We start from the raw sequence: 144,179 nt of genomic DNA on the forward strand, positions 1-144,179 counted from the left end.
CCGGGTAAACAGGACTATTAACTCTTTTGCTATGTTTTTAGCAGAGATGCTACGTAGGGAAATTACCTCCGGATATCGGGTGGCATAATCTAATATTACCAATATATGCTGATGTCCCCTAGCAGACTTTATTAGGTGTCCTACTAGATCCATAGCAATCCGGTTAAATGGTACATCTATTATGGGAAGGGGTACCAATGGACTACGATACGCTTTGAACGGGGCGGTGATCTGACATTCTGGGCATGAGGAGCAATAATTTGTCATTTCTGCCAGAACCCCAGGCCAATAGAAGCTTTGGAGAACCTTTTCTTTTGTCTTTTCCACCCCTAGGTGTCCCCCCCAATGGGTGACTATGTGCGAGGTGTAATATTACATTATGGAATGTCCATGGTACCAACAATTGTTTCGTTATAATTGATTTCCTTTTATCAACCCGATATACTAGGTCATTCTCTACCTCGAAGTAGGGGTAGGCAAGTGACCTATCTGGTTGGCCCGGAGTACTGTTCTGGTTCCGTATATTCCCCCTTGCTTCCGCTAATGTGGGGTCTTCCCACTGGGCCTTCTTAAAACCCCCAGGACTGACCTCTAGGTCAGCGAAGGTCTTATCCTGTTCTGGGGTGGTAAGCGCTTGTTCAACATCTTGATTTGGGGTATTCCCTACCAAGGTGGCCATGGGAAAGGGGATTTTACAGCACTCTTCCTCTTTCCCCTTTTTATTTGGGCCCTCGTCAACCTCTATTTCTGAAAAAGGGAAAGGATTTGTTTCTTCTGTTAGTTCTTTATGGTCCGCTATTGAATTCTGGGCGCTATTCTGAGAGGAGGACCACATTTTTAGAAAATGGGGAAAGTCGGTCCTTATTAACACATCATGCACCAATTTGGGTACTATACCCACTTTGAAATCTAAAGAACCAAACTCTGTTTCAATAAGAACATCAACAGTGGAATATTCGTGATTATCCCCATGTATGCAATAAATTGTCACTCTTTGTGAACTGTTTACCTGTTTTTCCCAATGGGCAACAGGTATTCGGACACTAGTGTAACCATACTCCCAGAGTCAAGTAGTGCCCAAACCCTCTTACCATTTACCTTTACAAACGCCCAGAGATGGTTATTCAATTGTCCTCTGGGCTAGGGCCCATACATTGAGACCACAACGAATAAGGTTCAATGCTGTTGCATTGCATTGGTTCAGTATTTAGTGGGCAAACTTACGCGGTGTGGCCCTTCTCATTACAATTTACACATTTAGGTACACAGGGGCTTATGCAGAGAGGATAGAGAAGGGAAATAGTGCCATCTTTTGGCGAAAATACGCCCTAGAGAAGCTTGTCCTGCAGAGAACATGGCGAGATTCACAAAATCCGCCACAGCCGGTTTGTTTACTTTAAAATTAGCCAAACACGTGGCGAGAACGGTAAATTTGCCATATTCAGATAGGGTGGTATGCCAGTAGCATCGAAGCGCTGGAACACGCCATTCTGCCCTATAATATGGCGTGTTCCAGGTCGCCAGAAATACTTGGCTATTTTGCTACCATCTGCAAAAATAAGGTAAAGCCGTTTTCTGCATACGCCCATAAGTAACGCCAATTCTGTGGCTATTTTCCTGACGTTTTCACATTAAATAACGTTCCTCTCTGCATAAGCCTCACAGTCTGTGTCCCACTTAGACAAAAAATAGTGAGATGAGGCGGTCACTGCTGCCGCAAGGGTATTGAAGCCACACGCAATAAAAATAAAGGTTTGGTTTATTAGTGCATATATACACAAGAAAATCTGCCACAGAGGGAACACCGCGGTACTACTGCTTTCATTCCTCCTTACCATCATTTACCCCTCCCGTTGTTTGTCACGTGGCACGATCGAAGTGGGGAGTGGGGAGTGGGGAGTCTAAATTTCACGCTTATTCTAATATTGGGATACTGGACTATAGAGTGTTCTACTTTATATGCAAATTGTTGCAATTATTGCTCTGGATTATGGATAGTATATGTTTGTGGACAATTTGTAGCACCGTTTTTTTCCTGTGAGAGATTCCAGGATACTTGCTGTGTGTCCCACTTAGAGCCCTTTTTCGGCTCCCCACGTTGGCTGTTGCCCTTAGTATGCGAGCCATTGTTGCTGGTGCTGTGTGAAGGCGGTCGTCGCTCTTCAGCCCCCCTTAACCATGGTACCCTTTTACCGTCTCTGGAAGAGTCCTGGAACCTTGGGTAGTGGGGATGCTCCATGACTGTGGGTTGCAGGTGCTCTCTTGCTGCATTGTATGTTTCTACGAGGGCCACCAGCTCGTCTGCATTGTGGGGGTCACTCTGACTGACCCAACGGCATAGGCAGAGGGAAGTTTCCTCAAGAACTGGTCCATGACCAACCGTTCCATGATGTGGCTTGCTGAGTTAATCTCGGGTTGTTGCCACTTCCGAGCGAGGTGGATAAGGTCATACATCTGGGATCGGGTGGCTTTATCCAACGTAAAGGACCATGCGTGGAACCTTTGGGCGCGAACGGCCGTGGTTACACCGAGGCGGGCGAGGATCTCGAATTTCAATTTTGCATAGATGTTAGCTTCGGCTGGCTCTAGATCAAAGTAAGCCTTCTGGAGTTCGCCGCTTAAGAAGGGTGCGATTAGACTGGCCCACTCAGCTTCTGGCCAACCCTCTCTCTGTGCCGTGCGTTCAAAAGTGAGAAGATAGGTTTCAACATCATCCGAGGGCCCCATCTTCTGAAGGTAGTGGCTTGCCCTGATCATTTTTGGGCCTGGGGCTGTGTCTGCCAGTGGAGTCTTAATGATAGTCCCTCTCAGGATCTCGAGTTCCTGCTGTAAGCCCTGGGCGAACCATTGTTGCTCCTCTCTCAGCAAGCGGTTTGTCTCTTGCTGGGTTGCATTCGCGTTTTGCAGGGATGCATTCGTCTGTTGCTGGTTTGCATTAATCTCTTGCTGGGCTATTAGCAGCTGTTGCTGGGTTGCATTCGCCACTTGCAGGGCTGCATTCGTCTGTTGCTGGTTTGCATTTGTCTGTTGCTGGTTTGCATTCGCGCTTAGCAGGGCTGCATTCGCCTGTTGCTGGGTTTCATTCGTCTCTTTCTGGGCAGCTACATAGCGCACCAACGCACTCACAACGTCATCCATCTTGTTCGGGGGTAAGAAAAAGAGAAAAAAAACCTTTTTTTTTTTTAAAGTTCTTTTACCCGCAGACTTTTTAATGTTCTGCCCGCATTCTTCACCATATGTGACAAACGGCTTACTCCGGGGCTCCACCGTCTGTCCAGGACTTTTAGAACACGGTCTTTTAGGGTAGGTTAAATGCTGCATACACAAGAAACACAAGCAAAACAAAAGTCTGCTCACCTGAGCAATAACTTAACTGAGGTTTTTCCCTGACTAGGATTGGGGGCGGCTTATCCGCTTCCAATAAAACAAAAATAAGGAACTTTGCAATTTGATAAAGGTACAAAATGATTTAACCTGTTTGGGGAGAGGCTTTTCCCCTCTCTGCTTCCAGCAGCCTTCCTGCCTCCAGTCTCTTGGAGAGAGGGAAGAGGAACCAGGAAATCAGCCTTAAATACCTGATTTCTAACTAGCAGGACAGGTGACAGAAATCAGGCAGCAGACAAACTCTGGTCTGGATCCCTCATGCCTCAGTTCCAGCACTTGCCAAACTGTGGCATGGAGTGCATGCATTCTGAGACTGCACTTTCAGCCTAAACAGGATAGAAACTGTACAGTATCATGGGAGACCAATAAATGGAATTTATTACCATACCCTGGTTTCTGTCACAATATATATTTATATATATTTAATTTTAAGAGTGGCAAAACGGAAAAAAAATTCAAAACAGATCAATTTTTTTTAATGGAGTAACATTCAATGATGGTTGGATCTGGTATCATAACTGAAAGAAGCATTAATATGCTACAAGTGTATTATATTTGTGCATCAGCTATCAAACAATTATTTTTGTTTACAGCATGATGCTGTTCACCATTCAAAGTGATTAAAAGACAAAACTCCTATTGCAACAATAAATGCAATCAAAAAAGTAGGCAGTGTAATTTCATCCTTTCAAAATGAAACAATGATTGATTCATTTTTTTCTAATTACAAGAATTATATGCCTGTGTAATTACTGTAGTCACATAATACAGTACATTTTTAATATGGGACATTCCACTGTGATTTTACTTATGAAAAAAGTAAATAATTTGCTTGGTGGTTTCGTTCTGTTTTTTTTCTGTATGCCAATTTATTATTATACCATACACGAAACTGAGTTATATGACTCCATGGGACATCTTCTGACTTTAGACATATTTACTAAAGGTCTGTAAAAAATCTCCGGGAAATTGTAAGAGGTGGTGTGACTCCACAACATGAGATCTGGTAGACTTTTTTGACTTAAGGATGTATTGTTTTTTTTTTAACGTATTAATAGTTAAACAGTTGTAACCATACTACCTGAACCATAACACATCTTGTTTATACAATAGCTGAAGTCCCAATGACTACCAAATGAAATAATCATACTGCCATGTTTAAAGGCCTAAATATGGGTGGTTAATTAAATATGTAGGCTATTAAAAAAAACTACATAAGGCTTCAAAAATAACTTAGTTGGAAAAAGATATATTATATGTTCAAATTACTAGAGCACACTCTTTAGAGAACCTCTTAAAAATTAACTCATATAGATAGTATAAACAAATAAAATAAGCAATAATAGTCCTCAGCAGAAGAGAACTTGCAACATTACTTTACATCTTATTATTTAATTCTATGCTATGCATGCTAATCTTTATAATAACATGCATTTCATGTGATCTTCCATTGCATCATCCTTCTTTTTCTATAAAATTACATTTGCCATTATATACTGTAATTATCAAAATGATTATTATGTTGCAAGCAGTTTAATGAATGCTTTTAATACTTGATTGGGTTACTAGTTCAAAGAGCAAGTGTGTATTGTACTATTTCCTAACTGTCACTTTTATAATAACATAGATTGCCGCAATACCTGTTTTAAACATATAATAATACATTACTTGATAATGGTTCAGAGTGCACTTTAGCTTCATGCGCAGAATACAGCATAACCTACAGTATTAATGCCCATCTTTTGCATACCATCAATGAATAACATGACAATAACAATGAATGCATCATTTGAAGTTCTGAGGCAGTCTCAACAAGTATCCCAGTTTATTAGAAGAGCAGACACCTGCCGCCAAGCACTGAAAATGGTGGATCGGCAAATGTCCATGACTACTCGAAGCATAGCGCTGAGGAGGAAGACTCATCTCCTGTAATCAGAGGCAATTTCAACAAGTTATTACAAGCTATTAAACATACCCTCATGTGTGAATTAGGCAAGTTTATCTCAGAAGTTAGACAAGCTTTTGGAACTAGGCAGGAAGAAGGGACTTATTGTTAGCAGAGTATCACCAGCATACACCAGAGCCAAAAGTTTTTCTATTGTCCATGCTGTCCAGGGACTTTTGATTCTGGTGTATGCTGGTGATATTTTGCTAAGAATAAGTCCCTTTTTCCTGCCTATTTCAACGGTGGATGGCCGCCGCAGGTGGAATACCTGAGAGGGAGGGAGTGCCTCGGTGGTCCCATTCCCTGAGTCCTATATTTGTCTGTGAGTTTAAACGTTTATATTTTTATTGTGTTATAAAGCAATTTTGCACTTGCTTGCCCTTAGCTATATTAAAAATACTATTTATTGATGAAATCATTAAAATATGTTTATTGCAGCAACTATACAGTGAACCAAAAATTATTAAAACAAATTAAAAATGGAGGAGTTTTCTGTGTGCTATTGTTCAAAACGACAGTGTAAATTGTGAATAGCTATTAATAATTGATTGTCCCACTGTTATATAGTTATACTAAAAGTGGTGATAGCTATTGCAATATAATTGTAGGTCGTATGAAGACTACTCCTAAATAGATGAGAGTGATGGAGAGGGTTGCTACCTCTGTGTGTGCATAGCTATAATAGTAGGTGGGGTGTTGTAATACAGCCTCTATATACAAATACACATACACAGTATTGCCAGACCATCAGGTTCAGAAACAACTGAGCCTGTAGGTCTGTCCTGGTGAACAGCTTAGCAAGTGGTGGCCCAATGCTCAAATAGTAGAAATATGGCCCTCTAAAGATCACAAGGTATGTGTCTTTCACTCAAATTACATGCTATGAAGGAAGTAGTCAGAGTGTTGTACTTCCCAGGACGAAGGCTCCGAAACACTCTGACTGAAAATAAGCACCAGACCTCTCCGACTAGGTTGCGCATCTGGTAGTAGCGCCAAGCCTGCCCAACATATGTTTCAGCGTTGTGGCTTCATCGGGGGCCCCCTTGATAAAGGGCTATTTATAGTCCGAAACGTGTTGGTGTGTTTGTTGTTTTTTGATCCATTAAAATAGCTATAATCTTTATTGTGGGAACGCGTCCTTGTACTTTTTTCTGGCTTTGCCAGCACTGGACGTAGTGCTCCGTTTTTTTCCCTTCTTCGTTCATCATATCCTCTAGAAGGGTGCTGATCATAAAGTGTACACGATCAAGTCCAAAATAGGAATATAGTAACAGGGGCTCAGGGGCGCACTCACATCCAGGAGTATATAAAAAGGATTAGAAATTGTGGTGCCTCACTCAAACCCCTAAGTAAGTGAATGAGGTCGCGTGCTGCCAGGAATAGATACGTAAGCTAACGGGATGTGAGTGTGAAGAGCACACAACAAGATCCCCAATAAGGCGCACCGCAGACCTTAGTGGTATTAGATCATGGTCCTTGAGTGCGCAGACATACAACATATACCAAAGTTTATTAGGACAAAATAGGCTAAATCACTACATAAATAACATTAAAACCATGAAGCTCCTAGTGCCTCTCTAGTGCTAGACTTAGCTAGCTCGAATGATGGGTATGTGTGTCAAATGAGAGAGATATATACGCAAGTGATATAACTATAATTCATTCAGCTTGGCCCTTCCCCAGGGAAAAATCCTCTTGAATGAATCGTGGGGTAAAGGTATTAATATACCTGTGATTGAACCCAGCGTAGGTAAGAGGAGATATTTCTGGGGTGTAGGGTTACCTGCTGGACACCTCCATGTGCTGTAGTATCCATGTAAGTATGCAGGATTTATGTCAAAGGGATCTCCTAGCTGATACAGTGATTGCATCCTAGTATATAGTAATACCTAGTTATATCTAATAAGATGATGATGGACGGCTGGCCTATACAGATGTAATGCTGATAGGTGTTAGAGTCAAAAGTGTAGATCTCAAGCCTAATGATTGCTTGATAGGATATATTGCAATGACATGTGTTGCTGCATATCTATCCAAATAATGACCATAAATGGGTAGAGAGACCCTGTATGAGTGTAATGATGGTAGACATATCAATGCTTTTGAATAGATGTGGATTAATAGTCCTCTATAGTTGGGCATATATATAATGGTAAACAGTAATATAGGGTTCATGTGCTGGCTCCGTATGTACGGAATCATGTGGTGACCCTATCAACTGCTGCACAATGTATTCCACAGAGCAAAGATATGATGTGGCTCTATCAGCTGAATCCCACAGGTGCGGCTGACTGTGCTGCCAGATGGAGTGTCTAGTGTTGTTGGTTGTCGTGATTTGATACTGCCAGCGAGTATCCGGTGTGGGTGTATAATGGTGATGGTACATATCTTGTAACCCTGGAGCCGCTTCAAATCTCGCGGACAGAGTTGTATAAGTATCAGATAGTATTAACCCTCAATACACCCCACACCGTGTGTCAGTATAGTTGCAAACGATCCGCAAAGTGAATCTTAGGCAGAATACTGCACAATGCTGTGCATCGTGTATAGCCAGGGCTATAGTAAAGTGCTCAAAAACAGCCGTGCCCACAGATGGCAAGGCAGTACACCGTCAGTTTAGCCTCGCGACTCGGTGAAGTCACGTGGATGTTGCCGCTTGGGGGATTCTGTCGTAAAGGTAGGGAATAGCGTGATTTGACGTATACATGCCTCAAGTAGAAGTATTGGAGGTATTAGGAAAGCTTCATATTAAAACTTTAATGTGCACCATTGCAATATAAAACCCGACGTACGTTTCGTCGCCTAAAGCGACTTCTCACCCCAGAGTCCCGAAGTGCATGCGTCACTCACAATGTTAAACATATGCAAAAAAAACTTTAAACAAACTTTATTAACAAAGACAATGTTAACCATGACGCGATTGATGTACTAAAACAATGAGGCACGTTCGTGGGATATTTAGACTCTACCCGAATCCACTTGATATCAGTCCCTGATGAAGAAACTTTATGTTTCGAAACGCGTAGGACATGTTTGTACTAGTGCTCTAGCTTTTTATTAGCACCCTACTGCGCAATTTGATCGTGGTCGAACGGCGCCGAATTCCTGTGGTGACGTCACGAACCAGGAAGCACTCCACACGGAGGAGAGTGCAAACGCCCAGCAGATGACCAGATTCGCTTTGCTGAAGCACTGCAGGAATCAGCAGCTCCCGGCCCAATCGTGCACAGGGGAGCAAGGACCAGCAGAGGTTGTGCACCTACTCCAATAGGACCCTGCACCATCGAGGATAGCAGTTTAACCCCTGCGAGGACACCTAATCCGGTTTCCGGAGGCGTTGGGTAACATATCCCGAAACTGCTTGATTTTTTTTTTTTTTTTTTCAACTTTGTTTTTATTGGTTTTTAGTGCATACAACCATTTGGTTACATTACGTTGATAATTATTCCATGTATACACTTAACTTGCAAGGACAAACTTCAAATGACGGACGCACTTTGGGGAGGACAAGACATTGACAGACATACAACATCTACGGAGAGATAGGGGGGGGAAGGAGGGGGGTAGGGAGGGAGAGGCGTAGCCGAGACTCACACCACCTGATGATCCGATGACCTGAGCCGCCACTGCTATCACCCTGCTTTTGACCACCTCGCAGAGAGCCCTGAGCCAACTCCGCATCCGCTTTTCGACTTCGTTCCCGTTGGGATAATACTACAACCCTGGGGGATCCCTGCCGTCCGAACGTCCCGTGCAACTCCCCGCCCAGCATCCAAGGAGAACCCACTTCCATCTATCAAAGCCATATTGTGGCCTCATTCATCCCCTGAATATCGGTCTGGGCCAACCACAGTGACCAGACTTTTTCGAATTTATCGGCCGAATCGTTGACTAAACTCGTCAACTTCTCCATTCGGCAAATGAACCAAATTCTGTTCCTGATTTTGTCTATAGAAGGAATCGCATTCTGATTCCACACTGCTGCGGTCTCACACCTCATAGCGGTAGCAAAGTGTGCTATCAGCTTGTTACCCGACCGCGATACCTCATTCGTAGGTTTACCTAATAAAAATAGCCACGGGTCCAGCTGAATTTGGAGCCCTAAGAAGATCCTCTGCAGCCAATCTCGGATCTGGGTCCAGATCGGCACTATTTTCGGGCAAGACCACAGCATGTGAACCAGATCCCCTTGTTCCCCGCACTGCCTGGGGCAGAGCGGGGAAGATCCCCGATTGAATTTAGCTAATCTAACTGGGGTGAGATACCAACGTAGTAATACTTTATACGAGTTCTCCTTCAATGTTGTGCAGATGGAGCTAGTGGCCGCGGCCTTAAATACCGCGGCCCAGTCCTCGTCCTCTAGTTGGCCCTGGAGATCCTCTTCCCATTGAACCATAAAACGGGGTTTGACTGTCCTGTCTGTGTCAGTACTGACCACCTCTCTGTACAAGGCAGAGATCAGTCCCCTTGTGCCTGTCCCGCGCACACAGAGCTTCTCAAAATTCGTCAGCGGTGGTCTCACCGGGTGTGCTTTATAATATGCCCTGACCTGGAGGTATTTCATAAAATCCGTGTTAGGAATACCTGTTTCCGACTGTAATGATTCGAAGGATTTGATCTTTCCTTTAACCTCCAGGTCCTTCAACCGTCTAACCCCCGATTTACGCCAGAGCGGGAAGCTCTTATCTGTCAGGCCAGGAGCAAAGTCCGGGTTGCCATATAAAGGTGCCATCAGAGTATGTTTGGAGGTTAATGAGCTGTTATCTTTGGAAGCCTCCCAGACCGAGAGTGAGTTGAGTACAGAGGTCAGTGGAATGAGAATATCCCTCACCCGTTTCCTCGGGTACCAGATCAGGTCCATGAGCTCCAGCGGGGCGCACACCTCCCTCTCCAGCGCCACCCACCGTCTCAGCCCAGGATCTCCGTGCCACTGCGTAATTTGGCACAATTGTGCCGCTTTGTAGTAGGAAATAACACTCGGAACCGCTAGGCCACCAGCTTCCTTAGCTTTCTGCATCGTTTTTACTTTAATACGTGGTTTTCTACCATTCCAAATAAATTGAGATATTGATTTTTGAAGCCCTGTAATGTCTGCTCTTACCACGGGAATCGGGAGAGTTTGAAACAGATATAGAATCCGGGGAAGGACGTTCATCTTGACGCTATAGATCCTCTCTAACCAGGAAATACCATATGCCTTCCAATCCTGCAGCTCTTTTTTTAGAGTCCTCAGCAGTTTGGGATAGTTAGCCGAATATAAGGAGCTTATCCGTTTTGTAATCTGCACTCCTAGGTACTTCATGGAGGAAGGACGCCATCTAAACCCGAAATTGAGTTCTATCAGCTTCTCCATCTCTCTTGGCATGTTGAGGCTTAAGGCCTCTGATTTGGATTGATTTATTTTAAAGCCTGAGATCTGGGCAAACCGCTCTAGAAGCTCGAACAGATTGGGTAGCGAGACGAGCGGCTTAGTAAGGGTTAGAATGATGTCATCTGCGTACAAAGCCACTTTGTGCTCCTGTGAGTGGATTTGCACCCCAGAGATATCAGCGTTGTTCCGAATTTGTGCTGCAAGTGGCTCGATGCATAGGGCGAAGAGCAGGGGCGAAAGTGGACACCCCTGTCTCGTGCCGCTTTTAATTGAAAAAGGATCTGATGGGTATCCTTGGTGGACCACCCTAGCTGTTGGTGCCGTGTACAAAGCCTTGACTGCCTGTTGGAATATACCCCCAAACCCAAATGCTCCAAGCGTGGACTCCAGGTATGGCCAATCAATCCTGTCAAAGGCCTTTTCCGCATCTAGGCTTAGGGCCACACTTCGGATCTCCTTGGCTTCTATAAAGTCTATGATATCAACAATCCTTCTAGTGTTGTCGGCCGCTTGTCTATTTCTTATAAAGCCAACTTGATCCGGGTGGATAAGCCTCGGCAGGATTATATTTAATCTATTGGCCAGTAATTTAGAATAGATTTTAACATCTGTATTTATTAATGATATTGGCCTGTAACTCTGGCAGCTAGTGGGATCTTTGTCCTCTTTATGAATTACTGAAATTGACGCCTGGAGCATCTGTCCCGGAAAGGGCTCTCCTGCTAGCACTCCATTGAATAACTGGAGCATGTGAGGAGCCAGAACTCCAATAAATTTTTTATAGTACAGATTGGAGAACCCATCCGGGCCCGGGGCTTTTGACGCTTTTAGGTTTTTTACTACCGCCTCCAATTCCTCCCTCGTAAAGTCGCTCTGTAGTGCCTCTCGCTCCAATCTGGTCAATTGTGGCAAAGCCGCGTCTGCCAGGAATTTCCGTAGCTTACTACTTGTCCTTGCATTGTGGACCACCTTCTCCCCATTGTATAGCTGTGCGTAAAATTTCGCAAACTCCCCCACTATGACTTTAGGGTTTGAGGAACACTGGCCCCCACTTGTTTTGATAGACTGAATATTAAAATTTGGTTTCCGGTTTCGGAGTCTGGTAGCCAGCATAGTATCCGGTTTGTTAGCTTTCTCATAAAACTTCCTCTGAGTCCAACTCATGTCTTTCTCAGCCCTGGAGGTAAGGAGGAGGTTCAGTTCAATCCTAACATCCTTCAACTCCTTCAGGGTATCCTCTCTACCTGTCCGGTTATGTAGTGTAGAGAGCTCATGTAACCTTTTATAGAGCTGCGTTAATTTGGCTTCCTTTTTCTTTTTTCTACTTGCAGCTATGCTGATTAAGACCCCACGGATCGTGGCTTTATGAGCCTCCCATAACAGAGAATGGGAATCCACACTGCCACTATTTATCCTGAAGTAGGCTGATATCTCGGTTTTGACTTTTTTTTGTATTTCCGGGATTTTAATTATTGATTTGTTTAGCTTCCAATTTGCTCCCGGCCTGACAAATCCAATTTGAGTGCATCTAAGCTCAATCGATGCATGGTCCGACCATGTAATATCGTGTATGTTTGTGTCGGAGATTTGTGGGACCATTCTGCCCGATACAAAGAAGTGGTCAATCCTACTGTAACTGTCATGGGGATGGGAATAAAAGGAGTAGCTGCGTTCACCCTGGTGCTGCTCTCTCCAAATATCTACTAGGCCAGTTTGTCTTAGTCCCCTCAGAAGTGCAGGGTTACCTACTTGCCTTCTAGACTGTTGGGGTGTCGTGCGATCGACCTTAGGGTTGAGTACCGTGTTAAAGTCCCCTCCCAAAACAATATGACCCTCGGCCCACTGTTGCAGCTTTTGAAAGAAAGCGTTAAAGAAATCTGTTTGTCCTTCACTAGGCACGTATATACATGCCAATGTAATTCTGGTCTGTTTGAGGAGCCCAATCAGCACGATATACCTGCCCCCGGGGTCCCTTTTGATCTTCTCGACCTGGAATTGGGTGTTATTGTTTATTAATATAGCTACCCCTCTCTTTTTTTCCTCCCCTGAAGCCAAGAAAAACTGACGGAAGTGTGAGTCTATAAATTTAGGGCTGTGTCTAGAACTGAAGTGTGTCTCCTGAAGAAAGACCACCTCAGCCCCTCTCCTCCTGAACTCCGCGAAGGCGACTCTCCGCTTGTGTGGACTATTAAGCCCTTTGGCGTTTTGTGATATAAAGGTTACCGCCATATTGAGATAAGTTGTGTGTGCAGATAGGGTGTATAGGCGTAATTACTCTTACCCCTGTCCTGGGGCTCCTGATGGGCTTGTGAGCCGTGGTGCTTGCCCTTCCCGAGCGGGTTCCGTCTGACGCCTGTTGGGGCTGGGATGGGGAGGGGAGAAAACATGAGGGAAAATAACATATATACATCACATATAGAAATAACAAGAACCGTATTGGTCCTAAGAGACCTCGGGTTCAATGCCCGGCTGTGATCTTTTCTTCCTGGACCTCTCCCCCCCTTGGTCCACCTCCGTGGCTCCTGAGACCAGCCACGGACAACCGGGTCTTTGCCAGGAAGGTGGGTTTTATCCCATCTCCTGGATTGGATGCACATGCCTGCAGGCAGAGTGGTGGGTACTCCCCCCCCCCCTCGCCGGCAGTTATGCTAAACTAAAACCTAACCTCTAACTCTGAACTACTGTCGTGTTTGGGCAATTTTTTTGTGTTTTTTTTTTTTTTTTTTTTTCCCCTTTCCACCCCCACCCAAACCTAGTGTAAACCCTAATTATCCTCTATAATCTACTCTCTCCCCCTCGACATTCTCTATACTACTTCCCAAAACTCTGAACTACTTTAACCCTTCAATTCTGTCCTTCCTCCGTTTCTGCTATCCCCACCTGCAGACTCTTGTGCCCTACCTACCCCTCGCTTCCCTCCCGGGGATAATTTTTCCCTTGACCGCCTGTTAACGCTGGGACTTAATCCTTTTTAGTGGACTCTGTGGCCCTTAGCGTCCCTCTGTGGCTCCATGCTATCGGGTGGGAATCTGCCTTCTTTCCTACCGCCCGCCTCTCACTTTCCTTCCCCCCCTCCCCATCGGGACCCCCCCGACCGTCCTCGAGACCTCCGCTCTCCTGCCCCCCACCATCGCCCATGTCCCCTTTGTCCCTCCTGTGTCGGAGCTTCTCCCCGGCGGCGGATCTCGCGTGCCTCCGCCGAGGAGCCCCGCAGCACATCCGGGTCGTCGCCGTCCTCTTGACGTCACCGCGACTCCCTCCCGGCGCTCCATTGCCTTCCCTTCCAGCGTTCTCGCGAGATCCAACGCTTTGACGTCACCGAGCTGGGCGGGCCATTCTCATTCACAGGCGGGCCTCCGAGGAGAGAGGGCCGGTCCGGGGGCAGCTCCCTGGGCGGGTCCCGTTGCCGGAGCATTCCATCCTGCCAAAAGCTGCGCCGCCATGGAAGTCTTCGCGCTTCATCCCCACCTTCCCGCTCAGATAGGTAAGGAAACGCCATCTTGGTTCCTCCAGATCTGTGTTAGTTGAGATTAACGGCCGCCATTTGAGGCCTTCTGTCCTTGGTCTCCCTCTCCGGCCTTAGTAGTCCTTGGGGTAACATTTTGGCAGTCTTGAAGGGTAGTAACTGGTTGGAAAGAAAAAACGCAACACGCGTAACAGAACTATGCTGACTTTATTCCCTTCCTTGTTTTAAGGGCTTTTCCCGCTCCCATCTTTTCTGTTTAGGCTCTTATCTTTCGGGGGAGAGGGACCCTGACGTCTTGGCGGGGAGTCCGCATTGGGACCTTGTTGGGCCCCCTCTGTGGAGTTAGCCACATTTCCCTGCACTCCAAGCTTTTTCAGGAAGGATGCCCCCTCCGAAGGATGTTTGAGGACGTGGGGTCTTCCATTTTTCGTGGCCACCAGGGCAAAGGGGAAAGCCCAGCGGTATCTTATTTCACTGTCTCTGAGTGCCCGTGTAACATGGCCTACAGCTCTTCGCCGAGCCAGAGTGAGGGGCGACAGGTCCTGATATACTGTGAGGGTGACCCCCTCAAAGGTGATATGGGGGGTGGCCCGGGCTATCCTTCCCACCTCCTCCTTTACGGAGAAGTAGTGGAGGCGGAGGATCACATCCCTAGGGGGATTTGAGGCCAGTGGCTTAGAGCGCAGGGCTCTATGGCACCTGTCCATCCTGAAGTCAGATTCCGGCTTATCCGGCAGGATGGAGGCCATCCAGCGTGTCAGCAGCGCCTCCGGGTCCAAGATCTCCTCCGGTATCCCCCTGACTCTCAAGTTGTTCCTCCTATCCCTGTTTTCTCCGTCTTCCTGGCGGGCCTCCACTTCCATCACCCTCTGTTCTAGGGCCTGTATACGGGTGTTTGTTTCCTGCTGTGAGTTAGCGCTAGCTTCCATGCGCTCCTCCAAGTCGTTGGTTCTGGTCCCGATCTGCATAAGATCATGCCGGAGCCCCTCCACCTCCCCCCTGAAAAAGGATTTCAGATCCACCAAGAGCCTGGAGATTTCCTTTTTAATAATTTTGGATTGTTCCGCCGCTGCTCTTGATCCCTCAGCATCCTGGGCGGAATCGGAGTCCGACACCGCTGACATCTCCGCGGCCCCTGCCTTACTTTGTCCCGTGAAGTAGGCCCTGACATCCGACTTGCGTCGGGCTTTCTGCCTCGTTGCCGCCATCAGGGTCTAGGGCTTATTTGCCGGATCGGGGTGTATTTACGTTCACGTATTGCCTTTTTGCTTTTATCCGAAGTCGGTTTTAGTCTGATTTATTATCTTTATTATGCCGGCGGTTGGTGGAGCTGAGTGACTAAGCGTCCATCACCAGCCAGCCGCGCATGCGCATCCGAAACTGCTTGATTTTATTGCAATTGATGTACGCACATTACTCACCCTTCTATTGTTTATGTGAATAATATTTGTAATGCACTATGAGCGTTGTGCGCTGTGTCTTTTTTGTATCCATTTGCTAGCTCCAGGGGGATTCTGAGCCCCCCCCATCATCACAGCTGCAGACGCTCAATTCTAGGTTAAGTTATTTAATTCACTTATTTTCACTTATCACGTCACGTTACAACTTAGTTGCGCACTGTTATTTCTTCTTTTTTCACTTTATAGTTGTTGTGTTCTATGTTGATTTGTGTGTTTATATTTTAACCATTTGAATTAAAAAAATATATCATTTTAACCTTTGATAGCATTTCATACTCCAGGTAGGATTTAGCTTGCAATCATAGCAGTGATCTTTTCTTCTCTGTATTTTGACTCCCGGGGCAACCTCTTTCTATGTGGATCAGTGCTGCCAATGCAGGAGTACTGAGTAAACTGGAATATCACTTTGACTATTTTATTAACTGGCAACAAAGTGGCACCTAGCTCCCTTTTATACTGTATCACCGAATCCTTATTGCTGGTTGGCTTTACCAGCCGACAACTATCAAAGTCCCCAACAGGCCCAGACAAGTCAGTTCTTTGAAATCTCCCCACAGTCTCTCCAATCTTAAAGCTGCAGTGTCTACACAGAAGGTTAATCTCCAAGCATTAGGATCCTTCCAAACAGGACTTTTGTTTCACAGCCTTGAGTCTGGGACCTGCACATGCACAAAGAACTATTTCCATGATCGCTCCAAAGAGCGGTTACATGATCAGGAAGTGCCAGAGGGTCTGTTGCCACAGAGGTGGCATGACCCTCTTGCCCTTAAAGGGTTAAAGTTGCCATCAAATAGTGTAAAAGAGATACCACCCATATTGTACATATTATACAAGATAAACAGTACAATGGGAAGAGGATTTAAGTTGGGTTTCGGTTATATCAATGTGCTATCCACTTGTATTGTACATGCCAAAGGTTTGCAAGTCATTCAGTCATTTTTAGATCCCCATTGCAACCTCCCCAACAACAAAGAACTCTATTACACAGAGAATTCTACCTTAACCCCAAACTATTTTTTCTTTCATTGTGATTTTGATCATTTCTGGATGCTAACCTTTTCTTGTTTGTCTCCAAGGTGTTCAAAAATGGTTTGTACTGTAGTACAGGTGTGCCGACGAGTATTCTAAAACTTGCCTTAAACTTGCCTTGGAAAATCTGGGGCTATCACCAACAAGATCCAGGTACATGCTGGGTACATGCTGGGTACATGCTGCAAACGTTTCAGTGACATTTCTGCAGAGACTATTGGCCCATCGGATTAACACAGCAGGGGTCCCTGGCAGTCCCATTAAGTTTGAATGGGACTGCCAGGGACCCCCGCTGTTAATCCGATGAGCCAATAGTCTGTCTGCAGAAATGTCAGGGAAATGTTGCAGCATGTACCCAGCATGTACCCAGCATGTACCTGGGTCTTTTGGGGATTGCCCCAGATTTGTTTTAGAATACTCGTCTGCACTACAGTAGTATTTCCACAAGAGAGCTACAGTATTATGCATTTATATTACTTAAAATTGGCTAATGTAACCATCCGCACATTTGAAGAAAAAAAAGGAAACAAACGTTCTGTTTGTGTACAATAATACAAAATATAATATTACTGGGCATGTTACACTTCCAGATTTTTTAGATCTCTGTTAGGTAAATACTTATCTGTGAACCTAGATAAAGTGTGGGGTGTAGAGTTGTGCAGTCAATGGGTGAGAAATGCTGAAAAGCTAGAGTGATAGAGCAAGACCATGATGACCGTGAAGTGGCAAGAGAGAGTTGGTATATACAAAGAAAAGATAAATGAGTAGATGTAGAAGAACAAAAAGCTGTGCATCTTGTCTGATTTCCACATTTTAGTCCCTTGTACATCTTTCTTGTTTATGTTTATATGTTAAGTATAATTTTTAGTAAGGATTCATGGAGTTAAAATATATAGAAAAAAAGGGTGTGTGTGCCGAGCACGCAAATTTGAAGTGAAAATTCTTTGTCTTTTGTCACTGTTTTGTCAAAGAAATTGTATTTGTGATGGTGATATTTTTAATGAAAAATCAAAACATAAGTTCAGTGACAAAATGCGAAGAAGTTTGACTTAGAACCTGCGTGCTCGGCACCCTCTCCCCTCTAACGCCCCACCCCGGTTTAGCTATTTGCACTTCTAGATTTATACTAACTGTGAATTATGTTTGTGTGTGTCTATGTGTGAGTCTGTGTGTGTGCCTCTGCGCATGCACGCCGAGCACCGGAGGCCTCTGCACTACGCAGCGAGCTGCCAACACTGATGTCACCGCCGGCCTCTTCTGCCAGCAGTGACGTCACTTCTGTGAGTGTACTTCCGTCACCATGAAGGCAATTTACTGCAAGGGAAATTTTTGTAAGGTAGCTGCCAGCAAATTAGTTTCCCTTCAAAAATATATTTAATGTAACCTTATGTTATGTAGCACTGTAATGTTGAAAGAATTTAAAAGTGCATAAATATAACTTAAAATACAAGTTTAGATCTGCTAGCATCATTAATTATGAGATCCTTTTTATCAAATGTTGTTCTTGAAGAACTTTTAATTTGGGTCTTGCCCCGGGCAGTGAGATGAAAGTGTTCAAATGCCTCACTACTGTACATGAATACTTTTATTTCATAATTTATATCTTCCCTCTCATGCTCCGGTAAAGTTTGAAAATGCAGCACTTACTGTGGGTGTCATCATCTGTGAAAAAAAATGTGTCATGGTGTGCAAATCTGAAATATGGGAGGAGTGCCAACTAATCATGAAATATCAAAGCTTCCTCGACAATATTTGATAGAAGTCCACATTTTTTAAGACAATACCCTCTACATTTACATGATGTCAGTGCACACTATTTGAAGGTAAAGATGAATGAAAGATGCATTATGCTACCCAGAAAGTTAGAATTAGGGGTAGATCCTCAGAACTCCGTAAAATTTGGTCTAGTATCGTGACATTACCTAACTATGTAGCGGACATTCGTTTTCCTCCATGTAATGGGTATCCACAAAGCTAATGTAATGCATAATGAAAGTCACTTGGTCCGCTTATTTGCATAGGGCTTACATGCCGTTATCTGGCTAATGCAGCTAACCCAAAAAGCAGGACAAATACTCCCAGCCCGATGACAAAATTTGACCTGCTTTTTGGGGTTTTATTTTTTATTGGCCATCGGGCTAGGATTGTATCTTTTTTTGTTTATTGTTGGGCATGGGCCCTTTATTGAATCTCTCTATCAGTTCCCTTGAGGATGAGGAAGACAGACTTCATCCTGGCAAGGGTAAGAAATAAATGTATTTATTTAGGGTGTTCATTATTTAGGGTGGCCTTTAGAGGGCCTGGAAGCCACTGTGGCAATCAATGAATTAAAATGTCAGTTTTTATATGGTGTGTTTCTTTTTATTATTATTAATACATTTGTTATATATTTTATGTTATGTATATAATGTCATTTATTTGATGTATTATATGGCCTATTGGCCATTACTGTAGGGGGGGAGGGGTTTGTTGTGGAAGTGGAGGTAGGGGGTGAGTTATGGAGGTAGGTGCCCTGGGAAGAGAGGTTAGGGCAGCCAAGTGAGTAGTTCCAGAAGGGGTTACCCCCTTGTATGCCATAGCGACATTAAGGATAACATATTACGATCATCTCTCAAATTTAATTTTGATGTTTCATTATACAGTATTGCTATAATATAACATCATATCTAGGAATATGATATGTGATTGTACAGTATATACACATATTACTGTTTTCCCTAAATTGATAAATGCAATTTGGCTTATAATTAAATTACGTTTTATAAGCAAGCACAAAAAAATATATTTGTTACTTATACAGGGATAGACAACACATACAGTAGTATACCATTATCATATTTTGCTAAGGCATTAAAAGGGGTTAATGGGTCCCACTAATTTACCTTCTCTGATAAAAAGGGCTTTTTTTAAAAACCTACCTCAATAAGCTCATTGATCCTCATTACTATTTCACTTAATTCATGGCTCTTGTATCATATATACAGTATTCTCTACAGTCTCATTTACTGAGCTTCCCTTAGAGAAGGGTCTCTATCTTATTGTACCTATTGCGGCAGATAGGTAAGTGTGGATCTCTGTAGGAAGAATGTTAAATAGTGACACAGCGTGGTGTAATATTAAACGATTATTAGGTCTCACATTTTTAGCTTCCTTACCTCAGATTTGCCCTTTTGGTAAGAAAAGACAATGAAATGCTTACAAAGGTAAAATGAAAGGAGTGCCATAATGGTAAACAACTGAGAGAGCATACAGTGTAATCAAACACCCAATGTGACCGTTCTCTCGCGTGTGACGTCATAAACCGCCAACACATTTCATGTGGCTTTACATTTTTTCAAGGCCAGCCAAGGTTGATGATGTCACACGTGAGAGCGCAGTCAGACTGGGTTTGATTTCACCACGCGCTCTCTCACAGTTGTTTGCCATTTTGGCACTCATTTAGTTTTCCGTTTATCAAGCATTTTATTTTGATCACTGACCTGTATAGTATCCTCACTGAGGAAGGCGATATGGTGGCATTAGGGACATAGTCCATGGCAGTGTCTACAAATGACTAGTATTGGAATCTGTCTGTATGCGGCAACACTATTTCCTATTCAACTGCACTACATGTGATATGCCGCGCAGTAGTATGAGCCTGCAGTCATACACTGTCAACATCGCCAGGCAGTTCCCTCCGGGGAAGAATTAGCTCTGTTGTTTTATCTCACATAGACTAGTAAGAACCGCAGCTTGATAGGCAAGGGATACAAAGTTGCTTTATACATAATGAGTAGCACCATCTACCCCGCACTGACCTGGCTAGAGTGTAGCTATATCTATATTATATATTCGCTACACTGTCTCTATGTGCTCATTCCTTGACTGATTAAAATGAGCACAAAATAAGATTCATTATATCTATTTGCCACATCATATTACCTAAGGCCTTGGATATAGTAGGTGCGCGCACACGCGTGACGGAGCGCATGGCGTCGCGGGTGCCTGTAGCTTGAGCGACCTGTGGCCTGTAGGATTTTTATGACATGCGCGATGGGCAGGCGTGGTGGAGGAGGTGCAGTGACGTCACATGAGCAGTTCGCCCTCATTGGCTGAACCACGCACGTGACCTGGCCATCGCACGACTTAATCCAAACTTTTGACGGCTGAAAAATCTGTTGCGGTCGTTATTTTTATGTGCGTGCTCGGATGCACAATGACTATCCCCATAGACCCCCGGCATTTTGTTTGGGTTGCACGGAGTGTGGACGAGGCCTCAAGCTGCTGAGAGCTTGAGCAAGATAACAGTATCCTACTACAGTACTGTTATCTCATGATATTAACACAGCATCCCTGTAACTAACTGCAATGGAGTTCTTTAAACAAACAGATACAGATATGTTCCATTGAATTATAGAACTCAATTCAGTGATCATCATGGCAGTTTGCCATTTTATTTTTGTATTGTGTTGCATTGTCATCTCAAGCGCACCTTGTTTACAGACTGTCCTACTTTAATCTAATTTCTATTAAAAATTAAGTGTTAAATTCTACTAATTTACCCACCTGGCCCCTGGGAATTTAAATTCAGAATTTAGCGATTTATCTTATTCCTTGTTATCGGTGCTATAGAAGAGCAGCCACAGCCAGAAGCACGGGGACCTGTGGGGACCCCCGGAGATCTGCTGGTCTTCGTGGGTCTCAGGGTGTCACCTCAGATCTGTGCAGGTCCAAGGGAGTCTCTAGGGGTCCCCGCGGGCCTCCGGTATCAATCTTATGCAGTAAAAATAAAATTACAGCCAGTTTAATTACCTTAGAGGCTAACTGCTAAGGTAATGAAAGGGTTAAATAGCAGGCACTTATTTGTTCTTGGTACAGGGGGTGGTGAAGCTTGTAGTTGCCTCAGAGTAAGTATTTAGGCCTTGTGGGAGCGTGTCAGTAGAAGTTAACTCCTTCATTACCTTAGCGGTTACAACCACTAAAGTTATGAAGGGGTTAACGCCCACCTTCCCGCAAGGCCCAAACACCATTCTGGGGTAACTACCATCTTAACCCACCCCCTGTATGCCAGTTGTTTGTTTTTTATTCTAATGTTGATGCCCACAGAGGATGAGGAGGAAGACGAGGACAGCCTTCATCCTGGCAGGGTAAGTGCAACTTTCATTTACTTTATGCTGGCTGGCTAATGTTTTATTTTTAATGGGCAAATGCGCTATTATCCAGACCTGGATAATATGAATTGTGCCCATTATTGTAATCTATGTGTTATAGCGGGGGGGTAGTAGGGTTGTTGTATTTAAATGCTTATTGGGGGAGAGGGGGGCGGTTAATGGGGATACTTGTCCCAGGGTGGGTTTAAAGACCTACCAGGTGGGTAAAGGGAGGGGTTAATCCCTTCATTACCATAGCATTTACCACCTTTATGGTACTTGGTTTTATTTAATTGTTTTGGCTTTGTGGTTATTGGTTTTATTTCATTGTTTTGTATTTTTTTTTTGGTTGCCCATTGTCTGTCATATAGGCAAAGCATGCCCATATTACAGTATATGGGCATGGTGTACCACTATGCCAATCAATTGTTTTGTAGGCATTTGTAATGTTTATTTAATGTTTTTTATTTACTGTTTTTTTAGCTTGCCCATTTATTGCTATAGTGGCAAACCATGGGGGGAGGGAGGTTAACCCTTTAATTACTATTGTGGCACTAACCGCTAAAGGAGATGAAGGAGTTAGTAGCCATTAGTTTGTTTTCTATTATAATGTTCCTGCCAACAAAGGACAAGGATGCGGAGGATGGCGATGAGGATGGCCTTCATCGTGGCACGGGTAAGTGTAACTTTTACTTACTTTATGCTGGCTGTTTTTATTTTTAATGGGCAAATGCACTATTATCCATATCTGGATAATAGTAATTTTGCCTATTACTGTACTGTATGTATTGATGTTCGGAGGGTGGTTGTATTTATATAATGCACAGTAAAAAAAATTGAATGGGGGAAAAGCGCTATTAGCCATCTTTGGTTAATAGGACTTTAACTATTCCTGTTGTTGGTACAGGGTGTGGGTGAAGGTGGTAGTTATGCCAAAGTGGTGTTTAGGCCTTGCGGGAGGGTAGTGAGAGGGGTTAACCCTATCATTACCTTAGTGGTTTTTACCACTAAGGTAATGAAGGGGTTAACTTCTACTGCCACCATCCCGCAAGGCCTAAACATACACCCTGGGGTTACTACCACCTTAACCCACCCCCTACACAGTCATGTGGATACTTTTAAACTTAACACATTACTATTGCGTATGTGCTCTAATCTAAAACTACATTAACGGCACACGCTAGAACGGCTATTTTTTTTAGCTCTTCTTACAAAAAGAAATGTTGTGTTCAGCATAACATCACACAAAATACAAAAGGTCTCTTCTGTTTTAGGTGGCAACATAAATACATCAGAATTTTTAGCAAAAACGGAAGCACACCCCATTGGAGGAAAATCACTCAGAACACCATACAAATGTGAGTTTATTACTCGTTTCTTTATACACCATATATTATATATCCACATTGATGCATTTATGTCTGGACACTAGCATGTGGGAATTCTTACTGCAGTGATCGTGGAACTGCATCCAGCTGTTCGACCAATAGTGGATTATTGGTGGTATTACGACTTGAAACATTGGTCTATATATATGTGGTACTCCAGGGAAAACAGCAGTTTCATTTCTACATCTTCAAGAACTTTTGCTTATACATGCTATTGATTCTATAGTTAGAGCACCATACAGCTTTTTTCTCTGTGTATATTGCAACATAGTTGTTACAAATAATACCCTTTACATAAGCCACTAGTCAGTTGCCATGGCAACTTTGCAATACTCATAGTTTGAGATTGGTTTAGCCCTCTCCCCCTCCACTTCTCTGGTATTATTATGCCCCTTGGCTTGTTCCTGTCTGGAAGGAAAGTGTGATTTCCCTTTTCAACAGCAGCCAAAGTGAGTAGACACATCTTCCACTGCTCCCTTAGAAAGGCATTCCTTTTCACCTTCCCCTCAGAGAAGCACTTTCCCCCATAGCAGAGCACCTTCATCTCACAAGTTTAATTCTCCTGACAAGAGACATTTGCTATCACAATCAACATGCAAGAACTTTTATATTTCTGTTAACTCCACTCAATAAAGTTGAAGAAAATAGAAGGACTTTGTGTGCTTTAAAAAGGGGACGAGTTAAGCTACGTGGATCTTCTCACATGCTACAGGGAGCCTGGATCCAGAATAGTGAAAAGGACACCTTGTGCTTAGGGATTCAGCACAGAAAAGCTCAATTTTCTACAGCCATACTGCTGGGAAGCAAGCTACAATACTACAGCCTTTCTGGAAGATCAGATACTGCACTATAGCTTTAAGTGCTACAGGTGATCCTGGATCCAGAATAGGCACAGAGGAAGGAGCTGTGGACTGGAAGTGACGCACTATGGTGAAACTGCATTTCTGGGTGTAAAGGGTCATGGTAAAAAAACGAAAAAGGTACAGTAGCTGTGGGTATAGACAACTAGCAGCTATTGGTGTGTTTTTGCGATCTGAAATAAACTAGGATAGTACCACACATTGGTGATCTCACTAAGGTAATCTGGGCCAGGCTATAGTCATATAATATTGAAAACTGGAATATATATACACATGTTCAGTATTCAGGAAAATTTTGCCAACTTTTTTTTAAAAATCCAGTCAATGGTGTGACTAGTTCTTTTACACGGTGCATAAAAGGTACTGAGGGCTGGTAGTAAGGGTTTTCCTGGGACAGTGTTCCGTCGCTTAGCTTATGTTCTAGTCACAAACATATTTACAGAAAAGGTGTTTGCCTTCAACAGCATTCACTACAGAAAAGAAACTCAATTTGTGGCATTTATTCTATTAAAAAATGCTAAAAGAAGAAAAAAAGGATATTTACAAAGTTTTTCTTATCTAACACGAAATATATTTTTATGCATGAACCTTGTTTGTAAAATGATGGAAAGAATCTTTCAAAATAGAAGTTTACATTTTAAAAGCAATTGGTTGCAGTAACAAAAGACAACCTGAAGCAGAGACAACTGCAGCTTTTATTATTGACAAATCTTTCAAGATAAATTGACTTTTTGCATATGATCATGAGAGTTACTGCCAGGGATGGCTGGTAAAAATATTCGCTTTCTCTATTTCCGTTGCTTGCATTTAAAAATCAGGTGCTAAAAGTAACGTAAATCAAATATGTGCTACTTTTGTGATGAGAAAGTAAATTTAACAAACTAGTTTAGGTTTACTATGAAACAAGACTCTTACAGGACATAGCAATTGATGAGCAACCTTATCAAGTAATGGCACAAATCAAGTAAATACAGTACTGTATATAAATAAAGAAAAGGTGCAGAATAATTCAAGCCAAAAATGAATGGTTATATAGTTAAAGATACCACCCACTTGTGCATTTAAATGTGGTCAGTTTTGGTTAGTGAAGTAAGTTTGAAAGATTTTGCAATTAACAGTTACTACAATTTGATGGCACACGGTTATTTTATTTTTGTGCTCATCGGTAAAAGGCATATCCAAAAGCATTGATCTTTCTATATGAATCAACTCTGTCATTCCTATCTGACTGTGCATTAGTGGTCATTCTCAGCAGGTATTTTGTTTCTATGCCATGCTTCGCAAATATTAGACCTCACAATTTTAATTGGCAAGTGTGATGAAAGATGAAATGGGATTCTTACATGAAGACAAATTAATGCCACCATAATGCTTGGACCTTATTTCATACATCTTTATAAATTTATAGGTCTCCTACTGCTTATCTCTTTTGATATTAATCCATTTTTGGTACTTAAATGAGTGCATATTATAATATCAAAAAGAAACAGGACATGGGAGATCTATAAATATATGATAAGGCAGTCTAGATAGGTTTTTTTAAATTAAAATAATAAAAAGTTATATATATTATACATACCCAGATTAAATTAAGTCTGGTTATGTTTTTGTGAAATAGGTTTTTAACATTCAGCATCACATTTACCAGTTTAATCTTTGAAAATATTCTAACTTTTAGCATTAAATAGCATCCTGTTTAAAGTAGGAAAAAAACAGCCAAAGTTTTGAAGGTACTTAGACAGGAAGCAGATTTTTAGAGACTCTGGTAAATTGTTCCAGAAGTGGAGTGATCGGTACGAGAAGGAAGAGTGACCAGATTGTTTATTAAACCTGGAACCATGAGCAGGTTTCTGGAGCCGGATCCAAGGATTATTATTATCATTTATTTGTGAAGATTTCTGACTAATGGGTTTAGGCAGAATGTATTTATATAAAGTATACCCAGTTTGGAATAGATTTGGATGTGAGGTTGTCAATGTGTAAACTAAATATTAGGTGAGAGTCTAGACACACACCCAAATATTTAAAGCTATTAACTGAGGCAAGATTAGTGCTAAAAAAAAGGCAAGATTAGTGTTGGAGATGGTTCTAATCAATAGCTCTGTCTTGGGAAGTTTTCGAAATTTAGCCTTAGGGCTGGGACCCACTGCGCCCAATGGCGCGGGCGGCGGCGTGAGCGCAACTCACCATTGCGGTTTAAACTCACGATCCGGTCCCAGTCCCTCCTCACTGCCAACTGACGACGTACTGTGACGCGTCAGCCAGCACGGGATACAAGAGATTGGTGTTCCCGTGCGGCAACGTGTCACATGGTACACGAAGGGGCCAATCATAGACTGGCTCCTATCAACCAATGGCAAGCAAGCTGTGAGCCCTGCTTTGTTTTGGTCATGGCCCCGCCCCCGTCATGGCCGCGCCCCCCCACATCTTGGCCGCTCCCCCCCCGATCCCTGTGGCTACGCCCCCCCCCCCCCGCTCCGGAAAAAGTTTTCTGCAGATCGCGGTGCAGCGAGTTGCACGCGCCGCCGGCAAGCAAGACAGCCGTGCGGACGCGTGCAACGGGGCCTTAGCCTTAGTCCCAAATACCATAGTTACTGTTTTGTCAGTGCTTAAAAAAAAAAGGTTTGTTTTGAGTGATCCACTTTTTCACCTTTGAAAAATCAGATAGTAGTATATTTTCATGGTCAGAGAGACTAGGACTGCATGCATATAGGATAGTATCATCAGCGTACATGTGCAGAAAAGTTGTCTTATAAACTATGGTACAGTAGGACATTTATAAAGACAGAAAAAGTAATGACCCCAGAACAGAGCATCAGGGAACCACACTGGTAATATCCAAGTGGTTAGCATTGGAGCCAATGATGGACACATATTGGGACCTTTCTGATAGTTACTGTAAGAGTTAAACCAGTGTAGCCCTGGTAAGAAATGGGGCTATAGTTCTATCCTCCTCCTGGTATAATCCCTGGTAAAGGCAGGTTGCCAGGAGTTATCATGGGTTTCCCCCACTTCAAGCACTGCCCTGAGTGGTGGAGGTAGGTCACCTGACCCTGTGTCAAAACAAGAGACACAGGGGCGGTGCCTGCTGAAATCATAAAAGAGCAGTGCATTTCCAATTTAGTATCTGTTGTGGCTGTTCTGTCAGTCTGACAGTAGTATTAGTGAGTTAGGAGGAGAGGAGTGATCAGCTCGTGAGTAGAGCTGATCTAGTTACAGTTAGTGAGGTGGAACCAAATACCTCTCACCCTACGAAGGCATCCATCCCAGTAACATGTTCCTGTTATCCCGCATGTCATCGTGGGAGACTCAGGCCCTCCTGTTGCCAGCAGGTATACACCACACAGAGACACCTAGCCAGACCCAGAAAACCTTAGGGGACCCTATCTGCGATTGGGAGGGTGAAGATGGGCTAGACCAGTTTAAAGCATTTGGTCTAATACCAGAGTACTGAAGCTTGTTTATCATTGTTTTGTATTGTATGTCTTTATTTATATAGCGCCATTAATGTACCTAACGCATCACAGTAGTAATACACGTGGTAATCAAATAAATAATAGATAGTATAAATAACAGGTCATGGGAATAAGTGCATCAGACATAAAAGTAACATTAAGGAAAAGGAGTCCCTGCTCCGAGGAGCTTACAGTCTAATTAAAAACATTATTATTATCATAAAAACACAGTCAACTGTATTACAAGCCTTTGCAAAATCTAGGAATATTGCACAAATCAACTGTCCATGTTCCATTTTTAAGAGGGTCGCTACTAGACATGGGAAGAACTGTCAAATCCATTACCCAGAATTTCCCAGGCTTTCCATTCAAAATCCATTCTGCAGTTTAAAATCCATTGACAGATTGTTCCAGTTTCAATCCGTAAGGATTAATACAAAACCGCCATTGAATACAATACGTATACATTTTTAAGAATCCAATCCACGGATTCCACAATTTGTTGCTGGATTGTAAGAAATCCCCACACGGCTGCCACGATCTTTTGTCAGATTGTTAAAAATTTGACCACGGATTATTACCCTGTGGGTTGTCAGTGATAGAAAAAAAAGGTGGACTTCCCTTTTTGAGACTGATCAACGGAAATCCATGGACCAAAGGTGCCGGGCCATGTGAGGCGGATCCAAATCGCCAAAAAAAAAACAAACCCTGCCTCTAGTTATTACTGTGGCGTGATTTGACCAGAAGCCAGATTGGAATTTACTAAGAAAATATGATTTCTTCTAAAGTTGCTGTCCTTGAAGACTATGGGGCCTATTCTAGTAGCTGTGATAAAATCACTGCCATCTTGAACAGTTTGGCATGTTCTCATCGAATGGTTTGTCATTTGTGTTTTCACGGTATTCAGAAAGAATCAGAAAGCATTACCGCAAGTCACAAACCGTGGGTAGTAAAATGCCAAAAACGCTCGGCCTAGCAGTGACTTTGTCCCTGACTTTTTCTAAGTTCTCCCCGTGCTATCTTCTCACAGTCTGTAAGGCTTTGGTCCCGCTGCGTCCGGCTGCGCGTGTGGCCACGTGCGCGCTCCTCACCAGCACGGGTATCCTTTCCTAGCCGGTCCCAGTCCCCCCTCTCTGCACGGCTCACAATCCACTGTGACGCGTCAGCCACCAGGGGATGCAAGAAAATTGCGATCCCGAACGGTAACGCTTCACGTGGTGCGCTGATGAGCCTATCAGCGGTGGGGGCGGGAGCTGTCAGAGAGCTTCCTCCACAAGGTAGAGGGGGGGTGTGTGTGTCTGTCTGGGTGTCTGTGTCTAGGTGTCTGTGGACCGGGGGGGGGGATCAGCACGGAGAGGAGGGCATTTGTGGGAGAGGGAGCTGCTTACCTTCCAGCATACAGCCAGCAACAGCTCCCTCCTGCAGCCCGGGAGACCGATCCTCGCTGCAGCCATCCGCTGGAGGGGAAAGGGGTGGTATCGGACGGGAGCAGCAGAGGGCATGTGGAGGGGGGAAGTAGCACGGAGAGCAGCAGAGGGCATGTGGGGGGTCCCTCCTGCAGCCTGGGAGACACCCGCTGCAGCCCTCCGCTGAAACCACGCCCCCCAGCCAGCGCTCCCGCTCACTACAGACCACATATAGTGGTCAAGTGCCTCTCCATGCGCCACCTGTCTGCAGTGCGGGCATGTGGTCTGATGCAGCGGGGCCTTTGCCTAAGAGCTGCATAGAGAGCTGCACAGAGAGAGCTGCCTCTCCCTGCACAGCTCTTACAGGCGATCACACTGTTTTTATTTACATTTTCATAACAGAGTATTGTGGCAGGGGGTCTCCGGAGCAGAACTGCATTAATTTCAGATCAGGGGACCCCCTGCTACACCAAGATACAGGCCCTGGTATAGGGTTCCTGTATGTACTATGCATTTAAATGTCCCAGTCACGTGACGTGGGATATTTAAACGTTGTGGGGATACCAGCACCCCATACTTGGGAAGCAGGGGATCCCCAGACCTGAAATTAATGTGGTTCTGCTCTGGAGACCCCGTGCCACAATACAGCTCACCCAGGGGCAACAACCCCCTTTACTCAATCCCTCTACCCCCATAAAGCATTAAAGTTGAACAACCCTAATGCCCACCTCCTCTACCTCCAACAGCACACCCCCCCCCCAAACACAAACAGTACAATACTTGGCAAAATTATTATTATCCAGGTATGGATAATAGCTAATTTGCCCATTAAAATTACAACATTAGCCAGCCAGGATAGGGTAAATACAAGTTCTACTTACCCCTGCCAGGATGAAGGCCATCCTCATCATCATACTCCGCGTCCTTGTCCTCCATGGGCAGCAACATTACAATCAAAAAGCAAACTAATGGCCACAAACTCCTTAATCACCTTAGCAGTTAGTAACTGCTATAGAAATTAAGGGGTACCCACCTGGGACCCCTAACCACCCTCTCCGGGGCAACCACCCTCCCCTGGGCAACTTCCCCCACCCCTGCTACCCATAGATTGGTAAAGTGGTACACCATGCCTATGCAATATGGGCATGGTTTGCCACTGTGGCAATGAATGAGCAAGCTAAAAAAACAGGCATAAAATAAAACAAGAGAGTAGTAGATACCAGAGCACAGCTAAACGACAGTCAGTCTTAGACTAAAAACTGAAGATTCCAGGGCAGCTCACGATCAGCATAAATTTATTGCAAGTTCAAAAAGATGGACCGGATTAACGCACCTACGCGTTTCATGCAACAGCACTTTATCAAGGTGTAAAGTAAAGACAAGCAACATGCATTTTTATACATACCAACCTGGCCACTGAATGCTGAGAATGACGTCATCGGCGTGCGACAATGAGGGGAGTCGCGCCAGCGCCACATTCACTCTCATTGGTCCAATAGGTCAGGTGATATGTAATGTCAATAAAACAAACTTTAATCATAAAATGAACAAAAGAACAAGTGCATTAAAACAATAACATTAGTATTATGCATTGAATGTTGAAGATAATAACAAAATGATATATTGATATATTAATCTAAAATAACTAAATTGAAAAAAATGTATAATTAATTTAAATTCAAAGTAAAAGAAACTCCATTAGAGTCTATAATACTCAGAATACAAATAAACAATAATTATCTAATAGTATAATACTATCTTCAACAGAAGGCAATGAGTTGTATTTACCTTGGTTTCATCATTATCACAGACCAATACAAAAGGGCAAAAATGTCTTATATAAATATAAGTATTACTGAAAAAAATTATATATATATAATAATAAAAATATAGGAAAAATCATATAAATGGAAATGGTAATGAATTTGCCAAAAAATGCATTGCTTGTCACTGTGCTTATCTAAAGCTTGAAAGAGGCATAGATAAACACATTGGCAGTCAATGGGAAACCTAAAAAAAATACACAATGAAATAACATACAATCAAAGTTTTTCTTACCTTTGCTATTTTCACCCCCCGGCTTGGCAAAAAGTTTAGCAGGGAATTTCATGGGAGGAAATAAAACTCTGTGAAATTTGCGAATGCGTTTTGGACATCTTCACACATCTCTTATAGTAACAGTTGAAATAATTTACAGATACAGCAAAATCGATGGACCGGGCTCGTGCTGTCTTTGAAAATACGCCTTGATAAATCTGAGCCCCTTGCAGCTCTCAGCCTGGATATACTCCCTACGTGAGATCTTCCGAAGGAGGTCTCATCAACAAACGACAAGCGCACATAGGATCAGATAATCATTTAAAAAAACACAATGATGACATAAAAACAATGACAATAAGCTAGATGCTTAAATAAGATAACCCAAAAAAACACACCAAATAAAATATGTACAGCATATCTATTTATGAAAAAAACAATGCATGAAGTCTATAGCACAAGAATTAGGCTCTGGCGGGGGGGGGGGGCGCGTGCACAGCGCTAACCGCGATCTGCGGTCTCCAGGAGAAGAGGGAGCTTGCAACGGGAGGGGGCATGGTCAGGGATTTGCGGGAGCGTCGCAAGTTTTAAACTCAATTTCATTGAGTTTAAAAAATCTTGCAGTACGGCGTGGCTGCACCTTCAGCGTGAAGGTGCGTACTGGGCCCTTCCCCATTGAGAGGCGGTGCTTACACGCACAGCGCATGCCGAGCCGTGCGCTGTGGAAGTGACTGGGACCGCAGCCTCAAGATGCAAGTGCAAAAAACAACAACCACAGGGGGGGGGGCGTGTGTGTGTGCTAACCGGGAGTTTGGAGCGATGCAACAGCCCGTGATTATTCGTATATATAGGGAATACTAACACCACCCTGAAAGTGCTGTATCTCAAGGACACAACAGCGGTATAGTTTATAGTTTATTGTAACTGGATTCACAATTCACAATCACATATGATCCCTCATTAGTGGGAGATATAATATGTAGCCATGTTTAAAAATGGTATACAGTTCTCTCTCATGCTGGCAGTAAACCTGGTAAGTATACAGGATTGGTGATGTACAAAAAAGCCCGGGCGCTACCTTAAATAGATGAGTTGTGGGGTGATATAATTCTTACAATAGAACAAAACAACCTTAAAGAGTACTTAAAGGTCCCCTCTACTTCCGAATCTCTTCCCGCTGCTCGAAACCCCAAAAAGGACCTATCCAGGATCCTTGGTAATACAGAAAAACAGACAAAAAATGGGGGAGCACAGGTTGAGGGACTAAACAGACGTATCAAACACTACAATAGTATAGAACTGTGATGTGAAATGAAGTGTACAATAACGTACACACTTACACGGCCTTGTGTAAATGCTTGCACATCAAGGTATCTTTACTTTAGGTGTTTTCTCTTCTGTGTTCTTTCCGCTTGTACTTTTCTTCTCCTCTAGTGTGAAGTAAAGCGTCTCTGGTCTTCTTCACAGGTATACAGGATTGCCAGCATCAATCATGGAGGTTTGCCCTCACACCCTGGTGAGGTGTCATATGTACTCAAGGGGAGTGGTAACATACTCTGAGTCCACTGTTAGTGACATAAGAGGTGTGGCTTTTTCCTAAGATATATAAGACACAGCACTGACAAAAGTTAGTGTTCAAGATGTGTGTCAACTAGGAGTTCAAGGTTAATCTGACCGCTGCGATGGGCAGTCTGCCTGAACATGCAATTAAGGATGCCCTTATTCATCAAAACCCTCATGTGTGGGTGTGGAGTTACTCAGCAGAGGAAGGCACCAAGAAGAGATCCTGATGAGGTGGAGGCGCTGCACTGGATATAGGTAGGACTCAAAGCACACTACCTCAGCACCTGTCTTGCTGATATCCCCACTAACATCATGCGGGAGACTCAGGAGTCCTGTAGCCAACAGGTGCACCACCAGACACATCCATGTAATGGGGACTGGTTAGACCACAGGGGCCAATGTGAGATTGGGTGGGTCAAGGAGGGTCCAGAAAACCATTACATTTGGAGGCGAGCTGCATCAACAGGACAGGCTTTTGCTAGGCACACTAGGAAACAGGGAGAGTGTATACTGCCAGTCAGTGCCGTGTTTGGGACGGAGCCTAGGGGTAGTCAGGGGCCTGATGGATTTGTCAGCTCGCAGAGGACAACCTAGTATCCTTAGTGAGGTTAAGTGGGTCTGGAGGCAGGGCTATAGCTGTTCTAGTCACCATGAGGCAGCTAGTTGGTAGGATGCCTAAAGGAATAGCCTGTTAACGTGGTCAGGAATTCTGGAGAGGGTCTGCGCTAGGCTGGCCAACAGTAGGTAGATGCCCTAGTACTGCATGGGAGAAGCCAGAGTACTCTAGCCAGGAGCCAGGACACTTACCGCAGAGCACAGACTGGAGGGAGGTAGACACAGCATACACAGAGAGAGTGAGACTAGTCTGAGGTAGTGCAACATGAATCAGACTTACATTAGGTACACTCAGGTGGTGCATCGGGCATTCTTTATTGCATCGGTATGGCAGCTGCCCCGCCGTGAGGCGCTCCATGTGCGAGAACAGTAACTATTACAGTGAAAAGATGGCGACCGCAAGAAGGGAAGCTCCACGTGGCGTGAAAAGTCCAAGATGGCGGACGGAGGCAGATGGAGGGAGCGCACGTGGTGTGCGTTCCACGGAAGAGCAAGCTTCAGAAGGAACTTTTGCTAGCATGCTGTGGAATGGTGCCAAGGCTGTGGCCGCGCTGTTTTGGTCCTGCCTAGGACCGAGGGGTGTTACACTGGAGGACAGTGTTGAGGACATTGTGGTTATGGGTGGTGGAAATGGAGAATCTGATTGCCAGACGGCGATTCCTATGAAAAGATCTACCTCAGTTGCAATTGTGAATGGCCGTGCAAACCAAGATGGTGGCTCCCGCTTCACCTGGGAGACCGAGTGGGCCGAATGTAGGAAATTCTGCAAATGTAAAGTTGCAGAACGTTGGCCGGGATTGGCGCCAAGAAGAGAACCCCACCCTTTTGGTGGGTATGGCGCGAAAGCTGTGGCCGCGTCCTCATGGACAGTGACAGGCTCAGAGCCAGTGCTGGGTCACCCTGTGAACTTGTGGGACCCTCCCCTAATCTCTACCAGGGGGAGTGGTTTTCAGCTGTGCCAAATGAGAATGGAGATAGAGGAGGGAGGAGTTACTAAACCGACCCCTGCCCTTCAGTTGCGAGGAGCTGGAGAACAGGATAGACCACTGCAAAAAGTGTCTCCTGTCATCAGCATGGCCAACAAAGCGGACGAAGAGGTGGATATCTCCGCTCACCCCTACTCAGCCCCAGGAGGCTTTCTGGTGCTCAGAGCGGGTGGCAAAGAAATCATCAAGTGCCTATGTATGCTGTGCCGGCTGCTGGGTGGTGTGGTCAGCACAGCGGTCAGGTTCCCCCAATGTGGCATCCACTACTTATGGGCCGTACAGTCGTTCATACCTGGACAGACCGTGGAGGCGGGAGCGGACACAGCCATGCTGACAGCTGATGCCCCGCGTGCGGCCTGGAAAGAACCGGTGGATCCCGGAGCATGGGGGTCTCTCCTAATGATTTAAACGGAGCCTGCAGAGAAAGGGGCCGACAAGCAAGGTGAGAGCCGAGAACCTCACCATCGGTCCCCGACGGGAGTGCCACTCCCGGAGTCGGAGTTTGGCTCCTCGGACGAGGAACATGTCAACGGTCGTGATGCGCCTACCGGCGGACCACTACAGCGGTGCTGTGGAGGAAGCAGCACTTACCTGTGTCACGGCGGAGCGGAGTCTCGAGTCATCTGTGCAGAGACAACCGGAGAGACCGAGTCCCACGGCCGTGGTGACTGGCGGAGCAGCCGAATGAGAGAAACCCATCCCGAGCCGACGGAGCGGTGAGCTACATTCCTACCCTTCACTTGCGCCGTGGTGGCAAAGGTGGAGAAAGGCCTAGCTCAGGCCCGAGCGGAGCGGAGAGCAGGACCATCACTTCCGGTGGCGGATGTCATTCTGGAGGAAGAGGTTCCGGTGGGGAGCCCAACCCAAGATGGCGGTGGTGAGTCTCACGAGATTGACGACGTCACATCCGGTGGACACAGCGGAGCCGGGTGGAAGATGGCCGCGTCCTTGCGACCAACGAGCTGTTCCAGGTCGCCTGGGTCCGGGAAGAGCTGGCAAGCCCTGCGGAAGCCTGGGAACAAAGAAACGGGTGAACCGGAAGGCCAGTCCGATGGCACCGGGCAAGGTAGCATGAAGTTGTGGGTCGTAGTCCCACGTATGCCGGCAGTGTTCACCTATGCCCAACCCCCGGCCATAGTTAAAGCCCCTGTCCCTGTCACCTCCTCATCTGGGTCCCAATCCAGCCAAGGGTTGTCTGGGGTGTCCCGAGCCACTTTGGAAGAACGGACTGGGGAAAAGTTGGACTGGGGTGAGTGCTTTACGTCTGATGATGGGTCGGGAGGGGGAGTGTACATGCTACAAGTGTCTTGTTCCAGCGAGTGTACCAGTACAGCAAGTGTCACTAGTAGGCCCAAAAGGTTAGGGTCAAATTCCAGATCCACTGGTACCTCTGGGATATCCTCCGGGGGAGAACTAAATGACAGTGAGGGTACCGTGGCGGTACCGGAAAGTGCTGGAGAGACCAGGTGGTGGGCACCACTGTTTGAGGGGTACTGGCTGGATCGCACTCGATTTATTTTAAGGAGAGAAGGGGTCGTAGACTACTGGTGGGGAGTAGGGGAATTCACAGAGGATGAACAGTTAGAGGAGTTTAGATTAAGGTGGCACGATATTCATACGGGAGTAGTGGATCCCAAGGAGACAGCAAGATTCAAGGATCCCGTGGAGCCCGATGAGCCATTGTCATGGGTGCTGCCAGGCAGGGCAGGTATCACCAGATTGATCAGGTCTAGCAAGGCTGAGAGGGCCATAGTCACTAGGTACAAAAAGTCCCACGGGTTGGAGTATCCCTATGTACCAGAGCCCTTCATGCAGGAGATCGAGGATGGGAGGGACGCCTGGTTGAGGGAAACTATTGAGGAGTACATCATGACCAAAGATGGCGGGTATGCTGGGTACAAGACGGAGGAAAGGGTCATTCAGCTTATGAGGGTGTGGATCATTGGGTGTAACGTCTACATGCATCGGATAGAGTACAGGCCAGAGATTTGGCTACCCAGGGAATATAGTGTTACTGTCAAGGACATGACTGGTAGGGAGGTACGGAAGCCAGATCCCAGGCACTATTACACTACCGACACACTTAATCCGAGCAGGGCTAGTTCCGCAAGCAGGGGGATGCCCCGGCTTGCTAGCGCCACTCCCTCGGCGTGCCGCGCGTCACCGATGCACGGTCACGCGTCATCGGGTGCCTGCGCCCCCTGCACGCGCGTCCAGGGCTCCCCGAGGGAGCTCTGATGTCCCGCGATGTGGGGGACGGCGGCAGGGGGTTCCGGGGGACCCAGCGGACCCGGCAGCGGGAGGGAGAGCGCCCCGATCGGAGGGTGCTCTTCCGCTGCTTCGGCGCGCGCCCGGCACCCTCCGGCGCGCGCCAGGTTACTGCTGCGGCCGAGAACGGGCAAATGCTCGAATAAACTCGGCCGCAGCAGTATTAGGATGATAGACTGGGGGTTCTCCTTAGGAGCAGTGTGGTCTGCTGGTCATCATGAAAGAACTGTATAATGTATTTTTAATATATTATTGTATTGTTGTGTTTTGCAGTGCTGCCTGGAGGAAAGTCTGACAAATTTAGGTCCCAGCTGGGAAGTTCGGGTTCACCAGGGGGAGAATGTAGCCATGTTTAAAGATGGTATACAGTTATCTCTCATGCTGGCAGAAAACCTGTTAAAGTATACAGGATTGCCAGCATCAATCATGGAGGTTTGCCCTCACATCCTGGTGAGGTGTCATATGTACTCAAGGGGAGTGGTAACATACTCTGAGTCCACTGTTCGTGACATAAGAGGTGTGGCTTTTTCCTAAGATATATAAGACACAGCACTGACAAAAGTTAGTGTTCAAGATGTGTGTCAACTAGGAGTTCAAGGTTAATCAAGAGTGTGTTTATCAAGTGGTTCTAAGAGTTCAAGTCATGCGATAGAGAGGATCTACACTGTGTTCAGGGACCTGACACAGGTGGGAATCTCCCTGAGGGGAGAGGTGACCCAACACCATTAGGAGGAAAGAATTCTAAAGGGATGTGCGGTGCAAGAATGAGCGGCTAAGCTGACCGCTGCGAGGGGCAGTCTGCCTGAACATGCAAATAAAGATGCCCTTATTCATCAAAACCCTCATGTGTGATTGTGGAGTCACTCAGCAGAGGAAGGCACCAAGAAGGAGTTCCTCATCAGATCCATCTCCCTGCGAACGCAGAGATCCTGATGAGGTGGAGGCGCTGCACTGGATATAGGTAGGACTCAAAGCACACTACCTCAGCACCTGTCTTGCTGATATCCCCACTAACATCATGCGGGAGACTCAGGAGTCCTGTAGCCAACAGGTGCACCTCCAGACACATCCATGTAATGGGGACCGTTTAGACCACAGGGGCCAATGTAAGATTGGGTGGGTCAAGGAGGGTCCAGAAAAACCGTTACAAATATATACACTGATTGTTAACAATTTTTATTTCTCAACTAAATAAGTATAATTGATAGTATTTACATTATATATATAATTGAAGTAAATAGACACTTAGTATAATCTATAGTGTAATTTTTTTTAGTTATGTATTATTATTATTTATATACATCACTATTCATGATATTATTGTTGATAAAGCATTTTCAGGATAGTTTTAGTATTCTCTACTTATGTATAATCACACATTTAGGATGAGTTGTGGATTCCGCTGGCAATACAAAGGTTTTCTAAGCTTACTATTAGATTTTAAGTAACTACCAATAGATACTGTAGTGTAATCACTTTTTAATTTGTAAATTGCTATTCGACAAATACTGTAGTCACTTGGACTCTGAAGCAGCCTTTCCATTTACTGAAAGGGGCTATTTAGTGGGTGCTGACAGCCTCCAACATGAATCCCTGATGAAGCACGCTGTTTTGAAATGCATAGAGGTCACGTGAGGCTGTCTGGTGTGCGCTTCCATTGGCTAGTGTTGAGGAACCAGGAAGTACTGGCTGGCATTGTAACGCGGTGCTCACTACAAACGAAGCGCGACCGCGGGGCTGAGGTAGGTAGTCTTGCAGGCGGGATCAGGGTAATAGAAGACAACGTAAATGAGGTACTTGTCGGGTCTTGGAGTATAGAGTAGTGGATTGTTGGGGTACGTAGCCGGAGTCAGGATTGGAGAGCATAGAGTAGTCGTAGAGCCAAAGCCAGGGTCAGTGCAGGAGAGAGCAGCATCATCATCGTCCAATGCCAGGGTCAGTGCAGGAGAGAGTAGAGTAGTCGTATCCAAATCCAAGGTCAGCGCAGGAGAGTATCACATGGTAAGTTCCAGGCAGGGTCAGGCAGCAAGGTTCAGACAGACAGGCACAAGGTAGAGAGTACAGCGTCACACAAGCTGGAGTTATGCTCGGCAATTGTAACAGAGTGATGGTGTAGAAACAGGCGCTAAACACTACTAGTGATCACTGATAATATAGTGAAATATATAAACAATATAATATTGGTGACTTTAGTGACTCAATTGGTGCAAAAATAAAGTAATTATTAAAAGTTGCAACTCCCTGCTCAAACCCTTTGGAAGGGATTGTCTTCACTGGTCCCAGAAGGTCGATATGTATACTCACAACCCAGGGGGGAGCATATAGAAGAAAAGCAACAACAAGAAAAAACAATCTAATTGCAGACGGTATAATCAGGTGTATGATAATTCACTGGATGTCTTGGCTCGTATATGCAGCCTACTTACAAGATAGCAGTAGTGTATGGGCAACAACAGGTTACTGGAAATGTGTTCGATCTTCTACACACCGGCACAAATTCACTCCAACCCGGATGTCATTAGGATAGTGAAATGTAAGGACAGAGAAAAATACTACAGCACCGGTAATTGTATCATTCAAATCATTTTTTCTAGGTGTGCAGCATTCACTTTATATGTCTGGAATACTACAGTTAATACATTAAAAACAGAATAGGATTAAATCAAGGTGATATACGGTTCCCAAGTTTAAACAGTTCTATTTTTGTTTCCTCTCATTCTATTATATTTTAAACAGGGGATACTTCATTCACATATTTTATGATATACACTGTGCTGGAACACCAGAGTAACATTTTCTGTTGCTTTATAATATAAACACAGCACTCTAAATCAGGGGCTCTTAAATACAAAAACGGAACCGGAAAAATTAAAAATATTAAAACTCTGATGATATTTAAATTCTACATGCCACTATTAGCAACCACAATGGATCTAGGGGTCCATGGCACAAACAGGTTAAAAACCACTGTTCTATATGTACAGATGTAGCAAACCTTATGGTTCGCGGCACTGGGGTCTATCACAATCATGCGACCGCAGTGGGCTGGGCACCAAAGGATTAATGCTGCAGGGGGCCTGATCCGGAAGCTTGGACTCTCACCATGTAACTGCGGCAGACACTCTCCTTTTGCTTTTTTGATCACGGCGCCAGAGACAGTAAATCTTGCCACATGTATGGTGAATTCCATCGAGAAATGTAAAGCTTTTGCTGAATGAAAGCATCTCTGTCTAATTTTCTCATTCAGGCTGACATCACTACGGAACAAACAAACAATGGGGGAGCATGGGATTAGAAAGACATATACAATAATAATGGTGATGAATATTGACAGTAGTTCCAAAGGTGGGGGGCGGGTTGTAAATATAATAATACTTACACGGCCATGTGTAAGCAACCACAATTAGTGATCACCTCCTTGAGGGTGAGCTGTGCCTCTCCCAGGTAGATATAGCTGTATGTTGATAGGGTTAGGGGAAATGATATATAATCTATAAGGCTATACTCACACGGCCCTGTGTGAGCTGGTGTAGAAATTGGTTACTTTGGGGTTAAAATTAACCCATCCACATCTATTCGTCACGTAATGGGGGTTTTCTCCAGTATCCTGGGCAGCACGAAAATCAGTGCTAACTCCCAGGCGTCAGCCAGGCTCTCCCCCCAGGTGTTATGATGCGTGGGGGGGGGGGAGGGGTTGGGTGATGAGAAAAACGAGTGAGGCACTGTTCCAGTTAAATATTCACAAGAAATCGCATTTATTAATTAAAACAGCAAAGGGACTCACATACATATAGAATGGACCCCTGGCCTCCTCACGCAGTCCAGGATCGAGTTTGAGCAGCTTTGTGCCTCACTCGTTTTTCTCATCACCCAACCCCTCCCCCCCCCCCCCACGCATCATAACACCTGGGGGGAGAGCCTGGCTGACGCCTGGGAGTTAGCACTGATTTTCGTGCTGCCCAGGATACTGGAGAAAACCCCCATTACGTGACGAATAGATGTGGATGGGTTAATTTTAACCCCAAAGTAACCAATTTCTACACCAGCTCACACAGGGCCGTGTGAATATAGCCTTATAGATTATATATCATTTCCCCTAGCCCTATCAACATACAGCTATATCTACCTGGGAGAGGCACAGCTCACCCTCAAGGAGGTGATCACTAATTGTGGTTGCTTACACATGGCCGTGTAAGTATTATTATATTTACAACCCGCCCCCCACCTTTGGAACTACTGTCAATATTCATCACCATTATTATTGTATATGTCTTTCTAATCCCATGCTCCCCCATTGTTTGTTTGTTCCCATGTTTCTATATGGGCTCTGGATTAACCCTTTTCTGGGGTTGAAGCTGAAGGGATCCTACTGTTTGCTCCAAGTATTTGTAAGAGAGCTATTGTCGAATTGACCGCTTTACTGTAAGCATACTTTTGTTTCTAATCTGAGGTAAGCGCCTGTTTTTTTGCACACTGACATCACTACGGAGCTTTAAAGTACACATTTTCTGATATTCTGAGAATGATTATGCATTTGCGATACAAACCTAAAGTAAAACATCCGAGTTTCCAAATAAATAAATATTCATGCAAGATACAAATACAGCTACAGTACATGACCATGCCATGCATATCAACATGTGCAGATTGAGAGGAAATGATAGGCTTTCTATAACATCTATATAATAGATCACAGAATACAAAGAGTTGACATTGGATTAAATCCAATGGCTCAGGAGTTTCATAGGTTACCAATAACAAGGATGGAGAGCAGAGGGTTTTCCAAGTTTCCTGTTAATTGGTGGTCTGTCCTGAGTCATAGTAAGCAACAAGGCATTAGTTAATTACAATGACTAATCTTTACTCTGAGGACTTGTTTACAATAGCAATGTTGAAAACACATAATAAGAAAGCAACCAAAGCTGTATTCAAATGATTTATATTGCATGGTATGTACAAGAAAGCAAGGATGCTGAACAGTATAAATGTCAGCCATCCAACAAGCAAACTCGACTGATGCTGATAATAAAGAATTGTAAATAACTTTCAGCAAAAGTAATTATATCACGGTACTTACGGGAGACCCTCAGTTATAGTATATTATTGTTATGTTATTTTTATGTTATTGGGCTTCTTTGAAATTGAAGAAGCCAAATTAGACTATGAGGAAAAATCTGAGTAAGAAAATATTACAGACTAAATTGAGCTGAATTTATGATTTTTTTAAAAAAATATTTGTCTGACCATTTGTTGGACCTCTACAATTTTAGTTTCACAATAAACAGATTCAGTGATATCATCTGATTATACATTATAGTGAGTATACTGTAATTGTGAACTATGTTCTTTTGTCACTTAAATGTATACATGTTTTCAAGTTGATGGTTTTTTACTGTATTCATTTTTTGCTGTCAAATTTTTAATGCAAATTGTCTGTGAAGAATGAATGCATTTGGCAACTGAAAGTTGATTTTAATGCTTTTTTAGATTGTGTCACTAAAAGTATTATGCATTAAGCAAAGTCCTCCAGGTTTTTAAGTGCCCCTAAATTATCCATCTTTCTCTTTATGTAGTCAATTTTAGCATTGTGGCACTCTCTAGAGAAAGCAGCTGTACTTTTTGAGCCACTTAAAATAATATATATTGGGTAGTTACATTAGTTCTTGGAGAGGTTTAACATATAAAGTGAACATTTAGATTTCTCCCTGAGTACATTTTCAGGAAGATATGCTATACAAGTATTGAGCTATATTTTATACTACTATTATGACGACAACTGTGGTATTCATCATGCAGCAACGCAAACATATTTTCTTCTCATAATTAATAGTACACTGGAGATATGTCTGAATAATTTAGCACACAGAAATGAAAGTCTACGGCAATCTCTCGAAGTTAATTTAGCCATCATTTACATATATATATATATATATATATATATATATATATATATATATATATATAAAGGTGTAGTGACACACACAAACCCCTGCATTTTTTAGACAAAAGTCCACAACAGGAGATAATGACTCAGGAGAAAGAAAGGGGAAAATCTTATCCATTATGGATGCCCAACAAACCAGTCCTACTAGGAAAAAGAGGGTCAGGGGAGTTAGAGGCGGGAGAGTCATCCAAAGAAAAAAGGAGAACGCAAGAAAATTAACCCTTCCAGAGAGCAGTGGGATTTTTAATCTTTCAACTTTTCAATTATCCTTATATCAATCACTGCTTCTGGAAAAGGGACTCTCCTTTGCATCAACCACGGGCCCAAATGCCTTCCACTTATTTGTGGATCTGAACAGCTTTATCCGTAAACTTACGCTTAAACGCCATTTTAACCTACAGGATAAAAACAAAAAGATAGCTAGATCCACTTTTGGTATGAGTACTCAGGAGGAGGTCTGTCAGGATGCTCTCACTGACCTGTTGATTGAGTCAGATCGAACTCAGGGTTCCTTCAGCAATGCTTTAGACAAATTTGACAATACTGTACACTCTATGCAACCAATAGATATTGAATTGGATGATGGGGCAACTATCATGCATTCCCCATTCAGGCCAAAATCACTGTTCTTTCCCTATCAATCTAAGGGAGGGTACATAGATGCTTTTTACCACTTGGTACTCAAAGATTTTGAGACACTGTGCAGTAAACCATTTAGATTCAATAAAAACCTATCTAGGGGTGAACTAGAGGCACTTTGTGATTTGAAGGAAAATAGGGACATTGTTATCAGACAGGCTGACAAGGGTGGGGGCATAGTCATCCAGGATAGATTGGCCTATATATTGGAGGCCAGACGACTTCTGGGTGACTCTGCCTCCTATATTCCCTTGCCAGATGATCCCACATCACGGTATCAGGTGTTGCTGAAACATCATTTGCTTTCAGCCTTGGAGGAGGGTATTCTTACAAAACTTGAATTTAAATTTCTATATTCTGATCACCCTCGCACCCCTATATTTTATCATTTGCCCAAGGTCCACAAGTCTCTGGTGGACCCCCTGGGAGACCTATCATCTCGGGGATCGAGACGATGACGTCCGGCCTATCCCAGTATGTTAATTATTATCTCCAACCCTTTGTAGCCAAGCTCAGGTCACATATTAGGGATACGCTGCATGTCATCGACTCGATCTCTGAGATTAAATGGAAGCCCAATTATTTATGGGCTACATGTGACGTGTCATCATTATACACGTCAATAGATCATTCCAGGGGGGTCAGGGACATTGACTTCTGGCTGAGCACGGATCCCTCTATTCCCACTATACACAAAGATTTTCTATTAGATAGTATAATGTTTATTCACAACTATTTTTCTTTTGAGGATCTTTTCTACCTGCAAATCTGTGGAACGGCCATGGGTACGAGGTTTGCCCCCAGCAATGCCAATCTTTTCATGGGATATTGGGAGGAAACATTTATCTGACCCAATCCAGAGCTGGGGGCGGGCCTCGTATACTATGGTCGCTTCATCGATGATATTATTATTATTTGGGAGGGTGACATCACTGTTCTTTCCAGTGTCCTTTCTTCCTTCAATCACAATGCTATGGGCTTCAAATTTACCTTTGATATTAGTTCCACTTCGGTGGTATTTCTAGATCTGGTTTTGACTGCAGATCAAGAAGGAAATATCATCACCACCACACATTTCAAGCCTGTTGCAGTGAACAATTATTTTCATGCCTCTAGCAACCATCATGCACAGTGGTTGAAGAGCATCCCCCTGGGTCAGTTTCATCGTCTCAAAAGGAACTTTTCCAGGGAGAGTGATTTTGCCTGTCAATCCAAAGTGTTGAGTGACAAGTCTTTGCTGAAAGGTTATAACCCTGACCTGATATCTGACTCTCTCAACAGGGTGAAGCTAAGAGGTCATCACTGCTTAAGAATTGTACTATTATCAGATATGATACTCCAAGAATGTAAAACAAATATGATACTCCAAGAGTTGGATCATCAACAGTAGATGGGGTTTCAAGGTTTATTACCACCTTTAACCAATCCCACAGATCCATCCAGGGTATACTAAATACCCATTGGAGTATCTTAAAATGTGATCCCCACTTGGGGAATATTATTCCCGAGAAAATTCCAATTGTATATAGGAAATCCCAAAATATTAAAAACATTATTGCTCCAAGCAAATTAAAATCTACCGTTGCAGCTGCCAATGCCACTTCGGTGAACCTTATTGGTAATCACAGATGTGGCAGAAGTCGTTGCATCACGTGCAAACATTTAAATAATACAGTGGATTTTGCCTCCCTTCACAAGGATGAACGATATAGTGTAAGGGGCAATATTAATTGCCTTAGAGCATTTGTCGTTTATCTTATCTAATGTGGATGCGGCCTCCAATATGTAGGTCGCACCACTCGGCCCCTCAGTACCAGGTTTCTGGAGCACAGGAGGAATGTGATTAATGGTGTCACTACCCATAGTTTACCGAGACATTTTATTAGCAAACACAATAAGGATCCGGAATCCTTAAGAATTATGGGTATTGAGCACATTCCTCACAGTGAATTAGGAGCTGACCGTTATAAAACACTTTGTAGAAGGGAGACCTTTTGGATACACCGGTTGGGGACACTTACCCCCGGTGGTCTGAATGAATGTATAGACACCAGCACTTTGGTATAGCTAGGTTCATAATACGGGCATGGTTTTCTCTGTTATACTCTCTGCTGTTCCTCTTGGCCCTACCCCGTCTTTCATATTTCCCCGTCCACTGCTGCATGTTCCCCCCCCTTCCTTCCCCTCCTCCCCCTATCCCGTTACCCTTCCTTCCCCCCCCCTCCCTCCCTCCCCACCATCCAATCCTTTCCCCACACTACAGTTCATCAATATTTTTTCCCATTCCTTCCTCCTTCTGAACCTAACAATATAATTGATTTATGTGGACATTTTAAATAAATTATATATTTTATATATATATATATATATATATTTTTTTTTTTGTCTTTGCTAGATATTATAAAAGTCACCTGTGCCTTTATGAATGTACTATTGTTTTTATAATATAATTAATTATATTTTGGATTGTATATCATGTAAGTGCTAATATATAGGAATTTTTTCAATTTTAAAGCAATTTTAAACCAATAGGTAAATTTATATACTAAACTATGCAAAACTAAGTATAACATTTAAGGCATTTATAGATTGTTATGCAATTGCTTTTAGTAATCTTTATCACACAGTGTATTATTAATTCATTTATAGCAATATATTTTATGAATCTATGTTATTACAATATATGGCAGTATATATTTACTGGAGAGTCCGTTTTTATAATTATTTATATATATTGCATTTGAATCAAATAATAGCCCAATTGAATTGGTTTAAGTTTAATTTCAATTCAGATAAGCTATGGCTCGTTTTTAGGGGAGGTCACTAAATACAACTACCAGATTGAGACCCTCCAGTACTTATACATTGCCATTCTTGTTCAGGGACATTCCCTTTGATAAAGTTGCATTTGTTGCGACGAAACGCGTCAGGGACGTACCTTACGACACTACGTCATCACGTTGTGTGTATCCTTTACGGCCGAGGAGCACATTGGATTATATGAAGGCAAACTCTGATACCAGAATCTTCCCCCAAACAGGACAGGTGAACGGCAGCACAGCAATGGATGGAGAGAGGCTGAGGGTGAATTAAAAGCAGACTTTATTCAAACATCGTGCTGTCAGGTCCTCTGACGCGTTTCGGTCCATGGTACCTTTGTCAAAGAGTGACCTGGCAGCTGAAAAAGACATCCTATCATTTTATTTAACCCCTTCAGGGCTTTTACACATTTTTCACTAGTCCACGGGACAATTATTGCATATATATATATATATAGTGTAGGTACCTGCATTAACGGGTTGCCTTGACGTGGCATGCAGGCTTACAAACGCTTTGGCCAAAGGGTTTAACAAAATACCCTTTTTCATGAGAATATTATTTTATTTTAGCCTAATTGGTAGGAGCGCAGGAATCGTTCTTTTTGTTTCACACAATTGGGAGCCTGAGATTGGGGCCTTCCCATGTGCTCTTCCTTCCGGGGGAGAGTGAGTGTGGACCATACCTCAGCCTCTGCTAGGGAGGTGGGGGAAGAGCTAGGATGGCTGAGGGTGCCCTTGGCCTGTAGTGACGTTCCAGGGACCATCTTCAGTGATAACTGACCTGACAGACTGTATCCGGCAGAAGACCGCTGTGTAACTGTTACTGTTGAGTGCAGTAACAAACCCATTCCTGTATGCAATATACCTCCTGCCAGGTGCGTGACCTTACTGGAGGGGAGAGGTAATACGTTCTACAGTGGAAGATAACCTTCAGTTCCTGGAGTCCACGGCAGATGGGGTAAGAAGCCTGTTCCTGTGTCCCCACTACCATTGGTGGATGACTCAGCCCTCCTGTTGCCAGCAGGTAAATGCACCACACATCCTGTAATGACCCCTATCTGTGATCAGGTGGGGGAGATACCGTTACACACTGTTTTAAGAATATTTCTATATACATTAGTTTAAATAATTTAATTTATAAAATGTTTTACCAGGAAGTAATACATTGAGAGTTACCTCTCATTTTCAAGTATGTCCTGGGCATAGAGTTAAGATGACAAATAATACATGGTTACAAATACAGTTACATAAGTGAACAGGGTATACATTATATACAAGACATAACACGCACAGTTAGAGATAATATATATTATAGACATATGTAGCATTTACAGACCAAGTGAGACAGCTTTAGTTTTGAAAGAACTTAGACTGGTGGAGTCTGTGAGAGTCTCTGGTAGGTTGTTCCAGTTTTGGGGTGCACGGTAAGAAAAGAAGGAGCAGCGGGATACTTTGCTGAACCTTGGGAACATGAACAGTCTTTTGGAGTCAGATATCACGTGATAAGTGTTGTATGTGGTGGGGGTGAGGAGCTTGTTCAGATAGATGGGTAGCTTGCCCAGAAAGAATTTGAAGACAAGACAGGAAAGATGGGATTTGTGTCTAGACTCAAGTAATGACCAATCTAGTTCTTTAAGCATTTCACAGTAATGTGTGTTGTAGTTGCATTGGAGAACAAAACGGCATATTGAATTGTAGAGGGTATCAAGGTTTCCAAGGTGGATTTTGGGTGCTGAGCCATATATTATCCCCATAGTCGATAATAGGCATTAGCATCTGCTGTACGATACGCTTTCTGACTAGCAGACTTAGGGAGGATTTGTTCCTGTAAAGTACACCTAGTTTTGCATAGGTTTTGTATGTCAGGGTATCAATGTGCATCCCGAAATTTAAATGGAAGTCAAACCATATGCCCAAGTATTTGAAACTAGTAACAGGAGTTAAGGTGGTTTTAGCGTTGGTTCTGATCTCGAGCTCAGTCAATGGAAGCTTTAAAAATGTAACCTTGGTCCCAAATATCATTGTTACAGTCTTGTCAGTGTTTAAAAACAGTTTATTTGGGGAAATCCAATTTTCAAGTCTCAAAAAGTCAGATTGAAGTATGTGAACAAGGTCGGAGAGGCTAGGGCTGTGTGCATGTAAGATTCTGTCATCTGCATACATGTGTATTGAAGCTCCCTTGCAAGCTATAGAAAGATCATTGATGAAGACTGAGAAGAGTAGGGGCCCCAGAGCAGAGCCGTGCGGGACACCACAGGTGATATCCAAGGGGTTGTACTTAGAGCCTGAGATGGACACATGTTGGGATTTACCTGATAGGTAGGAATGAAACCAGTTTAAAGCATGCTTCCCTATTCCAGAGCACTGGAATTTGTTAAGCAAGATAACATGATCACAGTATCAAAAGCCTTTGCAAAATCTAGAATATTGCACCAGTGAGTTGTCCCCGTTCCATTCAACTCTGGATTTCAATGCAAACTTTTAGCAGGGTAATTATGGTGGAGTGTTTGGGGCGGAATCCAGATTGTAATTGGCTAGGGAAATTTGTCTTAGTATAGTAATCGCTTAATTGGGAGTGAACACATTTTTCCATGACTTTGGATAGAATTAGGAGAAAAGAGATTGGCCTGTAGTTTGAGACAGTGTTTTTTTCCCCACTTTTGAAGTTTGGGACAACTCTGGCAGTTTTCCAGGTCTTAGGGATATGGCCTGCAGACAGAATTGGGCTGACTATAAATAATATTTGTTTAGTTTAAGCATAGTGAATATCGAGGGACAGATGGCAGGACTACTGTAGCTAAATGCCCAAATGACTGTACCTTTTTTAATTGAGACTCCTCATACAGTATAACGAGTTGCTTGGTGACTATTATCGTTGACTTGCACCACCAAAGGGTCTGATTAATATCAAAATGAGAATAGCTCCAGATGTTATCTGTAAGTTCACTCATTTAATAAAATTGTTATATATTATAAATAATAATAATTAGAATGAAGGGAATAAGGAGATCAAGGTCAAAGTACAATGTATTAATTTCGTCACAAATAAAACTGAAAGTTAAGCACTTCAATGCATTAAGATGTTAAAATAACAGCATAGTGTATCAAAGATAAAATGTGATGCTATTGAACTCAACTGCATTTTACATGACAGCCTACCTTATAAAGGATTATTCAAAGTAAATCATGTAATTCAAATAAAGTACATCTTTTATTATGTAAATGTTATAGTAAATGCTGGAACAGACATGCATTTTATTACATAAAACAGATGTGGGTTTAGTAAATGCAGTTAAGAAATATTCAAAATAACTTTTTTTACTGGATCTAATCTGCATGAAAATGAAGCTTTTTATAGAGGATGGATATGCATTTGCATGTGTAACAAAGATATATAGAATTTACCACAGAGTTGTTTAGATAAGCGCATGTGGCAAGAATTTACATTTCAATTCTCTTTTGATATATTGTACACGTGTTGCTTTTCTAAAGCCTGTTTGTCAATGTTGAAATTGTGTCATTGGAATGATTTCTAAACCAAGCAATCTTGTGCAAATTCCCAAAATATCCAACAATGTATTGTGGGATTTCACAGACAGCCATAAAGCAAAATTGAAGTAAATTGCTTTTGTGTTCAGCCACTGAATTATGAAACACATGGGAGAGGTTGACTTTAATTAAAAATGAACCTTATACTATATCCTGTTTAATATTCAGGAAAGAAACACATTTATTTGTCTTGTAAATATGTTAATGAAACCGAGTGTCTCAGTAAAAGCACTCGTGTTAGGCATCATTTACAGAAGAAAAAAAACACCCAGAATCCAAATGTGAAGAGAGACTCCTTAATATGCCTTCACAGTGTGGAAGGGGTTAAGAGCATGAGGTCAAGAGCCACTTGAATGACCCCCTGGAGTTCATTAGCCCCTCCCTACTGCATGTCTGATTGAGGTAGTGAGTTGCCATGCTGCTTTTTTCATTTCCACAAACAATCTCTGGGATTTAACACCAAAGGGTGTCACCATTTGCTGCCATTCACTGTATGTATGTATGTATGTATGTCTTTATTTATATAGCGCCATAAATGTACATAGCGCTTCACAGTAGTAATACATATCATATAAATAACAAATAATATAAATAACAGGTCATGGGAATAAGTGCTTCAGACATACTGTAAAAGTAACATTAAGGAAGGAGTCCCTGCTCCGAGGAGCTTACAATCTAATTGGTAGATAGGGAGAACGTACAGAGACAGTAGGAGGGAATACTAGTAAGTGCGTCTGCAGGGGGCCACGCTTTATGTGTCATGTGTCCATGATTATCCAGTGCTACTCAAATGCTTCTTTAAGCAGATGTGTCTTAAGGTGGGTCTTAAAGGTGGATAGCGAGGGGGCTAGTCGGGTATTGAGGGGAAGGGCATTCCAGAGGTGTGGGGCAGAAAGTGAGAAAGGTTTAAGGCGGGAGAGAGCTTTAGATACAAAGGGGGTAGAAAGAAGACATCCTTGAGAAGAATGCAAGAGTCGTGATGGTGCATAGCGAGAAATTAGGGCTGAGATGTAAGGAGGGGCAGAATAATGTAAAGCTTTAAAAGTGAGCAGGAGAATCGAGTGTGAGATACGTGATTTAATCGGAAGCCAGGAGAGGGATTTCAGGAGGGGAGATGCGGAGACAGATTTAAGAAAGAGTAGAGTGATTCTGGCAGCAGCGTTTAGGATAGATTGTAGGGGAGACAGGTGAGAGGTAGGAAGGCCGGACAGCAGGAGGTTGCAGTAATCGAGACGTGAGAGAATGAGGGCCTGAGTCAGAGTTTTAGCAGTTGAGTAACAGAGGAAAGGGCGTATCTTTGTGATATTGTGGAGGAAAAAGCGACAAGTTTTAGAAACGTTTTGAATATGAGAGGAGAATGAGAGTGAGGAATCAAGTGTAACCCCAAGGCAGCGTGCGTGGCTACTGGGTGAATGATCGTATTTCCAATAGCAATGTGGAAGGAGGTAGTAGGGCCAGGTTTGGGAGGAAGTATAAGGAGCTCTGTTTTTGCCATGTTAAGTTTCAGTCGGCGGATGGCCATCCAGATATTCCAGAGAGGCATTCAGAAACTTTGGTCTGTATAGCACTGATTTGTAATGTTGCAGCTGGTCAATTGCTTCTGATACTCACCAACCCTCTCATCCCCTGTACCCAAATGGCAAATTATTGTGCCTATATATTGTAAACTCATTGAGGCAGGGCCTCTTCTAACACATCAAAGGTTTATCCAACCTCTCCTAACACCATTTTAGTCCTATCTGTCAATGTTACAAACCAGTTATTGTTTTGTGCATTGTTTTATGGTAATAAATCTATTTATGTTGGAACACACATTGCTCCATAATCATATATCTGACTGTCATTGAAATATTTGCAAACTGAATACTGTACATGCATACCCCGCATTAACGTACGCAATGGGACTGGAGCAGGTACATAAAGTGAAAATGTACTTAAAGTGAAGCACTACATTTTTTCCACTTATCGATGCATGTACTGTACTGCAACCGTCATATACGTGCATAACTGATGTAAATAACACACGTGTAACAGGCTCTATAGCCTCCCCGCTTGGGCACAGCTTCGGTACAGGTAGGGAGCCGGTATTGCTATTCAGGACGTGCTGACAGGCGCATGCGCGAGCTGCCGTTTGTCTATTGGGCAATATGTCCTTACTCGCGAGTGTACTTAAAGTGAGTGTCCTTAGAGTGGCGTATGCCTGTATGTGTAACCTTTGTTCAGTTAATGTGACCATGTATTACTATAACTGTTTTCTTTCCTGTCTGTCTCTTGTGTAACAAAATAATTGTATTTAATTGAAGCTTTGCTAAAACATACTAGTGGAGGCCTGTATTTGTATGTATGTATGTCTTTATTTATATAGCAACATTAATGTACAAAGCGCTTCACAGTAGTAATACACATGACAATCATATAAATAACAAATAATACAAATAACAGGTCATGGGAATAATTGCTTCAGACATAAAAGTAACATTTCGGAAGAGGAGTCCCTGCTCCGAGGAGCTTACAATCTAATTGGTAGGTAGGAAGAATGTCCAGAGACAGTAGGAGGGCATTCTGGTAAGTGTGTCTGTAGGGAGCCAAATATCGTGTCTAGTATTATCCACGGTGCTGTAATGACCCCATCGCTCCCGGTACTCCGCAACATGCAAGTTGCTGCCAGGACTACTCACCACATGGCCATCTTGCTGTTGCCATCTCGCCACTGGGACAGAACGCCACCATCGTCTTTAAATATTCTCAGGTCCTGCATCAGATCATATTGGCATACAAATCAAAGGTATACAACTATTTGTGGGACTCTAAAGAGTCTGAAGACACCAGTGCCTATTTTTTTAATGGCACATTAGGATACATGATTCCTGTCCAATCAGCTCGACATATCCATCAGCTCCATCTCCGTTGCCATCCAGGTAAATGCTGCACCTTAATAATCAATCCATCCACTTAATAGTGGAGAAACGAAGGCCTACAAGTCCCCACTTATTCTCTGCATTTACATGTTCACCTGAGAACTGTATAACTAATAACTGCGGCAGTGTGTTTGCACCTTCCTGGTTCTTTTGTACAGTATGTGTACTTTTTATTTATTTCAGTAAAATCTATGCATTTCAAATTTGGATTCTGGGCGCTTTTTTGATTACTTTTTTTCACTCAAGGTTCTTCACCTACAGACTCTTCTGTCTGTTTAAACAGCTGCATATGACTCCAGGAAACTAGTTGAACTCTGCATTTGCGTTTTTCTTAAGATTTTTTTCACCAGGACTTCATTCACTATTAGCACTTTAGGGCCTATGCAGTAAGTGTTCATAAGCCACTGATCGAGCACTTATCGCCCAAAATGCCTACTGCTATTCAGTAAGCCTCGATACGTGGTCAATAAAGACAGAAAAACAAGGCGCACAACGCACATAGTGAAGTAAAATTAAAAATACAATTTACTCATAAAATAAGATAAGTTCTGCGTACATCAATATGGTTATAAATGAGCAGTTGGTAATTGGGTATACCACACCAGTAGACAGCTACAAACAGCACTCCTCACTCGATCGCAGGGTGCAGGGGATTGGTTGTCATCTGATGGCAAGCTGGTGTTTGTAGATGCCGTCTCCCTCTCACTCAAGACAGGGCAGGTCTCAGTCTTTACTCCCAGATGATCCTGGAGCACCGATCCGCATCGGCGTGTAGCAGCCTCCACTGTTATCCGCATGTAAGCACGTTGGTCACGTGCCGTTTCTCCTCTACGGAGCGCCCGATAATGACGTCACAGTCTGGTCGCACTCTCCTACGAACCGTCTGCAGGGGCTCAATGCGTGCAGTGTAGTGAAGGATACACGCCGCCTCTTGGAAAGGAGATTTCTGCACCGTGTCTTGCGGGAAACGGGGGGAACACTTGTATAGAGTGTTAGCACCAAACAAGAGGGTACTAGGAAGTGAGCAAGGGTGTCATTGGGTGGAGCTGTTCCCCCCGTTTCCCGCAAGACACGGTGCAGAAATCTCCTTTCCAAGAGGCGGCGTGTATCCTTCACTACACTGCACGCATTGAGCCCCTGCAGACGGTTCGTAGGAGAGTGCGACCAGACTGTGACGTCATTATCGGGCGCTCCGTAGAGGAGAAACGGCACGTGACCAACGTGCTTACATGCGGATAACAGTGGAGGCTGCTACACGCCGATGCGGATCGGTGCTCCAGGATCATCTGGGAGTAAAGACTGAGACCTGCCCTGTCTTGAGTGAGAGGGAGACGGCATCTACAAACACCAGCTTGCCATCAGATGACAACCAATCCCCTGCACCCTGCGATCGAGTGAGGAGTGCTGTTTGTAGCTGTCTACTGGTGTGGTATACCCAATTACCAACTGCTCATTTATAACCATATTGATGTACGCAGAACTTATCTTATTTTATGAGTAAATTGTATTTTTAATTTTACTTCACTATGTGCGTTGTGCGCCTTGTTTTTCTGTCTTTTGCATAGTTTCAGGGGTGTTGGGACACCCCCAAGAAGGGCTGCAGACGCAATATATGTGACCTTCCCACAATTAAGGTTGAATTTTTTTTGATTATACTATCACTGTGCACTGCACATTGCTTACTGTGTTTCACTAATTATTAGCTGCGCACTGAATCACCTATTCTTTTATCGTGGTCAATAAAGGCCTGAATTGGCAAAAAAAAGTTTTGTTCAAAACCAAATCGCCGAGTGAGGGGCGATAAGCCACTTATAGACACTTTTCGGAATGTACATAAACTCGTGCAATTCTACAGTTGTAGCCGCGAGTAGGTTATCGACGCCTATCGCGGCTCTAGAATGGCGATTTTCTCCCCAAATCCAAACACCAGAAAAAGTTGGCGGGAGGATGGGAAAAGCATCGATAAGGCGGCGAGACGGAACTTAGAAAAAAATCAGGTCTCCAGAGCTGATACCCATTAATACCAGCACGGAGACCCCCGGCAATGACCTGATGCAGGAAAAATGCATTTACAGCCCACTTCATTACCTTAGCGGCTAACCGCAAAGGCAATGAAGAGGTTAAACACCCATGCCAGGCTTATTGTGGGTAGCGGAGGTGGTTGAAGGGGGTATTTGGTCCTTGGTGGGAGTTTAGGCCTTGCGGGGGGGTTGTGAATGGAGTTAATCCCTTCATTACTATAGTGGTTAATCCCGCTAAAGTAATGAAGGGGGTAACCCCTCCCGCTACCCACCAGGTAGGCCTAAACACCCATCCTTGGGGATAATACCCCTTTCACCCACCCCACTGCTCACAACCTACAAAAAAACAATACACACAACAGCTCCACTGCCCACCTCCTGGGGCCCCAATAAACATTACAATATCTAATACACAACCCACCCCCTGTGGCCCACCATAAAACCATTTTTTATTTTTTATACCCCAGGCTAGCGGGGGTTCCTGGGTTGTCCCGAAGGGTGTCCGCAGGCCCCACAGTGCACCCTGGGGGATACCATGTGGTCCCCACTAGGCTCCGTGGCCTCCAGGTGGTCCCCGTGGGCCCCAATGGGGTCCACGGGTGTTCCCTTGGGTGTCTGGGGGCCCTTGGGTCATTGCCAGTGTCTCAGGGTCCCCGGGTGGGCCCTGTGGGTCCGTGGTTCTTCCCCGCAGGTGTCCCCCGTGGGTGGTACCCGTGGACATCCGGGGGTCCTCGGGTGGTCCCCGTTGCCTGCGGTACCAATCCTATGTGTTAAAAAATAAAACATGGCCTACATTTAAATCAATACAACCCCCTAGCCCCCAACCAAACCCCCACCAAACACATGCAGTACAGTAATGGGCAAAATAACTATTATCCAGATAAGGATAATAGATTATTTGCCCATTATTAAACACATTAGCCAGCATAAATAAAGTAAATAAAACCATTCTACTTACCCGTGCCAATGTGAAGAGCGTCCTTGTCAGAATACAGCAGGTACCTGTCCTCCGTTTCCAGAAAAATACATAGCAAAATACATTCTAATGGCTCCTAACCCCTTAAACACCTTAGCGGTTAATAACACACCCTGCCCCGCTACCCACCCGGGAGGACTAACCACACACCCTGGATCCACTATACCCACCCTGTACCCATTAAGTAGTATAATGGTACATCATACAGTACCCATATAATAATATGGGCCTGATAAGCCACTATAGCAGTCAATGAGCACCCTAATCAAAATACGTTAATGCACAAAACACACAATAATAAAACATTCCGAAACATCTTAACACCCCAATTCACTCTATAAAAACAGTAGACGACAAATGCAATTAATACAAGCACTAACCAGCACAATAATGAATTAATTCATCCATTAACCAATCAAAGCAATCAATTAATAAAACAACTCAGCTAAACAACAATTAATTAATTCAAACAGTAACCAACAAAGAAATTAATTAATAAAAAAACTCGGCAACACAACCATTAAAAACATTACCCCCACAATTCACTCCCACAATTGCCTCTCTCCCCACAATACACACATACAATTTCCCTCCTCCCCCACAATACACATGTAGCCCTGCTTCCTATCACTAGCAAGCCGCTACTATGTGCTGTATTACCTGCTGGCTCACAGGGCCTAAGTTTCTGCCACGGAGAGCCTGGGGTGCGCGCAATATCTATACCGGGTGCAGCGCCTCCACCTGCGACAGCTCCCGCAAAAAAAGGGGGAGTGGGTCTTCGCAGGACGTATATGCAAGAATTACACTTACACAGCCAAGTTCTAAAACCAATCTCTTTTACTTGCAGACCAAACTCACAGTATATTACATGCCATAACATTCCTATATATATATGATAAGATAGATAGCATGCCACGGCGCACGCCAACACTACCTAGTGCCACGGCGGACGCCCCACAACATGCGCCACGGCGGACGCCAACAACACTTCCCAAACCCGCCAACGGGTGATCCCACCCCGTGTCCGATCCTTACGGATTAGTCCTCTCGCTCACAGCAGGCCCTATGTGTGTGTATGGGTGACTGTATGCTTAACGATACGAGGGGAGCAGGAACCTAACTAAGGCGATCCCTAGCTCAGCTTGTCTCTATGGCGACTCATGGCTAACTGGGCCTGGGGCACCGGGCCTGCGCCGGGGCGGATCAACCTCCCCTCACAGACTCTCCTTCTCCTCTCCACTCAGTTCTCTCTCACGTGCGCGCAACCACTGCCTATATCTATGGCACCTCCTCCGCCCATTGGCTAGACTCTCTCATCTGACCCTCCCTGCAGGGCTGCTGGGTCAAGGGATGGCTTTCTCCCGCCAACTGCACTCACCTCCTTCGCGGGCTTTGCCACCACTATTTGCAAGCGTAACCTCCCGCTCTTTTGGGGTGAATCAGGGGTCACGGCTACACACAAACATACATTCACACACTTTTTTTTACATTAGGGTGCGGAGCTTCCAGTGCCAGGCGATCCCATGCAAGGATGCTTGAGTTGTGCCCAACTTCCGTCCCGGCCCTACTTGTAGCAGGAACCAGCAGGGGGAGGAGGCCCCTGCAGAAGCTGGGGAGAGCTGGGGCCTAACAGTCATCAGAGGTCCAGCAGCCGGAAGCAGAAGTTGGGCTCAATTTTCAGTGCTAACCCCCACGATCGCTGGGCCCAGAATAGTTGTCCCAGCTCTCTCCACCTTAAGGCGGCCCTAAACTCATATTTTTTTTACAGATTACCCTCATAGCATAGGGAACGTTTACCTCTCCTGTATGCTGCTTTACTTATAGTATATTGAGTTTAAGAAGGTCCCTTTTTCTCAATTACATACACTACAAAAAAAATCTCACTACTATTTACTTGTTTAAATTACCGGCAAAATAAAATATCTAAAATACTGTAGTAATAATAAAAAGTTCCCTTTTTCTCACCAACATACAATAAACATTTTTTTTTTCACTACCATTTACTTGTTGAACATCATTAAAAAAAATAGTTTCTCAGATTGGTCATTTGAAATGTGATAATAATTTTGTGCTATTTTTCCTGAATCCTTTCGAAATGACCACCAAAATAACATTTCTAAAATAGTAATAATAATTCAAACAAAAAGCATTTATTTATTGGGAAAACGGCTTTTTGAAGAACACTGCATAGGTTTTGTTCCCATATTAACTACGCAGTATTTTGCCATAACACGCCTTCCTGCTCTTGAAAATACAGCCATTGTTTCTGGAAGATGCTTTGTAGCAGAAGGCTGCTTAGTAAATATGCCCTTTATCCCATAGCTTATCTGAAGTTGCCGTTGGGGACCCTGAAAAGGAACGTTCATCTGCAGCTGTATCGATCTATCTCACATCCATCGTTAGCTCTGCCCCTGACGGATGAGAGACGGATCAATACCACTACAGATGAATGCTCCTTTTCATGGTCCCCAATGAAAACTTCAGATCAGCTCTGGTTTTATGTATTCTTTGTGGCAGCATGGGCTCTATTTTTATCCATTTGAATTTATTAAAATAACATGTCATACTATGGGAGCTCGTAATGTTCTATCTCTCTGATTCTAGATAGACCTATGGGATGCAAGTCTAACCCAGAGAAACTGCTAGGATCCCTGTTATTTTCTCACAAACTGGTGACCTATTTGCTACTTTCATATGGAATTGTGGATTAACATTATTCATTCTGGTGTGCAATGCTTATGAACTCTGATTCGACTTCATACTACATACTGTACATACTACTAATTTTTGAAGATTTATTTGAATAATGACTTCTATTTATTAAATACTTATATCTGTGAATGTTTTTAAAGTATTTTTACCTTATCAATTTATTTACTGTATCTTCATACATTTTATATATTCACAAATGTTTTTAGATATATCTATGTAGATATTTATAGAATATGTACTTATAAATATATATATATATATATATATATATATATATATATATATATATATATATATATATATATATATATATATATATATATATATATATATTAGTTAGCACAACTCTTAATTGGGGATTAGAAGTAAATAGAGTTAATCAAGGGGGACCCAATATCACAAAACATTTTGTAGGTGTAGCACTGCTTCCCCCCCCCCCCACCCCAGGGAGATCTTGCCTAGGCTACAGGTCCGTGTGGTGCTGGTTACCTGTGAGGGTCCAGGAGAGATGAGCTTCCACGATGTTATGGGGAACAGGAAAGGCTTTTGGTGATCCTCAAGTTCTCTTCATCAGTGTCAACGCCTCCAGTCACAGTAGGCTCCAGCAGAGGCAGTCACCACTATGACAGTCTTTTCTCCCATACCTCTGCCCAATAGACTGCTACTTAGGCAGAAGTATATGTAGCGGTCATGTAAAATGCCTACAGTCATCTCTCCTGCTGGCAGCAAGGCCTGGTAAGTGTGGGCATGCCAGCAGTAATCATGGAGGTTTTCCCTCACACCCTGGTGGGGTGCCCTGTGTATGGATGGGACTGGTCACATGCTCTGACTCCATGGTTAGTGATGTCAGAGGTGTGTCAGCCTCAGAAGTTACATAAGGCACAGCACTGTGTCAAACAGTTAGTTCAAGGCTAGTACAGTTGGGGAAGGAGTTCAAGTTCCTGCAAGGTGTTTGCAAAGTTCAGAGACTAGTGGACGATTATGTTATAGTAGCTGATATAGGAGTCTGTGTCCAGGGACCTGGCACAGAGCAGTGAATCCCTGATCAAGGAGGCATACCTGTCAAAGGGAAGCACGGGCACGATGACTGGCTAAAGATACCCCATTGTGGAGGGCAGCTATGTCCACCGTGACAATAAAGATGGAGCTGATCAGAAAGACCCCTGTGTGTGAGAGTATGATTACACAGGAGGTTGCACCACCGAGGAGTTCCTCACCAGGACCATCCCCATGCGGACGCAGGGACCCTGATGAGGTGGAGGCGCTGCACTGGAACTAGGTGAGACTCAGCACACTACCTCAGCTGCCTGTCTGGACTGGTCCTCCCCATACACCATCATGCGGGAGACTCAGGAGTCCTGTAGCCAACAGGTGCACCACCCGACACTACCACACTGTAATGGGGACCGGTTAGACCACAGGGGCCAATGTGAGATTGGGTGGGTCAGGCCGGGCCAGAAATACCGTTACATTTGGAGGCGAGCTGCTGAGATCAGATCTGTCATCAGAAAAGGCTCTAGCTAGGCACACTGGGAAACAGGGATAGAGTCTGCTGCCACTCTGTGCTGCGTAGGGACGGACCTAGGGGTGGTCAGGGGGCTGACGGGATATTGTCAGTTCGCAGGGACAACCTAGGGGCCTGAAAGGAGTGAGGGGTTTGGAGCGGGGCTATAGCTGACCGAGTCACCTTGAGGCAGTGCTAGTTGGTAGGATGCCAGAAGGGATAGCCTGTTAACTTGGTGTCACGGTTGTGCTCGCCACAAACTCGGGTCGGACCGCGTGGCTGAGGTAGGGTTGTAAAAGCACCGACCTTAAACCTCGCAGGCTGATCCGGATTGCGCAGTTCATAGTCGTACGTAGCAGGGTCTGGATTGGAGAAGACAGCATCGTCGTTGAACAAGCCAGGGTCAGGATAGGAGACGTCAGAATAAACATTGTCCAAGCAGGAGTTCGGCAACAGGGAGTCAGGAGAACCCCGCTTCGGCTTATGAGCGCGGGGGGGGTCTCTGCGCGTGCGGCGACCATGGCCCATGGTACTGGTCTCAGGAGGTGGAAGATAGACCAGATTTACACACCGCCTAGCTGCACGGTTAAACCAGTGCTACAGCGCAAGAGTCCTGAGCGGGCTAGGGAATCCTCTGTAGCAGCGCAGGAACCAGGACACGGCCTCTCTAGATTAGGGAAAGAGTAGGCCCCAGGAACCAGGAAGCTGTAGATACACAGGGAGAGCTCCGCTTCAGTGTAGGAATCCAGGAGACTGAAGGACGCAGGGGTGAAACCTCCGCTTCAGTGCAGGAATCCAGGAGGCTGAAGGACGCAAGGGAAAGCTCTGCTTCAGCACAAGGGGAACAGGAAGCTGAAGGACGCAAGGGAAACCTCCGCTTCAGCACAGGAGTACAAGCAAGAGCTTGTGGCAGAACAGTTGGTGACATCCGGTAAGGACTATGCTCGGCAAGGAGCATTATGGGAAGGCAATACTTAAAGGCCAGCAGGCCAATCCCCAGCGGGGGTGTGAAGGTATTGCTCCAATGAATGAATGCAAGTCTAGGTTGCATAATAGGCTGCACAGCTGCAGTAGATACCAGAGGGAGTGTGTATAGCTTTGGTGAGTGAATCCAGGCTGCAGCAAACATCAGGAGAGCTGTTCCAGAACTGCACCGGTCTGCAAGGTAAGGTAACCAGTAACCCGCGGAGCGGATTCCTGACAGTATCCCCCCCTTCACGTGAGACCTCCGGGCGAACATGAACACTCATAGAGTTGGAGGACTGGGAATTGTTGCTGAACCGTCTAAGATTGGGGTTAGAGTCGTGGTCCAGGGACTCGTGGTTAACCCTTAGTGTACTCCCACCCCCCGGTGAGAACTGCGGCCAGACAGGGTCATCCATGGGTCTTGGGGACATTGAGTTGTTCCTAAAATTCCTTAGGTGGAAAGGATATCCGTAAACGAGCAGTTCTTTGGTGAGTACAGTTCTAGGATATGAGATAGATGGAAGAAACATCCTTGGTACATGGCTCGCCTCGCAAAATGTCTTGGAAATCCAGGGCTGTGAAGAACCAGAGGGCTCCAGAGCAGAAACGGAAGAAGGGCCCCCACTGAAAGCCCAGTCCTTAATAAAGGAATCGGAATCTAAGATCAGCGGCCCTGCTAGTTGATCGACTATACCAGGAGGGACTTTGTAACACAAAAAATCTTGGCTGACCACTGTATGTTGGAATTTGCGAGGAATTTTTCCTCTAGAAGGCTCCCAGGTAATGGTTAGTAAGGGTATAGGCTGGTTGGAAGCTTCTCCCGGTATTGGTATGGAAGGTGACAAGGCATGCAGTAAACCAGGCATAGGGACCGAAATCTTGGGATACGTACAGAGTATTTCCAACTGAGAGGAAATAACAGGGGCAACTGAAAAATCCGAGGCCCCAAACCATGGTTTAGCAGGAGCAGATAAGCAAACAACAGTAGAGCTCTCCAATACTGGGAAATCTTCATTGGAAGATAGTATTGTCAGTGAATCAGGAATAGACCTTGGAATTCTCCTATCAGGAACTTGAGAAAAAGGCAGAGCCAGGGTAGTGGCGGGAGGGAAACTAACATCAGAAGCTGAAATCTGTACCTCAGTGACAGAGACCTGAGAATCAACAAGCAGCAAGTATGACTTATGAAAACTCTTAATGACAGGCACCTTAGGAGTACAAGGAGTTTTCTCTGAAACTGCAATGGCCCTAACCACAGGGGTGCCTAACCTGACACAAACAGGAATAGGTGTGTTTTCTAGTGCAAAATCTCTGATCCCAGGACTCCTAACAGATAGTAAGGGTGTCTGGGTTTGATTAGAGAAAAAATCAGATGTATTGATAAGTGACTTAGAAACAATTACAGAGGTTCTAGATTTGCTGGACATGTGAGAAAAAATACCCTTTAAGACAGGAGCTATAATCTCCTCCCAGAGTAAGCCCATGTTTGCTGGGGCATTTTTAGACACAGCACTGAGGGACTGGGTCTCAGCAAAGGCACGACAGCTAAATAGCTCAGATTTAAACCCTAAGACTTGTCATATATGCATGGTGACCTCAGACAGTACTAAGGGAGTGACTACAGATATGCTGAACCCTGAAGGATTAGCCTGGACAGAGAAATCAGGGGGGCCCCCAGTCAGGCTAACCATTGTAGGAAGAGATTCAGAATCTGAAGGAAAATCATTACCTCTCAGAGTCTCAGGGCCAGTAAGACACAATTCAGGGAGAGGGGAAACAGTGTGCAGGCTTCTTACTAGTATATATGAAAAAGCGTCACTTTTGAGAGAAAGCCGTGTGTCAGCAAACTCTCCTGGGAACACAACATGAACCCCAGGAGAGACATACAGACTACTGTATGCGTTTAATCCTAAGCTTAGTGAAGAGGAGCACCCAGACAGTACACGGGGTTTAAACCTAACTGTACTGGTCTCTGAAGTAGGTATTTGGTAAGGAATGTCTGGGAAACCAAAAATGACTGCAGATTCCACAATGTGGGAACTATGCACTGAAGCAGGGATCACCGCTCTCTGGGCGACAGACTGGTTCAGTGAAATACCCGGGAGGAGGAACTCTGTGGCTAAGCTTAGGGGAAACCCTGACTCCTGAATACATTTTACAGGAACCAGAACTTTAGCTGAAGTCTCCGGAGGTGAAACTGCGGAAACTTGAGCTGAAGCAGGGGATTTATAGCAAAGAATTTCTAAGGAATCCTTAAGGTTAGGGGACTCCTTCAATGCAACCTCTGCTGTCTGACTTGTGGACTCATTCTCTGAGGCTAAAACAAAGGCATTAACTTGGAGGCAGCAAGAATTTACAGGGGTTAATTCAGACCATACCTGAGAGTAAAACATAGCTAGACTTCTCTCTGAATTGGGGAAGACTAGGGATCTCTCTTCTGGTGCTAGGAGCGTGACCTTAGCTGGCAGAGAACAGGGAATTACAAAAGGAAACTCAGAGAACTGCCCCACAGGGGTTAATACAGAAATGACCCTGGGAACAGAACTTAGGGATTCTTTCTCAGACGGGGAAAGCGCACAGGCCTGTTTGGTTGGGGTTACAGTAGACATATCATTGGAATCAGGACACCCGGGCAAACAATCAGGGCTAGGGACCGTGGTAGTAACTACGTTGGAGAGCAATGCTAGTGGGACAGTTTTGTCATCTCCTGGAGAGGAAGGTATGCTCCCAGGTTTAGCAACAGGACTGGCAGCAGAGCGGGACCGCCAAGCGTCAGCGCAGCTGGCGAGGAGGGAATCCTGTTCTCTTATGCAAATGTCCAATGTTATGGAAAGTATACTGAGTATTTCTTGTACGTGAGCAAACATGAGGAGAGGATCCTCTGGTACTACGTAAATGTCCAATGATAAGGCCAGGGCATGGAGTGTATTACAGGCGGTGGCCAGTTTCACAGGATTCACATTATCCCAGGACAAAGGGGAATCAGGGAAGAGAATACTAGCGGCCAGAAGCTGTTTTAAGTACTTGAGGCGATAAGCCTTCAAAAAGAGATCTTTACGGCATTTTTTTTGCAAAGGGGTTAAACCTTCAAACATAAACGGATCTCCCATTTGAGGTAGTATTTCGCATAGGTACTGGGACTGGTCTGCGGGCCGGGACAGGAGTTCAGACAGAAACTTACCAACCCTCACCACAGGACGGTCCGAGTTTGTGGGGCCGAGCATACTGTCACGGTTGTGCTCGCCACAAACTCGGGTCGGACCGCGTGGCTGAGGTAGGGTTGTAAAAGCACCGACCTTAAACCTCGCAGGCTGATCCGGATTGCGCAGTTCATAGTCGTACGTAGCAGGGTCTGGATTAGAGAAGACAGCATCGTCGTTGTACAAGCCATGGTCAGGATAGGAGACGTCAGAATAAACATTGTCCAAGCAGGAGTTCGGCAACAGGGAGTCAGGAGAACCCCGCTTCGGCTTATGAGCGCGGGGGGGGTCTCTGCGCGTGCGGCGACCATGGCCCATGGTACTGGTCTCAGGAGGTGGAAGATAGACCAGATTTACACACCGCCTAGCTGCACGGTTAAACCAGTGCTACAGCGCAAGAGTCCTGAGCGGGCTAGGGAATCCTCTGTAGCAGCGCAGGAACCAGGACACGGCCTCTCTAGATTAGGGAAAGAGTAGGCCCCAGGAACCAGGAAGCTGTAGATACACAGGGAGAGCTCCGCTTCAGTGTAGGAATCCAGGAGACTGAAGGACGCAGGGGTGAAACCTCCGCTTCAGTGCAGGAATCCAGGAGGCTGAAGGACGCAAGGGAAAGCTCTGCTTCAGCACAAGGGGAACAGGAAGCTGAAGGACGCAAGGGAAACCTCCGCTTCAGCACAGGAGTACAAGCAAGAGCTTGTGGCAGAACAGTTGGTGACATCCGGTAAGGACTATGCTCGGCAAGGAGCATTATGGGAAGGCAATACTTAAAGGCCAGCAGGCCAATCCCCAGCGGGGGTGTGAAGGTATTGCTCCAATGAATGAATGCAAGTCTACTGCACCGACACACTTTATTCGAGCAAATACCCGGTATGTACCTGGCAGATACCTGGAATGCGCCACTCCTCACCTCTGACAAGCCCCGTTGCATTTGCCTTCCCAGCCTGGGTTCATGCCTGGCTGATGGGCGGCTGATCTGTTAAATGATAATGATTAGGATTTAATAGGCTGCAATGCTTCGCGTGTCTACCAGATGGCATAAATTCATGAATTGTAATGCAGTATATATATATATACTGTGCAGTATTGCAGCCAGTGGGAATAAAATGCTTAAATCCCTGCATGGAAAATAACCCAATGCACTCGGGCAGAAAACAGTCACAAACCTCAATACACCCGGGTATACCCGAATTCGTGGGACTAGCCGAGCTCGAATAAAGTGTGTCGCCAGTGTAGGTTGCATAATAGGCTGCACAGCTGCAGTAGATACCAGAGGGAGTGTGTATAGCTTTGGTGAGTGAATCCAGGCTGCAGCAAACATCAGGAGAGCTGTTCCAGAACTGCACCGGTCTGCAAGGTAAGGTAACCAGTAACCCGCGGAGCGGATTCCTGACACTTGGTCAGGAATCCTGGAGAGGGTCTGCGCTAGGCTGACCAAGAGAGGTAGACGCCCCAAGTACTGCATGGCAGAGCCAGAGTACTTAGCCCATTCCAGACACTCACCGTAGGGAGCACAGACTGGGAGGAAGGAGTCACAGCAGACACAGAGAGTGAGCCTAGCCTGAGGTAGTGCAACACTGGGTCACACCTAGATAAGGTACACATGTGGTGGTGCATCTGAAGCTAATCTTTATTGTACCGGTGTGGTGGCTGCCCCGCAGAGCGGAGCCCCATGTACGATAATTGGTACGAGAGTGAGACAACCCAAAGAATGGAGGATCCGCGTGGTGCGGAGAACCCAAAATGGCGACCAGAGGCTGATGGGGAGGGCACCCGTGGCGTGCACCCCACTGAAGAGCAAACAGTCGCCGAGCTATCGTTAACCAGTCTGCTCTGGAGCGGAGCGAAGGCTGTGGCTGCCCCGTTTTTATCCTGTTTGGGACAGCGAGGGGCCACCCTTGAAGAGTGTGAGGAAATTGTAATAATTGGGGGAGAACCCCGCGAGGAGAGCAAACAAGCGGACTTTTTGGGCTTTAAAGTCAATCAAAATGGCGGTTCCCGCTTGCTAGGGACACCGCATGGGACAGTCACAGAAAATGTGGCTGGTGCAGGACTTGCAAAAAGCTGGCCGGGAATGGCGCGAACAGCATAGCCCCGCCCTGATGGGGGATATGGCGCGTAAGCTATGGCTGCGCCTGCATGGACAGTGACTCACTCAGCCCCTGTGCTGAGTCAACCGCTTAGTCTATGGGACCCTCCCCTGATTTCTACCAAGGGGAGTGACTTGCAACTATGGCCTGTGGGAATGCACCCACTGGGCCCAGGGACTGATATCCAGACGGCACCACTACAGAAAGTAGTTCCGGCCGTGGAGGAGCCGTGCAAAAAGGATGGTTATCTTGCACGGAGGGCGGCTGCCAGGAGAAGGCGGGAACTAGCCGCGGGAAAAGACCCCCACCCTTGTGGGGAAATTGGCGCGAAAACGCTAACCGCGCCCACCAGGACTGAGAGAGGTGCGGCCTTAATTAAGGGGCATGATATTCCCCTGTGGGACCCGCCCATAATTGCAACCCCTGGGGGCGGGTTCCAGCTCTGTCAGAGAAAGGAGGAGCCGAAGCAGGGAATGGCGGATCCAGCAACTTCCACCAGTCAGTTGCGAGGAACCACTGAGAAGAAGAGACCTGTACAGGAAGTGGCTCCTGTACAAAGAATGGCCTGCTCCTCCACTGTGGGCACGATGGTCTCCACCCAGCCCTACTCAGTACCCGGCGGGTTGCTAGTAGTGAGGGTGGCCAACACCGAGACGGTGGTCGGGCTCTGCCTACAATGTGGGCTGCCCGGAGGCACGGTCAACACGGCGGCACGTTGCCCTCATTGCGGGACTTTATACCTGTGGCCTATGCCCACATTTATTCCAATTCAGCCTGCTGACCCCCCGGTGGACATGGCCAGGCGCTCCGCCGAGTCCCCGGGCGCGCTATGGATCAACCGCGCGAGTCCAGGAGACAAGGGACTGGAGCCGGTCAAGTCGGCTGGGTCAGTGGCGATCGAGGCGGTTGACTCACTCCCCGCAATCGGGGAAAAGAGACTTTCACTCCGCTCGGAGACCCCTAAGTCAGGGAAAGGGGATTACTCGGACGAGGACCTCCGTGAGCTGGCGGTGTTAAAAGCGGAGCCAAAAAGGCAGACCGGAAGGACGACACCCCGTGGGGTGAGTGGTGGCCTTGAGAACAGGGCGTCCCCGCAGATCGGCGCGCCGACAGACGGAGTCCCGCCATCCCAGGACCTGATCTAGGAGACGGGAGAGAGACGCCTATACCCCTGCGGATGGGTAAGCCAAGCAGCCCTATTACTTACTTGGTTGCAGCAGACGGCGAAGCGCTGGAAGGGCCGCGCCAGGCCCCGAGCGCACGTGGAGTGGCGGCATCACTTCCGGCGGCGACGGCGGGGCAACCGGATGTCGTCGTGGAAGAAGAGATCCCGCATGGGGGTCCCACGCAAGATGGCGACGCTTCCGGTTCCGGGGAAGACATCGCTTCCGGTGGTGACGGTGGAACCCATGGGGAAGTTGCAGCGACGCTTTGGCGATTGGGGGAAGGTCCCCAATCACCTCAACGGCTCAGAAGCTGGACGGGCGATCTGAGGACTGAGGAGGGTGAAGTATCATCCTTTGAAATATCTACGGACAGCCAGGAACGGGTCGCAGCCCCGTGGCAATCGCTACCCCGTCCGTATGCCCAACCCCATGCCCTAGCTAAGACCCCTACCCCTGTCACACGGTCCCCGGGTTCCCCGCCTAGCCTGGAATCAGTGGACATTCCCTCAGAAGAGGAGGGGAGACGGACTGGGGAAAGACAGCGCAGTGGCGCTACGGAAGGTATCTCCAGGGGAGGGGGAGAATTGAGAGTGGCTGCGGTAGGCCGGTGGTTGCCCCCTGCAGTTCCGGCGCCGGTAAAAAAGGCCCCGGGGTCGTCTAGGTGGTCTGTACCGCGATCTGAGCGGTCATCAGGGGTATTTTCCATGGACGATGATAGGGACTCAGGAAGGTCAAACAGATTCCGGGAGAACCGTTGGTGGGCCCCATTATTTGAAGGGTACTCGGCCTGGATGGACCGCACTCGGTTCCTCATCCGGCGAGAGGATGTAGTGGACTATTGGTGGGCGGTGGGAGAGTTTACCCCAGAACAGAGGGACAGGGAACTGCAGGAGCGCTGGCTTCAAATAGAGCATAGGGAGATAGAACCTATGGGTCCCAGCATCTTGTCAGACCCCGTCGATCCTGACGAACCCCTATCATGGGTGCTACCTGGGAGGGCAGGTAAGGCTGACCTGACTAGGATCAGTAGGGCCGAACGGGCCATAATGGCTCGTTACAAGTCATCCCACGGGTTGGAGTACCCGTATGTTCCTGAGCCATTAATGGACGAAATAGAGGAGAACAGGGATAGGTGGCTCCGGGAAAATATTGAGATGCACTTAGTCAGTAAAGGGAATGATATGGGGGGTAGGGAAGTAAAGAAACCGGACCCCTATCACTATTTTTAGGTGGTACTGCGCATTACGCGGGTCCGTGGCTGCTGGTCGGGGCGGGCTTGGCGGAATGTACTGTATTCATTTGTACTGCATTATGAGAAAATTTGTGTGATGTTAATTATGTTTTGTGTTACAGTGCTTCCTGGAAAGAGGTATACAAATTTAGGTCCCAGCGAGGACGATGGGATTCACCAGGGGGAGAATGTAGCGGTCATGTAAAATGCCTACAGTCATCTCTCCTGCTGGCAGCAAGGCCTGGTAAGTGTGGGCATGCCAGCAGTAATCATGGAGGTTTTCCCTCACACCATGGTGGGGTGCCCTGTGTATGGATGGGACTGGTCACATGCTCTGACTCCATGGTTAGTGATGTCAGAGGTGTGTCAGCCTCAGAAGTTACATAAGGCACAGCACTGTGTCAAACAGTTAGTTCAAGGCTAGTACAGTTGAGGAAGGAGTTCAAGTTCCTGCAAGGTGTTTGCAGAGTTCAGAGACTAGTGGACGATTATGTTATAGTAGCTGATATAGGAGTCTGTGTCCAGGGACCTGGCACAGAGCAGTGAATCCTTGATCAAGGAGGCATACCTGTCAAAGGGAAGCACGGGCACGATGACTGGCTAAAGATACCCCATTGTGGAGGGCAGCTATGCCCACTGTGACAATAAAGATGGAGCTGATCAGAAAGACCCCTGTGTGTGAGAGTATGATTACACAGGAGGTTGCACCACCGAGGAGTTCCTCACCAGGACCATCCCCATGCGGACGCAGGGACCCTGATGAGGTGGAGGCGCTGCACTGGAACTAGGTGAGACTCAGCACACTACCTCAGCTGCCTGTCTGGACGGGTCCTCCCCATACACCATCATGCGGGAGACTCAGGAGTCCTGTAGCCAACAGGTGCACCACCCGACACTACCACACTGTAATGGGGACCGGTTAGACCACAGGGGCCAATGTGAGATTGGGTGGGTCAGGCCGGGCCAGAAATACCGTTACATATATAAAAAGGATCTTTATTGGTGCAGCCACTGCAGGTGTTATCACGGCGTTTGCATCATAGTGGAGAATGGGTCCCAGACCCCTGGATGGTGCGGCCTTGTGGTAATGATGAGGCCTGGAGCTCTATTAGATCTTGGGCTGCAACACAGCCCCAGGAGGGACTGCAAGCATGTCCCAGCTCCAGGAGGGGCAGAGGTGAACTCCTCTCTCTTCCCCGACTGGGAAGGACACTCTCTCTCTATATTTTGTAGTGCATCCTCCCTAATGCAAAAAGGGGAGGGCACAGGGTCTGCACCATAATTGGCTGCAACACAGACCCAGTGTCACGTCCTCTCCTGCCACTCAGGGAGGCTGCATGAGGGGAGGGGAGTAAACCCCACAGGGTAGCCTGTCACTGTCTGTATCTTAGAAATTACGTGACAGGAAGGCAGAAAGATAGTCTGGACCAGCCATGGCTATATAGGAAACATCAAGGGGCCTATTCTCTAAGCCTCAATAACCCACTTATCAAGGCCTTTTTGGCCAAAATGCCTACTGCTATTCAGTAAGCCTTGATAAGTGGGCGATAAAGGTATGAATCACCAATTTTGGTTCTCGTCCAAAACACATCGCCATGCGAGCGGTGATAAGCCACTTATCGGCAGGTTCTGAAACTCGTGCAATTCTAGTAGCCTCAATCAGTTTATTGAGGCTAATCCCGACTATAGAATGGCGAGTTTCTCCCAAAATCCTCACGCCAGGAAAAATTGGCGTGAAGCTGGGGAGAACCTGCTGAGACGGCAGTGAGAGAGTACTTAGACAAAAATGCATTTTTCCTGCCTTGGATTGATGCTGCGGATCTCTGAACTGATACACATTAATATCAGCACCGGCGACCCCTGGCATGAATCCCATGCAATAAAAATGCATTTACAGATTAACTACCGGTGCCATGTTTATTGTGGGTAGCGGGGGTGGATGAAGGTGGTATTTTGCCCTTTGTGGGTGTTTAGGCCTTGTGGGGGGTTGCGGGTTGGTTTAACCCCTTCATTATCTTAGCGGTTAATACCACTAAGGTAATGAGGGGGTTAACTCCTCCCAATACCCATCCGGTAGGTATAAACACCCACCAAGGGCCAAATACCAACTTCACCCATCCTCGCTACCCACAATCAACATTCAAAAACACAACAACATTAATACCCGCTTTCTCTACCCCCAACAAACCCCCCAACACGTACAGTACATTAATGGGCAAAATTACTATTACCCATATATGGATAATAGTGCATTTGCCAATTATAAAGTCAAACATTAGCCAGCCAGCATAAATAAAGTAAATAAAACATTCTACTTACCCCTGTCATCATGAAGGGCGTCCCGTCAGCATACTGCAGGTCCATGTCCTCCATTGCCAACAAGAGTACATGATAAAATACAATCTAATTTCCCCTAACCCCTTAATCACCGTAGCGGTTAATAACCGCTATAGTAATTAAGGAGTTAACCCCATCCCCCACTACTCACCCGGAAGGCCTAACCACCTACCCAGGGCCCCCTATACCCACCCTTTACTCATTGATTAGCATAGTGGTACAGCATACCCATATAATATGGGCATGATCACCCATTATAGTAGTCAATGGGCAACATAATAAAAAAGCATGAAGGCCAAAAATACACAAATAATAAAAGATATACACAAGCACCTAAACACCCCAACAATAAAATAACTAAAAAGCCTAATAGTACACATCAAAAAATTAATCTATCAATTAAACAGCAAAATAATTAAAATGATGTTATTCCAAAACATAAGAATACAATTAAATAGAAAGCTATCCAACCAATTCAAGAAATAAAAGCACTAGCCAACAAAACAATTAATTAATTTAAACCACTAGCGAACAAAACAATTAATTAATTTATAACGCTAACCAACCCTAAAATGTTCAAAAAAAAAAACCATCCAGATTCCAAACTATTTAATGAAAACAATAAAAAGAAATAGAAAAAATAACAATCAATTGAAAACAAGCATTTGCCAAAAAATGCATTGGCTGTCACTGTATGTATCTGTACCCTAAAGGGGCACAGATTAATACATTAGCAGTCAATGGGCAATCACAAACATAAAAATAAATAAATACAATCAAAAACCTGAAAAAAGACATTTACATACATTCAATATTTTACTTACTTTAGAAGTCTTCACCCTCTGAATCCCGGCGTATCAGGAAGCTCTCAACATGCAATGTCATGACCGGCAATCTGTCTCCATCCTCCTTGAAGATAAAAAAGGTAAAAAAATCTTCTCTGTTTGATCTTCTTTCACCATCTTCTATCTTCATTTATCATTATTTTCTTCTTTTCTTTAATCTTCTTTCTTCTTTCTTTCAATCCAAAACCCCAAGTTGTAGAAATTTAGAAAGGCAAGTTCTCACAGTTGAAGGGTTGACGAAGTGCAGAGTCCAGTTCTTCTTGTATTCCTCACCTCAAATTCAACTTAAATTTGAACTCCACAAACACTTCATAAGAGACACTTAAGATGTTACACAGCCAATACAGACTAACTTAAATGGAAAGGACATAGTGGGTTACCTTGCCCATCTGGAGTCCAGGGCAGCTATTCATTCCCAAATAAGGTAGTGAGTTGCCACACGCCATGAGCAAGCAGCCACATGCTGTGAGGAAGCTACTGTAAGGCAAGGTAGCCAAATTCTATGTAGTATAATTCAGCAAACAACAGCAGTTGCTTCAAACATTACAGGAGAGTATGGACACATCTGTCCCCACTACACATGTCAAATCAGTGGAGTCACTGGCCACATCTGGGGTATCCCCAATACTTGATACAACCCTCCCTGATCCCTCTTCCGAGGACACACCGGTGTTGCAAATACCTGTCCACCGTGGGATGCCCCATATCCAGAGGTCGAGTGCGAGAGGTAGTGCCCACCAAAGAGAAGGAGCATTTGTAAATATGTGTATATATATATATGTATATTTATTGTTGTCTGTTATGTATATTGTTCTAATTGTTGTTTATTATACTGTATATGTAAAATAATTGTATTTAACTTTTTATACACAGTGCCTTAACTGTGTAATTAAATATTATTTTTCTTACTTCTGCCTCCTTGAAAACCATTTTCTCATACTGTACTGTATGTACACTGGCGACACACTTTATTCGAGCTCGGCTAGTCCCACGAATTCGGGTATACTCGGGTGTATTGAGGTTTGTGACTGTTTTCTGCCCGAGTGCATTGCGTTATTTTCCAGGCAGGGATTGAAGCATTTTATTCCCGCTGGCTGCAATACTGCACAGTATATATATATATACTGCATTACAATTCATGAATTTATGCCATCTGGTAGACACGCGAAGCATTGCAGCCTATTAAATCCTAATCATTGCAGCCTATTAAATCCTAAGCATTGCAGCCTATTAAATCCTAATCCTAAACCATGGCTGGGAAGGCAAACGCAACGGGGCTAGTCAGAGCTGAGGAGCGGCGCATTCCAGGTATCTGCCAGGTACATACTGGGTATTTGCTCGAATAAAGTGTGTCGCAGCAGTACTGTACATTCTTTTTGATAAACTCATACTTCATACCATAAATGATATGTAGCCAGGTCCCCCTCGCGCACTCGCCCCCTCCTTTGTCCCCCTCGCGCACTCACCCCTTCTTCCCCGTTGCGCGCGTGGTTGCGGCCGGTTGCCGGGGACGCGAGCGGCGAGCAGGCCGGTTGCCGGGGACGCGATCGGGCCGTCGCTAAGGCCGCGATCGCGTTGCCACCGGCCCGGCGGCTAGCAGAGCAGGGCGCCGCTATGACAGTGAGCTCGCGCATGCGCAGGAGGCCGATAGCGCGGGAGGCCCCAGATAGCTCGCGCATGCGCGAGAATAGGCTGCCAGCCCCCAGGATGCTTAGGGGCAGAGACACCTGACGCCAGGGAGCCAATCAGAAGGCCAGATTCCCCTGCTAGCAAGGGGATACATTTCGCGGGGTTTTGCAGCTACGCACTCACTCAGGATCCGGACCAGCTAGGGGTAAGAGGTGGGTGCAGGGGTCAGTGACCCTCTGCATAGGCCAGCAGCCCCCAAGGTCCCAGTTAGGTCCTGAGTCACCTTATAGCTTGTGGAGCTTAGGGACAGGCCCTAGATAGGGACACTGCCCCTTTATTTGATCAAGTAGTCAGGGACACAGAGCGGAAGCCGTGCGGCCCTGCGAGGTGGGTTCTGGGCTCAGAACACCACCAAAGACTCTAACACCAGGAGAGACATTGTTCGCGCTGGACTTTCAACCCACGCGGTGTGGAGGACAACGTCGGATCATGCGGATTGATATCGCGGTACCCGTGGCTGGAGCCCGGGCAGGTAACCTGCAACTCACGTGCACCAACCAGGCCTATCACCAAACACAGTGGCTGCGCAGTCACACATACACATGTACAGTGATATTTGACTCTGGGAGTACGAGACATTTGGGTGGGGGTTACTGGACACAGGGTGGGGTCACATTGTGGGTGGTAGCGTCCGCCGTGACGCCTAGAGGTGATAGCGTCCGCCGTGACGCCTAGAGGTGGTAGCGTCCGCCGTGACGCCTAGAGGTGATAGCGTCCGCCGTGACGCCTAGAGGTGGTAGCGTCCGCCGTGACGCCTAGTGTGGTTAGTGTCCGCCGTGACACCCAGTGAGGTTAGCGCCCGCCGTGGCGCATGTTGATTTGTGTTGATATATGTGGTTATACAGTAAAGTCAGTCCTGTTTTACCTTCATTCGCTTTGTGTGGTTGTTTCCTGTGAGGGCCTCCTCCCACTCCGTTGGGATCCCTCCCAGGTGGAGGCGTTGCACCTATGATATGTATGTACCCCAGGTTCCCCAAGCGGAGGCTTAGGCTCCTGAGAGCCACACAGGTTGCACAGCAGGTAGTAGCGGCGGTATTCATAGGGAATACCCGTTACATTTGGAGGCGCTGCTGAGAGAGTCCTGGGGTGCCCCACTTTGTAGTACCGTTACCCTGTCAGTCAGCATGTCTGCGCTCACGCCCAAACAAGTGGCCGACTGGGCCGAAAAGCTAGGAGAGCTTCTGCGACACGTGGTCGCCGTAGACGGAGTGCCTGCTGATGTCTCCATGTTTACTGTCTGCAGCGCAGTAAGGACATTACCTGGTCTGGCGGACGCCCGCCTCATCAGCAAGCACTATGACATTGACCGGCAGGAGAATACCCTATTGCTAGCCACTGAACAAGCTATACTTCCTGATAGAGGCCCACGAGTAGTGTATCTACCAGAGACTTTGCCGCACGGGTGCCCTCTAATTTACCCGGGAACTGTTTCCAGTCACGTCACTTCCCTCCCCAGACATGAGGGTTGGGACGACAGAGATATGGCCGCTAGTACACCCATCCGATCAGATATATCCCTACCCAGAGTGACCTTCTCTTCAGATGCTAGGCAAGGGGCCACCAGTTGGGCCGGCAGTCCGGCCACATCACCGGTTACTAACTGGTCCGTGAACAGTTCTACCCCAACCCCTAACAGGCAGCGAGCAGCGATAGCCAGTGGCTCCAACAATGACGGCTCCCTGTTAGGAGTGACATTCCCGCAGCTAGTGGAAGCGATAACTACGTCCGCTCAAGCCCAAAATTATAGGAAATTGAAGGCGTTCTCAGGGACGGTTCCTGTCCCCACAGGCGAAGAAAGTATCGATTCTTGGAAGGAGCATACCCTCAAGGTGATCGACGAATGGCCCTGCTCTGAAACGGTTAGACGGCAGAGAATCCTGGAAAGCCTACGACCCCCAGCGGCCACCATGGTCAGTGCACAGCGTGACCAAGACCCTGATCTCTCTGCTCACCAGATGGTAGACTTGCTAGTCCAGATCTATGGCAAAGAGGAAGAGGAGAGCGAGCTGTGGTTCAAATATTACGCTCTCCGACAGAAGGAGAAGGAAGACCTGTCCGACTTCCTGCAACGCATCCAGCTGGTCCTGTGGAAATTGCGAACTTGCGGCCTCATCCTATCTTCAGAGATGGACGAATATCGGCGCAAGCAGTTCCTCCGAGGGGCCATCCCCACTCACCACATCGTGATCATGATCAGGTGCTCACTAAAGGAGGGACCCCCCCCTACCTTCATGGACATTCTGGGGATCGTAAAAGGGCATGAGGCCTATACCAAGCTGCATGCAGGCACCAAGGTCAGAGATCCTCCGGTCAGTGACACCCCGGGAGCCTCTGCTCGCCGGACCAAGACACCTGTCAAAGAGGAAGATGCGCCACCCAAGTCGCCCTCCACGAAAGGGCGGGCTTCGGGGAGATCCTCCCCCACCTACCCAAGACGACTGGACCTCAAAGACATCGTCTGCTATACCTGTGGACAGAAAGGCCATTTCTCTAGAGAGTGCCCAAATGGAGACACCCCAGAAAAGGAAACGCCCCGTAAAGGAAGCTCGGCCAGGGCTATGATCTGTCAGAGGCAGACCTCAGAAGCCAAAACCACCGAGGCTACCCCCACGCCTCCCGAAGCCGCTCCTGACCTGAGCCCAGGCGAAGGAACTCCAGGGGGAGATGGCTACTGTCAGGTGGGCCCTTCGGCCATCGTACGTGTGGTAGTAGAGGGAGTCTATGCTGCTGCCCTATTGGACACCGGGTCTCAAGTGACCATAATATACCGGCACTTCTACGACCAGCACCTGAAGCATTGTCCCCTGCGGTCGGCGGAACATATGAAAGTGAGGGGGTTGAGCAACGAAGATTACCCCATCGATGGGATTGTGAGCGTTCAACTGGAGATACTTCAATTGAATACCGGCAAGAAACATCCCATGAGTGTGGAGGCAATGGTGTGCCCAAAACCTCAAGGACAGTGTCAGTATCCGGTCATCCTGGGGACAAATACGGATATAGTACGAGCTGTCATCAGAGCCTACTTGAAAGAGACTAATGAATTGCCAATGGCCGATTCCCGCCTAGATCCTGTACTGAGAGAGGAGTGCAACCGAGTATATGCCCTAGAGCGTCACGGGGACCTCTACAATCGTCAACGCGGACTGACGACCATTTCACCAGGGGGAGTGAAACGCATGGCCGTCTGGTGCTGTTATCCGGATCGGGAGGAGACCGATCATCTGTTCTCACTGGAGAGTGATCCTGAGGAAGAGATCCAGAGAGGGTATCGGGTAATACCTGAAGTAAAAGAGTGGACGACCCGAGTTGCTCTCCGGACCCATGTGTATATCCAAAACATCTCTCCATTTCCCATGAACATCGATGTAGGAGAAAGTCTGGGCAGTATATATCCCGTCAGCCCGGTGGAACCCGCGCCCCAGGTGAATGCCGCTGCAGTAGGTGAGCGGTTAGTCGACCTGGACTTCAACTTCGGAGATTCGACCCTGCCGACCGAGTGGAAGGATCGACTGACAGCCAAGCTGAAGGAAAGAAAAACAGTATTTTCTACCAGCGAGATGGATGTGGGCCGCAGTCGCAGCGCCCAACACACTATTAGGCTGAATGACGCCACTCCGTTCCGTGAACGCTCTCGTCGTATCGCCCCCAGGGATGTGGACGATGTAAGGGATGTCCTGGAGGAGATGAAGACCGCTGGAATACTGACGGAGTCGCGGAGTCCTTATGCATCACCCATAGTGGTAGTAAGGAAGAAGAATGGATCTGTAAGATTGTGCGTCGATTATCGAACCCTAAATAATCGTACGGTACCTGACCAATACAATCTCCCTCGTATTGAAGAGATCCTGAACGCTCTGAACGGGAGCCAATGGTTTAGTGTGCTCGATTTGCGATCTGGGTACTACCAGGTACCCATGAGTGAAGAGGATCAGGAAAAGACTGCCTTCGTCTGTCCCCTGGGCTTCTACCAGTTCACGCGTATGCCCCAAGGTATATGCGGAGCCCCTGCTACCTTCCAGCGGTTGATGGAAAAAACAATAGGGGACATGAATCCTCGGGAGTGCCTGGTTTACCTGGACGATATCATTGTCTTTGGGAAGACCTTAGAAGAACACGAGGAGAGGCTACTGAAGGTGATAGATCGTCTTGGCCAAGAAGGATTGAAGCTATCACTCGACAAGTGTAGGTTTTGCCACACCTCAGTGACCTACGTGGGACACATCGTATCTGCCCAGGGGATTGCTACCGATCCAGCCAAAGTAGAAGCGGTGGTGAACTGGCCGCGTCCCGATAATGTCGCGGAACTGCGATCCTTCCTCGGGTTCTGTGGGTATTACCGTCGGTTCGTAGAAGGGTACTCTAGTCGAGCTAAACCCCTGAACAATTTGCTGAAGATATACCCTGAAGATACTGGGAGAAAGGCCACGTCGGCCCGTCAACCGTTTGGTGATAAGTGGACGCCTGAGTGTGAACGGGCCTTCCTGAATTTGAAGACAAGCCTGACTGAAGCACCAGTGCTTGCATATGCTGACCCAGAACAACCATATGTCCTGCATGTGGATGCCAGTCTCAATGGACTGGGCGCTGTCCTTCATCAGAAACACCCCGAGGGTCTTCGGCCGGTAGCCTACATCAGCCGCAGTCTGACACCCAGTGAGCAGAAATATCCGGTGCACAAGTTAGAGTTCCTGGCTCTCAAATGGGCGATCACGGAGAAACTTCATGATTACCTCTATGGTGTTACGTTTGAGGTAAGGACCGATAACAATCCCCTCACGTACATCAATACTTCCGCCAAATTGGATGCTGCCGGACACCGATGGTTGGCGACACTATGTAATTACCGATTCTCCCTGAAGTACAAGCCGGGGCCTCTGAACATTGGGGCCGATGCGCTATCACGACGACCAGGATTGAGTGCCACCCCTGATGATGATGAATGGGAAGAGATCCCTGGACCTGGGATGCGTGCAATGTGTAGTATAGCGGCCGTCATCAATGATCAGGTCGCATTCTCTGAACTAAGAGTTGCCGATTCGTTAGGGTGCCAGTCGCAAGCGATCCCGGCAGCCTACTGCGGCCCCGCAGGGATGAACATAACCCAGGACAAAGTCATAAGATGGAAAGACTTGGTAGACTATCAATTAAGAGATCCAGTGATCAGCATAATTCGACAAGCCGTTCAGCGGAAGAACCCTGCTCTATTGAAGAGTGCTCCCCGAGATCTGGTCGCGTTACTCATGCGTGAGGTGGACAAGTTCGAGATAGATAATTGTTTGCTCTATAGGGTAGTTCCATATCATAACCACCCCGATAGGCGACAACTAGTTCTACCCCAAAACTTGAGATATATGGTGTTGAAGTCTCTACACGATGACCACGGGCATCTCGGGGTAGAGAAGACTTTTGGGCTAGTCCGAGACCGGTTTTTCTGGCCCAAGATGCGGGAAGCGGTGGAACAACACTGCCGCCGTTGTTCCCGGTGCGTTCAACGCAAGACGTTGCCTACCCGAGCAGCTCCTATGGCCCATCTAAAGAGTTCTGGTCCAATGGACCTGGTGTGTATGGACTTCCTGTGTATCGAACCTGATAGTCGAGGAATCGGTAATGTGCTGGTCATCACGGACCATTACACCCGCTATGCACAGGCCTTCCCCACAAAAGACCAGAAGGCTATCACGGTCGCGAAAGTTCTATGGGAAAAGTTCTTCGTTCACTACGGTCTTCCAAACCGACTTCACTCCGACCAAGGGCGAGATTTTGAGAGTACTCTGATCCGAGAATTACTTAAAATGCTGAACATCGCCAAATCCCGGACGACGCCGTACCACCCTGAAGGAGATGCTTTACCTGAACGATTCAACAGGACCCTGTTGGACATGCTTGGAACCCTGAAGGGAATGCAGAAAACAGAATGGAGTCGTCATGTGGAGACTTTGGTACACGCGTATAACTGTACTCGCCATGAGTCCACGGGGTTCTCCCCGTACTTCCTCATGTTTGGGCGGGAGGCCAGACTTCCAGTAGATGTGCGTCTCCGAGTATCAACGGATGGGATATTCAATACCACTCATTTTAAGTACGTGCAAAGGCTAAAAGACAGTCTGCAACAAGCGTACCAACAGGCTGAGAAGTCTACAGCCAAACTGAATGCTGGTAACAAGAGACGTTATGACAATAAAGTCAAGTATCGAGAGTTACGTCCTGGGGATGCAGTGTTACTTCGTAATTTGGGAATCCCCGGAAAACATAAATTGGCGGACCGGTGGAGAGATGGCGTATATGAGGTGGAGTCACAGATGCCTGGCCTCCCGGTTTATCGCATCAGAGACACCGATGGTCGGGTAAAGGTTTGGCATCGTAATCACCTTCTCCCCATCCCCCAAGTGGGAGATGAAGAAGAGGAACTACAGGCCACACCGCTCAACGGTGAGTTCGATCTATCAGAAGTTGGTCAAGAGACTGTAACTAACGAGACTCACTCTGAAACTCCGGAAGACCCTATGGAGGGACCCTCTCAAAGGGACCACCCCGCAGAAGGGGCATCTCCCGAAGGAGCTACGGGTAAAGGGCCCCGTAGGCCAATGCCTACTAAGGTGGCACCAACAGGCCAGCCTTTGGATCCACAGAGCCCGTGTTTTGTACCCTCAGAGACATTTCTCCCCTCAAGGGAAGAGGCTAGGCCTCAGGACTATGCTTATTACTCCCCCGAGGGAGTTGCCGAAGAACAACTCCGACGGAGTCAACGAGTTAGGTACCCGCCAACTAGGGTTACTTACGATCAAATGGGGGCACCCCATTATGAGGCTCAGCAGTGTTCTCGTAGTAAGATACAGTCTGTGATTGTGATGCTCAACGAATTATGCAATCTCGTTTAGAGTTACCTGTGCTAAGTTATATGTTTACTGCATTTTTATTATATAACGTTGTGTATAGTAGTAAGTTATGTGGTCCAAGCGGGGACGTTGGAGTTTCACCAGGGGGAGGATGTAGCCAGGTCCCCCTCGCGCACTCGCCCCCTCCTTTGTCCCCCTCGCGCACTCACCCCTTCTTCCCCGTTGCGCGTGTGGTTGCGGCCGGTTGCCGGGGACGCGAGCGGCGAGCAGGCCGGTTGCCGGGGACGCGATCGGGCCGTCGCTAAGGCCGCGATCGCGTTGCCACCGGCCCGGCGGCTAGCAGAGCAGGGCGCCGCTATGACAGTGAGCTCGCGCATGCGCAGGAGGCCGATAGCGCGGGAGGCCCCAGATAGCTCGCGCATGCGCGAGAATAGGCTGCCAGCCCCCAGGGTGCTTAGGGGCAGAGACACCTGACGCCAGGGAGCCAATCAGAAGGCCAGATTCCCCTGCTAGCAAGGGGATACATTTCGCGGGGTTTTGCAGCTACGCAATCACTCAGGATCCGGACCAGCTAGGGGTAAGAGGTGGGTGCAGGGGTCAGTGACCCTCTGCATAGGCCTGCAGCCCCCAAGGTCCCAGTTAGGTCCTGAGTCACCTTATAGCTTGTGGAGCTTAGGGACAGGCCCTAGATAGGGACACTGCCCCTTTATTTGATCAAGTAGTCAGGGACACAGAGCGGAAGCCGTGCGGCCCTGCGAGGTGGGTTCTGGGCTCAGAACACCACCAAAGACTCTAACACCAGGAGAGACATTGTTCGCGCTGGACTTTCAACCCACGCGGTGTGGAGGACAACGTCGGATCGTGCGGATTGATATCGCGGTACCCGTGGCTGGAGCCCGGGCAGGTAACCTGCAACTCACGTGCACCAACCAGGCCTATCACCAAACACAGTGGCTGCGCAGTCACACATACACATGTACAGTGATATTTGACTCTGGGAGTACGAGACATTTGGGTGGGGGTTACTGGACACAGGGTGGGGTCACATTGTGGGTGGTAGCGTCCGCCGTGACGCCTAGAGGTGATAGCGTCCGCCGTGACGCCTAGAGGTGGTAGCGTCCGCCGTGACGCCTAGAGGTGATAGCGTCCGCCGTGACGCCTAGAGGTGGTAGCGTCCGCCGTGACGCCTAGAGGTGGTAGCGTCCGCCGTGACGCCTAGAGGTGATAGCGTCCGCCGTGACGCCTAGAGGTGGTAGCGTCCGCCGTGACGCCTAGTGTGGTTAGTGTCCGCCGTGACACCCAGTGAGGTTAGCGCCCGCCGTGGCGCATGTTGATTTGTGTTGATATATGTGGTTATACAGTAAAGTCAGTCCTGTTTTACCTTCATTCGCTTTGTGTGGTTGTTTCCTGTGAGGGCCTCCTCCCACTCCGTTGGGATCCCTCCCAGGTGGAGGCGTTGCACCTATGATATGTATGTACCCCAGGTTCCCCAAGCGGAGGCTTAGGCTCCTGAGAGCCACACAGGTTGCACAGCAGGTAGTAGCGGCGGTATTCATAGGGAATACCCGTTACAGATATATACAACAGTGGGTCACATAAACATATCTAACATTCACTTTCATTATTACACACCACATCATACTTAATCCCTTAAAAAAACAATCAAATAATATTAATTTGTTGCTGTGTTTCAGCCATTTTCAGTATATGTTCCACAATATATCTGTTAGTATGAAAGGGTTATATCCTACACTTACTCCATTCATATGTGTACAACTTAAGACCTTACCTTTTCCCATGTAGGCTATTTGTAGAAATAATGCAATGCTCCTCCGGGTTTAGAAGTGAGTAAGGGCAGCTTTCAGCAAGCGCTAAATACCTTGCGTTAGTAATATAAAATGTTACCAGTAACGGAGATCTGAGGATCGCCGTTGGCAGGTAAAGTCCTCATTACCATATGATTTGCATATAAGCCTAACATCCATTACAATTTAAGGTAAATAGCTGAACAAGCTGCTTTGAGGATAATTATTTATAAAAATGTTTTACCAGGAAGTAATACAATAAGAGTTACCTCTCGTTTTCATGTATGTCCTGGGCATAGAGCTATAACAATACATGGTTACATTAAATGAACAGGGTTAAACAGTCAATTCACAGACATTTCATGGACAGATAGAGTTGGAAAATTGGTTACAGGGGATAAATGGGCTAGTGAGTTTAGATTGCAATAGAGAAGCTTTAACATTAACAAACATCAGCAAACAGCAGCAAAAGGCTCACACCCTTTAGCTGCCCTTCGGCTGTGCCAAAGGCTGTCCGTCTTTGGGGCGAAGCAGATGTACACTGAAGGGGTTCAGATTGAATGCAGTAGTGGATTCAGAGTCCTTTGTCTTCCTGGATCATTAACATTCCAATGGATGGAGTTGACATTCCACATAGTACAAGTAAATCAGATATTAATTTTAGCATACTGGTTCTGTGCAGAGTGGAGCAGCTTTTTTTTTTTGGAATCCCATCAGGCGTCCACCTTTGGAGTGACGCAGATGTATACCGAAGGGCTTCAGATTGAATGCAGCTGATATGCATTACGGATATAAATACGTTAAAATGAGATAACGTTACCTTAAAACCGTGCGATCTTCTGAGGATCTACCTGATGGTGCCTACTTTCCCATAGCCACAGTGCCTCCAACAGATATTTGACACCTCAGTGAACATTTCATGTAATCTCTCTGGGACCAGTTACCACCTAAACCAAATCTTATAAACATTTTCCTTAATATTTGTACAAGTGGAGATTCCAAACGTTATAACAGAGATTCATAGTCGCAACTCAATCGGCAGATCAAAGTCTACTTCTTTTTCACATTTCAGCATTCATGTGATTTTAGAGTCTGAGTTTGTCAGAGATTATGTAAAATTGAAATCAACCCCTTCCTATGGGAAACAATTCGTACTGCAAAGTCCATAATCAGTGCTACAGAGTGAGCAGTGAATAAACCCTTGATAGATTAATGTAAATGGAGTCCAAAATTTTAATTCATGTACCGAATTACATAGTCTCCACAAAATAGGCGCTTGGGTAATAATTGAAAGGAGCAGGGACTCCTTCCTTAATGTTACTTTTACAGTATGTCTGTAGCACTTATTCCCATGATCTGTTATTTATATTATTTGTTATTTATATGATATGTATTACTACTGTGAAGCGCTATGTACATTTATGGCGCTATATAAATAAAGACATACAATACAATACAAATACGTGTATGAATAAATCAATGAATAGCTCAGATGTAGGGGTGCAAAAGTTCCAGGGGGTATCTCGGGGGAACTGCGTCTTATCCGGCCGGTAAGAGTAGTGTGCGACGGATACCCTCACCCCTGTAAAACTGCAACCCTGGAGCAATAGTTGTATACTTTATACTAACAGAAAAGTCTCAGTCCCACAGGCAATTAATGAAAAACTGCTGCTGTACTGTAAGTACTCACAGCTTTAAGACTCTTTTGGCTCCGAAAGTGTGCTCCCTGCTGTTGAAAATCGAAGTGAGGTTCATGCTAGTGGAATTGGTGGTACACTACAAAAATGATGGGGCCGGGCACAATAATATGATAAAAACAAAATTATTAAACTTGTGGCATCATAGAATGTCACAAATTCAATAAAGTTGTTTTTATCATATTTCTAGTGCTTAGCACCCTTCAGTTTTGCAGTGCACCACCCATACCACTAGCATGAACCACTCTTCCTATGGGAATATACTTTACAGGCATACTCCGGTTTAAGGACACTCACTTTAAGTACACTCACGAGTAAGTACATATCGCCCAATAGGAAAACGGCAGCTCACACACGCGCCTGTCAGCACGTCCTGAACTGCAATTCCGGCTCCCTACCTGTACCGAAGCTGTGTGCAAGCGGGGAGACTATAGAGCCTTTTACACATGTGTTATTTACATCAGTTACGCACATATATGACGATTGCCATACAGTTCATGCATCGATAAGTAGGGAAAAGGTAGTGCTTCACTTTAAGTACATTTTCGCTTTACATACATGCTCCGGTCCCATTGCGTACGTTAATGCGGGGTATGCCTGTATATAGTTGTTCAAACCATATGCCAATCCGCAGTTGACCTCTTGGGAGGCTCAGAGAAGAGATACAATGTTAAATTTGGTGATATTGATAAAAAAATATTGCTTGACAGGAGGAAGAGAGGAGAACGCTCAAAAACGTGTCTTATAATATAAATTGTTAGTCCAAACAAGAAAGGTATCAGCTAATACGGAGATATTGATAAAACTTAGTATTTAAAAAAAATGTACAGCTTTCCAAATATCTGAATCAAACTGACTGGCACTAGATGTTTGAATGAGTTAAATATTTTAATCAAAAATGTGCATATTGAATAACTTTAAAGCTATTGAAACCTTTTTTTTTTAATTTGTCTTAATTACAACAGATATTGTCAGCACAAATTACAGTTGTGGACAAGTGACCCATTCTATTACTCTTGATCTTTGAGCATAAGTAATTTTTCCTATTAGCTAATGTAATTAAAAAATGAGTCATACATGTATAAACAATTAAAAAGTCTTATCTTTTTCACATAAGATTATTAGCACAAAAGTAACATGTTTTCTTCAACAAAACAATGATTGTTCAGAGGTACCGTTTCTTTAAGAGTAGTAGGCAATAAATAATAAAAATAAATGTTCATTTATTAAAATATATATTTACATTTACATTATGTGAATAATATTTGGAGGTTTAATGACAGTTGATGCATAGAATTGATTGATTGTGCTTGCAAGTATAGATCATGTATAGATTATTGATTCTGTCATTTTTGGAACTGAAAAAGATGACAGCAAACTGTTCAAATTAGATCAGTCTTCTTGACTTTTAATGCCTTTGTTGTATTAGCTAGGTATTATAGTTAGGGTGTCGTCAGTCTTCCTTTCATGCTCTGTGGGGAGAAAAAAAACTGATGAAAATAATATTAAATGCAATTAAGTTTTAATTTCCCTTTTATAATAACAACGGAAAAATAGTAATGCAAAGTAAATGAAGGTTGATCATTTAAGATGACTCTTTCTCTTCATGATGTTTGCATTACGGTTCAGAAGCCTGCCAACAGTATTTACAAAAGCAATTGCTTTGACTATTGTGTGACCAATGATGTGTATTTGTATCTGTGTGCACAGAGTTAGCATTGTTACTATAAATTATGGACATCACATATAACAAGAAAGAGATATGAAAGATGTTATCACATTAATTTTAATTATGTGAGACAAACATGCATCAGAAATAAGGGCATTTTATACATACATTTACTTTAGCTTGTAGTGCGGCAATAAAAATCCTATGTTTATTTTCTTATGTAGACATAAGTTTATTTGGTTACACATACAAATTATTAATAGTAAGACTAAGAACCAAATGCATTGTAACTTTTCCAATTTCTTGTTTATACATAGGGCAGTGGAAATTTAAAGCCCAACAAACCTGCTGACACAGAGCTTTGAACTGAGCACACGCTGTCAGGAATTTGTTTTTAATATCTGAAACATAAAAGCAAATATAAGTGTGCTCTTCAGGAGGTTTGCATGGTTACGATTAGTTATACTATAGATGAGCCTTTAGACATTTCAAAGCTCTGAATTAGGATGTATTTTTTCACCTGTTTATCTAAAAGACATCAATATTGACCATTTGTTAAAGACAAAAACCTCCCTAAAGTGCAGTAAATACAGAAATAAAAAATTGCGGCTATTGGTGACAATAAAATATCACAATTATTTAAAATCATAGTTTTTAAATGAAGGGCACATTCATTGGCATGGGAGACGCATAACCAAATATCCTTTTTAATAATTACAACTTTGGGATAGAAAGTTGGTAGATTAAAACAAATTGCACTCTTGCCACATTCCATTTTTCTTATGAGTAAATATTGTAATAATATTTACATATGTAGCCTAGCTATCGCCTTCCACTGGCCTCAACACTATAAGTCCTGATAGGAACAGGCAGTGTTGTGGTTAAACTCCTGTGAAGGACCTAGCCTGCAGTTGCAGCCCTGATGGGTACTATGTTGCCCTATCCAGGGCAGGCCTAAATCGGCAGTTAGAGTGTCATACCTGGTGGGGGGGGTTGTTACGACTGGGTCATATGTACAGTAGAACACGAAAAGGACATGCAGTCCAGCCTCGGTGCAACAGGAACTATTTACAGTCATAGAACATAACACCCGATAAGTCCCATAAAGACTGAGCAATAGAAGTCTTAATCCTTGGAATAAAAATCCTTGTATATCTGCTCCAATATATTGATATGGAATATTGACATAAAGTGCAATGAACAACCTATGACTCATGAACAAGTGGCCGCCAACCTAACCGGCTTAAATCATAGAGTGGGATTTATAGGGTACTGGGGAGGCACAGACACCAACAGGTAAAGCGCCCCCTTTTAACCAACCACACTCAGATATGACCACAGAGCATATAGGCAACACTGTCAATAAATAGCAGGATACTTCCACAGTACACTCACTGTTAGTAGAAATGGGGGTACTCTTAGGTAACCATCAGTATTCACATACAGGAACTCCGTCAAAGCGTGCATCCAACTTGATAGAAGATCCACAGCAAAGAAAAACCTCAAGGGAGGAAAGAGGAGCACTGCGCTGGGATATGAAAATCAGTGCCGGTTCCTGATTTCCATATCCTAGCGCAGTGCTCCACTTTCCTCCCTTGAGGTTTTCCTTCACATGTACAGTATATGGTGTGATGCCTGTCAGTACCTGGACCTGCCCTGTTATGGTGCGGGGTTACCAGCCCTTCCCCCGGGTATAAGAGCTGACACCCACCAAATTGATTGTGGTATTAGTGGTTAGTGTGTGTCTTCCCTCCCTCAGGTGAGTGGGAGTGTTCTCCTCATCCCATCAGAGGGTGAGGGAGTTTAGGAGGGATGCTTGGGACCTCAAGCCCTGGGTATCTGCTCCAGGGAATTTGGAGGATGCTATACTATGCCAAGAATAAAGACTCTGTTATACCAACGCTGGTGTGTGGACTTTGGAGGAGAAGGAATTGCCAGTGGGGACCCTCCTGATTGTCAGGATCCTCATGGGATGAGGCGCTGCGACCTAGGAGGAAAAGCCTGCCCTGTTGCTACTCCTACACAACACCAGCGAAGTCCTCAGACCTTCTGTACCTCACACAGGCGAGCTCTCAGCACCAGAGAAACACCCATGTAGTAGCCAGATCTCCCATGGGAGGGGGAACAGGTGCTACACTTACTTTAAAGTTTTAGTAGCCTTATTAGTCCTGGGGAAATGCAGAATTATTGTGTGTTGTGATAAATTTTAGTGTAACATGCAGGTACTGCAAGAGTTCTTTGTGGATGAATTTTAAGTGTGCTAATCTTTCAGCTGCATAGTTTTCATGTTTTTTGGGGGGTTTATTTGCGATTGGGCATGGCTTGTTTGTTTTTTTAATGTTTGGGCATTTACTTATTTTCTCTTTTGCTTGACTACTATGTACCTCAGGAACAGGAGACTAAGGGCTGGGACCCGCTGCGCTCGCCGGCGCGGACAGCCGCGCGAGCGTTCCCCACCAGCAGGGGAATCCTCCCTAGCCGGTCCCAGTCCCCCCTCGCTGACGGCTCACTACGCACTGTGACGCGTCAGCTGGCAGGGGATTCAAGAAAATTGTGATCCCGAGCGGTGACGCGTCACGTGGTGCGCTGATGAGCCAATCAGCGGAGGGGGTGGGAGCGGGAGCTGTCATCAGGCAGCTTCCTACTCAAGGTAGTGTGTGTGTGTGTGTGTTTTTGTGGCAGAAGGGGGAGGGAGCTGCTTACCTTGCAGCAGCTCCCTCCTGCAGCCCGAGCCCGTGGAGGGAGGGAGGGGGGGAGTAGCGGGTCCCTCCGCTCAAGCCACGCCCCTCCTGCTCTGTCTCCCACTCCCTACAGACCACATATCGCGGTCTGTGTCTGTCAGCGCCCCGCCTGTCTGCAGTGCGGGCGCGCTGACTGAGGGAGCGGGGCCTTAGCCTAAGATGCCATAATAGTATTGTATACCACTTTCTATGACATTGTAATACTCATACCACAGTTTGGGAGTTGGAACTTATGGTTGTTGCTGAAATACAGTATAGTGATTATTACCAGCTGCGTTAGTCCTACTGGGCCGCAACAAGTCTTAGAGATGCGCATAGAGATTAGAGAGAAGCAGTCATTCTCTCTGTGTCTCCCTGCACAGCTCTTACAGCAGATCTGACTAGAGAATATCTGACCATTTTTATTTTTGGGTCCGGGGACCCCCTGCTTTCTGAGGTACAGGCCTCCATATAGGGTGCCAGTATCTCATGCAAGTTACTGGCATCCCATTAAGCTCCAATTCCCCCTGCTTCAATACTTTGCACTAAAAATAAACTAAAAGCAAAGCTTCACTACCTTATCCCTATTAGCCAAATGCGGCTAATAGTGGTTTGGGGCATTAACAAAAATAAAATACACATACAGTAATTACTCAAGGGGGAGTATTTAATTGTTATGGGGGGGGGAGTGAGAGAGCCTTCATGTGCTGTGTGTGAGTGCCTGCATGTGCTGTGTGAGTGCCTGCATGTGCTGTGTGAGAGAGCCTGCATGTGCTGTGTGAGAGCCTGTGTTGCCGTGATGTAAGAGGACAGGAACAGAGATGCCGCGCTCCCCCTGCATCTCTGAAAGGTGAGTTGGTGAATGAATAATACCCGGAATTCTAACCAATCAGAGGGCAGGGATTTCAGTAATGCCCGGAATTTTACTGCTTTGGCCTATAATACACATTATAAAATACAATAAAATGTACATTCCAATCAAATCAAACACTAGCCATTAAATCCATTGATTGTCACTATGGCTACCTACAGGGGCACAGATACCCACATTGGTAATCAATGGGCACCTATAGTAAATAAAAGTAGCAGTTACCCCTGCCAGGTTGAAGGCTGTCCTTGTCCTCCTCCTCAGTGGCTTCAACATTCAATAATGTGTCACTGCCCAACAATTAAAACGCTATCTACAGGCCAGTATCCCCGTTATTACCTTGGCAGGTAGTAAACGCATTTGTAATTAAGGGGTTAACCCCTCCTGCTAGCCCCCTGGGAGGGCTGACTACCCTCCCCAGGGCAACAATGATATGGTAATACTGTCAAGGATATGACCAGTTTATGTCATCACGCCAGTAAATAAGCAAAGGAGTACTGGGAGGCACTCGATCATGGCCCCGGAGGCAATTTAAATACGCTTGGACAGATTTGCTGGAGTCCACCTTACCGATGAGCTGTAAGGGTTCCAGTCCATATGTTCTTCCTGTTAGTGCGCTATACTCTTTGATAAAGCGCTGTGTACCGCGCGAAACGCGTAAGAGTTCTCTCTTGCTACTTTTTATGTGCAATTAAAACTTTTTTGTACTAACAAGACAGCAGTCCGGTTTTAATTTTTCCTTACGAGGCAGCTGCACCGCCTTCCACACTCCAATTCTACGTAGAACTTAGAAAAAGGCTGAGTTAAGGACACTGCTATCCCGAGCGCTTTGGCATTTTCCTACCTCACGGTTTCTGACTTGCGATAACTCTGTCTGAATACCGTGATAGCACAAATGTCAGATGGCGAGGTAAGATCATGCCAAAATGTTCCATTTGGCAGTGATAACATTGAAGATACTAGAAGAGGCCCCTATACCTATGAGAAAAACAAGTCAGGTCTCATGCTATTCTTTATAGTTGATTGGTTTTATATATTAATATGTGGCAGAATACCCAGACGTACAGAGTATAGTAATAATTTGTTAGTACTGTATCTTAATTAATTGGACTACCACTATCTATAATCATCTATATTTAACTATAAAATTCAATATAAAATATTACGTATAAAAATATCACGGAATTAACAAATCAAAATTTGCAGGGAAACAGTTAAATATTTCAATCTTTTATGTATTTGATCCTTTTTATTTTTATTACTGCTTCTGTGGCTGCACTTGCAAAAGCATGTGAAGGTTACGGTTGAAAATCTACAATGAACAACCTTGGTACATGTCAAGAGAACAATGCGGTTTATAAGATGGTAAATTTACACCGGCAGTGAAATAAAATACCAAAGGCAACAGGTAGTGAAGGAAAACAATAGAAGCACTTCATAGTTCCACATAAATTTGAAGTGATCGCTAATGCATAAAAGTATAAACAATAGACAAAAACAAGACTTTTTAAATATGTATGTATATATATATATATATATATATATATATATATATCTCAAATTTAAATCCTTTAAGCAGCAGTCAACGCTGCTCGTTCCTGATCAATGAGCAGGTGTGTCCACTGGTCAGGGATACTTGTCCTGGTGAACACAAAATAGCCAAAGGGTCAACACTAGCTCCGGCAGCCAATAGCAAGTTACAACAGCATCATGAGATTACATTGCAACTTTCTATTTGTGATGCCACAGAGATTCTTGTAGTTTTTTGTGTGTCAAAACTGGCACAAAAAAAACTACAGATATCTCGGGAATCGGGGGGTTTCCATAGATAAGCAGATTATTTGGGGCGATTGCTACTTTAAAGACTAAACAAAGTCAATCATTGATTGTAAAGGATTTTTATACTTTTTTTTTCAATTCATACAGTATATTAGAATAATTTACATTTCATATGCATTCTGATGTGTTCTTGACAAATATGTACAACATTTGAGCATTGTGATTTGGAGTTGGAAAGAAATGTGTTTCTTTGTTTTGTAGTTTTTCATTTAAAATGTAAAAAAAATCCTGTATCTACACAAAGTAATAAAAATGAAAGTAGCATGATGTATTAGTGAATGGTTGATTATCCTATTCTCACGACGAACAGTACGTTTTAATCAACAAAGCTTTATTTTAATTGGTATATAGAATCTTTGACTTGAGTTAAAGCCTCAAAGATGACAACCAGGAGAACCTCTTGTCCCAGCAAATTGAGCTTTAGTTAAGTTTGATTTGACAGCACACCATTTAATTATCTGTCTTCATAATAGTTTGCTATATAGCACTGACAGTGCTGGACAGAGAATTTTGCAGGCACTGTATGTTCCCGCTCTGAAAACTTTACAAACTAATGGCTCGGGCCCTAGGCGCAGGGAGAAAAAGTGACATTCCTATGGTTACCCACTCCAAAGGCAGTGTTCTTGCTACAGCACAAGTAAGATACAGTAGAGAAGGCCCAGAAAATAATCTGAAAACCAAAAATTTTATAATAATAATTATTTGTATTATATTTTGCATGGTGATATTATCAATGAGTTTCACACCATACTGCTGTAGCCAGACTTACTGTTTTCAGTGTCGTTACAAGGTGCGAGATTACACTCACATGAACACTTTGTTCACCACCACTCGCCCAAAGGCCGTCTATGGTCAGCCAGCAGAATTCTGTGGAGTTTATTTTTGCAATTGCAATTCAGTATGTTTCCACCAGATGGTGCACTGAATATCTTTGCCGATGTCCACTCGACTGGACAAAAACGTCACACATGTATACAGTACACAATGTAACAAGGTCACTACAAATGTCTAGAAATGTATAGAAACCATTTATTACTAAGATGGCAGCCAGATGTTGAGGCCACACCACGGAGTGGTCAGGAGGCCGCAAGTACCAATGGGAGTATTGGGACATGATGGATAGTGTCTGGGTGGTAATTCTCCCTATCAGAGTGTGTAAATACATGTAAGGATCAATGTGTCACGTCAGCCTCGGCGCATACCCCGCTTGCCCCAATTTATGGTCGGTAACCCCGCTCCGCCCGTGATCCATGGCACCTCCTCTCCTCAGACCTCCCCATACTGGGTGCGCGCATGCACATTGCGCTGATATTAATGTGTCTGTCTCTGGTCCCGCCTTCAGACTCCGCCCACATGGTGGCAGCGGCAGTATACGGCGCGTGATTGGAGCACACAAGAGCCGTGTCCTCCCACATCACTGGAGCTCCTCCCCACACCCATCTCTCTCACCAGAATGGCCAATGGCAGCAACCGTTGCTGATGCGCCTCCACACCACCTCCTGCCTCATTGGTTGCTCTCTCTTATTTATGCTAGCTGCCACACTGGCAAATCGGCTGAGCACAAACCTTTGTTGCATAGTGTTCACTGCTTCCTTCCCTCTGCAGTCCTGTCTTGTTCTTCTGTTCCTAGCTCTCTGTTCCTGACCCGGCTTTGTATTAGACTCTACTCTTCTCAACTCCAGACCCTGGCTACCAAAGACAATCCATACCTCTCCAACCCCGACCTCGGCAACGTACCATGACAACTCTTACTTCTCCAATCCAGACCATGGCTAATAGTACCTGTAACGATCAGCTAATCTCCAACCCCGACAAGTATCATGAATACTCTTAACTCTCCAATCCTGATCCGCTGCCTGGACTAATCTACACTCTAGACGCCCCCACGAGGCTGTGGGTGGCGTTTATATAATTCCCCACCTCGGCCTCGCAGTCACGCCTTGTTTGTGGTGAGCACTCCGTTACAGTATGCTCAGCCCCACAAACATGAACCCCACTGAGGTGGGGCGAGTCTTGAGCACGTGCGCCAGCATGTTCACAAAAATTGAGAGATACCTAGAGAAAAACGACCAATGCATGAACCTGTTACAGCAAAACCTCTAGTCTCTTACCGACCGGGCACAGGCCTCTTCTCCTGGTCCTGCCCCTTCAGTCCCCGATGTGGTGTATACCGAATGTGGTATATATAATGTCTTTATTGATTGATGATGCTCTGGCGTGGGCTTCACCCATCTGGGAACTGAGGTTGGACCTCATCAGCAACATCGCATGCTTCACCAAGGAGTTCTGCAGAGTGTTCGAAACACCTGGACGCAAGGTAACTGCTGCCTCATCCCTTTTACATATCTCCCAAGGTACGCGTCCCGTGGCCCGGTACTCTCTCGAGTTCTGCATCATAGCCGTGGAAACAGGTTGGAATGATGAGGCATTGGAAGCCGCCTTCTGGCAAGGCCTCTCCGAGAATCTGAAGGACGAACTGACTGCATAGGAACGTCCCACAGAACTGGAGGAGCTCTTCGCTCTATGCATTAGGGTAGACCAGTGGCTACAGGAAAGAAGAGCCAAAAGAACCCAGCGCAAGCAAGGTATACAACACACTCACAGTTTTTACACAGGGACTGTTAACCCGTCTCCACTGGACCTGGAGGAACCCATGCTACTCGGCGGCAATAAGCTATCTATCGGCGAGAAAGACTGGAGACGCAACGCTGGAGCATCGGACATCAGGTACTTGCTTTTCCTTACAAGTTGGGAAATGCCAAGTCCCAGTGAGAGCCAGGAGAATCACACTGGGAACACTACCTCCTTCACCTCCATCTCCCAAAAAATGCCATCTAGGGTTCTAGTCCTCGTTAATTTCACCAGTGATACCTTCCATACCACTGCATAGTCCTTTCTGGATTCCAGGTCAGGGGGTAATTCCCTTGGTACACAAGAAGCACTCTGTGGGATTGGAGGCCATTTATGGCCGCCCCTTACAACCTGCATTTATATCTCTACAAACCATTTTCTTTCAGTTGTGGACAGGAGAGGTTCCCATCGAGAGGATCCAATTGGACGTCATCCATGCCCCTACGATTGACGTTATCCTTGGACTCCAATGATTCCAAGTGTATAACCCTCGCATAGACTGGACTGACTTTGAGCCCATTCCAAAGGAGCTCTCATTGCTTGAAGAACTGCTCCGTCTCTTCCAAAAAATTATGCGGGTTTCAGTACCGGAACACTGACATGACTTCTTTAACAAAGCATTATCTGAGGAACTACCACTCCACCGGACATTCGCCTGCCCCATCGATCTACTGCCCGGCTCGGTTCCCCCGTGAGGATGTTATTACCCGTTATCCCCTCCAGAGACCAAGGCCATGAAGGAATATATTATAGAGAACCTACAGAGGGGATTTATCCGAAAATCATCGTCTCCCGCAGAAGCGGGTTTTTTCTTTACTACCAATATCCAAAGGTATGAATACCATCCTGGTAGTGGTGGACCGTTTCTCCAAAAGCTCACTTTATTCCCCTTAAGGCCTCCCTAATGCCCCTAAACTATCTGAGGTTTTCGTTAAATACATTTTTCGTCTCCACAGGATACCCCAGGTTATTGTCTCAGGGTCCCAATTTATTTCTAAATTCTGGCGGTCCTTTTGCCAGCAATTGAGGATCTCTCTTAATTGTTCTTCTGGTCACCATCCCCAGACCAATGGTCAGACAGAACGGACTAACCAATCATTAGAACAATTTATTTGATGTTTAGTTTCTGATACCCAGGACAACTGGACAGATCCTTTACCCTTGGCCGAGTTCTCTCACAACAATTTACGGAGTGAGTCAACAATGGACTCACCGTTTTTTTTTTATCAATATAGCTTTCACCTTTCAGATCTTCCCACTACAGGACCCAGATCCAGGGTGCCAACAGCTGACAACAGGATTCTGCAATTACAAAACTCTTGGGAGAGGATTCAAGAGAATCACAAGAGAGTAGTTTCCATACAGAAAAACAGGTGGACCGGCATTGACGAAGAACTCCAGCATACAATCTAGGGGAGAAGGTATGGCTATCCACAAAAAAACATTTTTCTAAAAGTACCCACAACGAAATTGGCACCAAGATTTATTGGTCCATTCACCATCATTGAGAAGATCAATCCAGTGGCCTATCGCTTACACTTGCCGGCTTCCATGCGAATCCCACATGTTTTCCACACCTCTCTTCTGAAGCCATTTGTACAGGACTCTCGGTCTCCTGCCCTGGTCTTGCCTCCTGAACACCTCATTGTAGAGGGACAAGACTTTGAAGTGCAGTCAGTACTATATTCCAGGATAACCAGAGGAAGTCTCCAGTATCTGGTCCACTGGAGGGGTTTTGGGCCCGAAGAGCAATCCTGAATCGCCCGGGCCTTCCACTTGAAGAACCCTCTCAAACCATCCCTGAGACGCCCAGAGGTCGCTGATGAAGGGGGGGTTCTGTCAGTATCCAATGACCCCCGCGTCAGGTCCAATGACGACACGGGTGACATGCCGCAGACCAAGGAAGCTACCCACAGGTGCCACACCGTCAGACAAGGGGATACCTCCAGGTTCGGGCTTAGGCCCAGCCCTTACATCACATCCCATGACGACACGGGTGATGCATCACCCCCCCCCGCAGGAAACCACGCTCCGGAACCGCATCACAAAGAGCACGCGAGGGGTTAATCCTTAACTCCATACTACTGAGTATCACCAGCGGCACACTACACCTCCGTTCTACCATTGGATGCTCGCTATCGAGTGGGCCGTTCATGCTAATATGTGGCAGCTGCTTGCTGGCTGCTCATTGGGCACCTGCCCTTTATATGCTCAGCAAGCCCTCTGGCAAATTGGCTGAGCATAATTCTTCGTTCCTGAATGTAGTGCTTACCTCAAACTTCTGCCACCTTGTCCTGTTGCCTTGTGCATTTTTGATCTTGTCTTGTCTCAGTGTTTGACCTAGGCTTCTACATGGACCCCCGACTTCTCTCTACCTCGGCTTACTCTGGACCTCTACCTTCTCCGCCCCTGGACCCCGGCTCTCCTCTATGACCATCCGACTTCTCCAACCCCTGACCACGGCGAGTATTAAGACTATCCCCACTTCTCCAACCCTGACCCGGCTGTACGACTATCACTCTGCACTCCTCCACGTGAGCACGGCTGGAGGTCGGTGTACACTAATATCCCCACCTTGGTCTCAATGTCCCGTCTTGTTTGTGGTGAGCACCCGCACACTTAGTACACACATTTTTCCAATAATAGAGCTAAACACTTCTGCAGAAAAAAATATTTTCCATAATTTAAGCAAAATATGCAGTGTATACAAAACAGTTTGGTATGATACGGTCATGTGACAGAGTATCGTTCACTCATAATTGTAGGTTAAAATGATAAAACTTTAATTGTCTGTGTTAGCCTTGTAATAGCAAATAGGTTACAGTGAATCATGCCTCATGAGGAAGATAATGGGCACATTCTTTTTTTCAAGTACATACTGTACTATGCACATAATCCCTTTCATGAAAAGATACAAGATATTCACCCTTACATTGACTAATCCAAAATATGCCTTTTCTTAAACCATATGCAAAAACACATGTAAAATATATGTGGATTTCATCAAAATTAAAAACAACGGCATTCTGCTTTAAACAAAGTCAATGACAGTAGTTTAATTCAGTTCATGGATGTTTCCTGGTCCGCCAACAGGGGGTTAGAGCAGGGACAGCTCCAGGTGGTTTGGCTGGCGGATGCTAACAATTCGGCTCCAGCTCTTCTTCTCTCACACAAAACACACACCCGTGGTGTATCCCTCCATCGCCGTCCTTTTCTGACCAGAGGCCTCCCCCACATGTAACATTCTTAGAGAAAGGGGAGAAATTCATTGGTAGAGTGAGAGGGGGGGAGGGTGTAGTGGGAGGGGACAGAGGGGGAGAGAGAGGGGGAATGAGAGATAGGGGAAAGAAATAGGGGGGAGAGTGACAAAGAGAGAGAGGATAGTGATAAAGTGAGTGGCAGAGTGAGAGAGGGGCCGGGTGAGTGAGAGATGGGGGAGGGAGAGAGGGCAAAGAGAGTGGGGGAGAGTGAGTGAGAGAGTGTAAGAGAAAGTGTAAGAGTGTAAGGGGGGAGTGTAAGAGAAAGAGAGGGGGGACTCACAAGGCCATGAAAAAGTGGGCCCAGGTGGAGACTCTAGTCCTGGACCCCAGCAAAGCTGTCAGCAACAGTGGCAGTTTCTCTCATTTTTAGCATGAGCAGGTTCCTACATTTCAGTGGAGTTTAACTCTTTGAAGTCAGAGACGGTTAGGGTGCTTTCTTCTTTGAAAAAAAAAAAAAAAAAAAACTCATGAATCTATATTCGAACCCTGGACCATGACAGATATGGTTTTCTTGCAAGAACAAAGAAAATTATGTTGGTCACATTTGCATCCCTTGGTGTTAAATGTGCAACTATTTTTTTGGTAGGTATTCTATAACATTAATGATCTCAAGTTATTTCTATTTCCATTCTACAACACTTCTAGGAGCTGATTTTCCAAGTCTGCAAGGATTCAATCACCTATAATAATGGTCTATCTCATATGATCTGTGATATTTGTAATTAAGTAGAAGTTATATATTACAGATTGTAATAATACAAAATCCTGCTGATAGTTTTCATTCATTGCTTGTTACGTTTAATCATTTATTTATATTCTTTGTTAACAGACAAAAAAGTAAATACTGTAAGAACACATCACACTAATATCCACATCTTTTGCACTGTCTTGTGTAAGGATTGGCCTTCGGTCCCGCCCCGGTGATACCTCGGGCGACACGCCACTCATACAGGCAACGTGCAAGTACCGCACTACTCCTGCCAGGATCGGGCTTAGGCCCCGCCCCTATGACGCATCTCGCACCGCCACAGAGAAACTTCCTTACGCACCTACGTGCCGGCGTCAAGCCACCAGGGACACACAAGGGGTTAATTCTATCTCCAATTTCCCCACACCTGCGGCACACTCTGCCCCTGCTTACCAGTGGACAGAATATGTCTAATGGCTCATCCCTCACAGCCTGGTGAAGCCCAGCGATTTGCTGTAACTTCCTTATATGCTCAGCCAGCCCTCCTTCAAGTTGGCTGAGCAAAACCTTAGTGTTGTACCTGTGCTTGCCTCAAGTAACCTTGCCTTGTTTCCTGCCTGCTGCTTTTCGTTGTACCTGACCCTTGCTTGTTCCTGGACCTCTGCCTTCTCTGATTCTTGAACTCAGCTTGTATTTGGACTCCGACCTTCTGTATTCCTGTAACCCGGCTATGCACAACAACCATCCGACTTCTCCAACCCCAGACCACGGCGAATACCACGACCATCCGAGTTCTCCAACCCCCAGACCACGGTGAGTATCACGACCATTCTAACCTCTCCTATCCTGTCCTGGCTACAAGACTACGACTCTGCAATCCGGACACGGTTGCACGGGTGTTGATCGGTGTATGCAAACATCCCCACCTCAGCCCTGCGGTCCCGTCATGTTTGTGGTGAGCACTCGTTACAGTACGCTCAGCCCCACAAACATGGACCCCGCTGAGGTGGATCATGTCTTGAACCTACACTCTGACATGGTTTCCAAATTGGAGAAGTATCTTGACCAGAATAGTCAGCGTATGGACCAACTCCAACTGACAGTGGTGCAAACTTTTACAGACCAGGCAAAACGTACCCCTGTTGATTCTGTTCCCTCAGCGGTGCCTGCTCCTGCAACTGTTCCCATGAACGCAGCCTCTGAACCCCGACTTCCTACACCCAACCATTATGGTGGTGAACCGCTTGGTTGCCGCGGATTTCTCAATCAATGTATTATACAGTTTGAATTGATGCCCTCCAGTTTTGTGTCCCAGCGATCAAAGATGGCCTATATCGTCTCTCTGCTCATTGATGACACCTTGGTGTGGGCTTCACCCATTTGGGAACAAAGACTGGACCTCACCTGCAACATAGCCCGCTTTACCAAAGAATTCCGCAGAGTATTCTGCACATCCGGAAGCCAGGTAACAGCTGCTTCATCTCTCTTTCATATGCTGTAATCCAAGACAGTAGTCCCGTGTCCCGGTATGCTGTCGAATTTTGGACCAAAGCCACAGAGACCGGCTGAAACGATGAGGCATTAGCGGCAGCATTCTAGCAAGTCCGGTCCAAGAACCTTAAAGATGAACTTGCCGCATTGTAATGCCCCACGTAACTAGAGCAACTCATCAGCGTATGCATCTGAGTGGATTTGAGGTTACAGGAGAGAAAGGCCGAAAGAAATCGTTGTAAGCAAGGTATGCAATCTCTCCGCGGCCATTACACAGAGGCCTTTAACCCTCCTCTTACGGACCTGGAAGAATCCATGCAGCTCCGGAGGCAACAAACTATTGCCCTGTGAGAAACAATGCAGACGTAATGCCGGACTCTGTCTTTATTGCGATAATGTCGGACACCAGGTAAATCGCCTGTCCCCATAAGTCAGGAAACGCTAAAGTTCCAGTGAGAGCCAGGAGGATCACACTGCGAACTCAATCTGCCTCCCCTCCCAAGATGACAACCAGGCTTCTGACACCCGGCACGCTTACCAGTGATACCTTAAAGGCCTCCACTCTGACCTTTCTGGACTCTGGGTCAGGTGGGAATTTTATTGATCAGGGATTCGCAGGGAAGAATAAAATCCCTTTGGTACGCAAAAGTCACCCAATAGATCTGGAAGCTATTGACAGCCTTCCCCTACAACACGCCTTTATCTCTCTTCAAACTGTTCCTTTTCAGTTGCACACAGGAGAACTTAATGTCGAAAGCATCTCATTGGATTTCATCCATACTCCTACCATCGACATCCTCCTGGGACTCCGTGGCTTCAATTACATAACCCTCGGATAGACTTGACCGAAGCACAACATTTTCAATGGAGCCCTCACTGCCTGCAGAACTGCTATGTGCCATCCAAAGGCCTATGCGGGGTCTCTGTACCCAACCAGGTAACTTCCCTTCTACCTATAATTTACTCTCACTTCCAGGACGTATTCAGTAAGGCTCAATCCGAGGAATTTGATAAAGCGTGGGATACCACGTGAAACGCGTTAGAGTGTCCTTTTGGCTGTTTTTTATCATGCCCTAAATAAATTTTTGCACCTAGGAAACTTTGTGGTTTGCAGTGTGTGGTTTTAAATCTTTATCAGCAGCAGATGCACCGCCGTTTTTCCTGCACTTTCTTCAATTGTTCCTTGGTAGGAGCACGCTGGACAGGACCAGGATATCCCCAAGGTCAGCAGTGAGTAATTCATTTACTTCATTTATGTGATCAGTCCCACACACGGTTACCTAGACCACCACATAAGACTTACCTATATGGCTAGTGGCAAAATCTATGGGAGTGTGTTTAAAGTTGGACTATTTGGAATCCTGGGTCTTATGAACTGTCTTATGCTATGAAGATGTTTATATATTTATCATGACCAAATATTGCCTACTCCTGGTTAGCATCACAAGTGGGAATTAACCCTCCCCTTCCCTTCCATAATCCTAAATCAAAATAGACCAAACAATGCTCTGCCCCCAAGGCCCGCCCATACAGGCCACCCATAGGTGTAGAGGTGCCACTACTGAACCAATCAAAGATTGGAACGAGTGGACAACACTCCCACCTAATCGGCGCTGTTCCTGACGGCCCTAGGTCAGGAGTACATGATAATATACAATAGCGCTCTCATTATACACATAACACCCATGCTAATAAATATACATAGCGCTATTGTATATTATCATGTACCCCTGACCTTCTAGGGCCGTCAGGAACGGCACCGATTAGGTGGGAGTGTCCATCTGTCTATGTTTACTTGGCAACGGTGGCGCCTCGCGTGACGTCACGCGCATGCGCGGTGAAGGAATGAGCCGAGTTTAACTATGATTGCCTAACCAAGGACTTTGTGCCAATCTTAATGAGTAATATACCCTTCGGGTGTATATAGGACGCCCTTGTTCCCATACGTTCCACACTCCTTGATAAAGGACCTACCGGTCCGAAACGCGTAGGAGGCTGTTTGTTTCCCCCCCTGGGGTGATGTTTTTTATCAGATATGTTCTGAAAAAAATGGATTTTATCTTCTCACCACCTGACTACCTGGCAGTGCGCTGTTTGCTTTCTTTTTCTATGTATATCTGGATTATCTCCATGACTGGCACGCCGCAGTGGACCCCAGGAGACAGCAGAAGTGGGTAAGGATTACATACCTTTATGTTTGACCACTATAGTTGAGTACTCTAACTGGGACTGTGTAAACTACCAGGAGGCAACAATTTCACATATGGTTATAAGTGACTCACAGGCCATTTCATTTATTAAACCCACTCTGCTACAGTGGCGGCCGAGCTGAGTCTTATTCGGCCGCCACCAAAATGCGCGGGAAGACGCGGCTTGTTTGGGTTTTTTCCGCTGCGTGCCGCGCGTCACTGATGCACGGTCACGCGGTAAAAGGTGCGTGCACGCATGGTGCGCGTGCCAAGGGCTCCCCGAAGGTGGTGCGGGGTAAGGGGAGATGTGGGAAGGCAAAGGGGGACCTGGGGGACCCGGGGGACCCGGAGAAGCAGAGACAGAGGTCGCGAGGGGAGAGGAACGACCGGGGAAGATCCGGCTGGCGCACGGCCAAGTTCGGCGCCAGCCTGAAAACAGCCGCGGGACATGCCGGATGAGTGTTAGACTCAGCTCGGCCATGACAGTATATTGGGGTCCTTGAAGATTCATACTTTATGGACTAGTCGTTATATGATTGGAGCACCCCTTGATCTTCTACTCCTTAATATCGGAGGTTCATACAGAACTATTCAGTGGTAGTAGCACCCATTACGGCATTGACGCAGTCTGTTGCCGACCCAGCACTGTGGCCTCCTGCAGCCATTCACGCTTTCCAGAAGCTGAAAACAGCCTTTGTATCAGCACCTGTACTCATACATCCTGATCCTGGGTTTCCCTTTACCCTTGAGGTGGACGCTTCTGATGTCGGAGCCGGAGCAGTGTTGTCCCAAAGAAAGACTCCACAAGCCAAACTACACCCTTATGACTTCTTTTCCAAAAAGTTCTCACCTGCCGAACAGAACTATGACGTTGGCAACCAGGAACTATTGGCCATCAAAATGGACTTGGAGGAAAGGAGACATTTGCTCGAGGGCACTGAAAATCCTGTTACTATTCTGACGGACCATAAGAATCTTCTTTACATTGAAGGTGCATGTCGCTAAAGGTTGCGACAAGCCCAATGGTCACTTTTTTTTTCTCGCTACAATTTCATTATTTCGTATTTACCGGGTCTAAAAACGTGAAGGCAGATGCTCTCTCTCGCCAATTTCTTGTGGAAGACAAGGCTGAGGACCAAGAAGAATCCATACTTCCCCTATCTTGTATAAGGTCAGTCTGATATTCCTGAGGGTCTTGAGGTTCCAGATGGACGCCTTTACATCGCACCAGCGCATCGCAAAAAGATGCTGGAATGGGGTCACTCATCTAAAACCTCCAGACACCTAGGAACAAGGAGAATTATATACCTCCTGGAACTGACCTTTTGGTGGCTGGGGATACGTAAGGACATAAAGAAATTTGTCACTGCATGGCCATGTGCCCAAAACAAGACTCCCTGTAACAGGCCATCAGGGTTAGTGCAACCTCTCCCGATTCCAGAACATCCATGGACTCATCTTTCCATGGATTTCATCGTGGAATTACCCGTATCCAAAAGCAGGAATACTATTCTGCTAGTGTTCAACCTGTTTTCCTTGCAGGCCCATTTCATTCCCCTCAGGGGCCTACCCAACGCCCTCAAATTTTCAACAAGGAGGTCTTCTGTCTTCATGGAGTTCCCAAAGTTGTGTCGGATCATGGATCTCAATTTATTTCTACATTTTGGCGGGCCTTTTGCAAACAGCTCGGGATTTCTCTTCACTTCTCTTCCGGCTATCATCCTCAGACTAATGGTCAGACGGAGTGGACAAATCAATCAGTGGAACAGTTCATCCACTGCTTCATTTCGGATACCCAGGACAACTGAACTGATCTCTTGCCTTGGGCTGAATTCTCCCACATCAATCTCCGTAATTAGTCAACTCAGGACTCACCGTTCTTCACCAACTTCGGCTTCCATCCCTCGGCTCTCCCTACCGCAGGACCTAGATCTGGGGTACCAGCAGTGGATAATAGGATTCTGCCTCTGCATGCCTCTTGGGGAAGGATTCCACAAAATCTTAGAAAGACAGTCTCTCGGAAGAAGAAACAGGCTGACCGGCATCGTCGTGAGACACCAACCTGTACTCCAGGGCAAAAGGTATGACTGTCCACGAAAAATATTAATTTGAAGATTCCCACTGCAAAATTGGCACCCGGATTTATTGGCCCATTTCCCGTTATTCAGAGGGTCAACCCGGTGGCCTACCGGCTGCAGTTGCCAGCATCGATGAGGATTCCTTCGGTCTTCCATACCTCCCTACTCAAGCCCTTCATCCAGGATTCCCAGTTCCTTGCTTCGACGTCTCCTCCTTAGCCTCTCCTGGTTGAGGGCAGCAGATATTCGAGGTCCAGACTGTCCTGGACTCCAGACTATCAAGAGGAAAACTCCAATACCTGGTCCATTGGAAGGGCTTCAGTCCCGAGGTGCGTTCGTGGATCCCCTGTGACCAACTCCATGCTCCAAGGCTCGTTCGGGCCTTCCACCACAAATTTCCCTCCAAGCCTTCCCTGGTACGCTTGGATCGACTTGCCCCGCCCCACGACGCATCTCGCGCCGCCACGGAGAAACTTCCTTATGCACCTATGCGCCGGCATCATGCCACCAGGGACACACAGGCGGTTAATAATATCTCCAATTTCCCCACACCTGCAGCACACGTCTCTCCTGCTTACCTGTGGAAAGAGGATGTCTAATGGCTCATCGCTAACAGCCTTATATGCTCAGCCAACCCTCCTCCAATTTGGCTGAGCATAACCTTAGTGTTGTACCTGTGCTTGCCTCAAGCAACCTTGCCTTGTTTGCTGCCTGCTGCTTGCTGCTTTTATTTGTACCTGACCCTTGCTTGTTCCTGGACCTCTGCCTTCTCTGACCCTTGACCTCGGCTTGTATTTGGACTCCGACCTTCTGTATTCCTGTAACCCGGCTATGCACTACGACCACCCGACTTCTCCAACCCCAGACCACGGTGAGTCTAACCTCTCCTATCCTGACCCTGCTACATGACTACGACACGTGTGTTGCTCTGTGTATTCAAACATCCCCACCTCAGCCTTGCGGTCCTGTCCTGTTTGTGGTGAGCACCTGTTACAACTTGGGACTAATTGTATAACTCAAATATAACAATCTTATTATGATGTTGAACATCCACACCAGTAAATAAAAATGTTCATATTGAGATGGAAATAAAATCTTAAAATATATTTAAGCTGAATGTGACGTTTCTAAACTTGCAATGGTTTTATTAAGTACATTGTTTTTCATTTCTTGTAGATGTTGATCCTCTGGCTGAGTTCACAATTTTTTTTAGTTCAGTGTATAGCACTCAATTAGTATCACTTAGCACACTTTAGAAAATATAATTGCCTGCTGTTTTTCCTACGTACCATTAATTAAAATTATATAGGAAATCAATCAAATGTGCATAAGACTGTACCCAGCAGAAAAGAATGGATTGCAAAGGAAAAATGAAAAAAAAATGAATCTTACTTAGACAAATTATTTTCTCCGCCTATTAAACATTATGTTATAGTTCCTATGATTTAAGCAATTGTGACGGAGATTGTAGATTGGTGCCAGCACTGAAAGACAAAATGCATATACTACTTCCACTGATCTCTCTCTCTCTGTCTGTTCTATAGATGTAGCATCTTGTATGTATTAGCTTCCATAGAGCATGTACTGGTGCAGAGTGTGCAAAGGGTTGACCGTTCGCAGCACAGTGCATAGCAGTCGATAATGGCCCATCGGGATTAACACACACACACCTTTCATAATGATAAACACAAAACTAAACAATTAGCTTCCCTGTGCCTTCGCTGTAGGGGAACCATTCCTATATTTAAGATCAGTTTTATGGTTTAAGTTCATATCTCAGAATAATACAGTATGTGAAATTGTATTGGGAATATTTAACTGTTTGTAAAACAACTCTAGTTCTACAGGTGCATTTCCTTTAGTTCTTTGATATTAAATAGGACTTCAGTTTTGATGACAACACCACTTTCTAAAAAAAACAACAAAAAAAACAATTATGACTTTGTTAGTCTATAAAGTTGTAATCATTTCAGACTGGAGTATAGACCATTATATGTGTATGCAAATTGGTATAATAATAGGTGTTTCTAAATAATTACTTCCTAGCTTTACATATCTGTGTTAAAGAAAGATAATGGCCACTATAATTATGGCTTTTTGCATGCACAGACATAAATTGATTAAATAATTACCCCTGTGAAAGAAAGGACTAGAGGAAATAATTCCGGAGCCTCATTATGTTCTCACTACATTTTTTAAATCCTAAAATGATATACAAAATATGATCTATATTCAGTGTACTAGTACTACCTATGGGAGCATACAAGTATGATTAGAAAAAAAATCACATTCACACATCTCTTGTACTAACAACATCTAAATACTGTAATCAAATCAGTGTAAATTGGAAATATATGTTGCCATTATACTGGCCATTGACAGTTTCTACTGTATGTAAGTAAATAATATGTCCTTATTATGCTCACCACACTAGATATTCAATTGAAAAAAAAAAGATTTGCAATGTTTAATTTGTCATGAATAATGTGAATAGGTATGTAGCCATGCCATCTATGGCAACTAATCTGCTTTTCCTTCTGGCAGTACGTCCTGGTACAAGCAGGCCTTGCCAGCAGTTAATATGGGTTTTCTCCACTCCTTGGAGCTGTACTTGATTGACAGTGGGAGGCGGTGACATCAGGCCTGAGCATGTCCAATCATGTGACAGACCTGGTGCCCTCCTGCTGGCTTTACTTAAGGGCAGTGCCACCCCAAATTCGTGAGTGCCTCTACCTACTTGAGAGGGCAGGTCACACAGCCAAGAGGCTGACTATTGGGCCTTCTCTCGTCCTCTTCCCTCCGGGGGAGAGTGAGTGCGTACCATACCTCTGTCCCTGCTAGAGGGGCAGGGAAGAGCTGGGACTGCTGTGTGTAGCATTTGCCTATAATGAAGGTTCAGGGACCATCCTTCAGTGAGTAGCTGACAGTTGCTGCACTGGGCAGAACCCTGCCGTGTATTGTGCTGCACAGTGAGACAATAAACAGTTCCTGTTATCAAACCTCTGGCCTAGTGTGTGATCTTACTGGGGGGAGAGGTAAATCGGTTCTACTGTGGGAGATCATCTTCAGTTACCTGAAGCCTACGGCAAATGGAGGCACTACACTGCTAAAGAACCATGTGGGTAATGTACACCAGAAACCTGATCCTGTGTCCCCACTACATCGGCGGACAGCTCAGCCCTCCTGTTACCAGCTGGTATCATGCACCACACGACCAGTAATGGCAGAATCTCCCAGAGGGTGGGGGAAACACAGTTACAGGTATATTGGGGAAAGCTTGTTGGAGAGGTGAGCTTTACTTGGTTTGCTGTTTTACACAAGATCACTAATAGCTATACTAAACAGGAAACATAATATTTTTTTCATAGGGTTCAACTTAATGGTTCCTGAAGAAGCAACAGCGAAACACATTGAATCAGCTGTTGGAGGTGCCTGAGAGCTGGGGAAAATATCGCAGGGAGGTACTGGCAAGCCACGGAGACTGAATCGCAAGGCAGCTTCTTCCGCCCTTACTAGAGCCGTCACAGGACGTGACGTGGGCGGATGTGACGCATGCGGAATTCCTCCGTTGACTGAATTCACCGGCGCCATCCACGAGTAACCAGCGGTTCTCTCCAACGAATTGTTCTTTATTCAAAAATGTGAGTGCATTTCCTACAAGCTATTGTTGTGCAATATCTACCCTTATCATACTATACCATTGTGCGCTCTCTCCTTTCTCTCTTCATATTCCTTGGGAGGCATATTGAGTTTCACATGATCCAAATATACATCAAGCTTACCAGACCAGTAGTTACAAGGGTTCCATTAAAGGGCTCTGTGGCAGGATGGCCGTGGTAAGTGAGGAGACAACACGACTTTTTTGGTGAAATAGTGCTGGTGGATTTATTTGTCCAAAAAGGGTAACTAAAACAATGGGTACACTGTCCCTTTAAATTGAAACGTAAACAAAAACCTAACCCTGGTCGGGGGACTGACTAAACAAAAGTGCAGGCTAACTACTGTACCTGGCTGGCTAGCTAACCTAGTCCAGCCCAACAATGTTCAACAATAGTAGTTGGCTCCTTACCTGGGAGCTTTATTCTCCCCCTTGGGACAGGATCAATCTGAGAAGCTTGTGTCTGTCAACACTCCTCTGTCTTCTCTCTGTGCCTCAGAGAGAGACTGCCACCCCAGAGGCATTTCCTCTTCCTGTTTTAAAGCAGGTGAACTAGTTTAATTTGAATCACCTGTGGACTGCTTAACAAGCTGGGTTAACCCCTCGTCTGCTGGAAAGCCTGCATACTGCCATCTCCTACTAACATATACTGAGTCAATGACCCTGTCACAGGCTCGCATCAGAGAGAGATGGATCTCTGATACGTCTAATACAATTTACTAATTTGTGAGTACAATCAACACCGAGACTATTTTTTATATTTGATTTATTATTACCATCTGCACTATTGTACCATTTCTTTATTTTTCACATACCACTACAAGAACTACAGCGCTCCTCCTATCCAGAAGACAACGCAAGACTACATAGGACATGGACAGTCCTTTTAAAAGGGTGTAGAGCTGCTGTATTTATATATACTTCACATTTTATATTATATATATCACATTTTTTTGGTGAAGCTTATTTATCACACTTGTATATTCTTTATTTTGGTTTCACATTTATTGGTTATTTTCAACACCAAATTCACTTTATTTTTAGTTAGAAGCGCCCGGTTCCACCTTTTTTGTTCCGGTTCAACTTAATAGCAGAAAGGCTTACAATGTTACATCTGGATGATTTATTCCATTTGCTTAAAAATCTAACACCATTTTCAAATAATTTTGCAAAAATGCTTAGCTGAAACCTATGGTAACTTGACTTTCTTCTGTGATTTCTCTTTGTTGAGTTATTTCTCAGAGAGTGCACAAAGGAACACTCTATGATGTTCATTTCAATTGAGGTGTAGTGTATTAAACTTGTCCACTCTCCTTCAGCAATACAAACCAGTACATTAAGTTGCAAGCATTCACTACAGATTTATCATATTCCAAAAATATATATTTCTGGTCGTAATCTGTAAATTTGCTTCTGATTTTAATTAACAATATTAGTCATAGTAATAATAATAATAATAATAATTATAATAATAATAATAATAATACTGTAGTAAGAAAAACAGTCACTCCAAAAATAATTCAGTCACGTTAATTATAATTTAACCTACTGTAACTGTAGAAAAAAAATAAAACGTTTATAAGCTATACAGGTACATTACATGACAATTTACAGTGTTACACACTGGAAAGTCCAGCAGATGCGACACATTGGATTTGTGTTACAAATTGAACAATTACTATAATTATGTATACGTTGTTTATTTAATGTCTGTGATATGCAGACAGTAATAGAGTTGTTCACAAACACATTCTTATCTTCAGCCTAGAACTGTCTTTGAATGGAGCTGTTGGTTTGACTACTGCTGTTTCCAATATTTTTCAGACAGTAAGTAGTCAGCAGTGTAAAAAAGCAAAAAATACATTTGATTTATACACAAAAGGCAGAAAAATTCATTATATAAATTATTCAGGTGAAACTGTTATGTTTTTCATCTCTATCAATGCTAAAAACTGTTAATGAATGTGCAATAAGCAAATTATTTAAATCTAATAAACTAATTGATGACACATCTCTTTGGAAACAGATTCCTCCAAGAGAATGCTGTAAGCAGTGGTAATAGAAGCAGAACAGGGGGAGCAGGACCTCTTTTGAGAGACTTTAAGCCAGGTGATTTTCTAAACCGTGCTGCTCTATAAGATACCTTCCAGCATGACTTAGTAACTGTCAATTCAAGTAAATTGACTGTAAGGTGTCTTACGGCACAGAAAGGGGCTGATTTTATATGTGCGGAAGCAGCAGATCGGGCCTTTTTTTGTCAGAAATTCACCATGACTTCAATTTTGTCTGAAAACGTTCCGGTCGATTGCTTCATCATAAACAGGGGCCTATTCTGGTAGCTCCAAAGTGTGATTAGCATGCTTTGCTATTTTGTAAGCCCTTTCCACTTCTAAAACAAGTACAAGTACCGGACGGTTGGGCTGTTAACCCATGCGGTTTGTCACATTTTTTTAGACTCGGCTTAATAGGGTTTTTTTCTCACATTTCATTCCGTTATTTCTGAATATCCCAAACCATGCAGTTTGGCAATGACAACTTTGGAACTATTAAAATAAGCCCCATAGAATCAGATCCAACATGTCTTATGGAGTAAAAACACATTTGACCACATTATGGTCTATTCACTTGCACGTGGCTGTAATGTGGCCCTACAAAATCCCCTGATTAACCATTCATGTAGTCAAACTGAACCAAAAAGTGGTGTGTGTCTACAGTAAGTCACTTAAAATTTTAAGCAAATGTCAAAAATTTATATGTGACCACCCGGAAGACTGTAAACCTTTGAGGTTTTGATTTTCAACTTCCAATAGATTTGCAAATAAGAATTAGTATGTCTTTTCACATCTCTTTTCATAGGGGTTAATGTGTAATTAACATTGCGTGACTTCATCTTTTTGACTCTGAGCTGAAAGTGCATGTAAATTGAGTGCTGAAATGTTTTTATTCAAGCCACAATAACAAAATCATTCTTCATATAAACCTACACATGACAGACATTGTAGTCCAAATGATTTAAAAAAAGGCATTTTGTCACATTTACACAACCTATACTGTATATCATCTTCACTGTATATTCACCCTACAAGCTACCAGAACATTTAGGATTAATATTTGCAATTAACTGCTTTAGCACTATAGAAACATGAATGGTAAAAATACTAATTAACAGGGGGCACTTTTACCTGTGTTTTGGTTTTAGAACATAAAATGTTCGTGTTTTGTTTTACCGGAACGCGATTGGTTCTGGTTTTCGCCTTAGATTTCTAATAATTACCCTCACCAACATGAGAAGTTATTTACTGTAAATAGTACATGAATTAAGCAGGACTCCAGGTTACAGTTTATGTTTTTTGTGTGTTTTTATAGTTATATGATTGAAACAGGGGGTCTCCAGAGCTGAACTGCATACCGAGACACTTACCTCCATAGGGGGTGCTGGTATCTCTGCAGGTAGTACCCCTGAGGAGGCTTGTTGGGGCTGGCACAATGGCAGCTTTAAATGTCCCGCATCTAGCGGGAACAATAAAAATCTGTGATGTGGTCCCTTGCAGCTTCCTGTTAGCCCGCGTGATGAGGGACATTTAAACATGAAGGAGATACCGGCACCCCTACGGAGGCAAGTATCTTGGGGAACAAGGGGTCCCCGGAGCTGAAATAGGAACCTGGAGTGCGGCTTGAAATGATAAGCATTAGCCTCAATAGTCACTGCATCAGGGACAATCCCAATTTAAACATTATTTAACCGATGGGCATTAACCTCTGAAACCTGATTTTGCTGCTGAGGCTTCAACTACTACTGTACATTAACTCTTCATACATTTGTTTCACTACACTACTGTATATACCTTCCATCCAGGATAATAAAGATTATATTAACCACTCTGGGATATAAGGCAATACATCTTACCTCCCTCCCCACTAGGAGCCCAGGCTCCTATTAACCAGAGATACCAGAGTGATGTAGCCTATTTTCCACATTAAATATCCACATTGCTGAATTTAGATAAATAACAACATTTCTAAGCAGAACTCAAATCTTAAAGAACCCCTTGAATGCATGTGAGGTTATGTACAGTAATAGCAATGAAGACGCAACCCACAATAATTGGTTCTCAATAGGTATAATATAAAGGAAACTGCACCTACCCCACCCAAGAAGAACTTCTCAACAATGTCCTTGTTCAAACAGTGACCAGTTGATTGGTCATACTATTTAGTGTGTTTACATGTGATCTGGATGCTGCCATCTCTCACAAGGGGGCAGATGTTCCTGTCAATGGCTCCGTTCCCCTCAGCATCTACTGATGATGCTGTATAGTATCAATGCCAATTCTCTGGCTGCTGTACAGCTGTAGATAGCTCCTTACTATCCCTGGATCTGAAGATGCAGGAGCCAAAGGTGCAGGAATAGACAGTCCATGGAGCAGCCACAGGTGCTGAGGGGAGCACAGATTCAGGAGGTGACACAGGAGCTGGAGAAGAAATGGGAGCAAGTGCCCAGGTGAATTAGCGGCTGTTGAAGCAGAAGACTCTGGCTGGACTTCTGTGAGAAATAAAATAAATGTTTCTTCTTCCTCAAGAAGGCAAAAAATGTGTACAATGTAATCAAAATACGAATGTGTTAAACTTATTTAGAGGATGCAACGTGTATTAAGTGGAATTTAAATGTTAATGTAGTTATTAATATGTTAAATTGTCCTCTCAGCATAAATATGATAATAAAGTGTAATTCAAATATTTAATTGAATGATAATTATAACTATATGGCTAAGACTACACTAACCTTTTGTTATGTACATTTTTTTGTATATTACAGAGATTACAATACTGTATGTTGCTGTATGTAACTTCGTAACTATGTGTTAATGTCTGTAATAATATATGTTACCAAAGTCACAAGTCAATTCTAGGTCAAAGTGTGATAATGACCCAGTCTACAGTATGGATTCACATGAGCTCTTATAGCTAAACTGTAGTATAATTGAGTAAGATGTTATGAGTATGTGCAGTGGATCACTATAACACTGTAACATTCATAGCCAGGTATTCATTTTCAGTACTTGCCAACTTCCACCACACGCAAATCTGAAGTATCCGCAAGGGATAGAAAACCATCCACCTGGGATGGGGAAATTACCTCCATCACCCCTTCCTTGTAAGGAGACGTGCAGTTCTGCTGGTAGTCCACATATGGTCCTTATTACTGTCTTGACAGAGTATGATCGCTTCTTTATGAGTTTCTTCTTGCTATCAACCCATCTCATCTTCAGCATCTCTGCGGTCCTGTTTGCATGGACGAGCATATTAATGGCAGTTAGGATGTCCCTCCAGATATCATTCTGAAATAAATTGTACTCTAACAAATAATTCTTTCTCCCCATCTTCAGAAAGAAAGAAAACCTTTCCAGGGTCTGGATGGGAGTTAGCACATTAAATAAAATCAAAATGCCCATTGACTTAATAATTGTCAAAACTCCAACTACAGGGTTTACTCAAATAAAAAAGGGCCAGTTACACATGGTTTTTGCACATCTCTATTCGGGAGATCCAGGGGCTCAACCAGTTTGTGGCTTTGGATCCCATTATGATCTTCATTTAATAAAATATAAAAAAAGCTGTGTGTAGTCCTAAAAGCAATTTAAGTGAAGGTAATGAGCATTCAAAATGCAGTATGTTACAGTAGTTTTAGAACATAAATGTGTACTATTTTAGTAATTTAGTCCAAAACCTCTCCAAAGTATGATGTAATCCACATGATTATAAAACCTCCCAAACAATCTTACTTTAGACATTTGGAAGTTCGCAATCTAACTTTAAAATGCATTGAAATTCTTTTCACTTACTTGAATTTGAGTGGTTCTTCGTGCCATGCAGTCTACTGTGCCTGAAATTTGCAGGCAATTTAAGTTCTTATTCAATTTATTCTGAAGCTGCAGCTTTTTTGCAAAACAAATGCAGCCGACATAGCTCCAGAAAGGAATTTTGAGCTTCCTTCTGCCGAATTGAAAATCAACATTCCAATAAGTAATTTTTCCGAAATTACTTATTCACATGTTATTCATTCAATAAATACAGAAGTGCTGGAAAACAGCAATCACAGACCTCCAGTTAGTCATTTGTTTTGGCTAGTTCAGAGTGCACAACTGGACAATTTGTAAATTGCCTTCAATATACAGAAAACCTGATTGGAAAGCCTGGAATAGCAGATAAAAAATATATATATGCACACATTAAAATCACAATATTATTAACTCCTTAGTAACTTTAATAGACAAGAAGGCCTGCATCAAGCAAGTCTTTAGTTTTCTCTGGTAACTAAAGGTTTAGAATCCTGATATGTTACCTTATCCCAACTATCTACAGTACTCATTGCATAAAGGATTGCTAAGGACGTCTAAAGTATACAAGATGCAGATTTAAAAAAAAAAAAAAAAATATTCACTGAGGATTAATTTACTAGCAACTGAGGAATCTACCAAGGTTGTGGATCAATCCTTGAGAGACATGTATGGCTTCGGGTCTACGTAAGGACATGGCTTAGGTGTAATTTCTCGTCTCAAATTGTATTTTTTACTCCATGTTTTTTTCTTCAATGGATGAACTATTATTGATATTACATTATTGGCAATGGTTGGGCATTGGTCCTTTGGAGTAACACATTAGATGGTGCACAAGTTTTGGTTCAAAACAATTAGGGGCCTATTCTTGTAGTCTTCAAAAAAAATTGCTGGGCTGGTTACGCCGCCAGTTTTTTGAGCGTTGCTATCACGGTATTCAGAAAGCCTCGATTACCTGTGATAGCAATGTTTCTGAAAAAGGGCGAGTAGCCAGCGACATGATGATCGCCTCTGTCAAAGGCCAAATCAGGCAATTTATTTCAGTTGCAGAGAGAGCTGCACAGAGAGAGCCGCATCTCCCTGCGCATATCTTGCCAGTGATCGAAAGATTTTAATATACATTTTAATACTAGAGTAGATGAGGAGGTCACCGGAGTAGAACCGCATCGATTTCAGGTCCGGGGACACCCTGCTTCCGAGATACAGGCCCGTTATGGGATGCCGGTATCTCCTATGCATTTAAATGTCTCGCGACACCGTGGGAATAAAATGCATAGGAGATACCGGCACCCCATAACGGGGCCTGTATCTCGGGAAGCAGGGGGTCCCCAGACCTCAAATCAACACGGTTCTGCTCCGGAGACCCCCTGCTCATCTACACGTATTAAAATTAATATTAAAACAGCTTCATTACCTTAGCGACTAGCCGCTAAGGCAACGAAGAGGTTAAACCTCAATAGCCTGATACTTGGGTAAGAGGGGATGGATGAAGGGGGTAGTAGTCCCAGGGTGGGTGCTTAGGCCTGCGTGGAAGGTTGCGGGACTAGTTAACCCCTTCACTACCATAGCGGTGGGATCTGCTTTGGTAATGAAGGGATTAACTCCACCCGCAACCCCCCTGCAAGGCCTAAACACTCACTCTTGGGGCTACTACCTCCTTCACCCAATCCCTCTACCCCCAAGAAACAAAAATAAACACAACAACCCTACTACCCTCCTCCCCTACCCCCAACAACCCCTCTCCCACAACACAACAGTAAATTAATGGGCAAAATAACTATTATCCAGATATGGATAATAGCTCATTTGCCCATTATAAAATCACACATTAGCCAGCCAGCATAAATAAAGTAAATAAAACTTCTACTTACCCCTGCCATCATGCAGCGTTTTAAATGTATGAATTGTTTTGTTGGCTAGTGGTTTAAATTTATTATATGTTTTGTGGCTAGTGGTTTTATTTATTTGATTGATTTGTTGGCTAGTGCTTTTATTTCTTTAATTGATTGGTTGGATAGGTGTTTATTTATTTGTATTCTTATGTTTTGGAATAACATCATTTTAATTATGCTATTATTGCTGTTTTACTGATAGATTAATGTAATTGATGTGTAGTTGAGGCTTTTTGGTTCTTTTATTGTTGGGGTGTTTAGGTGCTTGTGTATTTCTTTTATTATAGTGTATTTTTGGCCCTAATTCTTTATTTAGTTTATTATATGGGTATGATATACCACTGTGCAAATCAATAGGTAGAGGGTGGGTATAGTGGTCCTGGGGTGGGTGGTTAGCCCTCCGGGGTGAGTAGCGGGGGACGGGGGTTAACTCCTTCATTACTATAGCAGTTATTAATCGCTTAGTGATTAAGGGGTTAGGGGCCAGTAGATTGTATTTTTGTATGTACTCTTGCTGGCTACGGAGGACATAGACCTACAGTATGCTGATGAGGACGCCCTTCATGATGGCAGGGGTAAGTAGAACATTTTTTATTTACTTTATTTATGCTGGCTGGCTAATGTTTGATTTTATGATGTGCAAATGAACTATTATCCATATCTGGAAAATAGTCCTTTTGCCCATTACTGTACTATATGTGTTGGGGGGGGGAGTTGTTGGGGCTAGAGGAGGTTGGTAGTAGTGTTGTTGAGTTTTTGAATGTTTATTGTGGGCAGCGAGTATGGGTGAAATTGGTATTTGGCCCTTGGTGGGTGTTTATACCTACCGGGTGGGTAGCGGGAGGGGTATTACCTCTAAGGTAATGAAGGGGTTAACTCCACCGGCAACTCCCCCACAACACCTAAACACCCAGCAAGGGGTCAAATATCACCTTCACCCATCCCCGCTACCCACAATAAACATGGCACTCACTGGTGGTTAAACCTTTCATTGCCTTACTGGTTAGCTGCTAAGGCAGGGCTGCACAACACGCGGCCCGCAGGCCGCATGCGGCCTGCCTGGCATCTCTGTGCGGCCCTCGATGAAGATTTAAAAAAAAAAAAAAAAACTTGGAAAAAAAAATATGGCGGCGATTCACCGCGGTCCCGGCGCGCATGCGCAGGGCCCGCTCCCGCTCCTTGTTCCCTCTTCCTCCCCCCAACCCCCCGCTCGCAACGTGGAACGGAGGGGAAAGTCACAGCCAGCTGAGCTCTTCTGCGGCCGCTCCCCCCTCTGATCCGAACGTGGATATGTGCAGGGGGGTGAGGTGAGGTGCAGGGGGGTGAGGTGAGGTGCAGGGGGGGTGAGGTGAGGTGCAGGGGTGAGGTGCAGGGGATGTGATGTGCAGGAGGGGGGGATGTGATGTGCAGGAGGGGGGGGGGATGTGATGTGCAGGAGGGGGGGTGATGTGCAGGAGGGAGGGGATTATGTGCAGGAGGGGGGGGTGATGTGAGGTGCAGGGGGTGAGGTGTAGGGGTGATTGGAGGTGCAGGGGTGATTGGAGGTGCAGGGGTGATTGGAGGTGCAGGGGGTGATTGGGGGTGATTGGAGGTGCAGGGGGTGATTGGAGGTGCAGGGGGTGATTGGAGGTGCAGGGGGGTGATTGGAAGTGCAGGGGGGTGAGGTGCAGGGGATGTGATGTGCAGGAGGGGGGGAGGGTGATGTGCAGGAGGGGTGATGTGAGGTGCAGGGGGTGAGGTGCAAGGGTGATGTGAGGTGCAGGGGGGTGATTGGAGGTACAGGGGAGTGAGGTGCAGGGGATGTGATGTGCAGGAGGGGGGGGTGATGTGCAGGAGGGGCGATGTGAGGTGCAGGGGTGATTGGAGGTGCAGGGGTGATTGGAGGTGCAGGGGTGATTGGAGGTGCAGGGGGTGATTGAGGGTGATTGGAGGTGCAGGGGGTGATTGGAGGTGCAGGGAGGTGAGGTGCAGGGGATGTGATGTGCAGGAGGGGGGGGTGATGTGCAGGAGGGGGGGTGTGAGGTGCAGGGGGTGAGGTGCAGGGGGTGAGGTGCAGGGGTGATTGGAGGTGCAGGGGTGATTGGAGGTGCAGGGGGGTGATTGGAGGTGCAGGGGGTGATTGGAGGTTCAGGGGGTGATTGGAGGTGCAGGGGGTGATTGGAGGTGCAGGGGGTGAGGTGCAGGGGATGTGATGTGCAGGAGGGTGGGGTGATGTGCAGGAGGGGTGATGTGAGGTGCAGGGGGTGAGGTGCAGTGGTGATTGGAGGTGCAGGGGTGATTGGAGGTGCAGGGGTGATTGGAGGTGCAGGGGGGTGATTGGAGGTGCAGGGGATGTGATGTGCAGGAGGGGGGGTGATGTGCAGGAGGGGGGGGTGATGTGCAGGAGGGGAGGTGATGTGCAGGAGGGGGGGTGATGTGCAGGAGGGGGGGTGATGTGCAGGAGGGGTGATGTGCAGGAGGGGTGATGTGAGGTGCAGGGGTGATTGGAGGTGCAGGGGTGATTGGAGGTGCAGGGGGTGATTGGGGGTGATTGGAGGTGCAGGGGAGTGATTGGAGGAGCAGGGGATGTGATTTGCAGGAGGGGGAGGTGATGTGCAGGAGGGGTGATGTGAGGTGCAGGGGGTGAGGTGCAGGGGTGATTGGAGGTGCAGGAGAGAGTGATGTGAGGTGCAAGGGGAGAGAGTGATGTGAGGTGCAGGGGGAGAGAGTGGTGTGAGGTGCAGGGGGGGAGAGTGGTGTGAGGTGCAGGGGGGGGAGAGTGGTGTGAGGTGCAGGGGGGGGAGTGGTGTGAGGTGCAGGGGGGGGAGAGTGGTGTGAGGTGCAGGGGGGGAGAGTGGTGTGAGGTGCAGGGGGGGGGAGAGTGGTGTGAGGTGCAGGGGGTGGAGAGTGGTGTGAGGTGCAGGGTTGGGAGAGTGGTGTGAGGTGCAGGGGGGGGAGAGTGGTGTGAGGTGCAGGGGGGGAGAGTGGTGTGAGATGCAGGGGGGGAGAGTGGTGTGAGGTGCAGGGGGGGGAGAGTGGTGTGAGGTGCAGGGGGGAGAGTGGTGTGAGGTGCAGGGGGGAGAGTGGTGTGAGGTGCAGGGGGGGAGAGTGGTGTGAGGTGCAGGGGGCGAGAGTGGTGTGAGGTGCAGGGGGGGGAGAGTGGTGTGAGGTGCAGGGGGGGGAGTGGTGTGAGGTGCAGGGGGGGAGTGGTGTGAGGTGCAGGGGGGAGAAGGATGTGAGGTGCAGGGGGGTGGGATGTGTGTGGTGTGCAGGGGGAGATGGGGGTATGAGAGATAGATGGGGAGTATCCAAAGGTTGATAGTGAGGGGTTCTGGGGGAGATATGAGGATGATGATGAGGGGTGCTGGAGGAGATTGATGATGATGATGATGATGATGATGATGATGATGATGGTGATGATGATGATTTTACCCGTGCGGCCCAATTTTTTTTTTCCTTGGAGCAGTTCGGCCCTTCTCGCTTTACGAGTTGTGCAGGCCTGTGCTAAGGTAATGAAGTTGCCTGTAAATAAATTTTATTGCATGGGATTAATGCCGGGGGTCTCCGATGCAGGAAAAATAAAAAAAATTCTAAGTCCTCTCTTGCTGCCGTCTCAGCAGGTTCTCCCCAGCCTCACCCAACTTTTCCTGGTGTGAGGATTTTGGGAGAAACTCGCAATTCTAGAGCCGCGAGTAGCCTTGATAAGATAGTCGATGTTACTAGAATTGCACGAGTTTCAGAACCTGCCGATAAGTGGCTTATCCCCACTCACCAAGCCATTTTTTTTTTGACAGCTGCAAAAATGGGCGGTTTATGCCTTTATCGCCCACTTATCGAGGATTATAGAATAGCAGTAGGCATTTTGGCCGAAAAGGCCTCGATAAGTGGGTTATTGAGGTTTATTTTATAGGCCTTTAGTGTTTACTTAATCTCTATCTTAATATATAAAATTGAATGGTTAGTGAGGTTAGTGCTATCTGCGGTGAATGTGATTGGTCCTCAGCCTCTGGCCAATCAGATTGCTGTGTGTGACGTCACCCAACTGCCACTCTCTTCCCCCTCGGCTCGCCACACACACACACACACACACACACACACACACACACACAAACACACACACACAAACACACACACACACACCCCTCTCACCCCCTTCCTCCCTCGCGGCGCAGTAGAGGTCCAGCGCTCATCTCTCCCTCCCTCCCGGCGGTCATCTCTCCCGAGTCCCCTCCCGGCGCTCATCTCTCCACTTCCTCCGGTCACGTCTCCCTCCCTCCGCTCACCTCTCCCGGCGCTCCGCTCAGCAGCGGACCCCCTTCCTCCCTCGCGCGCCCGGCGGTCATCTCTCCCGAGTTCCCTCCCGGTGCTCATCTATCCCCTTCCTCCGGTCACGTCTCCCTCCCTCCGCTCACCTCTCCCGGGGCTCCGCTCAGCAGCGTACCCCCTTCCTCCCTCGCACGCTGCGGGGAATAGGCAGCGGACCCCCTTCCTCCCTCGCACGCCTCGGGGAACAGGCAGCGGACCCCCTTCCTCCCTCGGCCGCCGCGGGGAACAGGCAGCGGACCCCCTTCCTCCCTCGGCCGCCGCGGGGAACAGGCAGCGGACCCCCTTCCTCCCTCGGCCGCCGCGTGCAACAGGCAGCGGACCCCCTTCCTCCCTCGCGGTGCCTAAAATGGCGGCGCGCCCGGAAGGACCCCCTTCTTCTTCCCTCGCGGCGCCGAGTGAGAAGATGGCGGCGGCCGGAAGTAGAGGTAGGTGTCGCTGTAGGTGACGTGTGTGTGTGTGTGTGTCGCCCCCCCTGCCTTTCACGCCCCCCCCGCCTTTCACGCCCCCCCCCGCCTTTCACGCCCCCCCCTGCCTTTCACGCCCCCCCCGCCTTTCACGCCCCCCCCCGCCTTTCACGCCCCCCTTTCACGCCTCCCCCCGGCCTTTCATGCCCCCCCTGCCTTTCACGCCCCCCTGCCTTTCACGCCACCCCCCTGCCTTTCACGCCCCCCCCCCGCCTTTCACGCCCCCCCCCGCCTTTCACGCCCCCCCCTGCCTTTCACGCCCCCCCTGCCTTTCACGCCCCCCCCCTGCCTTTCACGCCCCCCCCCCGCCTTTCACGCCTCCCCCCGGCCTTTCATGCCCCCCCTGCCTTTCACGCCCCCCTGCCTTTCAAGCCCCCCCCCTGCCTTTCACGCCCCCCCCCCTGCCTTTCACGCACCCCCTGCCTTTCACGCACCCCCCCCTGCCTTTCACGCCCCTCCCCTGCCTTTCACGCCCCCCCTGCCTTTCACGCCCCCCCCTCACGGCCTCCGGGCAACGCCGGGTATATCAGCTAGTCTAGCAATAAAATCACGCGAAGCAGCTTAACATTAGAACTTTAAGCGGCCATATATTTTCATATTGGGCAATTTTTATATGCTTGATTGATTCCCACTAGCATTAATTGACTGTGTAAATGTCTACGAAAAGTAATCGACTATGTACAGGATAAGAAGCTTAATGTTTTGTATTATGAGTCAGTGAATATGCACAAAAGTTTATAAAAAAAACAATGGCAATTACATATTAACATTTTTTCTGTAAGAGTGGCATGCTTTAGGGGGTATTTGTTCTGTGAAGCCATCTACATTTTCTAACAGCACCAAACACCATGTAAACGTGCGATTTTTCTGATTTCACTGGTGGGAATACAGTAGTTCGATGCACTACAGAAAGAAAAATCAGTCCTATTTTTTTTTACCATTATTTTCTATGTTTTCTAAAGACAAACTTAATTTGAGACACTGATATTAAATAAATAGAAATCAACACCGAGAAGAATGTACGAACAAGTGATTAAAGGTCATAAAAATAGTTGTTGTTTTTATCCTTCCAGTATCCTGCACGGGTCTTTATTTAGGCAACTGCTTTACCTTGATAATGTGTTGCAGTTGTGCAATATTTATTAATACCAAAGTAATCATACATTTTATGAAATGTTGATAATAAAGGTTAAGGGATTACTTAGTGACCATCTGTTCACTTTTATAAAGGGCTTATTTGTGGTTTACTTCAGTAATTAGGTATATTCCAGTGCAAACATTTATAAGGACAAAACCTTGAACCATACATTTGAAAAATCAGCCTTACGGTGTTGTTTTTCTTCAAAGCAGCAGTTCCCTCTTGTAAGGAATCGGGGAAAATGTCCCCTGCGGCGTGTTCCCTCCTTGCCTACCGCATCTTAGATCCCCGCTCTCCTTATAGAGCGAGCACGCACCCGCGGTTCCTCTGCGTGTGCCACGGAGCTCGGTCCTGCCCCCGGTCGCATCTCTCTCTCATGTGCGGCGTGTACACATGATGGAATGTGCCGCTCTCGAGCTTCAAGTCAAGACTGTCTAATGTCTGGTTGTGTCCTGTACCTTTTACTGCTTCCGCAGAGGCCGCACCTCAGTCCCACCTCCTGCCTTGTCTTCTCTACAGGAAGTGACTTCAAGCATACTGAAGCAAGTGACGCCATCTTGCTTTTCTGGCATATCCTGCCCTCTTCCTCCTGACAGGAAGTAAGCCTCACTCTGACTCATTGCTAACAGCTGCCGCTGTCCTTTAAATAACAGTCAGTTCCTACCTGCTCAGGGTCCTGCAAAGTACTACCCCAGTACTCTATGTTTCTTGTGCCTGCCATCACATGCTGTTCCTGCCTGGACTGCCTCTGGGACTTTTACTCACCTCCTTTGGATTACCGGAAGACTGGAACATTCCTCCTTTCTTTACTGAGGTTAGTTTTCCGTGGCGGGTAGTGTAGGACCTGCTGAATAGGGTTCACCTTGACTTGGTAGCAGGCTTACAATACTTTGGCCAAACTAAAGAATCCTTACTTTGTATTTAGTATTGTGGGGGGTGGTCCCGTGGGGTCCGTTGGCGGTGCACTGCTGTAGTAGATAATGGGGGCTGCACACCAATTCCAATAAAAACTGCTTTATTAGGTGGTCATCAAAGGTATAATACAAACACTCTGACGCGTTTCAGGACTGTTGTCCCTTTATCAAAGAGTAACTGCGCGTCTGCTGAGTTCTCCATTATGTAGTATAACTCCCGCCCCCAACCGTGACGTCACACGCTCTGTTTCTATCGCGTGATTGGGTGAGACCTCTCTCCCATTGGATGCCCTATCGGCCAATCACGCAAGGTCTGAATGAATAATTAAATTGTTAGAATAGCATTGGAGCCACAGACTCTTGCTCCCGCCTCCCCTGGTGACGTCACACGCTCTATGGATATCGCATGTTCGTATAGTATAGCCTGCTTATAGAATAGTGGATAGACTAATAGCATATACAATGGGGAAATCTGGGCAAAGCTAAGGAGTATAAGGCACAATGGAGATACTCAGTGTAAAACAAAACACGAAATAAGTGGAATTAAAAACATATACTGAACAGGTAAACACAATACAAATTAAACAAATATACTAAAGCGCAACGTTTAAAAACAAGGCAAATGAGATGGAAGATATATATATTGGACATGAGGAAATATGAGCTTGTGAACAATACATACCAATTATAGAAGTATTTCACGTAGAATATCTTGTATATTCCTACTGATACAGTATCATTCAATTGCTCATTTGGATCAACCCTCTAGTGATAGTAATCATTTGACTGTTCATATGAACTGGAACCAGTTGTGCTATTGATCTATTATTATATTCAAGAGGGAAAATATCTTTGGCATTCTTGTAATCAAGAGGGGAACCCTGTGATTTAGTTCAGAGTATATATATGACAATATCTATGGCATGTACAGGAAGCAAATTCATGAGATTAAACATATTATTATACATATAAGTGTAAAGAGCCATGACCTATTATATTGTTACAAACACTCTCTCAGATATATCTCTCTGATATGTTTTGCCAGTATTCTATATACCATACCAACATATGAATAACGTAGACATATATAGATAACCTGTATATCAAATGCTCGTGCATATTACACAATGACTCGATATTTTAATCCAAAAAATGTTTGAGTTCCCAGTCTAGATTCATGCCCCTGGGTGCCAGCGTCCCAAGGGCATAAATCCAGAACATTTCTCTCTTGTTGAGGAGAGATTCTCTGTCTCCTCCACGTACATGAGGTCTTATGTGTTCAAGCGCGCTAAAAGAGAAATTCTGTAGGGAACCTGATTGGCATTTGGCAAAATGACGTGCAACAGGGTATCTCACATCCATGTTTCTGATAGCTCTAACATGTTCAACAATCCTCTCTTTTAATGGGCGTATTGTCCTGCCTACATATGCACTTCCACATGTACATATAAGGAGATATATCACAAATTTTGTATTGCATGTCATCATGGAATTGAGAGTATGAGTTCTCTTTGTGTTTACATTTCGTATGTGTTTAATGGGGAAAGCATGACGGCACATTCTACAATCTCCACATCTGAAAAAGCCTTTGGTTTTTAATTTATAATTCTTTTTTATGGGATCAAACAAACTAGGCAACACTTTATTGGCTATTGTTTTCGCCTTCTTAAATACCATCTTTGGCTGATCTTGTATGTATGTCTCTAGATCTTTGTCTAGTTTTAGTATGTCCCAATGCTTTTTCAGAATAGCTCTGATCTGGTTCGCCTGTCTAGAGTATGTGGTAATAAACAACGGTGATCTATCTATAGATCTTGATTGATTTAGTTTATTTGTTTTTTGTGTTAGAAGTGTCGATCTGTCCATTTTTAGTGCATGATCTAAGGCACTATTGATGTCTACATCCCTATACCCCCTACATCTGAACCTTTCTGATAGTTCTTGCGCTTGGCTCAGAAATGACTCATCTGTCGAACATAGTCTCCGAAGTCTCCGATATTGCCCTTTCGGAATGCCTCTGATCAGGGGTCTTGGATGTGCACTGTTGGCCATGAGCAGGGAGTTTCTGGAGTTTTCTTTCCTAAACATCTTAGTTTGAATTCTAAGATTTGAATCTATATATAAATGTAGGTCAAGATAGTCAATCTCGCTTTCATGTATATTTGAGGTGAATTTAAGATTAAAGACATTGTCGTTCAGATATACAAGGAATTTGTGAAAAGTAGAGGTGTTACCAGACCAAATAATTAATAAGTCGTCTATGTAGCGACGATAATAAATAATATACTTTCTAAATGGGTTAGCATCACCAAAAATAAAAGTGGTTTCCCAAAAACCCATAAATAAATTGGCATATGAGGGTGCAAAGGATGTCCCCATAGCCGTGCCCTGTGTTTGTAAATAGTAAGTGTTGTTGAATAAAAAATAATTGTGTTGTAATAAGAAAATAATTGAATCAAGGATGAAGGTGCTCTGTGCAAGGTGAATATTTGAGTGATTAAGAAAATAACTTATAGCCTTAATGCCCGGTGTGTGGTTAATAATAGTGTAAAGGGAGGTCACATCTAGGGTGACCCACCGATAGGAATGTGTCCATGTGATTTCTTGTATATCTGTCAACAGGTCTATGGAATCTCGCAAGAATGACGGTAACATCTTGACCATAGGTTGCAGGAATTGGTCCACGTACCTAGAAGGACCATCTCCCAAAGATCCAATGCTCGATATTATTGGTCTCCCCGGAGGGTTGGACAGAGATTTATGGATCTTTGGGAGATGGTGAAAAATAGGTACTGTGGGAGATTGGTTATAAATAAACTGATATTCTTTTTGTGTTAGGACTCCTAACTCCCTGCCCATTTCCAAGAGTTCTCTTATCTCAATAAGGTATGGAGCTGTGGGATTTCTTTCTAATTTACAGTATGCATCTGTATTGCTGAGTTGTCTCAAGGCTTCTTGTAAATAAAGATCTGAATGCATAACCACCACAGCTCCACCCTTGTCCGCATTTTTGATGACTATGTCACTCCTTTCCCTAAGTAGATTAAGATTTGACTTCTCAATCTTTGAGAGATTATTGTGTGTTGATGTAGACAGTCTGTAGCCCCTTGCCAATATCTGTAGATCCTTTTCGACCAGTTTTTCAAAGGTTTCAATATGAGCACCTTTATTGAAAAACGGGCAAAAAACTGATTTGTTCTTTAAATTTGTATGTTTACTCTCTACCAGGAAATTGAATTGCTGCTCAACATCAATTATTGAAGGCTCTCCTGACTCTTGTTCAGTGAGCAGATCATTCATATCTTGAATTACGGTCAATTCTCTAAAGGACAATTTAGTTGGTATATCAATAGGGGAAGGGGGCGAATCAAATTCATCTCTATTAGCCTATGGAAGAGTGTCAGAGTTATTCACAGCCCTGGAAAGAAAGAATTTTTTAAGAGATAGCTTTCTCACATATTTTTGGAGATCAATGACAGTGCTGAAGAGGTCAAAATCCTCGCTAAGGGCGAAGTTAAGACCTTTCTCCAGCACTGCCACCTCTCCATCTGTGAGGGGCACCCCTGAGATGTTAATAACATTTGTAAGATTAGCTAATAGTCCCTCTTTCCTCTGGCTTGCGCCACGTCTTTTGGACGAGCGCCTTGTCCTTTTGAATAGTTTTTTGAGTTTTTTGAACTCCTTAAATCATAGGATGTTGTAGTCTCTAGAGAAGACCTCATCTGGCGAGTTTCATAATCAGTATTGTCTCTACGTTTATCGCCTTCATCATCCGTAGAAAAGGAAACTGCTGATTGGCGTGTCTCATTATCAGATATATCCGACATACTAGAGGTATCAGTGTTCTTTTTTAGAATTGATTTCTTTGGAGTGGATTTGTGTTGGTAATTGGAACGTCTATCAGAGTTTCTCCTATGTATATTGTCCTGTCTATTTGCATATTGTGCAGGTGGTGGTTTTTGCCAACTATATATCTGATTCCGTTCATAGTCAATACGGTCTCTGTCGAACGTTGATTGTTTTTTTTAACATGATATCATCCTCTATCTTCTCAATGTCTTTGCTTAACTTGTTATCCATATCGTCAAAGTCAGTCATTCCTCTAAAAGTATGTAAACTCTGTTGTAGTTCTTTAATGCTCTTTTTCACTACATTTCTCTCTTGTATTTTAGTTTTAATAATTAGGTCCATCAGTTTCATTGAGCAGTCATCTAGCACTTTAACCCATTCTGCTTCAAATCCCTTGGATGGGAAGCCAAAGGAGGGCATTTTTTTAATTCGTAGGCCCCTGGGGATCCTTTTAGAAATCACGTAATTATCTAAAGTTGTGATGTCCCACCAAAGTCTCAAATTTGTTGTTAATGCTCTCTCCAGTTTGGCAAAGTACATTGTCAGGTCTAAAGAATCTTCACATGTATTTGATATAGTCCCTGTGAAGACATGTGCTGCTCTGCGTTTACGTGCGCTGTTGTCTGCACATTTCTGGACAAAGGTGGTGTTCAGTGGAATGTCAGATATAACTTCCTCAATATTGTCTTCCATCTCTAAAAACAAACTTCTTAGATGATCCACAGGTATAAAAATATATAATGTGTATATAGGTGTATTGGCAGCCCCTTGTATTAAATGCAATAATAGTCCATATGCAGCGAGCTCCTGATAAGTAAACGTTAGTTGTATGTAAGGGAAATAATCTCAATCCTCAGGGCTCAGCTGTGCCAAAGATATTTTCCCTCTTGAATATAATAATAGATCAATAGCACAACTGGTTCCAGTTCATATGAACAGTCAAATGATTACTATCACTAGAGGGTTGATCCAAATGAGCAGTTGAATGATACTGTATCAGTAGGACTATACAAGATATTCTACGTGAAATACTTCTATAATTGGTATGTATTGTTCACAAGCTCATATTTCCTCATGTCCAATATATATATCTTCCATCTCATTTGCCTTGTTTTTAAACGTTGCGCTTTAGTATATTTGTTTAATTTGTATTGTGTTTACCTGTTCAGTATATGTTTTTAATTCCACTTATTTTGTGTTTTGTTTTACACTGAGTATCTCCATTGTGCCTTATACTCCTTAGCTTTGCCCAGATTTCCCCATTGTATATGCTATTAGTCTATCCACTATTCTATAAGCAGGCTATACTATACGAACACGCGATATCCATAGAGCGTATGACGTCACCAGGGGAGGCGGGAGCAAGAGTCTAGGGCTCCAATGCTATTCTAACAATTTAATTATTCATGCAGGCCTTGCGCGATTGGCCGATAGGACATCCAATGGGAGAGAGGTCTCACCCAATCACGCGATAGAAACAGAGCGTGTGACGTCACCAGGGGAGGCGGGAGCAAGAGTCTGTGGCTCCAATGCTATTCTAACAATTTAATTATTCATTCAGACCTTGCGCGATTGGCCGATAGGGCATCCAATGGGAGAGAGGTCTCACCCAATCACGCGATAGAAACAGAGCGTGTGACATCACGGTTGGGGGCGGGAGTTATACTACATAATGGAGAACTCAGCAGACGCGCAGTTACTCTTTGATAAAGGGACAACAGTCCTGAAACGCGTCAGAGTGTTTGTATTATACCTTTGATGACCACCTAATAAAGCAGTTTTTATTGGAATTGGTGTGCAGCCCCCATTATCTACTACAGCAGTGCACCGCCGACGGACCCCACGGGACCACCCCCCACTTACCTGAGATGCAGGCGTGATGCACGCACTACTCTGAGTCTGAGCAGCTGTTCCATTGAGGCTCCATCAAGCATTTATGGGTATGTACTTTGGTTTTCTGGGGATGTAGACAGTGCCTTTATGGTATATATAGAGTTCTGTGTTTGTCCTCCAGCTATACATGTACACCTATTATTGTATTATACTATATAGAGCCTCATACAGCTTAATACATGCTCCCATGACCAGATATATGCCTACTGAGACTTTAATCAAGTCATTTCCACACACAGCTGAGCCCTGAGAATTGGGATTATTTCCCTTACATACAACTTGTATTTAGTATTGCTGCACTCTTCAGTTACTGGCAATATGCCTTTTAGGAGGCTGAATGTCCTCCAGGAAGTAATTTTATAGTGACCTTGTGCTCTGGCATACCTCACACCCCCGCGGTGGTGTCTGAGAGCGAGCGCATTCTCCTGCACATGGCGCGTTCACATGGCCACGTGCATCGCTCCCCAGCTGCGCGGCAACTTCTCCTATCTTTGTCTCCTGCGGTTTTCCCCCACCTCGCTATCGGGTCCCCCTCCTTGTCTTGGCTTGTGCATTGGAGCTCAAGCGTTACACCTCTCTAACACACCGTATCTTAATTGGATTGAAAGCAAGGGTACCAGGGAGCCCCGGTTCTCGAGATAAATTAAGGGAAAGGTGCCACCGGTAGTTTCAGATTATTTAAATCCCTCACGTCACACCAGCAAATAAGAGGCCACAACATATGATGTACAGGATTTACACTTCCATTTTGTTTCCCCTTTTAGGGGAAGTACCATGGCTGCCATCAGTAGTAAATAGTGGGTGCTGCACCTTTAAGTGATGCAGAGAGGAAAGAAGACTAGCTGTCATATGATAAGAGATGTAGAGGGGACCAGCATCAAAATGACATAATACTGCACATTTAGTCACATGGATGCCATACATCAAGGCCGGATACAGATGCAGCCACCAAGATTCGACACTAGGACCTATGTTAATTAAGCAATTGTTTAGAGTACCAAGCTAAGGAGATCCACACACTGTATCCAAATATTGTACAAAACTGATTTCAGAACTATTCAATAAATCCCTTCAGTGTCAGACGGGCTTCAATACCATTTTTATTTGGTCCATTGTCCCATTAGAGGGGTTAATATTAAAATGTTGTTTGGCCCAAATCCTCAAATCTCATTTAGTAATGTCTATTAACATATATGATCGTAGTTAAGGTTTTAGCATTGTGAATGGAAGCCGTGGAGCCATAAGCAAGGGCAGCATGACTGAGGGTCCAAATCTTCTGTAGCCAGGGGAAATAAATTACATATCAGTGTCACGTGGATCAGACAGAAGGATCACAAAGAGCAGACAGAACGAGAGAGTTAAATAAACCACAGCGAAGAGGAAGCAACACACCACAGATGGTCCTAACTCACTAGGTGCAGAAGGCTGCTGAAGTGAGCTTACCGAGGATGCCTCCATGATCCATCAGGATATCCCATAACTCGGGATCACCGCCTCTTGTGTCACAGTTCATATGTCCAATTAGTCTCTGGTCAACAAGACTAACACCGAACAACTATAAAACTCTGATCGGTGTCGGCTTACATAGAACCCCAGCCTCCATCTGAAAATATGGAAAACATTCAACCGAGATAGACCATCTTGACAGGTAAGGGCAACCAGCAGGCTTAACCAATCAGCAGGCTTAACCTTTAATAATAGTGCCAGACTGCCCCTACTATCACAATCAGATATGACTGAAGAATTGGAAAGCATGTGGTTTACACCGCTAAAAATAATACATTTTGTACCACAGCCATTCAAAATATCGGGACCAGCATAAAAATGACATAATACTGCACATTTAGTCACGTGGATGCCATACATCAAGGCCGGATACAGATGCAGCCACCAAGATTCGACCATTTCTCGAGATGAAAACAGCAACATGCCACAATATCTCGTGAGGTGGACCACAGCCAGACTAATGGCCCTGCGGATTAACACAGCGGGGGTCCCTGCTGTGTGAATCCTACCAGGTTCTACCTGTCTGTAAGAGAAGCGCAATAAGAGAGAGACTGAATCAGTCACTCTACCTGCGCACCTCTAATAGGCGATCGCGTGGGTGGTTATTTCATTTTAATATTACAGTATTGTAGCAGGGGGTCTCTGGAGCTGAACCGCATTGATTTCAGGTCCGGGGACCCCGTACTTCCCAAGTAACAGGCCCCGTTATGGGGTGCCGGTATCCTGGTGGCCATGTTTAAATTCTCCTGCGTCAAGGCCCAAATGATAGAGAGATTTAAAAAAAAACAGAGGGATACTGGTACCCCATAACAGGGCCTGTAACTCTGAAAGCAGGGGGTCCCCGGACCTGAAATCAATGTGGTTCAGCTCCGGAGACCCTCTGCTACCATACTGTAATAATAAAATAAAATCAGCTTCATTACCTTAGCGACTAACAAGGTTTATTTGGGGCAGAGGGGATGAGTTAAGGTGGTAATAGCCCCAGGATGGGTTGTCAGGCCTACCGGGAAGGTTGCGGGAGGGGATCAAACCCTTCATTACCTTAGTGGTAGTAACTGCTATGGTAATGAAAGGGTTAACCCCTCCCACTGTCCAACAGAGAGGCCTTACCACCCACCATGGGGATATTGCCCCCTCCACTCAATCTCTCTACCCCAATAAACATTACAATACAAGACATCAATAAAATACATTTAACACCTTCCCCCTATACAGTACAGTAATGGGCAAAATCCTTATTATCCATATTTGCATAATAGTTCATTTGCCCATTAAAAACATAACCAAAACATTAACCAACCAGAATATACAGTAGTAAATTAAAGTTCTACTCACCCCTTCCAGGATGAAGGCCATCCTCGTCCTCCTCATCTTCCCCTTCTTCAGTGGGCACCACCAAAAAAAAAAAAAAAGAAAATCTGTCCACTAACCCCTTAATCGCCTTAGCGGTTATTAACCACTAAGGTAATAAGGGGTTAACCCACCTTCCTGCTACCCACCGGGGAGACATAACCACCCTCCCCAGGTCACCTATCCCCACCTTTTGATTGGCCCTGTGGGCATGAGCTGCCACTATGCCAGCCAATACTGTATGCAGCCAGCATCCATCCAGGGATGATGTAACTGTGATGGGTGGGGGAAACCAGGCTATATAATACAGGTTAAGCCTGTTTTGTTACCCCTGCTCCGTGTATAAGGGTCCAAGAGAGTTAGCTCTTGGGCCTAGTAACATTGTATTACTACATTATACTTTCTGTAATAAAACTATGTTTTATTTTTTTCCCTTTCCGGGCATGCAATCAAGCAGGGATTGCTAGTGTAGGAGTTTAAAGGGGAGTGGGGTTTGCGGAGGAACCATTGTCCAAATGTGCCTAGGAGGTTGGGGTCCGGAGTTACCAGTTCCCCAATAAATGTACCTGGGAATCATGCCTGAGTCTCGGATACATATAGGCACATTGTCCCTGCACTACCTCCCCTTGAAAACGTAAGCTTGACTCACCACTAGGGCGTCCTGCCTCTAACTCAGCGTCCTGAGCACAACTCAGAAAGGAGACACAGGGGTAAAAATTTATTCCTGTATCTGAGGGAATCCCTAGGTTAAGGGAGGTACCACGGCTAGTGCCAAGGTGACCCCCCAAAAATATATGGTTTGTGGGTACCCAAGCATATGTAAGGTTGGGTGGACTCTAAGTGTCCAACCTGAGTCATAGGGAAAGCATGGGAGGACATCATGTAGACCGAAAAGGGAAAAATGTACAGTACACTTTTTATTTCTGTTTTAAGACTCTATACAGGCATATGTTTAAGGTGCCAGCTAGTCTGCATAGAGTTCATAGTTCAAAGGGGAGAGGCTGTCCAGAGGTGGGAGAACCATTTGGTGAGCAGGGAAAGGCTAGGTGCCTGTTACAGAGATCAGGGGATACCCGACTTGGGTCCCTTTTATGACTGCAGACTTAGTGGAGCTAGCAATGGGTAAGCTGGGAGAAGATGCTACTTCTGGGCACATTTCCCATTGGCTAATTCATAGTTCCCGCCTACCCGTCTTGTTTCAAGCTGGCTTGGCACGCCCCCTGCCTCTGACATCATCAGCCAGATGAGCCCTGCTCTGATTGGCTGGTGGTAAAAGTTCCCACTCTCTGAGTGTCAGAAGGGCTCTGTCCATGTTTAAACATAGGAGAATCCCTCTACCAATCCCTCTACCCCCAATAAACATTACAATACAAGACATTAATAAAATACATTTAACATCCCCTCCCCCCCTATACAGTACAGTAATGGGAAAAATCCCTATTATCCATATCTGGATAAAAGCTCATTTGCCCATTACAAACATAAAACATAACCAAAACATTAACCAACCAGCATATACAGTAGTAAAGTTCTACTCACCCTTTCCAGGATGAAGGCCACCCTCGTCCTCCTCGTCTTCCTCTTCTTCAGTGGGCACCACCAACAAAAACCCGCTAATCACCTTGGCAGTTATTAACCACTAAGGTAATTAAGGAGTTAACCCCCCTCCCGATAAGCACCCGGGAATACCTAACCGCCCTCCTGCTAACCACCGGGGAGACCTAACCACCCTCCCCAGGTCACCCCAGGGCACAGTACCACACCCATGCATGAGCTGCCACTATGCCAGCCAATACTGTATGCAGCCAGCATCCATCCAGGGATGATGTAACTGGGATGGGTGGGGGAAACCAGGCTATATAATAAAGGTTAAGCCTGTTTTGTTACCCCTGCTCCGTGTATAAGGGTCCAAGAGAGTTAGCTCTTGGGCCCAGTAACATTGTATTACTACATTATACTTTCTGTAATAAAACTATGTTTTATTTTTTTCCCTTTCCGGGCATGCAATCAAGCAGGGATTGCTAGTGTATGAGTTTCAAGGGGGGGTTTGCGGAGGAACCATTGTCCAAATGTGCGTAGGAGGTTGGAGTGCGGAGTTACCAGTTCCCCAATAAATGTACCTGGGAATCATGCCTGAGTCTCGGATACATATAGGCACATTGTCCCTGCACTACCTCCCCTTGAAAACGTAAGCTTGACTCACCACTAGGGCGTCCTGCTTCAGCACAACTCGGAAAGGAGGCACAGGGATAAAAATGTATTCTGTAGCTGAGGGAATCCCTAGGTAAAGGGAGGTACCCCAGCTAGTGCCAAGGTGACCCACAAACAATATATTAGCCAAATGTGGCAAAAAAAGCTTTTGGTAATTTAAAATATAAAAAAAAGACATATAATAAAATCATTACATTACAATAACATAATAAAAAAAAAATTTTCAATAAACCCAGACAGCCTTAGTTGAGGGTCTGGCAGAAACAAGATCCAGGAAAATTGTACGAATTCATGTATGTTAGGATGTGGCATGGTCTGGTGTCCCGCTCCTGGATCGCCATGCTATATCTATTAAGTCACTTCATATCGCAAACCCAGTCCAGTGCCATTACTTTGGCACAGTTCGCTGACCACAACTGTGCACCCGTGATGGTGGTGCTGAGGTCATCAGCACTCTGAGCCGCCTATTGGCATGTCAACAATTCTTTGTTGGAGGAAAGCAGGTAATCCAATCGGAAAAAGCAGAGCACAGCCGTAGCAAGAATGGGGGCTAAACACAGGGTGATCAAGTTAAAAGTAGAAACTTTAATCCATGGTAAACGGGAAAACACATAGCCAACAACTCTGACGCATTTTGGGCGGAGCGCCCTTTGTACTCTTTGACCATGGATTGAAGTTTCTACTTTTAACTTGATCACCTGTGTTTAGCCCCCATTCTTGCTACGGCTGTGCTCCGCTTTTTCCGATTGGATTACCTGCTTTGCTGTTTACGGGTGTGATGCACGCACACAGGACAGGCTGTCCATCATGTGAGTAATTCTCCTGTCTCTCCACATCAGGACACGGATAGTATGACCATTTCGGTGCCAACTCAGGGTGAGTGTTCTAGTGACAGTTTGACAGATATCAATGTTCATCTATTGTCTGTCATCATCACACGAACCGTTATCTCTGCTGCAACTGTGATGCACTGGGTCTAAAGGTTTCACTGGACATTACAAATAGCATGTCCTATTACCAATTATTCAAGAGATCATTACTACATATGTATCCTGGATTAATTGAGCACTGATACTCAGAACTAGTTTCTGGACTTCTACCTTTGTTGGAGGAACATGGCTTTGCGACGTTGGTCCAGAAGTTTTGGCCAGCCTGGAGAGGTTAAAAATGGGACTTTTCGACGTTGAGTCAGTGGTTCGATATGCGCAGGGTGCATTTGCACCTTTTGTGTCAGGTGTAGGCCAAGGGTGCAAGCAGGCACCATGATGCTGGGTTTTAGGTGCTCTAGGGGGAAATGCTTGATCTTCTGAAGTGGATTACTGAGCAGAAGAATCAATATATTAATGCCATATTCACTAACTTCATATTTAGCAAAAATCTGTTAAAACATTTTTTTTACATATACACATTTACACACTATGCTGATCAGTGATGCGTTGACCTAAAAATACTGAGATGTTAAAACAATAAATAGAATTAACCTGCGCCTAGAAATAAATTTGCCAGTGGATAGCATGCAATTTGCAAAGGGAGGTGGAATTAGATGTACCCTGTAGTACAGTATTTTATGCGATCACATTAACAATAATATATGATCCATTATCAGCACATAAATGCTGGTCTTCCAACAGGGGGGGGCAGGGATGGAGTGGGGGGGAGAGAGGAAGAGAGGGGTGAAGAGTAAAAGATAGAGGGGGTGAGAGAAATACAGATGTAAAAGGGGAGTGTTCGCAGGGCCACTGACATGTGAGGGGGTAGACACGGGTAGTGGGGGGCCTGGTCAAAGCTCTAGTCCTAGGCCCCAGGAAATCTGTTGGTAGCCCTGAATAAATGTACTCAAATGCGCAGTAAAATAATAGGCCACTTAAAACTTCAAATACAACAATTTACAATAAGTATAGGAATAATTAATTATTTTAATGGTTAACAAAATCATCTTCTCAAGACATCTGCTCTAAAATATTAGAAACACAATTAATGTTTATGTAATACTGTACTAACATTTAATGGGATGCAATATTTGAAATATTATGGAATATGAGCTAGTTTTAAGAAATGCATAAATATATCATTTTAGGCTTTTAGTCACAGAAATCAACGATGTACGATATACATATTTGATACCCACCCTGCTCTTGGTTCTGACATACTTATACGTCACCTGCCTTGACCCTGACCTATTCCAGCACTTTTGTTCATCACCCTTATCCAGATTCCTGGCGTTCCTATCTTTCAGCTACAGGGATCCCAGTTTGTATCATTAGCTAAATAATTGTGATGGTTCCAGATTGTGCCACTCTTTCTCTATCCTGAGACTCTTCTGTGTAAAAAGGAGAAAACCTAGCTCAACAGGTAACACATGGTATGATTAAATCAAGCCACTGTAAAATAAAGAGGTGTAATATTAAAGTGCCCGATTTCCACAGCCTATAGACTTGGGGTGCTAATAATTATAGACAAGAAAATCTCATGATTAGAGTCAGTCAAGAAAAGATGTACATTTGTTGCGCACAACCTAGGCTGTTAATACATAAAATGTAATTCAATTTTAAAATAAAGACTGTTCCATACACAATTGTTGATGACAATAGTGAAAATACACACATATTCACAATTAAGGTATAGCTAGCAAGTATGATGTATGTCAGAGGTTATAGTTATCTGAAGGACACAAATATGTAGCCAATTACGGTTAATGCAATAGTACTAGTGGTGCAGATGACTCAACTACTATATAAATATCTCGAATCAGCAGCAGTGATTCTCAATCCTGCATATGATCCTTGCAATCATACTGGGATGTGCAGGCATGATTGCAAAAGCTATTAGTGGTAACATTGGCTCTTGGTTTGCCCTTGATGGGAAACAGCTATTGTGGCTACAATTAGACAACTATGCTTGCAACTATAATAGTGAAAAAGCAAGTGAAGCCACTCAATGAGAATTCATACCGGGTAAGTCCAAATGAATGTTAATGGAATACAGTTCTAACAAGCTGCAAACATCACTGAACCTCCCATACAGCTATAATAGTAAAGTATTAGTATTATAGCTGTATGGGTTGTCCAGTGATTTGGTGATCCTGAGAATGAGCCGCGAATATCCGAGGCTGTGAAGAAACACCTTCACAATGAATGCAAATATCGGCAAAAAATGTGCTCATGTCTAGTCCTAGGTAAAGTATGACCAATAGCCCCAATAAGAGTTTGCCTACCATCTGATAAATGAAAAATATATGTTAATTCAAAAAAGGTACCATTCTATAGAATTAAATGTTATCTACTTATTTGCAAATACATCAAATTAATTTGGCCTAATTCCCTAAGCCAGATGTTTAGTTCACACTAGTTAAGGGATTTACTGGAGGAGGCTTTAAGATGGTTTCTTACCATAATTCCTATAAATGCTAATACTGTATTTCAAACATACAAAATACCTACACAGTTACAAGATAGCTAGCAGAATCCTACCACATTTGTATATGATAGACAAAGTTTTCCAAGAGAAAATAATTCACTGAAGGTTCTGTACTTTGTTGAATATGCTTTTTGACTACCCATAAGCATATTCAAACATAAATAGTCACTGAGTGTTTTGGTCAATGTACAACAATGTCCAATTCAGCAACAAAAGTCCTGAAGACATGTCTGATACAATATGCAGATTGAAACAGAGTTCCGTCAAATGAAAACAAAAAACAGTGGGCATTTTTGAAAATGTCAAATAAAAATGTCACAAACTATATCATGGTCAGAAAAAGCAAGAAGTATAAATTGTGCAGTTGAAAATAAGGAAATCAATAGAGCATGTATTCTAAAATGGATGGGTCATTGAAATTGTATGTAACAGGGTATGTCTATTCTGCCTTTCTTTCCCCACCTTGTTATGCAAGTCCTGTTATCTGCAGGCAGTAATAGGTTAATTCTATGGGTTTGTGCCCCACCCTTGTTCCTCTATGATGGACAAGAGTAAGGTGGTGACTCATGGCCTGTGTAAGCCTATTAGAAATTCTTATAGACCTTGAGCCCACCCTTCCTGTCTTAATTAGGGGAATGCCAAATGTAGTCCTTAGTCCTGCTTCAGCTCTTGAAGAGAGCAGGAGTCCTGCTTGAGCTGTTGAAGAGAGAAGAAGCAGAGAACTGTGAGTCTCTCCTATGGCAGGATGAGCGTGCTCACCCCCAGCCTCTGAGCTGGGGGAACAACAGATTCAGCCTGATGTCCCATACTACCAGGGGCAATCCATCCAGAGGAATGGAACCTCTGAGACCATGCACCGCTGTGAGAAAGAATTGCAGTGAGTGCCACCCAATAAAGATCCTGTGCTAATATACCTCAGTCTGAGAATCAGTCCTTGGGCTGAGGGGGAAAGAGTGCAGTAGTGAGGGCTGATTTCTGGATACCCTGGAACCCACTACGGCTGGAGGCGCTGAACACCAAAGAGAAAGAACCAGAGAAAGAAGCTAAGCTTGTCCTGATCTCCACACTAGATCTCCGCAGATGAGCTCAGCTCTCGTGACCCAAACAGGTATCGCACCACACACAGGTAGCATAGGCTGTGTAATCTCCCAGGGGGGTGGGGGGAAACAGTGCTACATGTACAAAACAGTAATAATAGTTCCAGAACTCACTGACTAGTAGAATGAATCTCAAGAGTAGGTAATTGCCAAATCAAAAAATGATATTTAATCTCAACACAAGTCAAATCCACGGAGCGATGTGACCAACACAAAAGCGTCTAAAATACATACTGCAAAAAAACATAGTATGCAAAAAACAGAATATCACACAATGGGAGGTGGGGGTGGGGTGGAGGAGAAACAAGGGGGGGGGCAAAAAATCGGGATAAGCAGGGGGGCAACATTTTTTGCATACTATCACGTTATAAGCAGATTCACGTTGTAATGGATTGCGTTATAACGGGATTGAGCTGTATACATAAAGGCAAATACCTGATTGTACAGAATATAATACAAAAAAACAGAGAGGCCATTAATAACGAAATATATATTTTTTAAATAGAAGATCAAAACATATGTGCATGGGCACCTTCTGGATGGTTGTCATCTTCCCCAGAAATAAATACAGAAATGTCTTCTGCCATAAGACACCTTGCAGCACTGGAAGACCTCTTACATGCCATGACTTGTATTGACTGTAATGTGTCTTCAAGCACCAGAAGTTGTCCTTTGGCAGCCGACAGCTTAGTAAATATGGCCCTTTATGAGTATTGACTTTCATCACCGTCAGACTCAGAGCGATATGATCTTTAATGGAATGAAAATATGCAGATTTAGAAAATTATCTAAAAAAAAGTCTACTATTTCATAATGTCATTAAGTGAGCTCTAAAAGTTTACATACATTCTCTTCAATATAATACTACACTACACATCAACACAATGAGGGGAATTTTTGTTGTAAAAAATATTTAATTTAAATGGACAAGTAGCCTTCATAAATCGTCTCGCTGGGCCTGTTACGCCGCCAGTTTTTTTAGCGTACTGTAGTTATCACGGTATTCAGAAAGATTCTGAAGACGAGCGATAGCTAAATGCCCAAAACTGGCGAGGAGCAGCGATGTGATATTTGCCTCTCTCAAAAGGCCTCATTCATCTACCTGCAGCGATCTAGACTGTGCATATCTCGCCAGCGATCGCAGGGTTTTAATAACAATTTTAATTCTAGTGTACATGAGCAGGGGGTCTCCGGAGCAGAACCGCGTTGATTTCAGATCCTGGGACACCTTGCTTCCCGAGATATAGGTCCCGTTATGGGGTGCCGATATCTCCTATGCATTTAAATGTCCCAGTCACGTGATGCGAAATCAACGCGGTTCTGCTCCAGAGACCCCCTGCTCACATACACTAGTAATAATTTTTTTATTGATTGATTATAACTGAAGAAGATAGAAGATTAAAGAATAGAAGAAAAGAATGACAGAAGAAGATAGAAGAAAGACGATTTTTGTACCTGATGCTGTTCTTCAAGGATGGTGGAGTCGGATTGCAGTGAATGACGTTGCGGGTCAAGAGCTTCCTGATACTCCGGGATTCAGAGGGTAAAGACTTCTAAAGGTAAGATAAATATTGAATGTATGTGTAGCACCTTCTCCCCCATCCTGTGTGAGATCTTGCTGCTACCGTGTGTTATTGGTTCGGTGCATACCTGTGAAGCTGTACCAGGAGGTCTTGAGATACTTTGCGGTGGTATGGAGAGACATCAGGACAGGTTCCTGGTACTATTCTTCAATGCTGCAGCGCCTCCATCCAGTGAGGATCCTGGTGTAACGAAGATGGTCCACACTGGCACTCAGAACTTTATGTTCAATAAAGTCATCCATATTATAACCCTTGTGTCTTTATTCATATTCAAGATCAAAGCAGTGACAGTATTGGAGCTCACTCCATTTGCATAAGGCCCTGCAGGCCCAACCCAGCTCCTTTATCCCTGATGGCACACAGGATAATACATACTCCCACTCCACAGGGGGAGGGAAGACAGACTGCCTCATTTCTGGGAGAATGTCAGTATCTATTCCTGGGGTGTGGCTTGTAACCCTACCCCATAACAGAGCAGGTCTGATACTGTCAGGCATTACATTTAGTTAATGTGATCCAGCCAGTATCCCCCCCAAGGATGACACCCTCTGGTTGTTGCTAGGCCCGCCGCTGGATACGTAACAATGCATCCAGGCTGCAATAGCAAACTAGGTCTATTGAAAGAGCTTATCCCTCACAGAGTGTCTGTATTCTAGTATTTTGCTATAACATAATTGTTATTATTTTGCAGCTTTGGTGTTAGAATAATTATATTGATGTGTAGTTGAGGCTTTTTAATTAATTTATTCTTGTGCTGTTTAGGTGCTTGTTTATTTCTTTAATTGTTGTGTAGTGTTGTGCTTGATTGTTTTAATAGGTTGGCTATTGACTGCTATAGTGGTTTATCATGCCCATATTATATGGGTATGATGTACCACTGTGCCAATCAATGGGTAGAGGGTGGGAATAGTGGCCTTTGGGTGGGTGGTTAGGTCTCCAGGGTGGGTAGCGGGTGAGGGTGGGTTAACCCCTTAATTACTGTAGCTGTTATTAATCGCTAAGGTGATTAAGGGGTTAGGGGACATTAGACTGCATTTTTTCTTGTACTCCTGCCAACAGAGGACAAGGTATACAAAACAATGTGAATCCCCACTGGGGGGTCACAAAAAGAACCCCTCTTAGTTTGCACTCATGCATACATTGGACAAGGACCTGGAGTATGGTGATGAGGACGCCCTTCATGATGGCGGGGGTAAGAAGAAGTTTTATTTACTTTATTTATGCTGGCTGGGTAATGTTTGATTTTGAATGGGCAAATGAGCTATTATCCATATCTGGATAATAGTAATTTTGCCCATTACTGTACTATATGTGTTGGGGGGGGGGGGCTGATGGGGTAGAAGAGGCGGGTAGTAGGGTTGTGTTTATTTTTCTTTATTGGGGGTAGAAATATTGGGTGCAGGGGATAGTAGCCCCAAGGATGGATGTTTAGGCCTACCGGGTGGTAGCGGGAGGGGTTGACCCCTTCATTACCTTAGCGGTATTAACCACTAAGGTAATGAAGGAGTTAACGCCACCCGCAACCCCCCAACAAGAACTAAACACCCACCAAGGGCCAAATACCACCTTCACCCACCACCGCTACCCACAATAAAACGGGCACTGGTAGTTAACCCCTTAATTGCCTTCGCGGTTAGCCGCTAAGGTAATGAAGTTGCCTGTAAATGCATTTTTCATGCATCCGTTTAATGCCGGGGGCCTCCGGTGCTGATATTAATGTGCATTTAGATCCGGAGACACCCGGCATCAATCCGATGCAGGAAAAATGCATTTTTTTTTTAAGTCCCTCTCTCACCACTGCCACTGAAGCTTTTTGGCAGCTTCACACCAACTTTTTCTGGCGAGAGGAATTTGGGAGGAAATCGCCATTGTAGAGCCGCGATTAGCCTCGATAAGCATTTAGGCTACTAGAATTGCACGAGTTTCAAAACCTGCAGATAAGTCGCTTATCGCAGTTCACTTGACGGTGTGTTTTTGACGGCAGCAAAAAATGGCGATTCAGCCCACTTATCGAGGCTTTCTGAATTGCTGTAGGCATTTTTGGCTGATAACAGCTAAAAAGCCCTGATAAGTGGAATATGAAGGCTACTAGCATATGCACCTTGGTTGGGACAGATATAAGCAATTCAGGATTTACTGCATACCAACCAAGCAATCAAAGAATAAGAAGGTTACATCACATAACTCCCACCTGGTGAAGTGTGTGAAATACTACATTTAGGGAAAACTATATTTAAAGGTGACAGATGCTCTAGTATCTCTCAATCCCATCAACAATATGTCAAATATCAAATAACCACCACTGATGTCATACAGAAGATCAAATAACTTGAGGAATAAATTGATATGCACAGATTTGCACACTAGAGCACCAAACCTGGAAATGGGTGGGTTGTTTAAATAGGGTGACCATATTTGTCCCGAGAAAAAGCAGGAAAAATGTAGCGCATGCCCTGTCGCGCTTGTGACTTGGCATGTGCGAATGGTGAGTGCCCACTGCGCATGCACGGTGAGCGCTTGCCAGTTGCTTATGCGCAATCGTCAATTGCAGACCGCTCGTGCACATGCGTGATCGGAGGTTGTGCATGCACATGAGCGGCTTGCCTGTGCCGATCACGCATGTGCAGCCGGCGCCGATAGAAAAAAGGGATGTCTGGTCACCCATAACAAGCCAGTAGGTATGTACCCATGTGGATGTTGTGTCCAGTGTAATGGGGAGATATAGGTAAGACAAACAAAGAAGGTTCCAGGGCACTACGGATTTTCAAAAAGGATTTATTAGAAGAGGCACAACGTTTCAACCACCACACGTGGTTTTTCTCAAGTGAAGATAACTTACTAATGCTAATAGGTCCACTACTTATAGCCCATACCCCAGGTGCAGTCATTCAAAATCATCCGGTTTCCTTCACTGATGGACGATCGTATTGCGCATGCGCGTGCATGTCCGTAACGTCATATCCGGCGGAAGTCCTGCCTTCAGATAGGTCCGGTCTTCAGTAGCTGTTCCTCACTCTGGAGATCTCGGCATCCCATCCAGGCGCATGCGCGAGCGCATATCCGACATCCCTCCCCTTTGGTGCTGACGTCATAATGTTGAAATATACTCTCCACGTAACCCGTCTGTCCCACGAAGTTCTCCTATAACATGTATCCTCATAAGAGTGACAACAGTAGTCCTGAGCTGCTTTTTTTGCAATAAAGTCTTTTGTTACTCCTTTTGCATCATGTCTGGACTCTTTATGGGGGGTGGATAGCAAGCTTGTAGTGGAACATAATGGATGAGAGAGAAAAAGAAGACATCAGTATAAGCCCAGTAAAAACATATAAAGTGACACTCACTATATTCCCAGGCTTAAAACATAACCATGAAACAGTGAGGAAAAAGGCAAAGGGTAACTGATGGAGGTAAATAATAACAATAGTTAATATCTTAATGAGGCAAAAAACAGAGAAGATCAGCAGCAAAAGCAAAATCACTATAGCCACCTAAACCATGGATATTTTATCTGATATTAATAAAACTATTTAGGGAGATATAATCATTAAGGCCCCTTGGATATACGGTATCGAGTGTAAGTGTCCAAAAGGCTTCCCTTTGCAAAAGAGCAGTATCTTTATCTGCCCCAGAGAAGATCTTTTGAACATGATCAATGCCCATTAATTTCAATGTCGACACTGTGTGATTAAATTCTGTACAGTGTCTAATTAGGGCTATTTCCTCTTTTTTGGCGTTAATTTTGCTGCGGTGTTCGATAAAACGCGTTTTTAACATTCTGTTAGTCTTACCAACGTAAACTAAACCACATGGGCATTTAATTGTGTAAATTACATTGGTCGTGGTACATGTGATCCTATAATTGATCTTAAATTTTTTCCCACTTCTTGGGTGACGTATCTCTTCCCCAGTGTTCAGACTATTGCAGATGGGGCATCCGTAGCATTTATAACACCCCGGTTTTGCCTGGAGGAAATGTGTTGTGTGATAATGTTTGATATCATCTGCAGAGATCAGGATATCTTTGATATTACGTCCTCTCTGATATGCGAACCTAGGTCTCTCTTTACACACCGTATTCAGTACGCCGTCATGTTGTAGTACACTCCAATGTTTATTTATGCTGTCTTTAATAAATCTACTGGCTGTGGTGTATTTGCTTACTATATTGATTCTTTCAGCTTCAACCCTGTGTGGATCATCAACTACCTCTTTATCGAAGGCCCTCTCAATTTTAGATTTCTTATAGCCGCGTTGCAGGAATCTAGTTTTGATATTATCCAGTGTAGTATTCAGTCTTTCAGGTCTGTCAAAAATTCATATTGCCCTTATTTTTTGGGAATAAGGCAACATGTTTTTAAGCGATACTGGATGAAAACTAGACCCCCATAAGGTGGAATTCCTATCTGTAGGTTTTCTATACAAATCAGTGTGCAGAACCTGCCCATCAAAGGATATAATAACATCCAGAAACGAGATTTGTTTATCGCTCCAATTTTTTGTGAAGCGCACAGGAGTGAGAATTTGATCTAAATAATCAAACAAATTAGTAAGTTTATCATCGGTACCATCCCATATGATGAACAAGTCATCGATGTACCGACAATAAAAAATAATTTTACTTTCTAAAACAGTATTATAAATATATCTGTTCTCAAAGTCAGCCATGTATAAATTGGCATAGAAGGGTGCTACGTTACTCCCCATTGCTAGTTTGTAAGTAAAAGGTATTTTCATACTTGAAATAATTTTTGTGAAGCACAAAATGCAGCAATAGAATGATAAAATCAATGGGTGGTTGCTTGGTGTGTTTTTGATCCAGGAATCCTTTCACTATCTCAATACCCTCAGTGTGCGGGATAATGGTATATAAGCTGGTGACATCCATAGTCACCAGCAGAATTTTCTTGTCCTGTACTGACAATGTTCTGATCTTGTCAAGGAAGTCAAATGTGTCCTTAATATATGCTCGACCTTCATTCACAATGGGTTGCAGAAACTGATCCACGAAAATTGCTAACGTCTGATTAATAGAATTGGTGGCTGAAATAATTGCCTACCGGGGGGATTGTGTAGACTCTTGTGTATTTTTGGCAGCAGATATAATACTGGTCGCCGAGGATTACTCATGGTCAGAAAATCTAATTCTGACTCTGAAATCCATGAGTCTCCTAGACCTAGTGATAATATGTTATTAATCTCTAGCTGATATGTTTTAGTGGGATCACGCTGCAGAGTGATGTAACAGCTAGTGTCCCCTATTTGTCTTAGGGCTTTGGTTCTGTATTGCTCATAGTTGTGCAGTACTAAGGCACCCCCTTTATCCGCTCTTTTGATTATTAACTTGGGGTTAGCCTTCAATTTTTTTAAACAGCTTTTTTCATTTTTTGTAAGATTATGATGTGTCTTATGGGGTGTTTTAAACAGCAACCACTAACTGATGTACAGGTACCTGACACTACAAGAGTGATTTGTAAATTGAACTCTAAGCTCATACCACCAGTTAAAAATCCCTCTGTATAGGTATTGATGAATATGATGAAAAATGATGTTAATCACTATTTTAAAACACACCTTAAGACACATCATAATCTTACAAAAAATGAAGAAAGCTGTTTAATTAGAGATTAATAACATATTATCACTAGGTCTAGGAAACTCATGGATTTCAGAGTCAGAATTGGATTTTCTGACCATGACCAATCCTCGGCGACCAGTATTATATCTGCTGCCAAAAATACACAAGAGTCTACACAATCCCCCCGGTAGGTAATTATTTCAGCCACCAATTCTATTAATCAGCCGTTAGCAATTTTCGTGGATCCGTTTCTGCAACCCATGAATGAAGGTCGAGAATACATTAAAGACACATTTGACTTCCTTGACAAGATCAGAACATTGTCAGCACAGGGCAAGAAAATCCTGCTGGTGACTATGGATGTCACCAGCTTATATACCATTATCCCGCATTCTGAGGGTATTGAGATAGTGAAGGGATTCCTGGAGCAAAAACACACCAAGCAACCACCCATTGATTTTATCATTCTATTGCTGCATTTTGTGCTTCACAAAAATTATTTCAAGTATGAAAATACCTTTTAATTACAAACTAATGGCACAGCAATGGGGAGTAACGTAGCACCCTCCTATGCCAATTTATACATGGCTGACTTTGGGAACAGATATATTTATAATACTGTTTTTGAAAGTAAAATTCTTTTTTATTGTCGGTACATCTATGACTTGTTCATCATATGGGATGGTACCGATGATGAACGTACTAATTTTTTTGATTATTTAGAGCAAATTCCCACTCCTGTGCGCTTCA

Source organism: Ascaphus truei, chromosome 2, assembly GCF_040206685.1.
Source record: "Ascaphus truei isolate aAscTru1 chromosome 2, aAscTru1.hap1, whole genome shotgun sequence".
Classification (NCBI taxonomy): domain Eukaryota; kingdom Metazoa; phylum Chordata; class Amphibia; order Anura; family Ascaphidae; genus Ascaphus; species Ascaphus truei.